The sequence below is a fragment of the Tenrec ecaudatus genome, chromosome 1, assembly GCF_050624435.1.
Source record: "Tenrec ecaudatus isolate mTenEca1 chromosome 1, mTenEca1.hap1, whole genome shotgun sequence".
Lineage (NCBI taxonomy): Eukaryota > Metazoa > Chordata > Mammalia > Afrosoricida > Tenrecidae > Tenrec > Tenrec ecaudatus.
The window spans coordinates 37677776-37821954 of NC_134530.1; the positions used below are offsets into that span (position 1 = coordinate 37677776).

Below are 144179 nucleotides of genomic sequence, written 5' to 3' on the forward strand. Positions count from 1 at the left end.
GAAGGGACTGCAAACGGTTGTGAATAGCAAGACGGTATCATTGAGCACTATTTTCAATGCTGATCAATGTAATTGACCTATGTCCTTACAAAATACAATCCCCCTCTTTTAACAATGTCATTTTATTGGGGGTGTGTCCAACTCTTATCACAATCCATCCATACATCCATTGTGTTAAGTGCATTTGTACATTCGTTGCCCTCGCCATTCTCAAAACATTTACTTTTTACTTGAGCCCTTGGTATCAGTTCCTCATTCCCCCCCCCTCCTGCCCCACCCCCGGGAACCCTTGATAATTGATAAATTATTGCTATTTGGTCATTTTTACACTGTCCTACATCTCCCTTCACCCACTTTTCTGTTGTCCATCCCCCAGGTGGGGGTTATATGTAGATCCTTATAATTGTTTCCCCCTTTCTAGCCTACCCTTCCTCCATCCTCCTGGTACCGCCATTCTCACCGCTGGTCCTGAGGGGTTCATCTGCCATGGATTCCCTGTGTTTCCAGTTCCTATCTGTACCAGTGTACATCCTGTGGTCTAGCCAGATTTGTAAGGTAGAATTGGGATCGTTATAGTGAGGTGAGGGAGGAGGAAGCATTAAAGAACTAGAGGAAATTTGTATATTTCATTGTTGCTACACTGTACCCTGACTGGCTCATCTCCTCCCGGTCACCCTTCTGTAAGGGGATGTCAAGTTGCCTACAGCTGTGTTTTGGATCTCCACTCCACACTCCCCCTCATTCACAATGATATGATTTTTTGTTCTTTGATGCCTGATACCTGATCCCATTGACACCTCGTGATCGCACAGGCTAGTGTGCTTCTTCCATGTGGGCTTTGTTGCTTCTGAGCTAGATGGCCGCTTGTTTATCTTCAAGTCTTTAAGACCCCAGAAACTATATCTTTTGATAGCCAGGCACTATCAGCTTTCTTCACTACATTTGCTTATTCACCGCTTTGTCTTCAGTGATCGTGTCGGGAAGGTGAGCATCACGGAACGCCAATTTAATAGAACAAAGTATTCTTGCATTGAGGGAGTACTTGAGTGGGGACCCAATGTCCATCTGCTACATTAATACTAGACCTATAAATATATGCATATAAATCTATTTCTCCTTCATCATATATAAATATATTTACATATGTACATGCTTGTATTTAGACCTCTATAAGTGTCCTGTGCCTCTATTTCCTTTTACTTTCCTCTTGTCCCACTATCATGCTCAGCCTTCATTTGGGTTTCAGTAATTCCTCTCAGTTACATTGCCCTTGATCTCTCCCTTTTTACATTTCCAAAGTCTCACCCTATCACAGCATCAACTCAAAATTTGTGATCTTAACATTTAAATTTGAGTCATGTGAAATTCCTTAAGTGCAGTTTTTTGAGTACCAGTCTTCTCAACCTCCCCCCACCAAAATAAAAACTTTGAGAACAAAGGAGAGAAGTTTATTCAGTCTCACACAAGCATAGGATAAGTAGTGGAGAGTCCCTCGTTCTTAAAGGGGCAGCGAATATGGGGCAAGGTATGAAGCACATAGTTGGTACGGGCTCATGCAAATTGTAAAACATATCAGGGCTCAGGCGAGACATTCTTGAAGTAAGACCTTTATGGATATCTGTGGGTGTGGTTTAAAATTGATTAACTTTTAACAGCTTCACTGACATGCAGTTCAGTCACATTTAGAAGCATTGTGCAAACATCACCACTACCAGATACAGGATATTTCTTAATCCTGGGGCTTGTTGTTGTCTCCCCTTTGCCCACCCACCTCCCTTGCTATGTCCTGTCGAAACTATTCATCCAGTTGTTGTCTCTGTAGGCTTACCTATCCTAGATTTCATGTAAAGAAAAACATACAAAATCCAAACAAATGGGAGAACAATGACAGAGTGAAACAGAGGAAAACCTCAACTGAAACCAAAGCAGAAACATTAAACACTGGAACAGTTACGCATTGGGTCAAGAAGGCAATCAAATGGCCTCACAACAACAGTACATTGACTGCAACAGTAATCCGTCCTACCATGTACTCTGTCTGATAACAAGGCCTTTCCCAGCTCTGCTGCATAGTCAGAAAGAACTCATCTGAGGCTTAATCCACGTGGGGGACCCTGCAAATGGGTTTTGGACTTTCACTGCCATCCATGGCCTCTGCAAACCTTGGCTTCAGAATATAGACTCTAGTATAATTCCCTCCTTCAGGTTTGGTTTTCATTATTTAAAATTCTTGGATCATAGGCTGGTAGGCTTCTTTGTTGTGGATTTAGCTAATGCCTCCCTTAGATGACTGCTTATTTTAAGACAGACCTCTAAGGCCTGAATACTATACTTTCTGAGAGCCAGGTGGTCACCATCTGCTTCCCCCACATTACCCCCCCCCCAAATGATTCCATTCATGGGGGAGGCACTGAGCAGGTTCCTGCAATAGAACTAGTTTTTCTTAGATTAGGGCTATGATTAAGTGTGGGTTCAATCCTTCATATCTCTATGGTTTATCAATGTCTCTGGTTCACTTCAAAGGCATCATTAATTCATTGAAGGACATTTTAAATTATCCCTATGAGGCATATGGTAGTTCTCTTGATATTGCCATTAATTTAGCCAATGATATAGAATTCAAAACATTGTTGAGGAAAAGTAAGTCTACATGTATAGGACCATTTTTAAGACCAAAAAACACATGGATTGTTGATTAGTACAGATTAACAACTTAAGTGACTGGGCTGGACACTGTTTACACAAACAATGAGGGTTGGAGATAGGGCAAAACATTCAATCATTTCCATTCAAAAAAGGTAGAAGTGGACTAAACATGTTGTGGGTACAGCTTTTGTCCAATGTCTTAAAACGCATTAAGATTTACATCAAATCCAAATTATTTTAAAGGAAATTCTGTTGGCAGTTTTCCCACCCGCTTAGGTTGAAGTGGATGGAGCCAGTACAAAATGCAATAGGCTGACAAATCTGTGTTTTTATAAAACTGTTCATTTTTCCTGAGAAGGGGACAATGGCTTAAAATACAAAGCAAGAGATGTGGAAAATTATGCCCATGATTGAATCCCAATTAAAATAAAACGCAAATCTGGATTTTGGAATTACTATGGATCAATGACTTGTATAACTTTCATTTCTGTTTTGAATTGATTGAATGCGTGTGTGGGGAACAAATGACTTCCAGGGTTGGTGCTTCAAACCCACCAGCCACTCCATGGGAGGAAGGTGAGCCTAGAGCCTCCAGTAAAGATGAAAACCCCAAACCAAACTCACTGACCTCAATCAAGCCAACTCAGGGCGACTATAAGACCGTGTCTGTGGGATGGTCCCTGTGGGTTTCTGGTGCTGTTATTCTTTTTTTTTTTTTTAATGTTTTATTAGGGGCTCATACAACTCTTATCACAATCCATACATACATCAATTGTATAAAGCACATCTGTACATTCTTTGCCCTCATCATTTTCAAACATTTGCTCTCCACTTAAGTCCTTTGCATCAGGTCCTCTTTTTTCCCCCTCCCTCCCTGCTCCCCCTCCCTCATGAGCCCTTGATAATTTATAAATTATTATTTTGTCCTATCTTACCCTGTCCGACGTCTCCCTTCACCCCCTTTTCTGTTGTCCGTACCCCAGGGAGGAGGTCAGATGTAGATCTTTGTAATCGGTTCCCTCTTTCCACCCACTCTCCCTCTACCCTCCCAGTATCGCCACTCACACTCCTGGTCCTGGAGGTATCATCTACCCTGGATTCCCTGTGCCTCCAGCTCCTATCTGCACCAGTGTACATCCTCTGCTGTATCCAGGCTTGCAAGGTAGAATTCGGATCATGATAGTTGGTGGGGGTGGGGGGTGGGGAGCATTTAGGAACTGGAGGAAAGCTGTATTCTTCATCAGTGCTAATTCACACCCTGACTGACTCATCTCCTCCCCTGGACCCCTCTACAAGGGGATCTCCAGTGGCCGACAATTAGGCTTTGGGTCTCCACTCTGCACTTCCCCCTTCATCCACTATGGTAAGATTTTTTTTGTTCTGATGATGCCTTATAACTGATCTCGTCGACACCTTGTGATTGCACAGGCTGGTGTGCTTCTTCCATGTGGGCTTTGTTGCTTCTGAGTTAGATGGCCGCTTGTTTACCTTCAAGCCTTTAAGACCCCAGATGCTATCTCTTTTGATAGCCGGGCACCACCTGCTTTCTTTGCCATATTTGCTTATGCACCCATTTGTCCTCAGGGATCATATCATGGAGGTGTGCACCCAATGATATAATTTTTGTTCTTTGATGCCTGATAACTGATCCCTTCGGAACCACATGATCACACAGGCTGGTGTGTTCTTCCATGTGGGCTTTGTTGCTTCTGAGCTAGATGGCAGCTTGTTTATCTTCAAGCCTTTAAGACCCCAGATGCTATATCTTTTGATAGCTGAGCACCATCAGTTTCACCACATTTGCTTATTCACCCTCTTTGTCATCAGCGGTTGTGTCGGGAGGGTGAGCATCATAGAATGCCAATTTAATAGAAGAAAGTATTCTTGCATTGAGAGAGTACTTGAGTAGAGGCCCAGTGTCCTTCTGCCACCTTAATACTAAATCTATAAATATAGGCACATAGATCTATTTCCCCATTCATATATATCTATATATCTATATCTATCTATCTATCTATCTATCTATCTATCTATCTATCTATCTATCTATCTATCTATCTATGCATATGTACCTGTCTTTGTCTACAGCTCTATAAATGCCCTTTGTCTCCCAGTTCTTTCCTCTGTTGTCCTTGACTTTCCTTCTGTCCCACTATCATGCTCCGTCCCCACCTGGGTTTCAGCAATATCTCTTCATTACATTACCCTTGATCATGCCCTACCAGGCCTGCCACACCCACCTCACCACCAAATTGGATCACCTTTTGTTCACTTGTCCCTGGGTTTGTTAACACCAGTTCCTTACCCCACACCTCCCCCTATCCCATTTCCCCCCAGAACTGTCGGTCCCATTGTTTTTCCTCCAGCTTGTTCATCCAGGCTATCTTATTTAGACAGACCTACAGAGATAATAACATACACAAAAACAAGACAGAGCAAAACCAAACAACAACAAACCACTGACAAACAACAAAACAAAAACAAAACACAAGAAATAAGAAAAGCTTGTAGTTAGTTCAAGGATCATTTGTTGGTTTTTAGGAGTGTTTTCCAGTCCAGTCTGTTGGGGCACCATCCCCTGGCCCCCAAACCCACCTTCAGCATTCCCTGGGGACCTTGCCACTCCATTCCCTTGCTGTTCCACTGCACTCCCCCAGTGCTTTGCCTCGGTGTGGTAGGATCAGTTTGGGTGCAATTCCCACACTGTGTCTCTGGTGCTGTCCCCTGCAGGGCCATGGGTCAGTGAGGGACGTCATGTCTCATAGTGGGGCTGGCCATGTGGTCCTCTCTGTGGACTGGCTGCTCTAATTGGGGTCATAGTCCTCAGGGCCTGGTGGGCCATGATGTGCTCCACTCTCTCCTCCTCCTCCTTCATCTGCTCCCGTGTGCTCTGAGCAGATATGTCACTCTCCCGGTGATACAGATTCAATGCCGTCCTTTGAAATAAATTATTCTGGGGGGAGGAGCAGGCATCCACTTAGTATTTGATACTGGGGCCAGCCCCCCAGGCCTCTCCACTGGTTTCCTATTCCACGCCGGAATGTTGGTGCTGTCATTCTTTACAGCAATAGAATAGCCCCATCTTTCTCCAAAGGAGTTGCTGGTTGTTTTGAACTGAGGACCTTGCAGTTCACAGCCCAATGTAGAACCACTACACCACCAGGGCTCAGAGGTCCTTTTTAAAACTGCTATCAGTCAGAATTGACTCTATGGCAGGAGGATAGATACAGGGGGTGGGGAGTGGAGCTTTCGCCTCTCTGACAAGTCTTTCCTGTATTTCCTTTCATTTCCCCCTCTGCCTCTTTCCCTCCCTCCCAGCTTCCTCTCTTGCATTTTTCCTTCCCTCTTTTCTTCACTTCTTTCTCCCTTCTCTGTTTTTCTTTTCCTGTCATTATCTTCCTCATAAAGGATTTTCATCATGCGTTTAATGCTCCTTTCATGTCCACTTGGCGTGAAATAGTTCTTGTAAGTTCTCTGCAATGGGTGTGGCTTCTTAACCGTGGGCTACTTTGCTGTGTGATCTTGCTGTGCTGTTTTATTAGACTCGCCAGTGTCAGCACATATCATGTCTCCTGGGGGCGATGTGTTCCTACATTGATTATACCGAGCGTGTTTGTTTGTTTTTCAGGTTTTCGTGCCAATAATTTATGGAACGAGGTCTGTACACAGGCAAACCTTATAACTAACAATAATCGGGAGCACTCCCCACTCCCCTGGTCACTGAGGGGCCAGGGAATCTTAGAGGCAGAAGACAGGAAGGGGAAAACATTGGTGGGGGTGGGAGGGCAGGCTGGATGGTGTGTATCAATATTTTCTTTAAGAAAAATATAACTACTTATACCTGGGGCCAGGGAAGGGCCAGGGCCAGGGTTGGTCTGCTTCTATTTACAAGGGACCTGGTAGGGTTAGGGGAAGTGGAGACCTGGGTTAGGTTAGGTCCTCCTGCCCTCAGCCTTGCCCATCCTCCTTTCTTTTCCCTCCCCACAACCAGTTAAAATCCTCCATAAAAGCCCCCGCAGGGGTGCAGCTGGTGAGGGAAAGACTGTTGCGGAGGACAGCGCTCATTCATCTGCCCCCTCTCTGTCAACTGCCCAGGTCCAGGCCCCTGCGGGCACCATGACAAAAGGGTGACTCCCTTGAGCGGGGAGGCCCTGGCATCAGTCGCCCACCACTCTCACCTACAGCTTGTGAGCAGGAGTGAGGGTAGCTGAGCCGGCAGGGGATCTCAGGCCAGGAGGGATGAGAATGGCCTTCACAGAGAGTTGGCCAGGGTTGGGGAGAGCCAGGGGGATGATGTGTACTCCAGCAGGCTGGAGCAGAGCACGGTGGCCTGCTTTTGTGATTTGAATCCCTTTATCCAGGCATGGGCTTTCACTTGCGGGGCACTTGAATTCTGTGTAGGTGGGGTTAATCCCTCAGATCTGTTCCCAGGTGGGTGTTCCCAGCATGTTGATGATCTACAGTGTCCCCAGGAAAGATGGGCTGGCCCAGAAGGAGTTCGGCCAACACTTGGCCTGCTGACCACAGATCCATGAGGAGGTGTAATTTGTGGCTCCAAAGATGAGCTCAGGGGCTGGTAGTCGTGAGAGCAGGTACAGGAGGCATTAGACTCCCCCCAGTCCAACTGCTTGATGCTGCCAAAGTCACAGAGCTTAGGATGGCGGTGTCAGGGTCCCACCAGCAGGTTCTGGGCCCTGATGGTGTGATGATAAACCCCCTGGAAGTGGATCTAGGACAGGCTCCAGAAGAACTGGTACAGGTACACCTTGACACAGATGACAGAGATGGTCAAGTTAGCCTTGGTGAAGTGACCTCTCCAGCCATCCTTCTGTCACGGTGCCTGCAGGGGGCTGGACCTGGGCCCACAGTCCACCATGCTCCTCCTGCCCTGGTTGGGCACATGCCCCTGCAGAGGGGGCAGATATGCACAAATGTGAAAACAGATGTACAAATGTGTTTGATGATACCATTGAATTATCGGTTGTTATAAGATCTGCACAAGCCCCCAATAAAATGATTTATTAACTAAAAAAATAAGACTTTACTCATGGCCTGGATCCATACTTGATTCTGCAGCTTACTAACAGAGTGATCTTGGGAGTTACTTAACCTTCCTGCACCTCGGTTCCTCACATGTAAAGTGGAAGTTCTCAGCAGACGCTAACTCTCTCTAACAATCGCATTGCTGTGAAGATTCAATGAGTTAATATACAAAAAGAAGATAGACTATTTCCTGGCACAAAAAAAACATGAAAAGGTGTTAAATGATACTATTATCACTATTACCACCATAATCACCTTTAGAGATAAATTAAAAGGAAAAAGTCGGAGTATGTTTGTTTCCCCTTTAGTTTTATTTATCTCGCTGTTGTTGAAACTATCCGTAGTAAAACATTCCCAATGCAATCATGTCTGCCTATATAGTCCAGTGACAATGTATTCTTCAGAGTGTGCAAATATTCTCACTCTCCTCTCCTCAGTTGCTTCCCTCCCATTAACATCAACTTCCTGCCCTCTAAGATTCCGTCCCCTGCTTGTCTGTCAGTTGGTGCTACTGTGGTGACGCATGCATTGCTGCAATCCGGGAAGTTATGTCAGCAGTATTTTCAAATACCAGTAAGGTCACCCAACGTGAACAGGTTTTAGCAGGATGTTCCGTACAGAACAGACAGCGGAAAGGGAATTGGCTGTCCACGTCAGGGAATTGGCCTCCGAGAATTCTGGATAGCATCGAAACGATGGAAGATTCTGAAAACTTTGTGAATTGCAACAGAACATTGCCAGATATTGTGCCAGAGGATGAGTTTCTCAGGTAGGAAGGTACTCAAAATACAGTCGAGTCTGCCAGAGTGATGTGGATGGAGTAAAGCCTTTGTACCTTCATTTACTGATGAGGCACAGCTCAAAACGAGATGAAACGGTTGCAAGTATCTATTAATGATTGCAGTGTGGAATGAATGAAGGATGAATCTAGCAAATTAGAAATTGTCAAAAGCAAAATAGAACCCATGAAGATCCTAGGCATTATTGAGCTGGCATGGACTGATATTGGCCATTTTGAATCACAAATAGAAATTGACATTTCAAGATCTATCTTTAAGTATAATATTGTCTGCAATATCACATACAAGGAAATCCAAGAAATAAAACTATTATTCAAATTGATGCACCAACCACTAAAGGCAGTGTTGAAGAAATTGAAAATTTCTACCAATATCTTTAGTTGCAAATCAATCAAACATGCAATTAAGATGCATTGATAATTATTGGAGATTGGAATGCAAAGGTAGGAAGCAAAGAGGAAGGTGCAATGATTGGAGTATATGGTCTTGGTGATAGAAACAAAGCTAAAGATCACATGACAGATTTTTGAAAGAACAACTTCTTCATCAAACATACCATTTTTCAACAACACAAAAAACCATGAATACCATGAATGGCATATACACATGGGCATCTCCACACAGGACTCAGCGAAATGAAATAGACTACATCTGGGAAGAGAAAATGGAGAAGTCCAATATCAGCAGCTAAAGCCAGGCCAGGGGACTGACTGTGGAACACACCACAAATTGTTCATATCTAAGTTCAGGTTGAAAACGAAGAAGATTGAAACAAGTGCACAGAGCCAAAATATTACCTTAAGTCTACTCTACCCGAATTTGAAGAACATCTCAAGAACAGGTTTGACACATTGAACACTAATGATAGAAGACTTGATGAACTGTGGAATGATAACAAGATTATCATACATGAAGAAAGCTAAGGGTCATTAAAAAGACAATAAAGAAATTAAAAAATCAAAGTGGATGTCAGAAGAAACTCTATAAGTTGCTCTTCATTATAGCATAGTAAATAAAATGGAAGAAATGATGAAGTCAAAGAGCTAAATAGAAATTTTCAAAGGGCAGCTAGAAAGGACAAAGTCAAGAATTATAATGAAATACATAAAAACCTAGAGTTAGAAAACAGAAAAGAATGAACATACCAAGCATATTTTAAGCTGAAAGAACTCAAGAAAAATACAAACTTTAAGTTGCAATATTGGAAGGTCCTATGGGCAAAATATTGATTGGTGCAAGAACCATCAAAAAAAATAGAAAGAATAGAGAGTCATGGTACCAAAAATGCTAGTGACCATTGACCCATTCCAAGAGATAGCATATATGAGCAAGAGCCAATGGTACAGAGGGAGGAAGTTCAAGCTATACTGTAGTGTTATGCAAAAACAAGGCTCATGGCATTTATGGAATACCAATGGGAATGTTTCAACAAGCTGCGGAAGAACCAGAAGCACTCACTTGTCTATGCCAAGGAAGTTGGAAGACAGCTACCTGGCCAACTCGCTGGAAGAGATTTGTATTTATTTCTATTCCCAATAAAGGTGACTCAACAGAATTTGCATATTATAGAGCAATGTCATTAATATCATATGCAAGTAAAATGTTGCTGAAGATCATCCAACAAAGGTTGCAGTAGTACATTGACAAGGAACTGACAGAGCTTCAGGCCATATTCAGAAGAGGAAACGGAACAAGGCGTATCATTGGTGATGTCGATGGATCCTGGATGAAAGGAGAGACTACCAGAAGGGAGTTTGTTTATGTTTTATTGACTCTGCATAAGCGTCCAGCTGTGTAGACTACAGCAAGCTATGGGGAGCCTTGAGAAGAACGGGAATCCCAAGACACTACATTACGCTCATGCAGAACAGGTACATGGATAAGAGGAAGTTGTTTGAACAGAACAGGGGAATATCACATCACTTAAAAGAAAACAAAGATGTGCATCAGGACTGCATCCTCTCTCCATACTTATTCAATCTCTATGCTGAGTAAAGAATTGGGGACGTTAGATTTTGTCAAAATTAGAATTTGGAATCAGGATTAGAGGAGGCTTATTAACAACCTGAGATATGCAGATGACACAACCGTAATTGCTGAAAGTAAGGAGCATATGAAACACTTGGTGATGAAGATAAAGGATTATAGCCTTCAATCCCTGGGAAAGAACTTCATGCTTGGTAATGGAGAGGGGCAGTGAAAAAGAGGAAGACCGTTGATGAGATGGATGACACTGTGGCAGAAACAATGGGCTCAAATACAGGACCCATTGTGGGGATGGCCCAGGACATCACAGTCTTTTGTTTTGTTGCACACACAGTAGCTCTTGGTTCAAATGGACTCAATAGCATCTAAAACAACGACAAAGATTCCAATCCTGTGAGTTGTTGTTATCACTCTGATCCCATGTAAACAAACAACTGCAACAACAACAACAACAATAAATGCCACAGCCATTGAGTCAGATTCCAAATCATATCAATCATGTAAAGGGTTTCTGAGATTGTTCATCGTTCCGGGATCAGACAGCTTCATATATCTTCCGTGGAACTGCTGATGGGTTTGAACGAATAACTTTTGGATTACCATTTCAACACATAACCACATTGCCACCAGAGCCCTTTATAGATAGTTCATTATATACAAGTTTTTTTAAAGATTATGCTTTAAAAAAGACCCCCTTTTTAATAGTACAACTCTTGCTGAATTATTTTAAGAAGATGGCAAGAGATATTTTTGGTTTAAGGCTTGAAGATTATCTCAGGCAATAGTTTCAAGGGTTTATCCACCCTACAAGATTCCAAAAACGCTAGAGTTCATGTGAATTTGAAAATGTGTTTTGCACTTTCCCTGTCTTGGTCCATATTCTTCTACACAGTCTGATAAAAATGTAGACCACAATTAAATACCATAAAAAAGACCAAGCCTCAGGAAGGGTCCAGAATGATGGGTGGATGGGAATGAACATGGGGCAGAAATGGGAAGAGTGCTGTTACATTGTGGGAATTATAATCAATGTCATAAAACAGAATGTGTATAAGTTGTTTCATGGAAAACAAATTTTCTTTGTAAACTTTCATCCAAACCACATTTTTTTTTGAAGTTCAGTAATGATAGTTGTGTTAGTCTAGGTACATTAGAGAAACAAATCCACAGAAACCCATATGCATAAGAGAGTTTTATATAAAGGGTAAATGCACATCAAGAAAACATCCCAACCCAGTGCTTCCCAAGCCCACAAGTCCATCATTAACCCATATGTCTGACACCAATCCACAAAGTCCTCCTCCATCTCACAAAGCACACACTATGTAGCAGACTGCAGGAGGAAAGCCAAATCAGTAAACGTGTAAGCATCTCAGTGCTGTTCTTGCACCTAGGGCTGCATCGGGGTAGATCCATTTGGCTTCTCCTTAGGGATGTCTTGCAGGAAGTGAGCCTTGCCAGCTGAAGCAGGGAACTGGCTTAGGCAGTTGTACCCTGGGCCGATCATCACAAAGCAAGAGACCCAAGAACTAGAAAGTCAAGGTTCACGGAGTCATTTATCTCTCTGCCCTTCAATGAATCCCACATGTGTTTATCGGCCAGGTTGGCACAATAAACTACCTACTTCAATAGTCAAGGACCATCTTGTTCTTCTAGTTTTATGGCAAAGTAAGAAGATGGGTAGCAAGGGGTATGTCTTAACCTTTAATAGATCAGTCAACTTCATTCAGTCTTCTTATTCTCAAAGGTTCTGCTGCCTTCAACTCTGCCAACTGCCTCCCAGTCCAGAGCTCAGTGTTCATGTACTATTCTCTTCAGAGAAGAACTCTCTTGTAACTCAGGCAGAATGGGGTAGCAGCCATCATCTGGTTGTACAGGCTTGGGGAGGTTTCTCTGGGATAACTGCTTCCCAGACGTCAGGTGGCCTCTGTTTGAATCCTTACTGTGCGCCTAACTTCTGGAGAACCGAGGGCTGGCAAACAAGTTGCTTCTTGGCTGTTTCTATCCTTGACTTGGGACCCCGATAAGCTGCTCAACCAATTCCTGCCAGTCTTTTTGCTTCTAGATTTTAAAGTCTTGTTTTTTCATAGCTTGCTTTATTATGCTTTGTAGATTTAAGCATTTGTTTGTTAGTTCAACATTGCACTTACTATCATTTTTATTGACTTTGGGGATGTAAAGTCATAAGTTCAACCCTTGGTCTCCAAATGAAAGTCTGAAACAGGTTTCTTAAAGAAATACCATATAGACTTGTGTATAAGATGAGTTTTCCACCACATTTTTAATGCAGTTTTTGTGGTAAAATTGGGTGCCTCGATATTTGGGCGGCTTACACTTGAGTATATATGGTATTTTCTAATGCAATCAAAATTAAGTGAGCTTCAGGCTCATTTTTAATTTCTTGGCACTGAGGAACAGAAGCAGGTGCATGAGTAAAATGTAATTGTAGGTAATAAGGCATTATCTATGTGAGTCTTTGGAATGTGTTTCATATCTGTGTTTGTTTATGGGCATGTCTCACATTCCCATGACATTCTGTGGTCTTGTTCACAAAATATCACTGATATCACTTGTCCATGGTCAGTTTCCCATTAGACTGTTAACTCTGTGAGAGTAGAAAATATCTTTATCATGTTCCTCACTCCGTCTTCTGGAACTTTGAATGTATGATTACTGTATTTTCCCCCCAAACCATTTTATTGGGAGGTAAGACAGATATCATAGTATTCCATAATTCAATCACATCAAGCAGTATTATATAATTGCTACCACAATCAGTTTCAAAACTTTTCTTTTCTTTCTTGAACTCCTTGATATCAGCTCCCCTTTACGTGCCTCCCCACTGTAACAAAAACCCCACCCCCACCCCCACTCCCATGCCAGGAACTGTTATTCTATTTGATATCTTTGTAGGATCACCAATCCTTGGTTTCATATACCGAAAACCAGAAAAACATACAACAAAAATAAAGAAGGTTACCCCAATGAAAAAAATATTCCTGAGATAAATCCCAATATGAAAAAAGAAATACAGGAAATGTGAAAAACAGATCTGGTTCAATGTCCATCAGAGAGGGGATCAACTGACAAGGTTTTGGTCGTTCAATCAGGTGTGTTATTTTGATCTCCTATGGTCATCTCTTCAATGCACTCTGTTTGGTAACCAGCTTCTTCCCATCCCTCTATTATGGACAGATGGGCGTCACTGGAGGTTTATTTCCTGTGTAGATCTTACCGCTGTATCTTGGACTTCCACTGTCATCTCTAGCCTTCTGCAAACATCTTTCTCCTCCTCCTCATTGCAGAGGTAACTAAACCATATCTAAGTTCATGGAGTATTTGTTAAGGATTAGATAGTATTTTTAAGTCCTTTATGAATAGTCTCTCATTTAGTCCTCACAGCGACCTTTTGAAGTAGGTGATGTTATTATCTCCACATTACAGATGAGAAAACTGAGACTCAGAGACACTTACTAAATTGCCCATGGCCTGTAGTTAGTTAGTAAGGAATAGAGCCAGTACTTGAAACTGCTAAGTCTGACTTCTAACTACTATGCCACCATATGTGTTGAATGGATTACTGAATGCAGAAATTAAAAAACAAATAAACAAATCTATTTTTATGATACCGCCAGCTTTATTTTCATTTGCTCCCTCTTGATAAACAAATCGTTTTATCTGGGAATAAAATTTGGTCCTAGGTAACATGTTTCATTGCCCCTTCTATGCTACCTATGCTAAGAATAGAGTTTAATTGAGATTCAAAGTGGTTTTCTGCTGAACTTTAAAGCATAGAGAAAGATGTCATAAAACAGAATGCATTTAAAATATTAACAGACCCAAAGTAATTAGATAGCAAAGGTGGTGATTAAAATTTAGAACAAAATTTCCTTTGATAAGCCTTTGATGCTAGCCAAGAATTAACTACAGCTTAAGGGAAAGAATGTAGATACCTAAATTCTTTCCTTTGTTTATTTTTTTACATTTCTTATTTGTTCAGAGGGCAGTGGGCCAAGAATTACACCTTCTGTTGGGATGGAAGGAAATGGCACTAGCTGTTGCTTTTAGTTTTCATAAACACAACAAGAAAGAAGCTCTTGGACATGGCCACATCCTTCCCACACCTAATCCAATTCTTCGCAAAAGCAATTGAGATGACTCCTAACTAGACATTCAACTTTTGAGGTGGTGGTACTTTTTAGTGTGGTTTGGGTGAAGGCATGTAGAACAAATTCATTTTCTATTAAAAATATTTTCATTTGTGCCATTCGTTGCAATTCTTTCAGTGCAACAGCCCCCTTCCTAAGCCCTTCCTTGGCTCCTGTTTCCATATGTCCTTCTTCCCTGCCCCTTCCTCTCGTCTGAACTTAGTGTTTGAGCAGAGGCTGCCCTCTTGCTTGATTGTTCTGGGGTGTGCGTTCTTCCCCAGGTTCTCAGTCACTGTCCAGTCTGTCTGTTGTTTGGCCGAAAGGTGGGCTTGGCTCCAGGTTTGAAGAGTTCCTACCAGTGTCTATCAGAACAGAAAGTCCAGTCTTTTTGATGATTTTGAATTTGGTGCTACTTTCTCTCCAACATTTTCTGTTCGGATCCGGATCAGGACAATCAGAAGAGGCACCCTGGTCTCACTGCAGTGGAAGTTGCGGTGTGCATAGCTCATGAGTCCTTTAGACTAATTTGAGTTTCTTCACTCTATTCTGGATGAGGAAGGACCAATCGTTGCCTGCTTTGATGGTGGCTGGCCACCTTTAAGACCAGAGCCATTATTGAGTCAGTAGGGTGTAGCATATTGCCTTTGTGGAATGTGTTATGTCATCTGATGCCCCCTAAGATTATGATCCTAATCTCCCAAGCCCAGCGATGGTCTCTCAAACTCTGGTATGGCTAAGACATTTTCATATACCCCCCCCATATGCTGTACCATCTATGCGGATATATTTGTAGCACGCACAAATGTATATGCTGAAATATCCATCCGTCTGAAATGAGCAATGATAGAGCTTGTTCCACATACTCTTCTGAATGTAGCCTGAATTTCTGTGCTACAGATGTTTATTTCCTTTTACCAGCTTTAGTGCCTTTTATTAACTTTTCTTGACTTGTTGCTCTAACTGGGGTCTCCAGAACAATGTTGAGTAAGAGTGGTGTTACAAAGCATTCTTACTTGGTTTCTGTACTTAGGGGAATGCGTTGAGAATAATGTTGCCTGTTACATTTGTGTAAATGCCTTTTATTATGTTGAGGTTTCTATTCTATTCCTATTTTACCAAAATGTTTTATTAAGAATGGGTGTTGGACTTTATCAGATGCCATTTATGTGTTGGTTAAGATGATTGTGTGATTTGTTTTATTTGATGGATAATATTGACTGATTTTCAGATATTCAACCATCTTTACATATTTGATATGAATACACCTAGTCACAATGCATACTTTTTACATGCTTTTGAATTCTATTGGCTAGCAATTTGTATCTATTTTTTGAAATTGTTATTTGTGGTGTCTGTCTTTGCTTGGTTTGGTATGGGGTTATACTGGCTTCATATAATTGAATCAATTTGGGAGCATTTTTATTTTGCTGTTTAACTTTTCACTCTCTTCTTCATTATAGGGGTGCTCTGTTTTTCTACCCTAGTTTGTGTTCATTCAGGTGGGTAGTATGTTTCTCGGTGGACCCTAATCCCCTTGCAATCATTTACCATGTCAGTCCTCCCTGCTGGGGAACCAGGTTTCCAATTTACTCTGCCACTAACTCAAAATCTACCCAACAACATTACACTAAAAAGCACGAGCCACACGGTCTATTTAGCACGCAGTTTCCTTCTCCATATCTCTGCTCTTTGCCTTCATGTGGGCTGTTGGCAGGAAGCCTTCTGTCCATAAGTCATTCAGGTCTCTGGGATTTAAAAATTTCATTTGCATGCAGATTGTGTCCTTGAGGTGCCTTGCATAATAAAGTTCCAACAGTCTGCCAACATCAGGTGTGGATGTTTTCTACCTCCCAAAGCAAAGAAAAACCTGCAGAAAGGTTTCTTTTTGGACTCTTTCTGAGGAGACTTTATGAGTCGGTTGACACCCACACTCTGAGACTTGGGGAGGTTCCTCATATCTTCGTTTTTGGGTAGGGACAAATATTGTTACTTAAACAGTGCTTGAGATCCTTTGGCCACATCACATCACTCAATAGGCTGGCTCTTTGGACAGTAGTTCTGCAAGTAGGTCAAGACAACACTGGGCTATAAAGGGAGGAGCCACACGGGGGTCACAGAGTTTTTTCTGGATGACCCAGGTTGTGCTGGTTCAGGACAGTTATCACCCTCCGGCAGGTAGACTTGCAGTAGTACAAAGAGCTGCCATTAACACTGAACAGGACTAAGGCCATAGATGGAACACCTGACATCTCAAAATTAGCATTAACTGCAAAATGTTTAAAGGAAATCATTTGGCTCATTCCTTTCCATGTTAGTGAAAAATCTCAGGTTGGAGAAAACAGGATTTGAACCCCCGTTCTACCACTGATGACCTGTTTCACCCTGGGCAGGCCAGTCCCTGGTCTCAAACTCCTAATCTGGAAAAGCTAAGTAATCAAACTACCATCAAAGGATTTTTTAAAAGATTACATTTTACCAAATTACCTTGGATGGCTCAAATGGTTAAGCACTCTACAAGAAGCCAAAGGCTGAGTTTGAACCTGTCCAGAGACATCTGAAGACAGGTCTGGCAATCCCTCCTGAAAGGTCACAGTCTTGGAAACCTATTTAAAAAGAATTGCTACTGAGTTGATTTTGCATTACAGTGACCTGATGGGACAAAGGAGAACTGCCTCATAGGGCTTTCTTCTTCTTCTTCTTCTTCTTCTTCTTCTTCTTTTTTAATCATTTTATTAGGGGCTCATACAACTCTTATCATAATCCATACATACATCAATTGTGTAAAGCACATTTGTACATTCATTGCCCTCATCATTCTCAAAACATTTGCTATCCATTTAAGCCCCTGGCATCAGGTCCTCATTTTTCCCCTCCCTCCCTGCTCCCCACTCCCCCATGAACAATTGATAATTTAAAAATGATTATTTTGTCATATCTTGCCCTGTTCGATGTCTCCCCTCACCCACTCTTCTTTTGTCCATCGCCCAGGGAGGAGGTCACACGCAGATCCTTGTAATTAGTTCCCCCTTTCTAACCCACCCTCCCACCACCCTCCCAGTATCGCCACTCACACCACTGGCCCTGAAGGAATCATTCTCCCTGGATTCTCTGTGTTTCCAGTTTCTATCTGTACCAGTGTACATCCTGTGGTCTAACCAGATCTGTAAGGTAGAATTGGGATCATTATAGTGGATAGGGATGAAGCATTTAGGAACTAGAGAACAGTTGTACTTTTTTCATTGCTACATGGCACCCTGACTGACTCATTTCCTCTCCTGGACCTTTCTGTAAGGGGATGTCCAGTGGCCTACAAATGGGCTTTGGGTCTTCACTCTGCACTCCCCACCTCATTCACTATGGGTTTTGGGTCTTCACTCTGCACTCCCCACCTCATTCACTATGGTAAGATTTTTTGTTCTGATGATGCCTGATACCTGATCCCTTCAACATCTCGTGATCGCACAGGCTGGTGTGTTCTTCCATGTGGGATTTGCTGCTTCTGAGCTAGATGACCGCTTGTCTACCTTCAAGCCTTTAAGAACCCAGATGCTATATCTTTTGATAGCCAGGAACCATCAGCTTTCTTCGCCACATTTGCTTATTTACCTGCTTTGTCTTCAGCGGTTATGTAGGGAAGGTGAGCATCATAGAATGCCAATTTAATAGAACAAAGTATTCTTGCATTAAAGGAGTACTTGAGTGGGGGCCAAATGTCCTTCTGGTATCTTAATACTAAACTTATAATTATATGCACATAGATCTATTTTCCCATCCTCATATATAAATATATTTGCATATGTATATGCCTTTATTTAGACCTCTATAAATGCCCTTTGCCTCTATTTCCTTTGACTTTCCTCTTCTCCAACTATCATGGTCAGTCTTCATTTGGGTTTCAGTAGTTCTTCTTGGTTACATTACCCTTGATCATGCTCTTAGAGGCCTCCTACACCCTTCTCACCACTGATTTGGATCACTTGTTCCCTGGGTTTGTTAACATCACTACCTTTCTCCCCACCTCCCCCTCTTCCATGTCCCCCCAGAACTGTTGGTCCTGTTGTTTTCTCCTCCAGATTGTTCATCCCCCTATCTTATTTAGACAGACCTGTGGACATAATAACATGCACAAAAACAAGACAGAGCAAAACCAAGCAACAATATACAACAAAACAACAACAAAATAAAACACAACAAGAAAGAAAAACTAGTACTTAGTTCAAAGACTGTTTGTTGGTCTTTAGGATTGTTCTCAAATCCAGTCTGTTGGGCACCACACCCTGACCGCAATGTCCATCTTCAGCATTCCCTGGAGACCTCGCAGCTCCATTCCCTTGTTGTTCTGCTGCACCCCATTAATGTTTTGCCTCAGTGTGGAGGGATCAGATTGGGTGAAATTCCCACACTGTGTCTCTGGTGTTGTCCCCTATAGGGCTATAGGTCATTGAGGGGCATTATGTCTCATAGTGGGGCTGGCCATGTGGTTCTCTCTGTGGACTGGCTGCTCTAATTGGGAACATCGTCTTCGTGGCCTGGTGGGGCAGGATGTGCTCCACTCTCTCCTCCTCCCCCTTCATCTGCTCCCATGTGATCCATCAGATATCTCCTTCTCTCAGAGCTGCAGATACAAAACTGTCCTTTGAAATAAATTCTTCTGTGGGGAGGGGCAGGTATCCACTAAGTAGTTGGGTTTGGGGCTGCCCTCCCCCCAGACCTCTCCACTGGTTCCCTACTTCACGCCAGCATGTTGCATTCACATCTTGGAGCACTGGGTTGAAATCTGGTCCAAATTCCCTGTGGAGATATAAACAATACACTCCTATTATGTGGGTTAGTGCCATGTGCCCCCACTAACCATTTCTTTCTCTTTTTTTCCCTTTCCCCACCTCTTTTTCAGTTGTCTACCATTTGTATCCCTGTTTTTGGTCTGGTCCCTGCCATATTACCTGGTCCTCACCCCAGGAATGTTTGTATACGGTAGCTTTTTACCTATGCCCCTTTTGCATTTCTTTGTTTAAAGCTTACCTCAGAGGACCTTGACTTCTCTCCATCCTTAAGCCAATGCTATCTTGGGGTCTGTTTTCTCTTTGTTACCATCTGGGTGAGGTTGTTCTATGTGGTGGTCTTTTATTTATGTTTGGTGAGTGTGGTTCTTCTGCCTATACTGTGTCAGCAAGGAGTTTTTGTAGGGCTGGGTTTCTTCTAACATATTCTTTGAGTTTTTCCTTGTCTGGGAAGACTCTTACTTCTCCATCTATCTTGATTGATAATTTGGCTGGGTAGAGTGTTCTTGGGTTTGCATTGTTTTCCTTCAATTTTTGGAATATGTTACTCCAATCTCTCCTCTTCTTCATAGTTTCTGCTGATAGGTCTGAGCATATTCTTATTTCTGAACCTTTATATGTGATTGCTTGTTTTTCCCTATTTGCTCTCATGATTTTCTCCTTTTCCTCAAAGTTGGATAGTTTACCTACTATGTGCCATGGTGACTTCTTGGGATTCACTCTAGTGGGTATTCTTTTAGCCTCCTGAATGGTTGCCTGGTTTTCATTCATTAAGTTGGGGACGTTTTCCTCCAAGAATTCTCTCACTATTGTTACAGATGACTTCTTTGTTGTATCTTCCTCCAGTAAGCCATTAATTTTAATGTTGTTCTGCTTCATAACATCAGACATAGCTCTTAAGTTTTCTTCAGCTTCTCTGATGATCTTTTTCGATTTTTGTTAGTCTGCTTGGCTGTCCTCCAAGTCACTGATGCAGTTCTCTGCTTCCTCCAGTCGATTATCGAGGTCTGTGTTTTTGCTACTGGTTTTTATTATCTCCTCCCTAAGCTCCTGTATTTCCCTTTGGTGTATGGACTATATCTCCTCTATCATTTCATCTTTTTTCTGTATTGTTTCCCTCATATCCTGTATGATTCCAAGTAACATTCTGAAAATTTCCGTGGCATCTCAATGTCTGCTTCTTGTATGAGTGTCATTATGTTCAGGACATCTTCTGCCATTGTCTTTTGTTTCTCCTGTTTTTTCATTGAAGGTGTTGGGGCTGATGGCTGTTTGCATTGTGTTGTTTTAGAGGAGCCAGGTGCCATTTTCCAGGGAGTCAAAGAGCACTGGCTCTTTCTCGGAGACTTGTAGTAATGCTTCTTCGAACTGCCTACAGCTAATTTCACTATGGAGTTAACCTACCACTTTATCCTCCTGTGACTTCCCTCTCAGGGGAGTGTCCCAGAGAGCTGCTGGGTTGCCTGCTTTGGTGTTACGGAGGTTGGGCAGAGGTTCCTGCAGCAGCTTGGAACGTTGACGAGTGTTGGTTGAGCTACCTTACCAGGCACACAGGAAGGAATTCTCCGGTAAGAAGTTGGGCAGAGTATCCCCTGGTGGAGGTCAGCAGGGCTTTCTCCAGCCTCAGGCAAGCTACACAGGGTGGAGCTCACCTAGCTTTGTGTGGTGCAGGCATAAATGCCCTAGGCTAAGGGGACTGATCTGGAGGTCAGCAGTGGAGTGTCAGAGAACAGGGAAGAGACAAAGAAGAGAAAAAAATTAAAAAGTAAGCCCGCTGAGCCTGTGTGGGGATATAGTGAAGAGATGGAAACAAACGCAACAATGTAGCTGAGTTCAGATCCCACCCGTGGAGCTGCAAGGGTTTAGTCCCAGCCAGAAGAGGAGGCTGCCGCAGCAAGCTTTGGCTGTGTTGAGAAAAAGCCCCTGTGCAGCCCTCCAAGACTGTGGGCAGATAGAGAGAAGAAGAGATGGAAATAAGAGTAACAATGTAGCTGAACCCGGATCCCTGCCCATGGAGCTACAAGGGTCCAGTCCCTGCCCGGAGGCAGGCGATGGCAAACTGTGGCTATGTTGAGACCAAGCTCCCCTACAGGCTCCAAATGGTCCTGGCTCTGGCAGAGACAGTGTCAGGGCCAAGGTCAAGCCTCAGCCTGCTTCCACTGAGGTAAGCCAAAAGCCCCCAGCCCCTCAAAACCTCATGGGTCTGTGCCTACTTATCTTTATGATGCTCCTCCTGTGTTCCAGCTGCATTGAATTTCCCTCTAAGCAACTCTCCTGGGCTGAATTTTGTGGAGTCCCTCTGGTATGTGTCACTCCATCTCCATCTTCCCAAAAGTCCCCCGCCTCATAGGGTTTCTAAGGCTGCAGTCTTCATGGAGGCAGAGTGCGACATCTTTCTCCCATGGAGAGTCTCGTGGTTTGAACTGCTAACTTTTTGGTTAGCAGCCAAACACTTAGCCCCTGTAATCCCATGGTTCTTCAGAAAACTGTCTTCTATAAATTCAGTTCTAATTTTGTGCACACAGGGGTTCCATGAGTCAGAATGGACTCAATGACCACTGCCAACAATAATTATATTATATCACATAAATAAGCATGCGCCCTTGAGAATAACAAGTGTTCTATAAGCAAGTGCTATTATTGTTGTCACTGTGATGACAGGGATTCAGTACTACTGTAAATGTGATTATGAGTAAATTATAGTTATTATTGTAAATAAAGCATTTGGTAAATTAATTAGTATCATATTTGTAGTGCAAACCAAGTTCAACTGTCCAAGGCTCCCAAACATTGTAGTCATATTTAGGTACAATTGACAAGCTAATTGGAAGATATTATCTATCATTAAAAGCCGATCTTCTGGCTTTGTGCATCTGTGCTTGATTTATTCTCAGTTTTACACACCTAGAAGCATTAATATTTCTTTAATTTAGATTTTTCATTTTAATAACTTGGGAGGAAGCTTTCTTCTTCAGGTACAATGAAGAAAATTTTGTCTCTTCCTGAGTGAGAAAGTTGAGCAAAAGGTGCAAGAATGTCCTCATTTTCTGTGAAGAGATGAAAGGTTAGAACCCTCTCTAATTTGATGCAAGATGGTTGAGATGTCCCATGGTGTGATAGTCAGGCTTGGGGTCAACTTGTCTGGGCCAATATTCTCAATAGTTTGGCAGTTGAACTCACCCCCATGAGGTGATCTAACATAATGGAACCCACTCCATAATGAGATCAGCTGCAAGCAGCCAAACAGCTGTGGGAAGAATAGGGAGGAGGGCAATCTGCTTTCTCAGGCCATTGCCACGAGGGTGTGTCACCGTTCATATATAAATAGAGACTTTGGAGAGCTCGTTTGCTTCCTGCTGATCTGGATCCTGCATCTGGCTCATCCACTTCCAGTCCTTTAGACTTCAGCCAACAGTCGGCCATATTGCCCACCAATTCCGGGAGCCATCAGAGTTTGCCAACTGACTTGTTATTGAATTTGCTTATCTTGGATTTATCTACCTCTGCATTCACCAACGATAGTATTCTTGCTTCCTGGCACCCACAAGTCAGGAAGAATCTCCAGTTTCACATCTGACCATGGATTTAAATGGGACTAGACTTAGACTTAGCCATTTTTACTAGTGTGGGTAGCATTTTTTGTTATATTTGATCAATATCAGTTTCACATTTATGGATATACATTTCATATATATATATATATATATATATATATATATCTGGTTTGAGTTCTTTAGTGAACCTAGTTTAACACACAGAACTCTAAAATCTCTATAATTCTCCAACTTTTCCAACCAAATACAATGAAGGAGAGGAAAATGAACTGAGATCTCTTAAATGAAACTTCTTTGTAATTTCACAGAGGAAATGGAGGCTCAGCGAGACTTACTAACTTCCTCAAGGTTTGTCATTAGTGATTGATAGACCCTGGGTCTGAAATTCCAAAGTCTACTATGCAGCCACGCTAGAATTATAAAATAATATCCCTTGTACACTTTTTTCATGCTCTGAAAGACAAGAATCTCCTTTGAAATCCAATGTTTTATCTTCAATTTTCTGTAAACTTTACATTCCTTTCCATTGTTCTCCATGTCTGTTTTATTGTGGGAGGGAGGACTCTCCATAGCTCCCTAGTTCCTGAAAGGTCTCTGGTGAGGATGTTTCTGTCCATCATGGATACTCCATGAAAAAAGTAAAACTGACTTCTTATGATAACTGCAAAGGTGAGATTGTGGAACCAACAACATCTCGGGGGTGGAGTATCAAGTAATAAGGAACCATATGGAAAAGGTCTGCTGCAACCATTTTGGGGTGATCTTAAGCAAAATTTCCCTTACATGCCCCATCAACAATATCGTTCTATAGTTTGAGCATTCTGCTGGGTCATCTTTCTTTAGAATGGGCACAAATATGGATCTCTTCCACTCAGTTGACCAAGTAGCTCTCTTCTAAATTTTTTGACATCGAAAAATGAATGTTGCTGGTGCTTCCCCAGCTTGAAGTTGAAACTTATTCCTTCAGCTCTGTTGGTTCTAGCTCATATGCTACCTTCTGAAATAGTGAAATGAAGAGGATGTGGAATAAAGGAGATGGTTTCTGGTGTCAAATGCATCTTGGCTCAAAGCAGAGAATACCAGAAATAGGTTTACTTGATTTTTATTGACGGAATTTCAAAGACAATTGTGTGGACCACAATGAACTGTGGATATGTTTGAGAAGAATGGGGTTTCCAGATCACCTCATTTGTGTTCAATCAGAACTTGTACATGGATCAAGGAGCAATTGTACAAACAGAATAAAGGAATACTTCATGGTTTAAAATCAGGAGAGGTGTGCTTCAGGACTGTATCCTCTCACCACAATTTTTCAATCTGTATGTTGAATAAATCATCAGAGAGGCTGGATTAGATGAAGAAGAAATAGCATCAGGATTGGAGGAAGACTTATTAACAACCTGCAGTCTGCAGATGACACAACCTTGCTTGCTGAAAGTGAGGAGGAATTGAAACACTGATGATCAAGAATTGTGGCCTTCAGCATGGCTTACAACTCAATGTAAGGATGACCAAAATCCTCACAACTGGATCAGTAGGTAGCATCATGATAAATGGAGAAAAGTTTGAGGTTGTCAAGGATTTTATCTTAGATCCACAATCAATTCTCATGGAAGCAGCCATCAAGAGATCAAAAGATGAATTTCCTAGAAATATCTACTGCACAACACCTCATTAGAGTACTGAAGAGCACATATTTATTTTGAAGACTAAGGTGCACCTGATCCAAGTCATGGTATTCTTGACTGTGTCATATGTATGTGAAAGTTGGACACTAAATAAGGAAGACTAGACGAATCAATATATTTGAATTGTGGTGCTGGAGAAGAATATTGAAAGTGCACGGTATGTTAAAAGGATAAACGGATCTGTACTGGAAGAAGTAAGGTCAGAGTGCTCCTTAGAGGCAAGGATGGAAAGACCTTGTCTTACCTACTTTGGACAGACTTTCAGGAGACAGCAGTCCCTGGAGAAGGACATCATGTTTAGTATTGTGGAGAGGTGGCAAAAATGATGAGATACATTGACACAGTGACTGCCTCAGGCCTAGAAACAATTGTGAGGATGGGGCAGGAGTGTGCAGGGTTTCCTTCTGTTGTACATAGGGGGGAAACAGGTAGGAGCCCCTCAATGGTCCCTAACAACCCCATAAGGGAAAGGAAGGAGTGCGTGGTGGGTTCGTGGTCGAATTCTAGGCCTCCATGTGGCTGGATCATGGAGGCCAATGCATCTCATGTGCAGCTGCCGCCTTTCTCCACTGGAGGCTTACGTGTTGATACAAAGTTTCAGAGGAGCTTCCAAATTAAGACTGTTTAGAAAGAAAGGTCCAGTGATAATCAGCCAGTAAAAACTCTATGGATCGAGTGATCACAGGGTGCCAAACAGATCAGGTATCAGGTATCAAAGAACAAAAAATCACATCATTGTGTGTTCACCTCCGTGATACGATCACTAAAGACAAATGGGTGCATAAGCAAATGTGGCGAAGAAAGCTGATGGTACCCGGCTATCAAAAGATATAGTGTCTGGGGTCTTAAAGGCTTGAAGGTAAACAAGTGGCCATCTAGCTCAGAAGCAACAATGTCCAGATGGAAGAAGCACACCAGCCCGTGAAATCACAAGGTGTTGAAGGGATCAGGTGTCAGGCATATCAGGCATCATCAGAACCAAAAAATCATATCATTGTGAATGAGGGGGGAGTGCAGAGTGGAGATCCAAGGCTCATTTGTAGGCCACTGGACATTGCCTTACAGAAGTGTCTTCAGGAGGAGACGAGCCAGTCAGGGTGCAATGTTGCAATGATGAAACATACAACTTTCCTCTAGTGCCTAAATGCTTCCTCCTCATCCACTATCATGATCCCAATTCTACCTTACAAATATGGCTAGACCAGAGGATGTACACTGGTACAGATAGAAACTGGAAACACGGGGAATCCAAGACAGATGATCCCTTCAGGACCAGTGGTGATACTGGGAGGGTAGAGGGAAGGTGTGTTGGAAAGGGGGAACCGATTACAAGGATCTACATGTGACCTCATCCCTGGGAGACAGACAACAGAAAAAATGGGTGAAAGGAGACGTCGGACAGGGCATGACAAAATAATAATTTATAAATTATCAAGGGTTCATGATGGAGGGGGGAGTAGGGAGAAAGGGTAAAAAATGAAGAGCTGATGCCAGGGGCTTGGATGGAGAGTGGATGTTTTGAGAATGATGAGGGCAATGAATGTACAAAAGTGTTTTACATAATTGATCTATGTATGAATTGTGATAAGAGTTGTATGAGCCCCTAATAAAGCAACTAAAAAAAGATGCAAAAGAAAAAAATCCCTCTATGGCTCACAGCGGTGTGATCTGTAGTTGATTAAGAAGATTATTCCGGACCAAGCAGCCTTCCATTCCATTGTGTATGGGGTCTCCATGAATGATGGCCCCAAACAAGATTTTCTCCTCTTGTACAGAACTGCAGCCTCAGAAACTCACAGGGGGAGTTCTATCTTATAGCATCACAATGAGGTGTGGACTCAGTGGCATTTAGTTTGGGGTTTTGTTTTAACAGCAACAAGAAAGAGAAGAGGTACAAGTCCCACTGGGGATCCAGGCTGGAATTGAGATGCGAAATGTGTAGATAAACAACAACAACTTTGAACCACCAAAGCTGGGTTTTGAATACTTGTGGATACTACCTGAATCCACAAATGCTGATGGCCACTCAGCTTTTTTTCTAGGAAATGAGTGGGCCCCAGGAGCGGAGCCAGCCTCCCACTGGTGGAGCATGCGCTTCATCAGGACCTCAGGTAGGAAGCCCAGTTTTCTGTCATTGTAAGGTTGATGTGTCCTTGGCTTTGGGAGCCCCTCCTGGAGCCAAAGTCCATTTTTCTCAGTGCCGTTTGTACCCAGACAATGACATTCAAATGAAAATCCATGTGTTATGCCCAGGCGAGTCTTGGAGTTACATGGTTCTGTCCTAATCCATTTCTCGCAGGACAGCTTTATTGCAATTTATTCCCTTACAGTTTCTATTAGGTCGAAGTGGAGCTGGCCTTGGCCGAGGTGAGAGGCTGCATTTAGGAGAAAGGAAGCACTTTGAATGCCAATGGGACTGTTCACCGCGAGAGCCCATCTGGAGGCAATCGCAAAGATGCTGAGAGCTCTTTATCTCTTTACTTGAGTTTGGGGACCCTCAGAGGAGACTCTGAAAGTGAAATCTCATATGATTATGCTCATAAAAATTGATGCTTACCTGTTGCTGGGTGGCACATTTTTTCTCAGAGCCAAGTTCCATCAGGGGTGACACCCCATGCTGACTTTGAAGGAGACAGATTGGCAGGCAGACAGCTCTCAGTGGAGTACCGGGTGGAGACAGACATGGAGTTATGTGTGATTTCCAAACTGTTGGACTCTTAGGACTCAGGCTCTCATGTTTAATGCCATTAGAGACTATTGTCTTTATTGACCCAGCTAGAAGTATCTGATCAGTCCAGCAGGACAAGGCAGGGCCTCACAGAGGTTTGCGCATTGTGTGGTTGTATGCTGTCGATAGTTGCTGCCAGGTGAGCCTACCTCTCCTGGTGATCCCGTGCACAGTGGAACGTAGCAAGGCCCAGTTCTGCCCCCAGCCCCCTGATGCATTGCAGATTGTACTGTTGTGATACACTGGGTTTTCATTGGCTGAATTCTTGAAGGAGATCACAGGACATTCTAGACCCACTAGAGGAGTTTTTTTAACAATCCATGCATCGATTATATCACATGCATTTATACATATGTTGCCATCGTAATTTCTAAACATTTACTTTCTATTTGAGCCCTTGGAATCAGTTCCTCTTTTTTCCATTCCTCCCCCTTTGCCCTCTCATGACCCTTTCATAAATTATAAATTATTATTTTTTTCATATCTTACACTGACTGCTGTCTCTTTCCCCCCATGGTTCCTTTGTTCCTCCCTCTGGGGGGGTGGTGGATATGTAGAGGTACAAACATAGGTGTGTACATATGTAAATATGGTAACTCATAAAAATAGAAATATTGGTCAATGTACATATATTTATATGGCAATACATTGAGGTAGTGGATGGATTTGGGGCCTCTGCTCAGGCCCTCCCTCAATGGAAGAACACTTTATTCTAACAAACTGGCATTCTGTGATGCTCATCCTCCTGGCACAATCACTGAAGACAAAATGGGTGCACAAGCAAATGTGGTGAAGAAAGCTGATGGGTCCCAGCTTTTCAAAAGATAAGAGTGTCTGGGGTCTTAAAGGCTTGAAATTTAACAAGAGGCCATCTAGCAGAGAAGCAACAAACTCACATGGAAGAAGCACACCCACCTGTGTGATCATCAGGTGCTAATGGGATCAGGTAACAGACATCGGAAGACTCAAAACAAACAAACAAAAACATGTTGAGAATGAGGGGGACTAGAGCAGAGACCCCAAACCCATCTCTAGACAATGGGACATCCTCCCACAGAAGGATGATCACAAGGAAGGGATGAGTCAACCAGGGCGCAGTATAGCACTGATGAAACACACAATATTCCTCTGGCTCCTTGAGGTTTCCTCATCCCCTAATATCATGGCCGCAGGCCTTCCTTTCCCTTCAGGCTAGACTGGAGCATGTTCACTGGTACAAATAAGAGCTCACAGCACACGGAATCCAGGCAAGATAAACCCTTCAGGAACAGAGATGGGAGTAGCAATACCAGAAGAGTAGGGGGAAGGTGGGGGGGGAAAGGGGGGAACTGATCACACTTTTACTCATTCAGTGGCCCTCAGAATAGTCACAAGGTTGTGAGACCATCACCACTATCCAGTTCATGAACTTTTCATCACCCCAAAAGAAGCCTTATATCCATGAAGCTACCATTCTCCATCTCCCCTCCGCCCCCCCTTCCCTGGGAATCATGCATCTGCTTTCTGTCTCTGGGAATTTGCCTAGCCAGAATATTTCACATAAATAAAATAGTGCAATATGTGGCCTTTTGTATCTGTCTGCTGTCACGAAGCATAATGTCTTCAACGTCACCTATGTTGTAACACGTATCAGTACTTCATTCCGCTTTAGGTCTGAAAAGTATTCCATTGTGTAGAATGCGTCTATCCATTCATCTATTGGGAATGTGGTGTGTCTTCCACTGGCTGTTATGAATCATGTTGCTATGGCCGTTGGTGTACCAGGACTTGAACGCCTGATTGAATTCGGGGTGCGGCATAGACCCAAGAACAGGAGCTCTCCTTCTCCCAGTGCAATGGCTAAAATGTTCAGCTGCTAATTGGAAGGTTGAGCGTTGTGACCCACCAGCCTCTCCATGGGAGAAAGATAGGCAGATCTGCTCTTAGAAGGGTTTACAGCCTTTGAAACCCTTTGGGGCAGTTCCACTGTGCTATCAGCTGAAATGTACTCAACAACAATGGGTAGAGTTTGGCTCTTACACCTCGGAATGGAGTTGCTGGGTCCAGGAGTAATTCTCAACAGCAACCAGGCTACTTCTCCAAAGTGGTGGTACCATTTAGCCTCCACACCAGCAATGCTTGTGCGTTTCCATTTCCCCCCATCCTCCCTGGCAGCATCAATTTTTGACTTCCAGATTGAGTTTTATTATAATACTGAGAGTGGTGGGGGAGGGGGAGCCTGAATTATTTAGGCTTCATTTATTTAATGAGACCATATTAAAGCAAGAACTGGACGTGTGAGCATCGTGATGCAAAATACATCATAGGATCTGCGATACACAAAAAGCAAAGGTTGTTTAACATGCGGGAATAAATGTGATCATTAGTTCATATCTATGGACCATATAAATGACAAGATCTTAAAATCCATGGAGCTTCTTGGGGGAAGGCTGCGCCCTACGATATGATTCATCGGATATATTTTTCTATAAAAACGTACAATAGCCCATCTCAGTGACATCTGGGCTCTTCTGCATAAAATGAGTGTTTAGGGTCATTTCGTTATTATTATTTCATGTTCTACACTTCATCCGATCCATAAAAAGGGAAGCACACTCTGGTAAGCTATGGCTCCTCATCCAAAAACATAAAGAAATTTTATGTGTGCCTTCTACTTTTGTTAATGATACAAAATGTTAAAACTTGGTTTCTTTTCTTTTTTATTGTTCTACCAACCAACGAACGTGCCATCCTTATCTGAGCCCTGAATAAATACTCGTTAATGTGCAGCAAAATTCAAATGAGCGCTTCATATCCATCCGTAAGCCAGCTATGGAAATACAGTTCCTCAAATTGGTAGAGCAAAATAACACAAAATAAATTCTCCATCATTTCACATGCAGAGCAACCGTCCCCACCACTGGATTTTTATGACTCAATTTCCTAAATTCAGGTCTGTACGAAAGCATCGGGATGGTTCTTCATTCAGTTATCCATCATACATTTTAAGAACAGCATTATTTAGTTTAGGTTTTTATAGATAGAATGGAGAATAAGGTAAAAAAAAAATCCACCTGATTCTGGGATGATGGCATTGGGGGAAGGGGACAATGTGGAGTCCAGTGGCTGCTTTCCTTTCTTCTTCTTCTTCTTCTTCTTCTTCTTCTTCTTCTTCTTCTTCTTCTTCTTCTTCTTCTTCTTCTTCTTCTTCTTCTTCTTCTTCTTCTTCATTTTTTCCCTTTTCCACGAATGTTTATTAGGTAATATGTGCTGGGTGCTATGTTACAGTTGGAGATATAGCGATCAACGAACACATTGCCGGCTTCCTGGAACTTACTCTTTTGTGTGTCCGAGTCATCTGTTGCTACAGAACAAGTCCTCCTAAACTTGGTAGTGTAAGTCAACAGCCCCCTGTGACGCTGCATTCCGTGGGTCAGGATTTGGTCAGGGTACAGAGAGGCAGCTCAGACCTCTTCACAGTGACCACGGCTTCATCTCGAGGCACATAAGTGGCTGGAGATGCCTGGAATGGATCAGCAGTTATGGGTGGAGACTGGATTTGTGGTTCCCTACACTGCACCTTCTGGGGCTGAAATGTTCGAAATGGTTTTTCAATCCCCTAGCTGGCACTTGGGCTGGGGTGCTTGGCATAGTGGAGGCTGCCTGACCATCCCATTCTAGCTTCGTGCATTCCATCTGAGGACTTTCTCAGACTTAGCAGTCTCAGTGGAAGGGTGTGGCGGGGTCAGACTTCTTACATAGCAGCTACCTTCTTCCAGAACCCCAAGAGTATCTTCCAACACCTACTAGGGATCACGTATGTCACATGCGCATTCCAGGGGAGGGCCTTTAGACGGACTGTCTCAATGAAAGGAGTGGCAGAAATAGTGAGTTCATCTTCTCATTGCTGCAGAAGGAGAAAAACGGTATGGAAATAAGCATGTACATAGCACCTGCTGAAATGAAAACGGCAGGGTTCTTAATCGTGATCAGGATTCTTGTTGCAAATCCTAGAAACTGAACTCAGGTGGACTGGGGCGAGCAGGGAATCTCCTCGTCGCCTAACTGAGGAGCCCACAGTGAAGACCATGCTGGAGCGATGTGGTCGGCAATCCTATGCTCTAGCCCAGCTCTACTTGTCTCCTTACTCAGGTGGCTTGATTCTCAGGCAAGGTTTCCTCAACTGATGCACTACTAAGGAGACCAATTGCTTCAGGGTTGTGGGGTTTTGCTTGTTTGTTTGTTGCCAGTTTAGCAATATCAACAGAGAAAGAAAGATGATTGCTATTTTGAGAAACAAAAGTAGTTCGGAGGCTGCGGTGACTCAGTGGGAGAATTCTTTTCCGATGGAGCCCCGGGTTCAGTTCCAGGCCAGTCTAACTCAAGCACAACCACCATCCAGCTGTCAGTGGATATTTGCATGTTGCTCTTGGGCTGAACACATTTCAGTGGCCCATTCACTGAGACAGACTAGGAAGAAAGACCTAGCAATCTACTTTTGGAAACCAACCAATGGAAACTTATGGATCACAATGAAAACCACAAAACATCATGGGGAGGGTGAAGAAGTGAGAAGCGTTTTGTTCTGTTGAGCATGGAGTTGCCATGCATTGGGAACCAAGTCCTTAACAGCTAACAACTGCAACAGCAAGCCGCTCCTCAGGGTTCTCCCCCTCTGTGGGGTGTGCAGGATTGAGGCCCAGAGAGACTGGTTCTGCATCTATCTTCTGCCCAACTGCTGCAGCATGTTTGAGGACCTGCATCATCCCTCTTGGCCTCAGTTTCCTCACTGTCTATGGAGGTATTGAGTTACCAGGTATTAAGGAGGCATTGAATTATCAGACACCCCTTCCCTATTCTGTCCCTCTGGATACATAGGGCTGCTCTTGGTGGTGCCCTTGGCAAACAGATGTCTGGGCATGTTCTTCAGTTCTCTTCTAATGGAGGTGGTGAGAATGGAGTGGTAGGCAGATGGGGAACCAGAGAGGCAGTTAGATCACCCCAGGGCCAAGCAGCGTGGTGCAATGAAGCAGGTGTGTGCAAGGCACATATACTATTGTGTAGAGGCTACAGTTGCAGTCTCTGCCTGATTTTGAACCCTGCCTTCCTTAGTTAGGAGGTATGTGATCATGGGCCAGCCACTTTGTCCCATTTTCCATTTGTAAAATAGAAACTAAACTGATACCTAGCTCAATAGAATTGTTGAGGTAATGAAATGAAAGATTTTGAGATATTGTCACTGACTAAAGCTCATGAAGAGAAGTGGATCATATTCAGAGAGAGCGCCAGAAGACGAGCCCACAAGCCAGACACACTCAAAATACGACTGAAGAAGAACTGCCTTCTCAAAGAAGCATCAACCATAATGATGCATACGGAAAGAAACCCTCCAGACCTTCGTTTGTTGATGGGGCGCCACTCAAGAGGAGAAGAAGCAGCTGACTGCCTCAGTTGATAATTGGAACTAGAAATGTAGGATGTAGGAATCTAGGAAAATTCCCAGTCATCAAAAATGAAATGGAACGCATAACGATTGACAGTCTAGGCGTCAATGGGCTGAAATGGCCCAGGGATGACCATGTTGAATAAAGAAATCATATGGTTTACTATTCCAGAAACAGCACAATCAAGAGGAATGACATACCATTCATCATCAAAAAGAATATGCCAAGATCTACCTTGAAGTACAATGAGATAATACCTATATGTCTACAAGGGAAGACTATTGAAAGTACCATGACTGTCCCAAGATGTGCCTTGGAAGAAGTAAGCCATCATGCTTCTTAGAAACCAGGCTGGTGAGATTTTGTCTCCCATACTTTGGGGCATATCAGAGGGGTCCAGTCACTTGAGAGGCAGATTATGCTTGGTAAAGTTCAGGGGCAGTGAAAAAGAGGAAGACCCGTGAAGAAAATGGAGGGATGTGCTTGCCCTAACGATGGACTCAGACATAAAAACAATTGTGAGGATGACACAGGACCAGGCAGGGTTGTCTTCTGTTACACATCATGCGACATCTATGATGTAAGCCGGCGCCAACTTGAAGGTCTCTAACAACAATAACATCAACAAATCAGTGGTTATTACTATGCTATTAATAACAGCGAAAGAACTGTGAGGTAAAAATGTTCAGGAAGTATCCCTTGAGTCTAATCGACTCGTGGTGAGTCCATAGAAAACCCAAAGCCAAGGACTGCCAGAAGAACAAGCGAATCTGTCTTGGAAGAAGTACAGCCAGAATGCTCCTCAGAAGTGAGCATAGAGAGACTTCATTGTCTCTAGTTTAGACATATTCTCAGGGGACACCAGTCTTGGAAAAGGGCATCATGCAGACAATCAACGAGAAGAAGAGGAAGACTCTCTGCTGGATGGATGAGCTCAGTGGCCGCCACAAGGGGCTCAAGTATCAGAACAATTCTGACGGTGGCACAGGAGCGGCAGCGTTTCATTTTGTTGCACATAATGTTGCTCTGGGTTGGAAATGGCTCAGTGGCCACTAAAAACCTTTTTATCCACCTTCCTCTGTCTTATACAAGGATTTTCCCCAGCCCAGATTCTTCCTGTGTAGCACTATTCTGGTGGCTTGTTTCGTGTTCCACCTAACTCTCTGACTGACAGTTGGAGCACTGAGCTCAGACCTCTAACCTTGATTCCCCATGACTTAACCCTTTCTCTTGTTTGTCTGTCTGCCTGCCTGCCTACCTAATTTTAATGTTTATTTTAGACTTTATAATAAATACACAACTTCAACTTAATACAGTTTACCTTCAAATATTACACCATCTTATGTATAATACATGAACCTTACAGTGATCTTCAGTTTCCCATTCATGCCCTTTATGCTGTTGTATTTGTTTTACTTAAATGTTATCAGCCCCACAATACATTATTGTTGTTTTTACTTTAAAATGCCATTTAAAAATAATCTGTTAATTGAATTAAAAAGCCAAAAAGAAAATATATTTTAAATGGTCGCATATTTCTCATTTCTGGTTCTCTTTTTCCATTTGTATATATAAAGTTTCCAGCTACGGCTATTTTCCTTCTACCGAAAATACTTTTAAAAAATGTTTCTTGTACTGCAAGCCTGCTTGTGGTAAGTACTCTTAGCATTTGCTTCTCTGAACAAATCTTCATTTTTGTCATTTTTGAAATATTTTTTGCTGATCATATAATTCCAGGTTAATGAGTATTTTTTCCATGGAATATTTTGAATATGACACTCATTTCTCATTTGCATAGCTCCTGATGCATAGATTCTACCATCATTTTTATCTTTGATTCGTTGAATTGTGATAAGTCTTTTTTCTGATTGATTTTGAGAGGTTTTATCTTTCTCACTGTGTTTGCTTATTTGTTTAGTAATCTGGCTATAAAACACAATGCTGTGTTTTTCTTTGTGTTTATCTTGTTTGGATTTTTAAGATTCTTTTTTTAAGATTCTTGGAATTATGGGCTCATAATTTGCTGGAATCAGAAGACGGCATTTAATGAGGGATGTCATTACTGATGTCAGATGGATCTTGCCTGAAAGTAGAGAATACAAAAATATATTTATTTGTGCTTTATTGAGTATGCAGAGACATTCAAGTATGTGCATCATAACAAATTGTGGATAATATTGAGAAGAATGGGAATCCCAGCACAATTCATTGTGTTCATGCAGAAACTGTACATACACCATGAGGCACTCTTGAACAAACAAGGGGATGCATTATGGTTTAAATCAGGAAAGGTGTGTTAAAAAGCCAAGATAGTACTTTGAGGACCAAGGTGCACTTGACTTAGGTCATGGCATTTTCAGGTACTTCATATGTATACCAAAGCCGGACAATGAAGGATAGTTCTAATTTCCATATAAGCAAAGGTGACAAGACTTGGTCTTATGTACTTTGCTCATGTAATCAAGAGGGACCAGTCCCTAGAGGAAGACACTGTTCTTCGTAAAATAGGCAACAGAAAGAGAGGGAGGACTCTAAAAGACACGGACACATTGGCTGTAACAACAGTGGGTCCAAATGTACAGCGATGGTCAGGACGGTTTTGGTTTGGTTAGTGGTTTGTTTGGTTGTATGTAGGGTTGCTAGGTGGTGATTCAACTAAACGGGACATACAAATAACAGTTTAAACAAATTTGTGGGGGGTGGGTGGGGATATTGTCTACTATTTTAAAAAAATCATTTCTAATTGCACCACTTTCCCCAAGGGTTCTAATTGCATGTATAGTAGATAGTTTGATATTATTGCACTGGTCAGTCAGGCTCTGTTCATTCATTCTGAATAGTTCTGTTGATGTATTTTCAAGTCAACTAATCTAATCTTCTGCATCCAATATGTTGTTATTTTCTTCCAGTGAAAATTTCATTTCAAAATTCTATTCCTAAAAGTCATTTGTTTCAGATTTAAAAATTACTTTTCCTAATCATGTGAAGTATATTTTAATAGGTCATTTCATAGCCATGATTACTGATTCTTTAAAAAAAAATTTTGGATTGCCGATTCTATAATTTCTGGATATGTTTCTATATATTGTTTTTATCCAGATTATAGACCATACCTTCCTATTTGTGTACATGTGTCTGGTAAACTTTATTGAATACGAAACATTATGAATTACCTATCCTTATATACTGTATATAATGACGATGTCGGAGCCCTGGTGGCATCGTGGATTCTGAGTTGGGCTGCTAACTGCGGCAAGGTCATCAGGGTAAAACCGCCAGATACGCTTCAAGAGAAAGATGAGGCTTTTCCTCCCATAAACCTTTACAGTCTTGGAACCCCACAGGGACCCTTTTCCTCTGCTCTATTGGGTCATTATGAATGGGATCTAACACAATGGTACAACAACATGTAACAAGATGAATATACAATGTATACACACACAATACATTATATATTATATAATGTATAACATATAATATATGCTACACATATTAATATAACATATAATGGGTGTAATAGATTTTGTTATATTTCTATAAAAAGTGCTCATTTGTTTGTCTAGCAAGTATTTCTATAACTTACACATCAGTTCTATACTTTTCGGCCTTATTTTTAAGGTTTTTTAGGGTGGGCCTAAAGTAGTCTTTCGTGTAGGGATCATTTAGCCCCACGGCTACAGTCTAGCTCTTCCAATTTCTACTGAGTATGCTGTGTTCCAACCCCGTCTCTCCACTGTGGCCAGTGAGAGTGTAATCCAAAGGACCCTACTAATGCAATGGCTAAAGCACTTTGCTGTTTACTGAAAGGTTTGTGGTTCAAACCCACCAGCTGCTTCTTGAGAGAGCTTTGCCGTTCTGCTTCTTTACAGAGTCACAGTGTGGAAGTACTCTGGGTTAGTTTTAGTCTTTCCTTCTGAGTTACCACATGTCAGAATAAATTCTGTGGTATTGGGTTTTGTTTTTGGTTTGTTTTTGGTTGTTAGAATTTGTTCCATTAACAAAACTATAAAGTAAAAAATTTTTTAAGGTATTATGTTAAGTACTAAGGTGTGCCTGACTCAAGTCCATGATCTTTTTAATTACCTCATTTGCATGTGAAAGATGGACAAGAATAAGGAAAAATGAAGAATAAGTGATACCTTTGAATTATGGTGCTGGGAAAGAAAATTGAATATATCATGGACTACCAGAGGAATGAACAAATCTGTCTTGGAAGGACTATAGCCAGAGCTCCTTAGAAGCAAGGATCACAGATGACTTTGTTTCATGTGTTCTTGACATGTTGTATGGAAGGACATCCTGCTTGGTAAAGTCGAGGGTCAGAAAAAGAAGAAAACCCTCACTGACACAGTGATTACAACCATGGGCTCAAACCTGACAATGGTTGTGACAGTGGTGCAGGATTGGACTGCCCTTGTACATAGAGTGTAAATAGGGTTGACAGGTCTGCACTGTCCCAACAACGCCTGAGACGGTTAGGTTTTGTGTCAACTCGACAGTGCCTGTAAGAAGATGTGGATAGATTGCTGTCTCTCTTCTTCCTGCTAGCCTGGATCTTATGTCTGGTTTCATGGGACTTGGGTTGATAACCTAGCATGTGGCCTGCCATCCCTGGGAGCTGCCTATGGGACTGCCATGTTGCTTGCTACCTGCTTAGACTTCCTGCTTCATCCTCTTGCTTCCTGCTCAGTTGACAGATAAGCCACATGAGTGGGGAGAGTCTCCAGCTTAGCACTGGACACATGGACTTGAGTCTGACTGGGCTTACCCATTCTTCAGCTGTGTGGGCTGCTTTTTAGATCTAAATTTATTTCTTGATATAAATATTATATATATGAATTTATATATTCATTCATTATATATATATATTTATTTATTTATTCACTGGCTTTGTTTCTGTAGAAAACCCAGCCCAACACAGCACTTCCCATAGCGGCACAGTTACTATTCTCTCTTGGGAGCGTTTCTTCTGTTGTCATACATGGTTTAATCCCACCCACACAGAGAATTTAGATGCTCTCTTTAAGAGTGACATGGAGGTGAAGTCTGACCTCTGGCTTCATAGTGTGGAAGGAGAATCAAACTCAACATCAGCCTTTACCTTCTGAATTAAAAAAAAAAAACACACAAAACCATTATGAGATCAACCATTCTTCCTACAGCACAATCTTCTTTTCTGCTGGGTTCAACACTTCACTGCATCGGTCTCAGAACACACAGACAATACTTACAATTATTATTAGGAAAACTACCAGGTTACAATTCAGGATAAGAAATGCTCAGGATACAGTGCTTCAGTCAGGACAACTTCTCAGTCATGTCCACAAGCACACCTCTCTTCATTATTCAGCCTCTTGACCTAGCAGTCCCTTGGCTTCCACCTTGATCAGACAATGTTGTTAAGCAATTTGAGCACTGCCAGTAAATGCCTAAAAAGGTCCCCTTCACCACAAAAGACCCTCCTCTCCAAAGGTGCTCAGCTTTATTTGCTCTCTGGGCCATGAGGTCCACCACTCTGTCTTGTACATTTGGTTCTGTTGCTGCCACTCTTCCGGTGACAGAGTTCTACCTCCTGGATTAAGGAGCTTCCCTGTGCAGAAGCTCAGGCTTCAAAGGATGTACCCCAATCCTGGCTCTTCTTTCTCGATAACAATGAGCTTTCCAAGTCTTACTTCTTTTTTGAATCAAAGCATTTTTTAAAAATTGGTAGCTAAGACATATATTATTCCATAGTTCAATCGTATCAAGCAATCCTAATCAATTACTACCACCATCAATCTCCAAACATACTGTTCCTCCTGGACTTCTTAATATAAGCTCCCTCTTATTGCCCTTCCCCCATCACTGTAATACCTGCACCTCCTAACCCCACCCCTGAAACCCTTAAGCTACTTGCGGTGCCTATAGGTTCATCAATCCTGGGCTTCATATACTGAAAAACAGAAAAATCATATAACACAAATTCAAGAAGCTGGCCTCCATTGACATAACACATCTGAGATAAACCCTAATATGAACAAACAAAAACCAGAAATACAGAAAATGGTGAAAGCCAGATCAGGTCTAATGTGCTTCAGAGGGAGGAGTCAACTGACAAGGATTTAGATAGAGCATTTCAAACCCAGAGGGAAGTTAGACTGTCCAATCCCCTCATTATATCTCCATTCACCATTTTTGCACATTTCCTTCGTCCACCCCCAGCCCCAGTCATTTGGTGGGCTTATAAACGATGGCTTTAAGAACCTTATCAACTAATTGGCTGTATACCACATTGCCCATACATTCAAATGACCCTTTTGCAGATTGCTGGAAATCTTTGTTTACCTTCCTCCTCTTCAGTATTCTACCTTTGAAAGTCTAGTGAATGTGGCCTGCCCACGCTCTGTCTCCTGAATTAAATGAGGATGCTGGATTCTGTTTTGTTTCCTTTTCTCTTTGCCATCTGGAAATTCCCTTCTTACAGAATATCTGGGCAATAAAAGGATTCTACTTTTTCTTCTATTAAAAAAAAGAAAAAACAACACAGTCTTGCTGTTTCTTGTTCAATGCCTAAAAATAGTGAGATATGTCCAGTGTTCTAGTTATTGACAGGAAAAGAGCACAGTAGTCTCTCTTATACACTTGTGGTCAGAAGCAGATGTCCTCGGGGTCATCCTATCTTATGACAGTATTTTTTGGGTAAGATTACTATTTTCCTCAGAACTGTGGTTACTGCAGTGACTTTACTGAAACTGTCAAAGGTTGGCTTGCTTTTGAAAGGATAGATTTACCAGAAAAATAAAAGAAAAAAGTTTTAAGGCAAGGAATTTTGATTCAAGGGAACCTAAGGAAATACAGAAATGTTTATGCAGAGCCTTCTATTTGTCAGGTACCATTCTAATTGTCAGGAGCCCTAGTGACATACTGGGTGATACACTGAGCTACTAAGTACAAGGCCAGCGGTTCGAACGACTGACTGTTCCCGGAGAGAAAGATGAGGCTTTATAGTTTCAGAACATTTTACAGTCTCAGAAGCCCTGCGGGCCTTCTGCTCTCCCCTGGAAGGCTGATCCGAGTGGGGGTGAGCTCAGCGGCAGTGAGTTTTATTCTTATGGTTGCGGTCAGAAGAGTTAATGAAAACATCCAATTGCTCTACTCCAATCAAGCACACAGAGAAACAGGCACAAGGAGAATCAGTAAGTAACGTCTTAAAATTTACAGTATGTCAGATGGTCAACGCTATGGGAATTATAGCGAAATAATGGTTCTTCAGCCCACTTGTGTCACTGATTGTAAAACATGGCCACCATCCCTTCATAAACCTGAGTGGAAGAGGCCATCTGCTCAGAGGGAAAAGAGTCCATCGACTATATTACCATAAATGTAAATCTACTTTGGGGTGAACCCTCACCGCCCCCGTGCCCTGTTTATCTCTGTAATTATAAACACTTTCTACAAAGTCATCTTCCTGTGTGTTTGCTAGCTTGTTTCTTCCCAGTGTCTCAACAGGACTGGACACTCTATGGGAGTAGGTGTCATGTCTAGTCTTGCTCACAATTCTGTCGCCAAGTTCTCGGTCATTCTAGGGCTCAGTGTTTTGTGGTGGTTGTTAGGCGCTGTAGAGTCGGCTCCAAGTCATAGCACGTGGTGCCATACTGAAGAGAAGAAAACATTGCCCAGCCCCCACCATCCTTAACATAGTATGTGTGAGCGATTGCGACAGCCACTGACTGTGTCCATCCGTCTCATTGAGGGTCTTCCTCCTTTTCAACGACTCTAGTTTATCAGGCAAGATCTCTCTCTCTCTCTCTCTCTCTCTCTCTCTCTCTCTCTCTCTCTCTCTCTCTCTCTCTCTCCCTCCCTCCCTCCCTCCCTCCTGGCATTTAGTGTGTGCTCACTAAGTGCTTGCTATGATGTTGTGTTAGTCCGGGTGGACTGGAGAAACAAATCCATAGACACACATATTTGTATAAGAAAGAGATTTATATACAAGAAAGAACAATTGAACATTGAGGAAAATTCCCAGCCCAGTCTGGGTCAAGTCCATAAGTTTGATATTAGCCCATGTTTCCAATATCAGTCTATAAAGTCCTCTTCAGACTCATGAAACACATGCAATGATGCTGAATGCAGAAGATCACAGGCCAGTGGGTAGAAAGTCTTTGGATCCAGTGTCATTGGAAACATCTCAGCGCTGGCAGGGGACTCTCTGTGGCTTTTCCGGCTTCCGAGTTGGTTGCGTCCTTGTGGCTTCTCTTATGCAATGTCTCCCAGGGAGTAGCAGAGAGATAGGTGTTTCCGCCTCCAAGGTGGAAGTACCAGAGTTCCCAGAATTCTCAGGAGAAAGCCATGCCCACAGAAGTCTCATTGGCTATCTCCAGATTGACAGCGTTGACTCCACCCCTACACTCTTAATCTTTAAATTGACACAGAGTAGGTGACTAACACAGCTGTGTTGACAGGATTCATGGGTGTGTGGGGTTCTTGATTACCTGGTTAATACTTTCGATGTACACTTTTACTTTGCCCTTGAAAATCACAGACCAAGTTACCCAGTGCAATTGCACATTTCCTTCTTTGTCTCTTTGCAGCCGTGCAATCCTTGCACACACTCAATGACCAGATTTCGCACTTCATTGTCACCAAGTCTAAGGCTCTGGAGGAGGACAGCGACCCCTTAGTACCCAACGAGAAGGAGACTCTCAAGAGTTCTATGATGTTGATGCGACACCTCCTGATGGATGCTCAGGTACAAAGGTCTATAATGAAATTCTAAAGGCTGTAGGCCGTCGTTTATTTATCTTTTTACCTTTGAAATGTGGGTACAAAGTGTGCAAACATGTCTCATGTCACCTGCTATTGTGGTGAACAGCCATGTATCAGGCATTCCAATACACGGAGTATTGGATTTCTGGTGACATCTTCCTGGCGATGCCATACTAAATTCGCTGATTTGAAAGTCAAGTGGGGTTTTCAAATAACACGTGTTCGCCGCTGAGACTTTCACAGGTCTTCTGTTAGCCTTCGAAAAATGGAAATCCATTTACATACAAGCCTGGCAGGCATCTGAGCTGGCAAAAGCAAGCACTTACCCCCAACAGCCAGGCTGAGTAACTAATGAATATGTTGGCACATCGGGGGCACCACCAAGTACAAGCAAATCCGTCCTCAGGTTTTTGTTGCTGTGGTTTTGTTTAGAGGGCTGCCAACGAATTTTTTAGAGAAGGTATTGAGCTCCTTGCATGCTGCTGGGAGACATTGCCCTTCCATGTGTCCATGTCTCATGCGCGATTTTATTGAAATATTTGAAAGGAATGTATTCTTGCCTTCTGGCTATGTAGGGCGGGAGGGGAGGGGTGTCTCTCCAGATGTGCGGCGAAGCACACATTGGTGTTGAGGAGGACTGGGAAGGGTCTGCACTGAGCAAAGTGAGGCTGACTGAGACCCTGCGGTCAGATCTCCTCCAGTATCAGAAACCCGGCTCCGAGGAGGTTTGGTGATGTGGTGTGTGTCTTCCCGGGAGCTTTCTTTCCAAGCTTGTTTGCTGCCAGGCGACAGTGAGGTCAGAGTGGTAGGTGGTTTCCTGCGTGGCGTTCCGTAGCAGAGCTGTTGAACTCTTTGCGGACTTTTGCTTGTGCCTCTCCCAGAGTGGTGGTTGATGTTTTCTTTTAAAATCAGCTCCGAAGCCTGGATCTTGTACCAATAAGACTTTAACTGGCACTGCTTTGTGTATTTCTCAACCGGCCGTGTTTGCAGTTACCCCGCGGGGTGTCTGCGCCTCTGCTAAGAGAGCCCCAAATGATCTAAGCCTTTCATTTCCATTCACTGCTCTCCTTTCTCTGTTTCCTGGGAGCTGCCCTGCTCAGCGTCACCTTTCTTCCTGAGCCTGTCTGGTGGAGAAAGGAGGGATTCCGAAACTGCAACTGCCGCCTTTAAAGCTCAGGGTAAAAAAAGGGAAATTTAGAACCATTTACTGAATAAAAGAGAGCAAATTGTTCTTGAAAGGGATTAGCTTTCTTCCATATCTGGGCTCAGGCCTTGAACAAAACACACCGGCCAAGGGAGCTACCTCAAAGCATCCCCAAAGAAATCATGAAAACTACAGTTTGCAAAAGCTAAAGACACAGAAAACCATCCACCTTTTCTCTTTCCTTGACAGAGGGCGCTTACTAGTTCCTAGGAGGGGATTTGAAAAATGTCAGTACTGCTTAAGGCATTGTTTCTTCTCTGAAGGACTTATTTGCTTGGGCCCCTTTCCCCCTTATTGTTGTGGGGCGGGACTTCGGGCCTTTGATTCAATGGGTCTCAAATAGCCCATATAATGTGGCTCCTGTATTGGAATACTGTATTAGCTCCTTCTCACCTGCTCTCCAGTCAGGGCTTGCTGGGATTGGCTCCCTTCAACAGGTAGACAAAGTGGGGTTGGCTAGGTGTTATGCACTTTCATCTGAAAGGATGAAGAGGTGCAGAAGTGTCCTACAGGTGGCACTCTTTCCCATGCCCATGAAGGATACCAAGATGAGGAACCAAACTTACCTCACAGAGAGAGGGAGAAGTTCCTTGCAAGGGGAGATATGGTAATGCCCTAAGGCAAGGCAGACTACAGTCTCTCTGAATAAGGGAAAAGGAGAGGTTTTTAAGGAAGTTTAGGCCGGAAGGACGTTGTGTTTACTCATGAACAGAGGAGGAAAATTCCAGGAATTGAGCTACAGGGGTGGAGCTATGGTTAGTGGGTGTTCAGAAGTGGAGTCCGTGGTAAAGGCTTCTGGGTAAGCTGTTATCACTTATTATGGGATGGCGTGCATGTGCTGGACAGCTAGTTCCTCTGCCCTTGGGTTCCAGTGGAGGCTGGTGCCTGGTCTGCTCTTGCTCCTGTGACTAGTTTAAGTGGGTGAAATGGAGGAACTCTGCGGATTCAGGGTATGGAACTAAGACACGTCATTGTACAGGGGAGAGAAATGCGTTATTCTTGTGGTGGGAGGCCATTACAAATGACACAAGCTATTGTAATATGCCACAGGTTAAAATGTTAACTGGATGTGGGTGTGATTGAGCCTTTATATACTAGCCTGGGGAAATTCCTCAATATCACTTGGATTTGACAAATAGGCAGGAAAGAATCCAGCCTCTTTCCTAATCTCTTTCACTTCCATAGAAGGAAAATCATAGGGCGTCAGGTTAGATATGGATGTGGGTCTTGGAAAGGTGATGGTTTCTTGGGGCTCCTGCTGCTTGAAGTTTCTGCCCCCCCCCCACTTGCCTTATTGTGTAAAATCACAGGACCTCAAAAAATCCGTGGAAAAATTCCTTTTTTCTCACAAACTCTTTGAAGCCCTCTTGTAGAGGTATAAAAAACCAAACACCCAACTCAACCTCACTGCCGTGGATTCGATGTCATTCCCTATGGACGTCCTGTGGGGTTTCCAAGACTGTCCCTGTGTAGAGGGGCTCCAAGCCCAGCCTTTCTCCTGCAGAGATGTTGAACTGCCCTGGCGATGTTGAACTGCCCTCTCTGAAGATCGCAGCCCAGTGTATCACCACTACGCCAGCCGGCCTCCTTGGTGGAGACATGATAGGGTCGGTTCCAGATGACCAGAATAAAGCAAACATTGAGCTAAATAAAACAAGTCTCATGGTTTGTGAGGAAGTCATACTTACACAGTATTGTTGCCTTGTACCCAAGACCATTCTGACCAAGTTTAAAATAGTGTCAGAATGACCAAGAGGTGACCCGAAGACACAAAGGGAGCACATGGCTGCTGGGGAAATGTCACCAACCAACTTGACCGAAGCAGAGTTGCCACCAACCTTTAATTTAAAAAACATTTCGTATCGGCGGAATGCAAAAAAGGGAAATGTCACACAAGGAGGTTGGCCAGTGTCTGCATTCTGCTTTCTCCCCAAGGCCTCCGGCTTCGAGACACAGCTTGTGTGGCTCTGACCGCAGACCCACTATTGAAGTCCATGGGATCTGTGTTGTTTGAAACCACAGGCTACCCACCAAGTAGCTCAGAGACGCAGCCTTCCTGCTTCGTGCCACTGCGCAGGGACCCTGGCATTTTGGAGAATGACCAGGGACAATAGGGGCCTTCGTGTTTTGAAGTAGAAATGTATAAATCCAGGTATGTTATCTTTCATGAGAATCTTTACTGAGCGTGATTTGAAAATTCAGTTATCCCCACCCCACCCCCCTTTGTTTTTAGGATGGAGTTTATCTGAAGAGGGGGAGGCTGACTCTGTATCCCAGGTGCATCCAGCACGGGAGGTAGAGCACATCAAACCCATTGCCTTTGAGTTGAGGACAGCTCTTGGTGGCCTAATGTGTGACAGAGTAGAACTGCTCCATAGGGTATTCTGGTCTGTCATTGTCATGGAAATGGATTGCTAGACAATTCCCCCTGAGACGCTACTGGGGGGAGGGCTCAAACTGCCAACCTTGAGGTTAGTAGTCAAGGGCACACTGTATGAGCTATCTAGGGACCCCAGAAAGGGGACACCATGTAAATGTGACACATCCTTTTGTTCTTCCATTGGGTCTGTGCACCATGATCTCAATCAATGTCCTGTGGGTTTGCCAGTTGAAGGCAATAAGCTCTTCAAAGATCACGGCCACATCTCTTCACTTGGCTGATAGTCATGACCTGCTCCGCTCCAGACCCCCAGGCTCTTAATTGTATTAGATTATGATGAAATACTCGTGACGTCAGCTGACACGTTGAATGAAGAAGGGCCAAAAAGTATTCCCGAGACCCGCGAGGCTGCTCCGAGAGTGACTGCTTAAAAGGCATCATCGATTCAAGTCACATCTCTCTTGGAAGCAATAAATCCTGCTTAGGAGGATGTCAAAGGCAAGAGCTTTGCTGGGCGATGAAATTCCACCTCCGAGGATTAGAAAGCAGTGTGTGCAGAGCCCACGTATAATAGGGGGGCCAGAGATGATTGGCAGCGCATACCAACGATCCATCCCAGAGGGGGGAGTCCAGGAGATGACATCTCACACCGTCAGCCCCGAATCCCCACAATTATTTATTCATTCCTGGATGTTTTCCACACAGGGGTCAGGGTGGGATGGGAAGAGGAGCCCCCTAGAGAAGTGAAGTACCGGGATTTGTATTCCATGTCTTTTTTTTTTCCCACCGGTCCACAGGCCCCCAAACCCAATGAAGGGTACCATTCAGATTGCCTGTGAAACCTGATCTTGTGGCTTTGATTCCCGGGGGCTCTGTCTGAACCCAAACTGCCGAGTCAGCCTCCAAAGTGATTAGGTTCATAACACAGAAGAGGCGGTTCTTTTTGGTAGAGATTCATTCTTTCACTCGCACTATGGGACTCTGCATGCTAAGAGGGGTTGATGGCAGCAAATTAAATCTCCTATTGGCAGGTTTCTCCCTCTTTCCCCCAAAGACCTAATATCATTACTTATTAAGGGGAGGACAAATGCTTGGAAAAACAATAAAATCGCTCTGTTGGCAGTCAGGGCCTCTTCTCCACCGTTTCAATACTGAATGGCAGAGAACTTTCTGTGGCCCCTGCTGAGTTCCTTCCACTGGCCAGGGAATAAGGGTGGCCAAAGTGGCCTGCGTCCCATTGACTTCGGGACAACTGTCTAGGTCTTGGGCAGCGAGGGCCTGGCTTGTTCTGGGATGGGAAGGTGGAGGCTGTTTGAAGTGAGGGACCAAGTCACTGTAGTGTGAACTAAGGCCATGTTAAGGAATGAAGTCATTCTTTGTATTAAAGACACATCACACCGCTGTCATCTCCAGGTGAGTCTGTGTGGAAGGCCCAACCAAAGCCAGCTGTCAGGTGGACAAGAGGTGCATTTCCTTCCTTCCCTATTTTTCCTTTTCTTTATTGTGGTCAGAACACACTGCACAAAGCCTTTGGCTGTCCAACCTTGGCTTTCATATTTAATGCAACGATGTTGATTACATCCTTCAGGCTGTGAAGCCTTATGATCCTTCTCCAAATTGTGCCACCACCAGTAACATGCACTCAGGGTCCCCTCAGCCATCATCTACCTTTCCCCCTTCCCACCCCCGGTGACCCCCCAGAAGCTTTGGTTTTTATTGCTCAGTCTGTTTCATATGTGTGCTGTTAGTCTTTTTGAGACCGACTTCTTGTTTTTGTTGATTCAACATAAGGATTTCCACATTCATCATCAGCATCATAGTATGGATGGGCCTTCGCTTTCCTTTACGGCTGAGTAGTGTTCCGTTGTATGGGCGTACCACATTCCGTTTGCCCCTGCAACTCCTGATGGGCACTGACTCTCGCTCTCCCTCTGGACTACTGAGATTGAATCAAGCCACAGTGAACTGTGGGGTACAGTATCTGTTCCAGTCTCTGCTGTCAAGTCTTCTGAGTAGGCGAGAGATTGCCAGGTCATATGGTAATTCAGTTCTAAACATTTGAGGGACCGCTGGAGAGGGCTCCAAAGGACTTCTATTACTTGAGGTTCCACCAAGACCGGATGAGGGTTCCTCCCTCTCTCTGGGCAGTCCGTTTACAGTGTTACAGAGGCAAACCACAAAATGAAGGTCTCTCTCTCACTCTCTCTCTCTCCTACCTGCCTCCTCCAGCTTTCCACCCCCAGCCCCTCTCTTATTTCTTTTCTTTCTTTGTTCACTGATCTCCCATCTCTTCTTCCACTTTGTAAGAAATCTTAGTTAGGACTTGGAATTAGAGCCTGCCTTTCTTTCCCTTCCCTCCCCTCCCCTCCCCTCCCCTCCCCTCCCCTTTTCCTTTCTCCCTGCCTCTCTGTTATTGATGATCAGGGAACTTAAGGTCATATTTATTTGCCAGAGACCTAGGTCCCCCTGGTGTAGCAAAAGGAGAAGCCCAACAGGCTGCAGGGTGATGGCAGAGGCCAACCTGGCACTGGGGAGGCACATTGGGGTCCCTGCCAGGACACAGGCAGAATATGATTTGGGGCTCCGTTTTCTCTTTTCATTTCAAAATCACGGGCTAGCAAAATCTCCTGATTCACTATGCTTTCCGGCAAACATTGGGCAGATTAAGCATCTCTTGGTTGATGATCTAAGTCCTGGTGGAGCAGCGGGTTAAACATTGAGCTGCTAACAAGGTTGGTGGCTCAAACCCACCAACCACTCCACAGGGGGAAGATGAGGCTGTCTGTTCCCAGAGAGAGTTACAGCCTGGGAAACCCTCAAGAGGGTTTCTTCTGGGTCCTAGGGGATTTGTGTGAGTTGGAAGCCTCTCCCTGGTGGGGAGCCTTTAACTGTGTGTACACAGTCTCTCTAGACTGGCCCCTGATGGGGAAGTGTGGTTCAGATCAGAGAGGCCATAAGAGGAACACTTAACTCAGGCACTGGACACTCAGATGGGGAGGGCTGGCTCTGTAAAGTGGGGAGTGGCCTCTGTTCCTGAGTGGACTTGGAAATGGGCAGTTGACATACAGGGTTTCAGAGACATCTTTCAGAACAGCAGCTCCCTGCTCCTGGCACTTCCTGAAGCCAACATTTAGGCAGAGGCACTGTGGCGATGATGGGTGCATAGATCCAGGGCTTTCTCACTGCAGCTGGCTTTGTGGGGCGACCCTGCTGATTGCCCTCGAGAGCGCTCTACCTTCACTTTACCCAAGAAAAGGCACCGGACGAGCCTTGGTTTGTGGAGGTTTGGTATCCCATGCTTGGGTTTTCCTTATCACCTCTGAAATGTGACTCGGTGATACCAAAGGTCTAGAATTCTCCCCTCTGCATGATAAAAAACAGAGAGCAGAAACTCTGAAACAAGGGCGGAAAGACCAAATTCCCATCCCAAGAAAATGACCCAGGTGTTAGATTTTTTAAGTCTATTCACACGAGCAGATTGTTACTGCTTCTAGGCCACAGGACAAGGAAATACTCCAATGGATGCTGAATAATTTAGTTCAGTTCAATGGAAAGCTACAATGATAAACTGATTATTCAAAGGAGCCTTAGTTCATTCCCTCCCGTGCCCCACTACATCTCCTTTCTCAGGATGCTCACGCAAGCAATGCTTGTCTGTCCTCAGGCACGAAATTATGCAATCGACAGGACTGAAACTTGCATTTTCATGCAGAGCAGATGCAGGCCCACTTTCCATTCCCCCATGCTGGTTTCCACCTCTTCCAGTTGTCCCCTCCCCCCACCCGCCCCAACTAAATAGAATGGAACCCATCAGCTTTGCCTGGCTCAGATACAAATCCATCAATGACAGAGTCACCTTCCCTGTTGAAAAGAAATCGAGGGTGACACGCGAAATCATAATCTTCCTTTGCTAAAATTGGGTCTGAATATTTTCCTCAAATTGGTGGAGAAAAGCGGCCTTTTCTGAAACCGCTTCCATCTTTATAACATCCCGAAGAACTCATTTTAGGGAATGCAAGGTTACTGACAAGATTTAATCGGTCAAGCTATGAGCATTGTCAGAAGCAGGTTAGGAGTCAGGAGTAAGAAGTCAGAAAGAAAGAAAGAAAATCAGAAAGCCGGATCCCTGTGTGTTACTATAGTCTGAAAGACTGTTGTTTTAATCATTTTATTGGGGGCTCTTACAGCTCTTATCACAACCCACCCATCCATTGTGTCAAGTACATTTGTACATAGGTTGCCATTATCATTTTCAAAACATATTCTGTCTACTTGAGTCTTTGGTATGAGCTCCTCATTTTTTCCCTCCCTATCCCACCCTTCTTCCTTCATGAACCCTTGATAATTTATAAACTATTATTCTTTTCATGTCTTACACTGACTGATGTCTCCCACTTTTCTGTTGTTCATCCTCCTAGAGGATGGTGTTTAGATGTCGATTATTGTGATTGGTTCCCCATTTTCCCCCCTCCCTTCCCACCACCTTCCTGATATCACTACTTTCATTATTGGTCCTGAGGGGTTATTTGTCCTGGATTCCCTGTGTTTCCAGCTCTTATCTGTACCAGTGAACATGCTCAGGTCTAGCTGAATTTTTGAGGTAGAATTGGAAGCATGATCATGAGGGGAAGGAAGTATTCAAGAACTAGAGGAAAGTCGTGTGTTTCCTTGGTGCTATGCTGCACCCTGACTGGCTCATCTCTTTCTTGTGACCCTTCTGTAAGGGGATGTCCAGTTGTCTACAGATGGGCTTTGGGTCTCCACTCTGCCCTCCCCCTCATTTACATCAATATGATTTGTTTGTTCTGGGTCTTTTATACCTGATACCTGATCCCATTGATACCTCATGATCACACAGGCTGGTGTGCTTCTTCCATGTGGGCTTTGTTGCTTCTCAGCTAGATGACATCTTGTTTATCTTCAAACCTTTAAGACCACAGACACTGTATCTTTTGATAGCTGGACACCATCAGCTTTCTTCACCACATTTTCTATGCACCCATTTGTCTTCAGTGATTGTGTCTGGAAGGTGAGCATCACAGAAAGGCATATAGGTAATAAGAAAAACATACCAGCTGTCATCAATTTCAACTCATAGCGACCCCATGTGCCCTAGAGTAGATTTGCTGTCCATAGGGATTTGAGGGTTGTGACTTTTCGGAACAGATCACCAGCATTTTCTTTTGAGGAGCCCCCAGGTATGTTCCCAGGTGCGTTTGACCTGCTGACCTTTCCGTCCTTAAATGTGCTACCAGGAGACTCCTTTTGTACAGAATAGTCTCTGAAAACTATCCTGGCCTCCATGAATCTGTATAATACTAATCAGCAAGGCAAGGACTTATTTGAGTCCCCTAGTAATTTTGTGGTGGTGTAGTAATTTTGTGGTGGTTATGCGTTGGCCTGCAATCTACAAGGTCTACAGTTTTAAAACACCACGTGTTCTGTGGGAGAAAGATGGGGCTTTCTACTCTGGTAAAGAGTTAGAGTCTCAGAAACCCACAGGGGCAGATCTGCCCTGCCCCATATAGGATTACCTTAAGTCAGAATTGACTTGATGGCAGTCACGTCAGTAACTTCGAGAGGAGGACACGAAACCGGGAAGTGGTTCATTCTGTCCATTGGGCCTCTATGACTCCTGCCAAGTCTGCAACACCCAACAACACAATAGTCACTGTAAGTTCCTCTGTGTAGCTACTAAGTGGTTATTTTAATGCGCATTTCGAAGGATAATAAAGTAGCGTTGGCTGCTGGTCTAGGACTTGATAATCATTGGCTCTGTTATCTTTGAATTCCTTTCCCCCATGAATGTTTTGAAGAACCATTGTGTTCTGGCAAGGGCTCTCTGAAATAGTAAGGGGGGTGTGAATGAATGTTTGACTGGGGCTCTAGCTCCAGGTCACCTCATAGTGTAAGCAATTTAACAGAAGCCTGAGGATGGCTCTTCCCAAAAGCTGAAGAACTGCACTTCAGGCAAGACGGGACACAGGGCAGCTCGGTAGATTGAGTTGTCAAGAAGTAAGGAGCGGTTATTTCAGGGTGCTCAACCAGTTACAGTTATTTTCTCTCTCTGCAGTACTTTGATCAAGATGCAAATTCCTTGAGGAGCTGACTGGTCAGTAATAACTATTGGACCCTCCTCCCTTTGGCAGGACGAGGGTGGACAGTTTGATTGATGATGGTTCCACAGAAGTGGCATGCAGCATGGGGAGGGATCCTGGCCACCAGAAGCAGAGAGTGGGTTCTGGGCAGGGTGACAGTAATAACTCCACCACACATCCCATGGGGCTGCACGGAGCGCTTGTGTTGCAGCACTGAGCCTGTGCATCACTGAGCTTTAGAGACACTGCCCAAGAGCAGCTCAGGGCCTACCAGGTTCCGGGAATCCACTGTGACTCCCAAGTGCCGAACTCCATGGGGAGCCAAACTCTATGGGGCTTTGTGTGTATGGTTTCTCAGCAGCAAATCACCACACCTTTCTTCCAGGCCACCTCAGTTTAGATTCCAACTCCCAGCCTGTGGTTCACAGGTGAGTGGGTTAACTGCGCTCCCTGTGGACTTTGGCCTAGTGGGTTACAAATCGGGGTTACATTGGAAACCACCAGGTGCTGCTTCATGGGAGAGAGATGGGACTTTCTTCTCTGGGGAAGAGTGGCAGTCTGAGAAACCCATGGGGGCTGTGCTACTCTGTCCTGGAAGGTTGGTAGGACTTGAAACTGATGTGACAGCAGTGAGAAGGACTCCACTTGGGGCCTAGTGGTCAGATGGCCAGGCACTGGGGCAGCCTGTGTTGCGTACCGGTGAAGGAAGATGCAGGGTGTTGGAGGGAAGAGGAGGATGAACCTCACTGGGATTTGCAAACCCCTGACTCTTTGCCCTGCACGCTCATGAGAAGTTCCCTCTCTGATCCCCTCTACCATGAAAGCTACTAGAGGTGGACATTTCTGTGCTTTCTGTTTCGCATATCAGATCTGAAGCTTTAATCACCATTTAAAAGCCATCATTGTATTCGTCGCCATTTTATATTGTTCCGCTCAGCCTATAAAAAAGCAAAAGTAGTTGATTTCCTACTTGAAGGGGATGATCCTCAGATTATCTGCTTCCCGAGGAGGTTACTGAATGGAGGAAAGGAAGTCTGTCATTTGGAGAAAGGAGATTAAAACCTGGCTTCAGACATGCATATGACCCCACATAAAATGCAAAAGATTTAAGCAAGTTGAATAAATATGCAGTACATTCCTAAAGCTACACTGGACACCCCCCTTCCCCACGCCAACCCCCAAATCCTTAAAGGTTTCTGGCTACAGGATCACAGCTTTCGAATCCTTTAAGTAGAATAGACAGTGTAAACCATGCCATCCCTAAGCAGCCCAGCTGCCTTCTGGTGTCCCGTTGCTCTGGCGGTAAATACATGGCTCCCAAAAGAACACCTGCCCCTGTAGACCTATGGGTCTCCACTGAAGCAGGTGGCAGCGAGGAGCAATCTCCACCCCTCCCAGGGTCATTCAGCAGTGCCTGGAGGCAGTTTTCTTGCTGCTGGCATCTGCTGGAGACAGTTGGGAATGGTACTAACCACGCACAATGCACAGGGTGGCCACCACAGGACACCACTATCCAGCTGCAAATAGCCACAGTACCCAATGCTGAGAGACCTTCTTTCAGACCCAAGGTTTACTCTTTACCTGGTCATGAAATGATGTTAGCCACAGAATTGCCTATAATCTCTCAGACTTGGTCTTGAGGTACTTGAAATCATCCATTCATTGATTTTCTTATTTAATACTTGAACATTTATAATTCACCATACTCTTTAATGAATCTTCGCCCCCACGCCCACCCCCTCACTAACATGACCCCAAGTTCTACCTTACAACCCTGGCTAGACGAGAGCATGTACACTAGTACTGCTAAGAGCTCTTGACACACCCAATCCAGGACAGATAAACCCCTCAGGAACAATAATGGGAGTGGTGATACCATGAGGGTAAGGGACAGGTGTGGGGAGAAGGGGGAGAAAGACTTGATCACATTGATCGATGTATAACACCCTCTGCCCCGAGGGGGATGAACAACAAACATGGGTGAAGGGAGACAGCAGATGGCGTAAGATATGAAAACAATAATAATTTATAATGTATCAAGGGTTCACAAGAATGGGTGCAGGGGGAGAGAGGGAAGGGAAAAAGAGGACCTGACACCAAAGGCTCAATTGAAAGAAAATGTTTTGAAAATGATGATGGCAGCATATGTACAAATGTGCTTGATACAATTGAAGTAGGGATTGTTACAAGAATTGTAAGAGGTCCCCAAAATGACTTATTAAATAATAATAATAATAATGTACCCAACACTGTACTCAAAACACCAAACTGACTGCGTAGACTCAGTCAGTGGGCACTCATAGCATTGGGCTGTGATCTACAAGGTCAAGAGTTTGAAACCACCAGCTGTTCTGAGAGTGAAAGACAGAGCTCTCTACTCCTGTTATGGTCTCCAAAACTTACAGGGGCAGTTCTACTCCGTCTTATACAGTCCCTCTGCATCTGCATCATGTTAGCCCCTGGGAAACAGCCCCGAAAGGAAGTGTCCCTTGCCTTCAAGGATCTTGTTCTGCAGTGGGGGCAACTGACTATAAATGATGAGTTTCCATACTTGTCTTAAGAGGTATTAGGACTGAATTTAGATAAGTTCTCAATGGCATTCTCCCTGAAGGCGGTGTTTAAGCTGAGATCTGAGATGCATGTGTGTGTGTGTGTCAGAGAGAGCGAGAGAGCGAGCGAGCACAGGCAGGGGAGAGGGGAGTTCTTTCATGCTTTATTGCACACAGTTCTAGTTTAATGTAGTCGTGTGTGTTTAGTGCAGCCCCGTGAGGTAACTGAAAATAGATCCCTTGGGATGTTGCAAAAGATCTATGCAAATTAGTTATCCCAGAAATTTGCATTTAATTTAGAGCATATGAAAATCCCAACCGGTCCCTCAGGAGCAGGGCATCTTCATCTTTTGTCTGTTGGGCCGCACCGAGGAGATGGGCCCCAGCCTTCTTTCACTAGATGCCCTGGAAGGGAAGACGCGTGAGAACGCAGGCCAGCATTGCATGCATCTCACGAGGCACAGGGGACAGACGATGAAGGGGAAGAAAGGCAGTTCAGAGTTGGATTTTTCTTAGTATTTGCACAAGAAAATGAAGAGGGGAAGACTGCAGGTACTCTGCGGCAGCTCTGTCATCTTGGGCCTGGCAAACAGTTGATGCTCAATTATGTGTCTGTAGATTAGCCCCCTCTGGGTCACCTGTGGGCAGAATCTGCCTTCCCTGGTGCCTGGCACTCAGGAACTCAAAGCCAAAGTCAAGCGGAGGAAGGTGGATTCGGTGCTGAGAGATGTTTTCCCAGCATGGATTTCAAGATGAAACTCTCTTTATAGCACTGGCTCTTTGGTCTTTTGTTGTGGTAGCTCCCATCCATCCGTCAAATAATTCACAAGTTGAATGTATGCCATCTAATTATCACCCTAAAGGAACTTGCACATAGAGCGGTAACCCTTCTACAGACTCTTGGGGCCTCCTTTTCACATTAAACTGAAACATTCCCTGTGGAGTGACTGGGTAAATTGAGGCATGGTGTTGCTAAGTGTCCTCATTTAGCCCCGATGTAAGATCCGGGAGTAGAACTAGCAGGCCAACCCCATCTGATATCCCATGTGCCTTTTCTTCCTCGGGTTTCAGCAAAATCACGTGTAAAAGCAAGTTAGTAGTGAGACGGTACCTTGGCTATTCTGTGTCTGTGAGACTTAAAAGAAAGTCACTCATTTGGGCTAACTTACAAGTAGCGCAGAAAATTGCTTTAAGCAGTGCTTTCTCCCCCCACCATCATGATCCCAATTCTACCTTACAAATCTGGCTAGACCAGAGGATGTACACTGGTACAGACAGGACCTGGAAACACAGGGAATCCAGGACAGATGATCCTCTCAGGACCAGTGGTGAGAGTGGCAATACAGGGAGGGTGGAGGGAGGGTAGGGTGGAAAGGGGGAACCGATTTCAGGGATCTACATATAACCTCCTCCCTGGAAACAAAAAAGTGGGTGAAGGGAGACATCAGATATGACAAAAATAATAATCTGTAAATTATTAATTTAGAAATTATTAATTTAGAAATAATTTCTAAATTATCAAGGGTTCTTGAGGGAGGGGGAACAGGGAGGGTGGGAGAAAAATGAGGAGCTGATATCAAGGGCTCAAGTAGAAAGAAAATGTTTTGAGAATGATGATGTCAACAAATGTACAAATGTGCTCAACACCATAGATGGATGTATGGACTGTGATAAGAATTGTACAAGCCCCCAATAAAATGATATATAAAAAAAAGAAAAGAATGGATGTTCTTGCCTGAAATTGGTTATCTAATACTAATCCCATTTTCCCTCTTTTCCAAAAAGCATTAAACAGCAGGGGAGAGACCATGATCACAAAGGTGGTTTTCCCAGGGCGAGGCTCACCCATCGCACTCCGGATGTGCTGACTGAAACTCGACTGCAGAATTTGCGGTAGTGGGGGACTGCGTTCGCGCTCTCCCCTGTTATTAAAAAAAAGCAAAGAGAAGACAACTATTAACGAGTGACAATGCAAATCCTGGCATGGATTTGTATCAGTTAGCTACTGCTGCACAATGAATCATTCTAAAATGGACTGACTTTACGCACCGGCTTATTACTTCTGCACATTCTATCAATCGACTGGGTAAAGCTGGATATCAAATGCTCGCCCTCACCTCCCTCTCGCAGCTCAGCTCTTAAATGCCCCTGTAGGTCCTGGTCCATCTTTAAGGCAAATATGGATGCTCATCGGTTTCTTGCTTATATATTGATAGACAGTCACCTCTTCCCTTCCCCCAAATACAAGCTCCTTTGGGGGCAAAGATCACTTCTTTTTAGTGTGGTTTCCGCACAGCTAAGTACAGCGCCTGACATGACATAGATGCTCAATGCATGAATAAAGCAATGTTTGAATGCATGTCTAAGATAGAGCTGGAGACCAAGTCTGACAGGTTGTAGGGCTTTGAGCAAAAGGCTTCTGAGTCTGGAAGAGTTTTATGATACATTAATCTTATACCTACAACAGGATTGCTTATCTTTGGCAAATTGATATGAGGGAAGGGGTCCAGGAGAAAAAGGAAATGGTGAAAGCAATCTCTCCTGTGTTTACATCAAGTTTGCTATCCCCCCACTCCCACTGGACAAAGGAGCTCACCTGGCCAAGCCCAGAGTCCGTGTGGGAAGGCACCCTACAGGTCACGGACATAGTGAGGCGTGAAAACTGAAGCCATTCATGCTCCCAAGGTACCACACAAAGCAAATAGGCAGAAGATTTGGTAGGGATGACTTTTGGTGATTTTTGATCCATTGGAAATGGAAGTTGGAAATGTCCTACTTAGAAAGCGTGGCCCATGTGTGTTCTCAAGGAGCACTGGTGGTACAGTGCTTAAGCATTCTGTTACTATCCTGAACGTTAGTGGCTCAAATCCACCAGCTGCTTCATGCAGCCGTTTGAGGAAACCCTCGGGGGGGGGGTGAGGGGAGGGGGTTTACAGGGTGGCAGTGGGTTAGAATTAACCCCATAGCAGTGGGCTCGGTGTGGGTTTACGCGCACCCTCATTTGGAATGACTGCTCCAGTCGGCTTATTTAGAGGGATGTCAATTGTGCTCTTTGGCCCCTTTTATATACACAGAGGACAAACTGTGTTTGAACAGCTGGAGATCTATTTTAAGAGGCCTCTATGTCAAGTTTGGACAGCATGATTTTAAGTAGGCCAGTGGCCAAGTATGAGACGTCTGGGCGTGTGCAGCCTCTAGAATTATAACAAATCATTTCACGACCATTGTCCCAGCTGGTAGAGAGAGCCATGCAGACAGTGAAGTCTCCCAACATATATTTCCTGAGTTCCTGAACTTATGTCATGGGAAAAGCAGTCTTCAACATTGCAGGGTGATGTGAAAAAGAAGGGTCCTGGAGTCTTACTGTGTGCTCAGTAGGTGCCAAACACTCTGCCCTGAGTTTCACATCCTAGGTCTCCTTTAAGGCCCTCAGAGAGTTTGTGAGTAACTTGATACTGAAAGGGACGTGGAAACGGAGGCCCAACAGAGACACTTAGTTATTGTCACGCAGTCGTTTTTGTTAGGTGCTGTCAAGCCAGTTCCGACTCAGAGCAACCGTATCTGTGCCCAACAGAATGAGACACTGTCCGCTCCTGTGCCATCCTCACAATGGTCCCTCTGCTTGAGCCCACAGTTTCAGCCACGGTGTCAGTCCATCTTGTTGAGGACCTTCCTCTTTTTTGCTGCTCCTCCACTTTACCAAGCAGGATGTCTCTAGACAGCATGTCCCAAAGTATATAAGATAAAGTCTTGCCAACCTTGCCCCTAAGGAGCACTCCGGCTGTACTTCTTCCAAGACAGATTTGTTTGTCCTTTTGGCAGTCCTCGGTATTGTCAGTCTTCTTTGCTAGCATCATCATTCAAATGTATCTATTCTTCACTCTTCCTATTCAATGTCCGACATTCCCATGCTTAGGAGGTAAGTGAAGATACCATGGGTTGGGTCAGGTGTACATTGGTCCTCAAAGCAACATCCTTGCTGTGCAGGACTCCGAAGAGGGATTATGCAGCACACTGACACAGCGCAATACACTGTTTCATCTCGTGGCCGTTGCTTCCTTGAGCATTGACTCAGACACAAGCAAGATAAAATCCTTGACAACTTCTATATTTTTTCGTTGATCATGATGTTACCTATTGATCTAGTTGTGAGGATTTTGGTTTTATTTACATTAAGTTGTAACTTATACTGAAGGCTGGAATTCTTGATCTTCATCAGCAAGATCTTCGAGTCCTCTTCAATTTCAGCAAGCAAGGTTGTGTCGTCTGCATATCTTGAGTTGTTTATAAACCTTTCTCCTATCCTAACACCACACACGTCTTCATAAAATCCAGCTTCTCTGATGATTTGCTCAGCATACAGATTAGATCATGGAGCTAGTGGGTAGATATTATTCTTATTTTTTGCAAAAATGGCTAGAATTCACTTTGAAATATGACTGTGTAGCTTCTCCAATTAAGAGGTGAAATCTATTTCCTCATCCCTTGAACCTGGCCTGTGACTCACTTTGGTTAAAAGAAGGCCGTAAAAAGTGGCTCAATTCAGAATCTAGGTGTTGAGATAGTTTGCATATGTCTATTCTTTCTTGAAACCTGCTTCTACTGTGAGGACAAACCTGCTGGAGGATGAAAGTCCAGGTGGAACAGAAGGGTAACCTGCAGAACCCATCCTTTGCCCACTGAAGAGCAGATGCATGAGCAAGTCCAGCTGAAGTCAGCTGAGATCAGCCCAGAGCAGCAGAACCATTAACCAATCTGTATATGTGTAAGCAGTAATGGACGGTTGTTGTTTTACACACTAAGTTTCAGGATGGTCTCTTACATAGTAAGAGCTAAGTCATAGAATATCACAGCCTGTATTTGAAGTCAGGTCTGATGGAAAGCTAAACACTCTAGATGGAAGGGGACTTGGAACAATGGTTTAGCAGCATCCCTAGGAGAAAAACAACATTGAGTTGTTAAGTCTCTTCCATGCATGCTCTCTGATTTCACACCATTTAGTCCAGTTTCAGAACCACAATAATGGCGGGGGACCATTTGTTACGCTCAAGCAAAGTGATGACAAAGTTATATTTTTATATTTGAATGGTCACTTCAAGACAAGTGGAAAGGATGGTTTGATTGGAGGGAGATTGAAGGCTGGAGATAGCTGTCTAGGCAATGGGGAGTGAGGGAAGGAACTATGGTTTCTAGTAGTAAGAGTAATGAGGAAGGGACATGCGGGAAATATTGAGAAAGTTGGGCTGGCATTAATTGGGACTGGGGGTTAAGAAGAGGGCCGTGCTGCCATGCTGCTCAGACTTGGGTTTGGGTACCTGGGAAATGGTTGTGCCTGACTGGGGACACAGAAGGAATTGCAGCCTTAGAGGAGATTATGAATTTAGTTTACAGTCTCTGAAGCGTGAGAGGTCTGGGAGACATCCAGGGGTCGTTGTCTTGGAGATATTCAGATACCAGGCTCCAGAGCTGCAGAGAGCGAGCTCTGGGCTGGAGAGACAACTCTGGGAGTCATCAGTGTATGGACAGGTAATTGGAGTCATGCTGAATCAGACACTGACTTCATTCTAGCTAATTTAAGTAGAAATGACTTTTGCCCCCAAGATATAGTTTGCAGACTCTCTAGGAGGTCTTACCAACAATAAGTTTGGAAGCTATCAGGAATAGCAGTCTTTACAAGGCTGTGGGTGGGACCCTCATAGCCACTGCCTCATGCAGCTCAGCACCCGTGACTTTGGTTACTAGAACCTCGTCTAGAGTTTGTTCTATGGAGCTCAGTGCCTCTGCCTTGAGCTCACAAATGAGTCAACCTCTGTCACAGTGGCTGCCTCCTGGGTCACCTATCCCTTATTCAGGCAGAACCAAGGTGACCCTGGAGACCTCAGCTTTGAGGGCAACTGGGAATACAGATTTTCCATTTTCTGGAATTCAGGGACGTGGCCCGGAGATAGTGGAAGATGTGTGGGATGAGCCCACTCATGGATTCCCTTGACGCAGGCATAGAGGAAATGACCCAGGACATTGATAGAGGATGAGAGATTGCCGACTCGGCAAATAGCCCCAGGTTTCTAATACTAAACCCACCTGAGCCTCTGTCACTTGTCATCTGAAGAGGCCTGATGAAGGGAGCACCCACACTTGATAGAAAATGTTAGTCTTTCACCCCATCACTATGTAGTGTGTTTCCCTACATGACTGGCCATGGGGTCAGACGGGAGCTCTACCTGAGTGCGGGCAGCCAGACACTGCAATTAAGCTCTGGGAACCTATTCACCTGTACTCTGGCACAGCCAAGCACGGGCCTTGAATTACAAAAAGAAACAAAAAGACCCTTATAAAACTATAATCTTTTAAAACTCCACGATCCGCTAAAGGGAGATTGGAATATGTTGGGCACAGAGCTGACACGGGCATTTTATTCCTGGGCCTGGAAAATCAATGTGATTCTGGAAGCACAAACCATACACCAGTGTCTACAAGTGACGTGTCCCATTTGACTGTATGGAAAGGCTTTGAAATGTATTTTTTAAGTGACATTTGAGCTCAATGTGTGAAGTACCTTTGGGATAATGTTACTAATCCAATTTGGAAATGTATTCTTTATACTCTGGTTTCTCTGGCCTCATAAAAAAACAAAACACACAAAAAAACTACCCCTTGCTGATGAGAAGACTTAACACTGGTTCCCCATGACTCAGTTCTGACCAAGGACTACTCCATATGCAAGAGTCCCACGCTCCTGAAGGTTGTCCATGGCTTTCTGGTGGCGCATGCCTGCTTAGACTCAAACCCACCCCACCCCCTCTTTCAGTGAGCAGCCAAGCACAATAGCAGTGCGCATCTCCCAGGCAATCCGCTGAGAAGCTTCACTCAGCTCATTATCATTGAGCCCATGCTGACTCATAGTGGCCCTAGGATAGAGCAGATCTGCCCTGTGGGCTTCTAAGGTGGTAAATCTTTATTGCAGTAGAATACCTCATCTTTCTTCCAAAGAGTGGCTGGTAGGTTCGAACTGATGCCCTTGCTGTAGCCCAATACATAACCCACTACACCACCAGGATGCCTTCATAAGAAGAACAAAAACTAAGAATGAGATCTTATAACAGGTGCTATGTGGTTCAGTAGTAGTATACAGCCTTTTTTATTTCTGGTTTAATGATAGGAAATGATTGCTGTTGAAGGCCAACATGTTATTTCCTATACCCTAGACGTATCTCATCTGAGCGAAGTTGGGGGTCCTTTAAGAGCCCAGGCATGAGAAGTTGCCGATGGCTCTATTCTAGATGCCTTGGCTGTAGGTGCTATCACTGTTGTTTATGCTGGTAATGCCGACTTGTCACACAGAACTTGTTGATTCCCTATTGTGGGTTCTTTTGTGTGACCGGCAAGTTGTCACCTGGCTGCCGCCTTGCTTTTCATCACCATAGCTGCCTCCACTCTGCCATCTCCCCAACTCCAGATCAAAGGGAAGCGTGTCTCTCTCATCTGGGAAGTATTCCAGATGCATATTATTAGAACAGAGGAGCACTTGACATTTCAGATCATCATTGGGGCTTCTTAATCAGTTACAGCCGCACCTCGGCACTTCTGGGGGCCTGTCAGGGCAAGCAAGCAGGCGAAGCAGAGATTTAGCAAAGTTCAGTGGCAGCTGTTGCCCTTGGATGGAGTCATGCTCATGCCCCCAGAGAGGAAGCCACGCTCTCCCAGGATCCAGCCTGTGGCTCATGCGGGAAATCTGGCCCTCTTTCTTCCTCTGCCATCTTATTCCTTTGGAGGAATGTAGAGCCGATGGCATCTCTCTCCTAGGACTTTCCCCAGATGTCACCTTCTTCCTCTGCACCAGGCCTCTGCCCTCCCGAATCAGACTTGCTCTTCTCAAATCATCTTCTGGGCCCCAGGTCCATTCCCTCCCGACGCTGCTTCTAAAGGATCTTCATAAACGACAGTGTTTGAAAGAGGAAAGGCTCAGGGAAAGCGCAAGTCTCAGCCGTTAAGGATTTATGGAGTGCTTATCATTAAGGCGCCCTGATGGCACAATGGTTAAGTGCTCCATGACGAACCAAAGGTTGGCAGTTCCAATCTACCCGGTGGCTCCGTGAGAGAAATGCTTCTGATGATCTGCTTCTGTCAAATGACAGCCTAAAACCAGACCACGAGACAGCGCTCTGTTTCCAGCAATGGCATGACTGGGAGGTGGAGCCTGTCTGATGGCATCCATCAGCAACTACCATGAGCTAGACAGTTCCAGGAGCACTCCTTCCCACTGCTGTAGAGACGTAGCAGAGGGTTCTGGGAGAGAGAAGTATGGGGTGCCAAGGGAGCAGAGAGCACCAAGCTGCAATCAGAGTAACTGAGACGAGGGGAGAGAAGACACCAGCCAGTGCTTTGGAAAGCTACGTACCCCGAGTATTTGGGGCAGCAAATGCCAAGGAAAGAGGGAGTTGCAGTTGAGATCTCTCAACCTGTGGGTCCCTTGTACGCAGCCTCCCTCTGGGGTTAATGGTATTTCTCCCAGAGAAGGCTCCTCCAGATTTTGTTGGAATATTGGAATTAAAAACAACAGCTCAATTCCATCCAGTGGATTCCCGCTCGCAGGGCTCTTATCCTGGAATGTAGTCTCTCTTGAGGAGGCGCAATTAAGCTGTTGGTTCAGTTGGATGGAAAATGTGTTTGGGCCAAAGGTGTCAGCCCCTGGGAAATGGCCCGTAATATGGATTTTTACTATATCTATATTCTTCTGTAAGCACATCTGGATTTTTTTAATGGAGTGTTTCCAATTCATTGATTAGGCTTTTCCTTGCTCATCAATATGGGACATGTTTACTCCTGAAAAGCCAGTTAATTGACACTGTTTGGTGTCATTTGTTCCTGCCCCATCTCCTCTGGGACCACACACACATTTTACCTTGTATTGCTGACAGCTTCTTCACTGTGTACAGGTGTTCCTTGGGGGTTCGTCATCTCCTGCTTGTCTACTTGCTATCTCTGTGAATTTATCCCTCCACTGTGACTTTGAATACCACCAAAGGTGTCCTGCACAAGGACATTGTCACCTGGAGCCTTCCCTCATTGTTTCAGGTTCCAGCATCTAACTTCCCATCTGACGTCTCTGCTTTGCCATCTTACAAAAATCTCAAGTGTAACGTGCCCCAGATGATGCTTTTGATTCCACTCTGTCCCCACCTGCTGCTTTCGACCAGCCATGCGCCCTGCTTCCAAGTCTTCCTCCAAGGAAGGAAAGAGCATGAGTCAGCTCCTCAAAGAATATCCAAAGACTCACGATGGGTCCTCAAAAGTATGTTTATGTTTAGTGCAATCAATTACCATAAAACCAATGGAGAATTGTCAACATCTCAGAAACTCGTTCCCCTTTCCTGCCCCCGTACAGGTAACACCCCTGCTTCGCAAATGTGATCATCATGTCCTGGATTTGTCTAGAGTTTAGCCACCTGAGCATTTGGTCCTTCACACTGTCGCTTTCATCCTTTCTATTTCTATAAATGGAATCTCACATTGTGTATTCTTTTGTGTTTTGCTACCTTCACTCAACATGACGTGCTGAAGATCATGCACAGTGAGTGCATCATTAGTACGTCCATTTTCCTTGCTGAATATGATTGTCTGCCAATGCCATCTAAGTTGGTTCCAGTTTGGAGGCGTTATTAGTAGGGATGGTGTAAATATTTCTCTGTATTCCTTTTGGTAGACCCAGGCATGGTTTTCTGTTGGATATATAATGGAAACCAGAATAGTAGGGGCAAAATGTGTGTGTGTGCATGTGTGTGCGTGCATGCGTGCGTGTGTGCATGTGTGTGCGTGCGTGTGCGTGTGTGTGCGTGCGTGTGTGTGTGCGTGTGTGTGCATGTGTGTGCGGGCATGCGTGCGTGTGTGTGTGTCTGTGTGTGTGTGCATGTGTGTGTGAGAAATGCTGCCATATACTGCCCATCAGTTTTCAAAATGCATCATGCCAAGTTATGTTAATCTAGTGACTGTTCATGCCACCGGCTCTGTGTCTCGGGATCTGCATGTATTCCAAGCCTGTGCTCTGTCTTGTAGTTTGCACGATTAGGTTGCTATCATACACAGGTCTCTGCCTGCAATCTCTCAAAGTGGCCTCCTGCCCACCCTAGCTCATGTAATCCACTAGCATCTACCCTGTGTATTAGTCACCTCCAGACGTTCACAGGTTTGATTATTGGATTTTATTATGCAATCACTCTTTTGCTTGACTGTAAGCTCCACGAAGGCAGGGTGTGTCCCTGCCTTCTTCACCAGGCGAAGAGCAAGGGCCCCATGTGCTCCTGTGGTTGTTCAGCGGAGGACCCAGAGGACTAAATATTTGAAGCTGACAATAAATCTCAGCCAGATACATTTTCCTGGAACACCGGGAAAGATATACTTACCAGAACTTGTTAACAGTTACTGTTTTTTGCTTACAGGGAAACACATTTAGAAATTAAGGTTGTCGATTATAATCTTAGGGTATGGTATCTCCCCTCCATTCGTGCACCCCCTGTCTGACTTTATTCACAGATAAGGAAAGAGCTAAGGACCCCAGAGAGATCTTGGGCTTGGTGATAGATTACTACTTCTGGAAGCTGTTTCCTTCCTAATGCCTTGCTTTCCTCCGGCCACACTGGAAACAGCACTGCTGGGGAAGTCATTGCCTAGGAGTTACCCACATGACTGCTCCATGTCATTGGCATCACAAATAAAAGTGGGCAGTCTTTTCTCCTTTACCTTCACAGGGTTGTAGCTTTCCTTTGAGGTATGCATGTTCTATGCAGTACTGTCTTAGCACTATAGGAAATCTTACCTCTTGCTAATAACAGTGAGAAATTGGGAACCACATACAACTCTAATAATATTTGCTTGGATAACTGAACTTTCATTTCATCCCTAGAGCGGAATGCTCTAGAACCATTAAACACAATTAGGAAGATCCATTGTGCTTATTGATATGGAAACATGACCATGATAAATTGGCAAATAAAAAGAATAAAAAAGGCTCAGGAGGAAATACACAAAAAAATGTCAACAGACGTTATCTCTGAATGGCCAGATGATGAATTTTTATTTTCTTCTTCATTCTCTTTTATCTTCCTGAATTGTCACTGTAAGCATGTATCCTTGAATAGTTAGTGGGAGAGAGTTCACCCAAATTTGGATTTAAAAAAAAGGTTAGGATAGAAATGTTTCTCTGTTATAAGTATGATTTTTAGAGAACCATCCCTAATCTCCTGGAATATCTTTGCCTGTACCCACTTTACATATAATATATGTATGACATGCATACAAATGCAGAAAGCATGTGATTCAAATGCTTATTAAAGGACATGTTGCATGATACCTGTGTGTGCTTATATGAGGGATTTTTTTTTAATGTGGAAAAGAGCATGAAAAGATGATGGAGTTCTACTGTATTTTCCCTCTTTTTTCAGCTTTTAGAAGCCCCTCCAACATAAAGCTTTTGTACTCACAGGTCATGATTGCTATCCAGCCTATTGTTTAATTGAGTAAAAGTGAACAATTTTAACGCATGTTCACTCAGAAACAACGATATCAATAACTGAGACTGCTTGTGTAGAGCCCCAAACCTCATGGCACCGGGTTTCTTGGTTTGGAAGCCTTGGGCCATGGCTTCAGAAGACATCCCAGTTAATCGGCCAAATAACATGTTCAGTGCTTCTGTTCTACCTCCTAGTTCCCCTTACAGTACCTGGGGTCTGAGAAGCTTGCACACAGCCCCCCAAGGCACAGCGATCGGTCTGTTCTCACCTGGAACAGCAGAGGAAGAAGAAGGGTCATGAAGAAGAAAGGGAACACATTGCTAATCGCCTCTGTGAGCAACGCCCCCCTTTGCCAGGAGAACTGGATGGTGTCCAGCTACTCTTGCTGGACATTTTGATCACAGCTATGTCAGAAGAACTGCATCAAAAAGGGCAAAATGCAAAAAGGGCAAAATTCTCATTTACTCCCAACTTCTTTGAGCCGTGAAGGTTGAAAGACCCCTTGCAACTAGTCACCCAAGGTAATATTTAAATCTTAAACCAAAAATATTCCCTAAAGTCTTCTTAAAGTCAAGCAATGTTTTAGGTTCTCTAGTGACTGAAAAATGTCTGCCTCCCTTCTAGCCACGGGTAAGGGACTCGAACAGCTGTACTATCAAACAGAGATTACTGTAAACTTGGTTATGGTGGTCGATGGAGCCATGGAATAATATGATGCTTGGTCAGGTGACCTTCCTCTTGACCCAACCTGAATTTGCTCTGGGCTCAAAGATTTCTCGCTTGTTCCATGACAGAAATTTCCTCTCTGCCTTTTAAAATATTGATGGTGATCTTTTCTTTCTCACTCTTTATTTTTATCTTTAAATTATAATTGTTTTCTTCTTTCTGTTTTGTTTTTTATTGTTGCTGTTAGGTTTTCCAGTTTCCGAAGCATAGAAGGAATAGGGCACAGAGACAATAAGTGGTGCAATGACTTTCCTGGGACAGGGTGGGGTGGAAAGGGGGAGGAGAATTGGGGGGGCAATGAGTAAATCCAGGAATGGGGAGGGAGAATTAGGACTTGCTGATGATGTCTATACAGCTCTTTTTAAAAGCAACTTCACTATGGAAGTGTATGATACATGAGTACTACATGGAGAAAACGACTAAAAATAGAAACAGAGCTTGACCTGTGGTTACCATGGGTGAAGGATGGAGAGTCTTTGCCTAGGGGCATTGAGGTTATTTGAATGGTGGTGGAACAAAGTGGAGAGAGGTACCAATAACAGTTCTACAACATGAATCAGACATGTAGAAATTGTTGAATGGGAGAATGCTTTGTTGTGTAAATTTTTGCCACAATTGAAAAAAAATTGCACAAATAACAAGAAAAAATGCTCTACAATTGATTGTGGTAATGATTGTACCACTCTTCCTGGTGCGATTGAACGATTGAATTGTGTGATGTGTGGATGAAGTACCAATGAGACCGTGTTTTAAAAGTCTGCCTTGAGCATCATGGGATCCACGTGGCAGCAGCACCTTAACAGAAGAGACAGGAGCCACGGGGACAGTGAGTGTCTGGTCGTCGGGGGAGAAGAACTCAGAAAAAGGAGGTAGAACAGTCTGCACAACTCCCAGAACGCAGTCCAGGGCACAGTGGTATGAGCAGACCTGGTTGAATTGGTGTATGCTTTGCTGTGTGTAGTCTCAACAACAACAAAAACAACAACATATGTGATTTCATTCGGGAAAAGAATGGCCTGACAAAGCTGGGCTCCTCGTGGACCAGAACGAAGGTGACTTGACTGGTCCATGGCCTGTCCTGGGCTAAATAATCTTAGTCGAGAGAGTGTTGTGTTACATACTGACAGACGCTCAAAGCTGGCCTTCAGCGATTCTAGTTCATATCTCAACCCCAAGTGCCTCCAATAAACATTCATTTTGAACTTTTCCCCTTGCTTCTGCGAAAGCTATCTGTCTTTTCTCCTTTCCTTCCTCCTCCACCCCCTACCTGCTGCTACCTGCATGTCCCTCTTTCTTTCTTCCCAAGGAAGATGATGGGGTGTTTATCCATTGTTTGTATTGGGTGTCATTGAGTCGATCTCGACTCAGTGACTCTATGTAACAGAGTAGAACTCCCTCAGAGAATTTTCTGGACTATAATCTTTATGGGAGCAGAATGCCAAGTCATTTGTGCACAGAGATGGGAGGCAGATTTAGACCACCAACTTTGGGTTTGCAGCCAAGTGCTTAAGCATTGCACCACTGGCTGCTGGCACTCGAGTCCCAGAGGTCTCAGAAAGTCCCAGTGTCTTGGATAAGATGACTGACTGGTACTTGGCTGTTACTCTAAAGCCATTCGTAGTGGGTTTCATAGGTTGGATCACAGTCCCCATCAGCCTTCCCACCCCAGGCCAGCCCACCAATTCCTGGAAGAAACCTATTCTGTGAGCTCCTGCAGATCCAGACCCAGCATCCCTTCACCCCAGAGTTGATCCCCTGTGACATTCACTTGATATAAGAAAGCTGAATGAGACTCGCTACTCGCGTGCATTGTTACTCTCTTGTGTCATTTAGGCATTTCTTTTCAACAAATCACCAAGTGCCTCCCACATGCCAGGCTCTCTTTGAAGCAATTCAATGCGTCTAAGCCCCCTGACACCTGAATGAGGTCAATACTAACATTATTCCCAAATTGCAAATGGAAAACAAAGGAAGATGGAGGTTAGTAAGCTCCACAGGACAGCAACACATAGGGAGCATTGGATTCTGGATTAGACTGAAGACCTTTGACTCAGGAGCACTTGCATTTCACCTAGGCATCAAGCCCCTGGGTCCTCTTTGAGCATGTTCTGGTGTACCTTGGGCTATTTCTGTACATCTTTTCCTCTAGCTCTCCTTCGAAGGTTTTCAGGGGAGGCATTCTGAATGTATGACTTGCTGATACATCTCAGCTTTGCTGATCTAGTGTTGCCTGACTCAGGCTAGTTCACAAAAGGAGATTCTCTCCTATTCCTTGTGAGCTCTCTCTGTTCCTGGCATTGGGGCCAATAGGGAAAGTGTGGGGCTACAGAGCTCAGTAGGGCAAACTCTGTCATATTGTTCAAGACATTCAGTCAGTCATCTTTTCTAAGACATCCAGTCCAACCACTAACTGGTTCAGTGACTTTAGAAAATGTCCTTTCATCTCCAGGACAAAATGGAACACTATTATTTTTTTTTTGTAAAGCCTCAAGCATTGCATCAAAAGAGGAGACACCTATTATGAAGGGTGTGTGATGTGTATTAGTCATTGTGCTAGGGATTTTCACACATTTCCCCATCTGCAACTTGCAATAACCGTCTGGAGATAAAAACACCGCCCCAGTGGGAATGCATTTTACAGAAGTAGATGCCTTGCAAAGATTTTGATATTATGAATATAGGATCCTGTTGCCTTATAGTAAGTAATAAAAGAAGTAACATATGCCTGATTGTAACTGATTTTTAAAGATTGTAGGTTGTGTCCCCCAAATGATTGTAAAAGATGGATTTAATTCTATAATGCATCAAATACTGATCTTTTGGGGGGAAATGGAGCAAAAGAGAAAGTTAGTTTTGAAATAAATAGACATTCCCCCCCAAAGACCATGTTTTGCATCTAGTTGGTACTCAATAAATGCTTACCGGTGGTGGGTAGTAAGGAAGTACATGGTCAAACAGAGTGCTAAGAGCTTTCCTATGAGGGTCCCTTTAAGATCAAAAGAGTAAGTGTAAACCCCACTTATCTCTCATCATTCCTTGATATTTTTCTTTGAATCTTGTTTCTATTAATTACTTGCCTCTGGTATTTGTAACATTCTTCCATATTGACGGTAGCTATCACAATTTGCCCAGGAGATTAGTTTAGGGGTTGAGGATATTTCAAACAGAGAAGGAAGCGATGGGAATTTCAGGCTAAAGCATAGGTTCCCATCCCTGGATTTGAGGACGGAGTAATAGAATCAGAGTCCAGGACCTTCGGAAAAGATGGCTTCCACTAACACCAGAATGTGGCCCCGCAACCCAATAAATGTGGGTATAATTCAATATGCTCTAGAGTAATTTTAGAAGCCATCATTCCATTTCAGCAATAAATGAAGCTCAGAGTGGTATGAATTCCCCATTAAGCTGAGGTGGAGGGGAGAAGGGAAGAATCTTCTGGCACAATCCATTTATTTTAGTGTCCCAAGTGTTCACAGCTACAGGAGCACGAGTGTCTGCAGCTGCCATTGTGGTCGGCCTCCTGTCATTGGGGAAATGAATGGCCCTCTCCTTAGCCACCAACCTGTGCTGCCTCCGACAGAAGATCCATCAAGTCTCTCCAGAGCGGAATTGAAGCCACATTTGGGTGTGTTGCAAATTAAGCTTTCAATAGAAAAGTAAAGAAAGAGCCTTTGCCCATTTATTTGACAGGTGGTTGCTTTTGAAGGGGGGAAATATTTGGGGAGCAGGGTCGTGCAGGTAAGACGAGTTCCCTCCTTTGAATACCTCCCTTTTTGGAACCGTGTGTACTTACGGCTTATTAAACCTTTCCCATTTGTTCTCCCCGCGCCCCTTAGTTTACAAACTCTCACTGGAAACTGCTTCAGTGATGTCATGCTTTCTCCTTGCAGACAAGTAGAGCATTTCAGATCTCTGCATAATATGGGATGTGCAAGGAGTCATCTCCATGCCTGGTTTCTGAAGAAGAAATTGTGAAGTAGGGAAAGGTTTAAGTGTAGGCAACCTCCCTTCCAAAGGAGATGGTCCAGTGATGTGGCTCTTGAATCTGCTGTCTTTACTTTCAGATGGTACCTGAAGCAAAGGTTAAGCAAGGACGTATTAAAAGGAGCCAGGGTTTTTATTAATTTTCCTTGTTCCACCAAGAGAAGCAGGCGTCTATTTAATAGTTCATGCACTCTTCTCTTGCAGTCGTGTAAGTGCTGGGCTGCTAATCACAGGTGCCTGGTTGGAGACCCGCCAACCTCTCCGTGGGAGAATGACGAGGCTGTCTGCTCCCATAAAGATTTATAGTCTGGAAACTCTATGGAGCCGTTTGACTCTGTCCTATGGGGTTGGAATCTACTTGATGGCAGTGGGTGTTGGGGTGGAGGTTTATTCTTACAAATAGATATATATTTAAAAGAACAAGTATCATTTAGTTACGTGGCCGTCTCACTCACAAACCGTACTGCCATTGAGTCCATGACAACTCCGAGTGACTCTGTAGAACTGCCCTTAAGGGTTTCTCAGACTGTAACTATCTACGGGAGTTGAACACTTCATCCTGGACTGGGAGCTTCAAACTGCTGGCCTTGTGGTAAGCAGGCCAGTGTATAATCTACCACAGCACCAGGGCTGATCTTAGAACTACCGAAACTGATAAACTAATATAAAAAGTGGCTCAATGGCTGGGGGAAATGTTTTGTTTATACATGTTGAATCCCGTGATTACAGAATTGACTAGGCATAGACCAGTTTCTGCCAAGACACATAAAGCATCAAATCTACAGCCTTCTCAGCCTGGCCAAGTACCTGTGCTAGATGAAGCTCGGTGGGAAGGCATAATATTGGAATTCAGTTCTAGCAGTCTTTGGAAAGCCACACAAGAATGGAGAAGGGGGAATGTGTATTGGAAAAACACCAATTGCTGTATCAGATAAACCTTGACATCTCAGAGACTGAACCAATGAGAAACAGATTCCGTGCTGGCACAAAGTTCCAAACAGATGCTCCTGATTTCTTGGGAGTTCGGTACAGTGGGTGGTCTTCCACCAGGCCATTGTAGCTCACTAGCCTGCACTCAGCTGGGGGAAAGTGCAGACGATAGCATTTTGGAGGTGTGGATGGATGGGCTAGGGCCAGTCATACATCATTAACCAAACCCAAAGCCAGACATGTTGCCATTGAGTGGATTCTGGCTCAACACCATGAGAATGACACAGTCGACGGCTTCCTAGGGTTTTCTTGGCTATTGTGCTTGCGGAGGCCGATTGTCAGGCCTTTCCTCTGCAGTGACCCTGGGTGGGTTTGAGCCATCAACCTTCCGTTGATGTTGAGTTCAAATCACTTGGGCCACCCGGAGACCTATATATCATTTATGCCTACATGGAATTGGTCAGTCCCATGTCACATGACTGTGATAATCATAAAGAAGGCGGAGAAATACAATTCAGCTGTGCACACAGGCGTGGGAGAAAATGGGGTTGGAAGTGTGCTAGCTCAGTTTTGGACACAGGAAGCAACGTTCTTGACAACTAAGGAGGAGGAATTAGAAGTGAAAAGGAAAAGCCAAGAGTTGGGTCCAGTTGCAGTGGAAGAGGACTTGACATGGAAATGCCCACCGTTGTTGTGCAGCTGAGGCGTGGCCGTGCTGCTTGCTGGCCCTTCACCCGCTTGAACACTTTCCAAACGGAGATTTCCAATTTCATTGCTTATGAAGATTTTCTAATGCAAAGCATACGGTGCAGTGGTGAAAACAGAATTTTTGCGATGGCCAATGTTGTTCGAACACATTATCCTATTGGTGAAGTGCATATATCTAAATAAAATGCCATTTAAAGATACCTAATTATTACTACAGGGACATTACATATATATAATGACATAATAATTAAAGGTTCTCGGAATGAAAGTCCCACCCAGCCCCATTTTCCCCATGCTTGCTTAAAGGTAGGGTGGGGGGAAAAGGGAAGGGCCCCCAACAAACAAGATTGCCACAGAGGCTTCAGAAAAGGGCGCCAACAGAAGCCCCGGTGAGGGGCAGGTGTAGCCAAGGGCAGTATTTCGTCCCGTTCGATGCAAGCTTGTCATGAAGCACACCAACGCGACAGCCCTTAGCAACAACTGGCGAAAAGAACATTTGCAAAGGTATTTTGAAAATGTGCAGAATATAAACGGTTCCTGTTATGCCGTTTGCTAGTTCACATGGTCAATGTTTTCTTTGTGTATTTTGTTTCTGCTTTTTGCGTTGTCTTGAAGGCACCCAGGGGCCTGCAGAATGGAGACGGTGCCGCTGGTCTTACATTTTACCTGCTGGCTGGGCTTCCAAGAGATAACACATGAGAAGCATCCTTCTAGTCCTCTGAGTTGGGAGTCTTTGTAATCACCACCACACAGTGGGGCAAGGGCCTCTCTGGAAAATGCTGCCATCTCTGCGTGGGCTCTTGTGTGACTGGGTGTAATTCTCCTCTCAGATGTTCCAGGACAGTGTCGACCGTAGGGTGGTCAGACACCCCCTCCATGTAGAGGAGCCGTGCTGGCATCGAGGTCATGCATTGGGGTGCTGACTGCAAGGTCAGCTGCAGCTTCAAACCACCAGCCACTCTGAGGGAGGAAGAGGGCACTTTCTACTCTTGGGAAGCATTACGGTGTCACAAATGCTCAGGGGCAGATCTGCCCTATCCTACAGGGTCACGGTGGGTCTGCATTGACTCGCCGGCAGCGGGTTTGCTTGTTCTGTCGTCCTCATCTTAGCCAGTGCAGACATCATTAAAACAAGTCTCCTTTGGATTTTGAATAAAATCGGTCCTTTACAAAATGACGCCTGTCATCTGTACATAGGCTTTGTGTTACCCTTTGTAGCCTATGGTTACTTTTGCTTGTCTCATTTCACTGGGCATTGGTTGTTCCGATTGGAATTGCCAAGGATGCCATAGCTTGTCTCCATGTGCCTTGCCAACTAGTGGATTTCCATCCTCCTGAGCGGGACACTATGTTTTTGGTATCTATCCCCCCCCCCCAATTTTCTGTGATACAAATACTACAGGGAAGCATATCATCACACATGAATCTTCATGTGTCTTTCCAGATCGTTCTCCACAAAACTATGGTTAGAGGCTCATTCAAATTGAGCGATCATTTTGATTTTAACAAGTATGAGCAAATTCCTGACCTTCAGACTGCTGAACCCGTTTGATGGTGGTGGTGGTTAGGTGGCTGGAATTGAAATCGGAGACTCCCCTGGGAACTCTTGATGGTGGCGTCGTGGTGGCAAATTAGCCTGGTAGCTGCGAGGTAGGCAGTCTAAAACCCATACGGAGCGTAGTCCTTGACACCCACCAAGTGCCTCTACCCTGTCCTCCTGAGTCCCTCAGCTGGGACGGACTGGATGGAAGTGAGTTGGTTTGCTAACCTAAGAGTGCAGCCACATGGCTCCTCAGAAGCCAGCATGGCAAGACTTCATTTCACTGCCTCTGGGCGTGTTCTCCCCAGTCCCTGGAAGAGGCCATCATGCTTGGTAAAGTCAAAGGGCCTCAGGAAAGAGGAAGACTCTTGATGCGATGGACTGACACGGTGGCTGCAGCAAGGGGCTCAAGTTTAACGGCAGTTGTGAGGGTGCCACAGGGTCCCCATGAGGTGGAACCCACGCCCTGGCACCTGGAAACCATGGCCATCTTTATGAACCCCCCAAAGTTTGACCCAAATATCAACCCCTTTAAGTAAAACCCAGACCCCAAGCTGCACACGTGGGGCTCCACCTATCCTCATTTTCACCGGTTGGATTCTGTCTTTACTTCAGACTTTAATATTTGGATCTTTATGGAATTTTTTTCACGAATCTTGAAATTTTAGAAGATCACATTAGCATGTTAGGCATCCTCCTTGCTGAAATTCTGACCTGCCTTACCTTTTGCACCTGAAGTGAGGGTGAGTGCTTCCCTTACCTACCCCAGCCTCCCCCCACAGCCTCTTACCCTAGTGCCCCACTCCATCCCCACGGATAGAGATAGAGATTTAAATCCGGGACCCATGTCATGTTGGAAGAGTGTATATAGATTCAGTGAATATATATTTATATATATATATATTTTCAGTGGTTCTCAATCTTCCTAATGCCACGACCCTTTCATACAGTTCATCATGTGGTGGTGACTCCCCCAACCAGAAAATTATTTTCATTGCGACTTCATCATTGTCATTTTGCTACTGTTATGAATCGGGCAACCACTATGAAAGGGTCATTTGACACCCAAAGGGGTCACAGCTGAGATAGATAAATGATAGCTAACTAGCTAGCTAGCTAGCTAGCTAGCCAGCTAGATAGATAGATAGATAGATAGATAGATAGATAGATAGATAGATAGATAGATAGATAGATAGATAGATACACTTCTTATGGTGATGTGGGCAAAGGTTCACAGAACCAGAGTCTTGCTTTCCACAGTCCAGGCACATGGATTCTCCCCGCAGCAGCCAGCATTCTTCCCACTTCTTCCTTGACTTTCCCGCTCCCATCCACCCTCTTCTCCCTCCCTCAAGGCCTTCTGGGCTGTGTCCCTGACTCTAAGGGGTGTTCCCTCCTGGGTATTGTTGTGCCCTCCATCGGCCTGTTGAGTGCTTGCTAGGTTACATTCCAGTGCCTAGAAAACCAGGTTGACCTTTTACAATCTCCTCTCTCCATGGGTTAGACCTCGGCTCCGCGGGGTCTTCAGAGGCTGGTTTTTTTTGGAGAAAGGCGATTGCCAGGCATTGTGTCCTAAGGTGTCTGTGTGTAGACGCCAACCTCCGGGTCAGCAGCCTCCTGCATTTCACCATTTGCACCAACCCAGGACTCCTCCACGTGTCCAGAAACACCCTCATTCCTGGGAAGAAGCGCCTTGGTGCTCCATAGGACTGCAGGAGACTTGTGAAGGGGTGGTGCTCACGTGTCGTCTAGCTATGGGGCTTAGAATGGACCTGCAGTCCAGCCTGCAGCAAGAAGACAATGGAGGCATCCGAACCTGCTTTGAAGCTTTTGAAGTAAGCTGTTCTCTCTTCTGATGCAGACACTTGACAAAAGGTCCTCCCGAGACCCCTGCCCCATCTGCTAGAGAGATCTCAATGAGAGCCCGGTGGTCTACTAGCTCTGGCTTTGATCTGTTGAGTCTAATTACAGACTAAAGAGTGTCCATACTGCGTGTACTGACCTAATGCCAAAGCAAATGAGGATTGAGGATTATCTGCTGGACCCATAGTGATACTGTGATCCTCGCCTCCCCTGGCGCGGAGGAGACAAAGGGCACCGGTGAGCTGACGGCAGTAACTGGATGCCGTGTGCTGGCTGGCTGGATTCAGAAATCACATCCTCCTTTTGATTCCAATGTGTTTCTCCGGTAAACATATGCATGCTTGGTCAGCGCTAAGGGCCATATGAAGAATAGCTATTAGGGAATCATTAATTGAGGTCATTGGCAGAGCAATGCGTAAGCGTCCTGTTTATCCATTCATTAGCCTGATCATCCAAATCTGTTCTTGCTGTCAGTCGGCTCTGACACCTGGCCACCTGATGTGCAGCAGAACCAAAAGTCACTGGGCTCTCCACGGTCTTCAGCATCCTGGGTCCATGAGCCCACTGTTGCAACTAGTGTGCTTTCCGGGTGCCTTCTAACCTAGGGGGTACCTCTTTTGGGACTGTGTTGACAGTATTCTGCTGAGATCCATAAGGTTTTCGTTGCCCAGTTTTCAGAAGTAGACTGGCAGACCGTTCTTCCTAGTCTGGTTCCGTCTGAAACTCTGCTGAAACCGGGTCACCATAAAGTTGTTCTTAAGGGCGCACCTCCTATCATCAAAGCAGTATCCAAGTCAGCTCAGGACCACAACCTGACAGAGGGGCGGTGCGTTTATGAGCCATGGAGTATTCACCACGTGCCTGTCGCCGAGTCCGCAGAGGCGACCAAGACAGCTGCTGGCTTCTACCCTCAGAGAGTCGGAAGCTGGGATGGAACAGGCAGACATTAAACAAATAAAACAGCCATGTTGTGATTACCAATCATAGTGGGTACAAAGGAAGAGCAGGGGGCTCTGGGGACCTCCCGGGTGTCTGCAGGCTGCCAAGCACGTCTCTTCGCATTCTCAGTGCAATGCGATGATGGGGCTATAAAGTCCTATACTTTATGGATGAGAACACGAGGGTTCATATCAGTTCGACCCTGTACCCTGGGTCCCCCAGAGCTTGGCAGGCAGCGACATTAGGTGCCTGATAGGACACCGTGACCCTATGGGACAGCGAAGCACTGCCACAGAGGGCTTCCAAGATAGAAGTCGAGGCAGGCTGATAACCTAGTGGTCTTACAGGCTGCTTCTCTAGTGAGTGGTCAGTTATATCCCATTTCTCCTCACCTTTTGAGATTCTAAACCAAAACCAAGCCAGCTACCATGGAATTTTTTTCCTCCTGATTCTTAATAATTGCCCCATGTGTTTCAGAATAGAACCTTATTCCATAGCACTTTTAAAAAAAGTAGATTGCTATGTCTTTCTTCCAAGGTGCCCCTGGTGCCTTCCAACCACCGATCTAACCCTTGACCACTGTGCTCCCCAGGGAGACCTTCTGTTTAGCTGTGGAACTGACCCTTAACCATGTGCGTATCCCAGGGAGACCTTTTGTGATTTCACCACCACTGGCCTTGAGTCAGTTGTGACTTATACTGATCCCAGATAGGGTTTCCAAAGCTTTGTAAATTGTTACAGGAGCAGACAGCCTCCTCTTTCTCTCACAGAATGCCCGGTGGGTTTGAACCTCCAACTTTGTGGTTGATTTGGTTATCAATACAGTGCTTATTCAACAGTGCCACCAAGGCTCCTTTGGGATTCTAAGAGCTCAGTCAATAACATTCCTGCCCCCCTACTTTTAACTTTGGAGTCGTGATGAGAATGGGAATCTAGCAGGTGGACAACAATAGGCCCCTTTGAGCAAAGCTGTTTGGAGACCCTGGCTTTGCCTTGTGACTGGAAGGCCTCTCTGCTTTGCTCCCCAGCACCCCATCTCTGCCTAATGCTAGACCTCAGGTGGACCAACCAGGGAAAGCTGGGCTCCACAGGGCAGGTGCAGGATCACTGTCCCATCACAGCGAGGGAGGTACCCATCCTAAGCTCTTGCCGGCTTGTCTAGATCAGCTCCTCCCTGTTGAGAAACAGATCACTGGGTAGTACCCCTTTTGTGTGATGTGTCAAGAGGCTGGTGCCAGAGGTTGGAGGTAAGAAACATAGGAACTGGGGATGTGTTTTCTCTATAGACACCCGCCTATCCCTTATTTGACTGAATAACCCCCTGCGCCTTCGAGTCAAGTGTAACTTTGGAAAAACTCTGCCTGTAGTTCACAGCGACTTTTGACATTCACTTCTATAGAGATAAGGTTGGTGATGAATGAAAGGACAAGCATCCATTTAAACAAGCAGGTGATTACCATAGGTAATTGTAGTGCAAGTGTGACCCTAATAAATCCACTACTCATCTCTCCAGACCGTGACCCACATTCCATTGCTCTAGGCAGCTTAATATCAAGATAACAGTGCAGGCACCAGAGTTGGTCATTGCAATTGTAATTATGCAGCTGGCGCTCGTGCCCAGGCAGTGGTGGGTTCTTTTCCCCTTTCCCTAAGTGCTTTGCCCTTCGTGCCCAAAGAGACAGCTGGGGACACCATCAGTGTGAGGCCAGCCTCCTATTGGTACCCATGAAGGCTGCCTTTCCTGGTGAGCAATTATGGTTTTCAGGGCCTGGGAGTGTAGGTGACCAGTTCCTGGGTTAAAGAGCCCAGGGGTGCAATGTTTGCCAACTGAAAGGTCGGGTCCAACCCATCAGCCACTGTGTAGTAGCTGTCAGTTTCTGCTGCGCCGTCAGTCTTGGAGATCCTCGGGGTTAGTGCTACACCGTTATCTAGGGTTGCTATGAGCTGAAACCCACTCAGCAGCTACGGATTTTGTTTTGTGTTAATTCTTAGGTGTGATGTCTCCCTCTGATGTGACTCCACCTTCTTTCCTGGCTCTCATCATGCTTTCAGCAAGCGTTTGCATATGCCTGCTCTGGGCCAAGCAGTGGTGCTGGTTCCTGTAGTGGCGTGAGAGGGAAATGACCCAAGTCCTGCAATGGGCACCAAGCTCTGCCACGGTTGAGGGTAGTGTTCGTTTACAGAAAGCACCCATGGACTTCAATCTGAGTGGATCCTTTGGAGTTTTTACTTATGTAAAAAACAAACTCACCTCTTTATAAAAATGGATGTTAAAAAAATGGACCATCTGCTTGCCCCATCAGTGCATGGGAGAGCTTTGGGGGTCAGTGGCGTCCTGGAGCTGGCTCACGTAGGCTCGGGAGAGCTGAGCATTAAATACTCAAGAACTTTGCAAGTGGCCAAATAATGAGTCTCTTGAAATTGACCAGGGTGGGAATATTTACACCATGGAAATGTGCGAACCAGGGTGTTTTACCTCTCCCCGAGGAGGCAGGTTTACTACCCTCACCATTCATAGCTTCTAGATTTGTTGTGTCTGCTAGTTGACTTCTACTTCCAACCCTATAGGACAGGGAAGAACTGCTCCCTGGGGCGGCTGTGCTGTGCTCCTTTATAAAGGAGCCAAGATTGCCCAGCTTTGCACCCTCAAGAGAAAGGGAGAGTTTGAACCTCTGACCTAACAGTGAGCAACTGTTCCACCACAAAGATGCCTTGCTCCTGGGGTAGAGATTCAACACTACAACTCAACCCGTAGCCCGCGAGCTTACTGGCTCATTTATTTGTTTAATCAAAATGATGTATTTATTTATCTGTTGATGGCTGGAACTATGGGTTTTCTTCTTTAATTTTCTATTGTTTTAATCCAAGCACATTTACATAGACTAGAAAACTTTCTATTTCCACAGACACCCGAAAATCCTTTTCTCCCATCCCCTAGCCTGATTCCCGCATGCTTACAAACACGTCCACGACCAGCATGACCCTCAGAGGCATTTTGATTGGTCTCAGGGGTGTAGGCAATGGTGTCTCTCCTCTGAAAATCCACGCTTCTTACTCTCGCCAGTAAGCAACACTGAGCACTTTGTTACTCATGAAAGATTGGGGCCTCAACCCCGCTAGCTCCTCTGAGAGAGAAAAGGCCTGCTGATCTGCTCCCATGAAGATGACAGCTCAGCAAACCCTAGGGGACATTTCTACTCTGTCACATGGAGTCTTCACGGGTTGCAATCAGCCCCTCAGCACCTAACAACCGTGATGCTGCAGGGATGGCGCTGGTTGCCCATGCTTTGGCAGATGGCTTCGAAGGCAGCACCGATCTTCCTAATGGGCCAGAACCATTGAAGTGTGTGATGTCTTAACTATAACTCAGCAAAACTTTGTAAAAGGCTGCAGCCTTCCGTCCCTCTCCTCTTGCTGCCTGAGCAGCACCAGGGCACAGGTAATCCAGCCAGCAGGCACTGGCATCGTTCTGCACTGTGATTGACTATTATTTGCCCTTAATAATGGCTCCGTCTTTGAGGGTGGGGGCAGGGAGTTGTGATTTACGAACCTCTCTCTCTCTCTCTCTCTCTCTCGCCATCTGTTCGCTTGCTTCCAGGCACCGCTGTCACAGCCTCTGGACTTGTGGGAAATTCTGTTAAATGATAACGAGGTTTTCTTTCTTTTTGTTTTTTTAAGTTGTAATTTTAATGAAGACACAAAGAAGCCTTTTAAAAGACAAGTCTCTCTTCTTCCGAAGGTCATCGTGCCATAGTGGGGTTGGGAGGTCAGGGGTGGGAAACAAATAAACAGAAAAAAAGGTGGGGGGCAAAACGGGGATTTTTTGTTTGCATTTTGTTTTAATTAAGCCCTGAATCATAGTTCTCTTGAATGGAATGGAACGTGACACTGGCTCAGAGACCACCTTGATACATCCCACAATTCCCGGTCAGTGGATGCTTTCAGAGGCCTTTTCTTTGGATCCGGTTGAAAGCCAAATACCAGCCCAAACTGGGACTGCCTCCAGGAAGGAAGTAGGTTATCCATGCTTGTCCCTTCTGGAAGAAAATGTCCCTAAATCTTGCCCCTTGAAGCTCTCTGAAAACTCCCCTCCCCTTCTAGCCACTTCTAGGGCTGCTGGGGGGCGGCAAAGTCAACCCTCCAAGAGTGAGCCATTATGAATCGCAAATAATAGTAAGTCATAGTGAGGGACATTGCCAGTGCCAGCCGACTGGTTCACTTGTGTCTTGGGGCTGCTGAGTCTGCTGCTATTAGACGCTTTCACCAAAACATGAGCAAGAAACACCATTCCTACTGTCTCACTGTTGTTAGGTGCTGAAGGGGCGAGGAATCGATTTCAATTCAGAGAGGAGAGCTGCCCCAAAGGATCTCCGAGGCTGAGATCTTAGAAGGCCTGGTGACACAATAGCTAAGCTCTTGGTTGCTATCAGCAAGACTGGCAGTTTGAAGCCACCACTGACTCCCTGGGAGAAAGGACTTGGTGCTCTTCTCCCATAAATATTACAGCCTAAGAGCACACCCACCCCCAACTCCACCCTGGGGCGCTGCTACTCGGCCCAATAGGGGTAATGTGAGTTGGAATCAGCTGGAAGCAGATCTCCAAGTATTTCCTCCTAAAGAGCTACTGGTAAGTGTGAACAAATAACCTTCTGGTTAGCAAGCTAGCAACAGAGTGCTTGACTTCAGGTCCTCGCAGATCCTTCTAGAGCCTATATATCCGGGTTTCTGTTGCTGCTCAGTGCCTTTGAATCCATGGCAACTCATGGCAACTCCCAGTGTGCTGACTGGGACCATTCCAGAGGAATTTCAGGCTATGACTTCTTCAGAATTCGACCACCAGACCTCTCTTCCAAGCTCCCTCGCGGTGCATCTGAACCACCATTCTTCTGGTCTGTAGGCACTGCTTAACCCTTCATGTCTCACTGCATGGCTGTCCAGTTTTACACACAAGTTAGCGATGACAGTGATGACTCGTTTCGCACACGGAGTTTCCAGGATACTTTTAGACCATAATGGCCACGCGTATTAAAAATGACACCTGCTGCGTAGGACTGAACGGCACGCTCCACTTTGCCAAGCATGCTTATGTGTTGTAAAACAGTCTGCACTTGGGTACACGTGTACTTGACAACCTTTGCTTGGGAAGATTTCCTTATGTGTAAATGCTTCCGTATTGCTTTAAAGGCTATTTTCGCGGGTTAGTTTTTAAGTAGATATAGAAAAACATCTATGTTTCCACAGCACTTGTTTCTTCTTTTCTTTGAACATATCAACTACACAGTGCTTAATTTCTCCTGCACCTCGGTTGCTGGCAGGAGATCATTGCTGGCACAAGCAGGAACCCTCATCAGTGACCTAATATATTTATTCCAATGCCCTTCACCTTCTACCTTCTGCAACCTTACCAGGAAAAGAGAGCCACGAGTCAGAGGGACACAAGGGGAGTTTGCCTTGGTGGTAGGAAATGCGATTTTGACGATGATGATTTTGAATACATCAGGGCAATATTGATAATTAAAACAGGTAGATTTTAAAAATATAGAATAAATGCAACAGAGATCAATAATCACCAAATGTTAAGGTTAGAGCAAGATCAATCAACCAGTAAACCTAATTAACATCTTGTATAGGATTGTTATGATTAGTGCCTTTTTGTCTTTTAAATGGGCACATATTTGTCATAATGGGATAAAGAACACTAACATGCACACTACAGACGACGCACGTTTACAGGGTGAACCATGCAGAAGGTTATCTCGAGTAGCGGTACAAATGGTCCGCACGTGATTTCAAAGCCCCGTAGTTCATTGATCATAGATACATGGTACGAGTCACAAAAACATGTGTCAGAACACATTGTGTTCATTTTGAAAGGTGGAAGTGCAATTTTATATTAGATGGTCGGGGAAGGATTCTTTTAAATATAAGAGTGTGGACCCTGTTGATGTCATGTGCTTTTGAGTCACTTCCAATCCAGCGGCAGTCTGCACATTAGAAGGAAACCCAACCCAGCCCTCCCCTTTCCCCACATCATTGCCATGGTCGAGCGCCTGTTGTTTCATTGCCTGTTGTTGCAGCTGCCATGTCAATCGAGCTCCTTGATGAACTTCTTTTTTTTTTTTTTGCTGACCCTCTAATTTACCAAGGGTGATATCGTTTTCCAAGGACCAGTCTCTCCTGATAACATGTCTAAGTACGTGAGATAAAGTCTTGCCACTCTTGCTCCTAAGGCGCATTCTGGCTGCACTCTCCCAACACGGATGTGTGTGCTCTTGGCCAGTCCACGGCGCTTTCCCTGGTCTTCACCAGCACCGTCATTCAAATGCACCGGGACTTCTTTGGTCTTCGGTGTCCACTTTCAATGCCCATGAGGTGACTGAAGACACCATGGCCTGGATCACGTGCCCTCTAGTCCCGCATAGATAAACTGGAACACTAGTACCAATGCTACTTGACTGGCCCTTGGGGGGAGGGGGAGAGAGAGAACCAAGAGCACATGGAAAGGTGAAGATGGTCATTTACTAAGAGAGTGAAGATTGTAGCATGAGCAGATTGAGAGCGGAAAATCGGGAGTTTGGGTGGATATGCTAACTTCAAGTGCCTATTAGACACTGAAGGGATGCTAAACACCACGAGACTGGATGAGCTCAGAGCTGTAATGCAGGTGAGGAGAGAATGGTCTAAGGACCTTCCTCTAGGCTGCATCCTCAACACAGGACCTTCGCACTTTTTGCAACGTTGTATTTTCAAATAATTTCATGCTTTGCTCACTCAATTCTTTTATTTAAAAATATTAATTGGGAGTAAATACATATATCACATCATTTCATAGTTCGATCAGGTCAAACAGAGTTGTACAATTGCTACCACAATCAATGTATTAGGCCAGGGTGACTAGATAAACAAATCCAGAGGTTTTCCATATGTGTGTAAGAGAGATAGCTTTATGTCATAGAACAATTGTATTTTGAGAAAATATCCCAGCCCAGTCTGGATCAAGTCCATAATTCTGATATTAGCCCATATGTCCGTTACTAGTCCATAAATTCCTCTTTAGGCTCATATAACACATGCAATGATGTGAAATGTAGGAAGATCACAGGCCCATAGGTAGAAAGTCTTGTGGACCCAGTGGCAGTAGGAGCATCTCAAGCTGACAGGAGATTATGTAACTATCACAGACCACCACTTGTCAAGTTTACATTTTTATACAACTCTTTAGTCATACATAATTTTTAGAACAAAGATAATAATAAAGCCATATTTATGCCTAACAGGATAAAACTAAAATGCATAGAATTCAAAATGTGTCAGCCTCATTTAAACATAATATTCTATAAGTGAACAAAACAACAACAGTCTGTGCTTAACAATTGCAGTTATGTGAACACCTACACCATAATCCTATAACCCTATCAATACATTCCCCATCTATGAACATTTGTAGGCCAGCCACTTCATGTCTTTATCCGCCCAATTTTGGGCATCCAATTTCTTTCCTGCCCACTTATACTAACCCAGTATGAGGACGCAGTCACATTCTTTGATGTGAAGAATCTTCATTCTGGTTGAAACCTTGTGAGTCAACATCTGCAAGGAAAGTCAAATCAGGACAGGCCGTCGAAAAAGTCAGCAGAAATATGCACCAATTCACAGGCTCAAAAATCTTATCTGCATCTGGTGGGGTTCTTGTCAACTCAATGTGGGCCACCTCACTTGGCCTCACCAGGGTACCCATTAGCCACCTTAATTTTTGACCATGAACCCCTCCACAAATTCCCAACAACCCTACTCCCCTTATGCTAGGTCATAGACTTCAATACAGTCAACCCACTGTCGTCGTCTCCTCTAGTCCCTGTGAACCAGGTCCACAGGTGTCAGTGGCAGACTCAATCCTTATCTTTATTGCTACATGTCTCTCACTTCCACTCAAATGGAGCCAGGTGGTTGGTTACCTAGCAAGCATTCCAGGCCGCCCGCAGGCTCCTTTTAATGTTCAGTCCTAGAGAGGAGAGTTCCTTCACTGTTCCAATTTTTTCAGCTTCGTGCACAAACAGGTACTTCAAAATTCAGACAGCCAAAGGGTTCCTTTCTCCTCCTTCAGTCTGCCAACTAGGCAAGCTTCTTCGAATGCAAATGTCCCGAGTACTCACTCCATAGCCCTGAGTATTCAGAGCCCTCTCTGCAGGAGTGTCCTGCACTTAAAGATTCAAGTTGATGGATGAAACACTGAGTTTACAAACTACTTATACTTTCCAATAATCATTTCTATCAATCATTATATCAATAACAGTAGGCAAAAGAAAACAGTACAAGCCTCATAGAGCCAGATTCTAAACTCAGTCTTAAAACAGTCAAATTTGCTTAGCTACCTTATCTTAATCCTTATCTAAACTATTCCACTGATACAAAATATGGCTTTCGGCTCTGACTACATCAAGCCAGGCCTTCTGTCAGCCATTTTGATCATCTGTCAGCCATTTGGACTAAGCAGCATGGTCTCAGAGAAGTTCAAGGGGTGATTTCGGCCCCTTAGCTCAAAATGTACATTTATCACATTCATTGTTGCCATTTCAAACAGGATTAACCACAGACAACTTCTAGCAATCAAAACCTTCACTTCCTGTGTCATTTCCAGCAAAGAATCAAGTAAACAGTGTAGCCTTATCGGACCTCCAGCTAGTCAAAGAAAAACTACCATAAGGCAGAGGTCAGACAAGCATTCCCTCTCCATCTTCATGGTCTGTTTCTCTAGTACCCCACTCCCAAGGTAACATAATGTGTTAGGCCAGGTTGACTAGAGAAGCAAATCCAGAGATACTTGTATGTGTGCAAGACAGAGATTTATACTATAGAGCAATTTTATATTGAGAAAGTATGCCAGCCCAGACCGGATCAAGTCCATAATTTTGTTATCCACCCATATGTCCGATACAAGTCCATAAATTCCTCTTCAGACACACGTAACCACTCGCAATGATGCGGAATGCAGGAATATCACAGGCTGATGGGTAGAAATCCTTGTGGATCCAGTAGCGGTAGAAGCATCTCAAAGCTGGCACGAGTCTCCAAAGGCTCCTCCAGCTCTCAGAGTGTCTCAATAGCTATTTATCTCCATTGCATCTCCAAATGAGGTCAACAAGCTGTGACCTGATTGACGGGCTAAACTCCACCCCTTCACTCTTCATACTCTCGGGTTGACAGGAAAGTCTGTAACTACCTCAGTCACTTTCCAAACATTCTTTTTCTTCCTAGATTCCTTGACATTGTCTCCCTTTTATGTACACCCCCACCACGCACACATTCACACACGCTGTACCCTCCCACCCCAAAATCCTTATTCTACTTGCTGTCCCTATAGGTCCTCCAATCCTGAGTTTCATATTCTGAAATGCAGAAAGCCATAAAACACAACTTCATGAGGGTGACCTCCAAGGACATAACACCTCTGAGATACACCCTAATATGAACAAACAAAAATACAGAAAATGTTGAAAACCAGATCAGGACCAGCATGCACCAGAGTTTCATCCCCTGGCAGAATCTGTCCCAGAATGCTGATCTGGAAAAGGAACTTCCTTCTCTCTCACTGCCCCTCCTTCTGCGCCCCCCCCACCTCAGAGTGTATATTTTGACCTGATATGTTCCCATATGTGTGCATGTACTTACTTGTGTATAGTCAGTCTACCTCATTTGAAGGCAAACTCACGTAATGGGAGTGTTGCTGTTCTTATGCACTGTCCTAGATCAGCATATGAAAGCCTCTGAAATGGTGTAGTCAGTAAGTATTTATCGAATTAACGAATAAACAAATCTTCAGGTAATCCTCAAGTCCAACCCAATCATCAAATTCAACCCTCTACTCCTTCCAAAAAGTATTTATTTTTTTTACCTGCTGTTGGGTTGGCCCCAAACTCACAGCAATCCCATGCAATTCAGGATAAAACACTCTCTGGTCCTGCATCATCCGCATGAACAAAATGGTAAGGGTGCAACGGTAATCCAGAGAGTGAAGTCTCCAGGGCCTGAATACACGGAGCGGTCCCAGGATTGGATTATGTAGGGTGGGGGAAACTTCTGTTGTAAGTGGAAGGGAAGAGCTAGGTATGCATACACATAGCCTGAAAATTCAGGGGTTCGCCAATGGATCCACATATGATTCATAGGGTTTTCATTGGCTGGCTATCAAGACTAGGCCGCCATGTCTTTCTTCTCGGTCTGTCTTAGTCTCGAAACACCACTAAACCTGCTCAGCATCATAGTAACATCATGCCCCTATGACAAGTGGGAGCTAACTGCATTGGTCAAGAATCTAACCCAGGTCAAACTTAGGGAGAACAATCAGTTCACCACGGAACCACCTCTTCCCCTTCAATGTTCACTCACCAAAACAAAACAAACAAAAAACGCCCAAACCAAGCCACACTCCTTGCTATTGAGTCAATTCCATCTCACCGTGACCCTATAGTACAGAAGAGAACTGCCCCACGCAGCTTTCTGGCTGCACCTGTCTACCGGAGTAGAAAGCCTCATCTTTCTACTGCAGAGTGCTGGTGGGTTCAAACTAGCGATCTTGCCAAAAGTAGCCCAAGGAATAACCCACTGCACACACCAGGGCTCCTTCGATGCTTACTAGACATGAATGAAAGTATCAAAAGGTGTGATTTTTGCTTCTTCCTTTTTTTACTTACCTTCACACATGATGTTTGTAGAATTCCCACACTCACTAAAGAGGAAGAGGGAGAGGAGGTGGTTCTAAAGTCTGGACAATGCATTATAACAGTGCGTCCCTAGTAAGACTGAGTAATGAAGCATATAGGGAGCCGCGGTGGTGGAGGGTTTAATGCTTTGGCCTCTAATCACATGGTCCACAGTTAGAAACAAGCAGCTGCTCCTCAGGAGCAAGATGGGGCTTTCTGCTTCCACAAACACTTCCAGTCGGAAACTCGCCGTGGGGACAGCTGTGAGTCGGCATTGACGTCATGGCAGTGAGAATAATAATGCATATAATACTGATAATGAGTTATTCATTTCTTCCTTGGCCATTGATTACAAGCACATACGTAGATCATATACTAGGACTTATGCTAAACACTAGTAAAATTAGCTGGATAAGATCCAGCCCCTACCTGTCAGAACTGAGGATGAGAACGAGTAACAAACACAGGCAAGATTATAGGTTATGCTGAAGTCGGAAAAACCCAGTAAGACCGAAGGAAAAGCAAGCCGTCGTTGGGTTAAGGGACAGTTGAGGTACAGAAAGAGAGGTGCCTGGGTTTCTTTTATAAGCCGTTCAGCAATCTCAGGTTGCTATTTTAAGTATTCTTGGACTGCTGCACATTAAGCACTCATCAGTAAAATCACCTCCTGGGTTGAAAGCCTGGAAATAGACAAAGGTTGGGTTTGGAGTGACAACGCCCTTCAGAAAATTATTATGCTTATCCGCGCTCTGACATCCATCCAGGAGGTCAGGCGAAGGTGGGAAGAATTCGAGCTGTACAGTTCTTGTTGCTTTTCCTTTTCACCCTGGTCAGCAGATTCCTCCGAGTGTGAGAGGAATCATTCTGTCAAAATGATCACATCATTGATCATTGGATTCTTCCCTGATGAAGAATGTAGAAAGGATGTGGGACGGACCGAATCTTCTGTCTTAGTTTGACATTCCTTAAATGCCCCCATTTATCCTCGCAACCGAGTCTTCTCATGTCTGCTGTGATTCTGAAGCCGTAGCGTCAGTGGTTCTCGCATTGGAGGGGATTTTAATACTTTAAGCTCCATTTGTGTGGCTTTCAATACCTGCACAAAGATTGGGTCATTTTCATCACGATTTCTCCCTTAAAGTGAAGAAGCCTACTGTGACTATGGGGCTGTGGCTTTGTGAAGGTGTGCTTATCTTTATATTTCAGGCAAAGTGGGGAATCTGAACTTTGGGGGAAATTCAAGCGCATAGAGAAACATTCAAGGTCAGGTTGTATTTGAAGCAAATCCTAAAAGGAGTCCTGTTGATGTGGTGGGCTACATGTCGGCTGTTAACCCCAAGGGTGTCAGTTCAAGCGCACCAGCTGGTCTGTGGGAGAAAGATGAGGCTGTCTGCTTTTTAAAGATTTACAGTCTGGGATACCTTTGGCTTCAATTTGACTCAGTCGTATAAGGATGGATTGGAGTCAATTGGATGAATTGGAGTTTTGCTTTGTCTTCTTTCTAATAGACTCCCTCTCATCCTTAGCGCCATCCTGAGTCCTTGAAGAAGTATCATATGAGCCCGCACTCACGATCACCAGAAATCAGCTAGTGTAAGCTTCCTCCCCTCAGAGAAATGACTGTGTGACGTGTGCATAGACAATGTCTGTTATGACATTTCACTTATCTCCAACTAGATTATAAAAACAATTTATGTCGCTTGTTTTTCTTATTACACCTACAATGTACACATTTATAAAAATCCTGCCAGACTGTGGCAGTGGAAACGGGATTTTTAACTCTCCTCAGTTCCCCCAAAAATTTACGAAGGAAAAAGAGAAGAAAACCCAAAACAAAATACGATCAGCAAATAATATACCATCATCCCAAAGCCATAAAATGTGGATTCGGGAGGACAATAATTAATAGCAACAAAGACTTGTGTAATACTGGAAACAATGTAGGAAACTGAAGTAAGAAACCAGACAACTGATATACCAGAGAAATCCAAAATGCCTAGCAAGCTGTTATTGTTGTCATTGAGTCGTTCTGACTCCCATAACCCTTTGAACAATAGAGTAAAACACGCGACTCGTCTTGTGCCATCCACGTAACCATGACCGTGTTTGGACCCTCCATTGCAGCCGTGGTGTCTAGCCACCTCCTTGATCACTCATTGGCATTGAGCCACTTCCTGTTCCTAATGGCGCCGTAGGACAGGGTAGAAGTGCTTCTGTGGGTGTCCGAGATTGTAACTCTGAGAATAGAAGAAGAGGAAGCCCCATCTTTCTCCCAATCTCCTGGATGATGTTTCTCTTCTTTAGCTGATTCCTTTACCAGGTGTCATGTCCTTCTCCAGGGCCTGGTCCCCACTGATAACAAGCCCAAAGTACAAGAGATGAAGACTCACCATCCTTGCTTCTAAGGAAGACAAGCAAAAATGGTGCGGCAACCCTGTAAAAAGATATTCCAAAGACTTTTAGCAAAGGGACAGAACAAATACTAAATAAACTGTAATGTGAAAGGATTATAGCTTACAGGGGCAGTTCTACTCTGCGCTACAGGGTTTCTGAGAGTCCGCATTGACCCCATGGCAGTGAAAGTGATTCTCCAGGGGGATGACTGATAATGTTCTAAAACATAAAATGACAACGATGTCTTTAAGGTGAACCAGAGACGTGTATAAGGCATAGTTACATGGGTGGATTTGGGGTTTGCACTTAAATCTACCCCCCATCTAAGAAAAATTAGTTCTTAGGGCATGGCCTTGCTTGATGCTCACCCTCCTGAAGAGATCACTGAAGGTATGAGTGTAATAGGGAAGTGTGGTGAAGAAAATAGAGGGCGCCTGGTTCTCAAAGAAGAGCTTGTTTTCAAACAAGCAGCCATTTAAATAAAATGTCATGTAAGAGTATATGGAAGAAGTACACCAGCTTGTGTGATCCAAGGATTGTAAATAACATAATCTAAATCTAAAGGAGGGTATTGTAGCAGAGTTTAAATTGTGAACACATGACTTGCAGAAGGCTACAGATGACAGTGGAAGCTCAAAGTCCATTTGCAGGGCCCCTACGTGGAGCAAGACTGGTGAAGACTCATAGAGACTCCATGAACAATAGGATGAAACATAGCCCAGCCCTGCCCATTGCTATTGTTATATTTGAGTCCATTGTTGTCTCGTTGAGTCAATCCATCTTGGTGTGGGTCTTCCTTCTCCAGGCATTGGTCTCTCCTGATAGCATGTCTGAAGCACTTGGGGAAAAGTCTCACCATCCTTATTTATATATACAGCATGAACGGATTTATCCCAAGGCAGACCTGCCTGTTCCTTTGGTAGTCCATGGTGGTACTTTTAGAACCGTAATTCAGATTCATTGATTCTTCTTTGGTCTTCCTTATTCAATGTCCAACTTTCATATGTATATGCCCTGATTTTTAAAAAAAATGCCTCACTGCTGTTGAGTCAATGCCAACTCATAGCAACCCTATAGGCCATGATAGAATGCCCCTGTGAGTTTCTGAGACTGTAACTATTTACAAGAGTAGAGGGCCCCATCTTTCTTCAGAAGAGCAGCTGGGGGGTTCAAACAGCTGACCTTTTGGATCACAGTCGAATGCAGTGGTTCTCAACCTTCCTAATGCTGCAACCCTGTAATATAGTTCCTCATGTTATGGTGACCCCCAACCATACAATCATTTTCGTTGCTACTTTAAAACTGTAGTTTTGCTACTGTGATGAATCGTACGACCCCTGTGAAAGGGTCGTTCAACGCCCAAAGGGGTCTCTGCCCACAGGTTGAGAACCGCTGCTCTAATGAGTAATCACTATGTCACCAGGACTCCTACAGGATCTGATAGTAAAAATTAAATATGTATTTATGGGTAGACGCTAAGCTAAATGAGAGTTCTAAGAGAAAAAGTTGTTTATGGTAGTAAGTAAAAATGTGTTGCTGCAAAACCATAGAAAGTTTTATTCAACAAAACTATCCAAATGTGCAACTGCTACTGTTGTGTTTCAGAATATTCTCTATGTTTATACATTTCAAAAGGAAGTGTTTCCAGATCACTAACCTCCCCAGAAATCTCTGCCTTTCTATTACACCACAGAAAAATGGAAGCTTTGGCATCATTGAGAGACTTGAATAATGTTCCTTTAAATGGTTCTTGAGTTTAGGGAATGAAATGAAGTAGGAAGGAGTAAGATTGGGGCTACAGGGTGAATGGGGTAGAATTTCCAAATAAACCCACGTAGATCAGCCCTGGCTATCCTCAAAGAATAAGCAGGTGCATTGTCTGATGGGAGGGAGGATTTTTAGTGAAAATTTCCATGCTTTTTCTCACCAATGTAGTTTTCAGTTTTTCTTAAAACTTCTTCACCCACTATTACCCTCATATCTCAAACAACTCAAACCAGACGGGCCCTTCAAAGTTCCCCAAATGCAGCCACCCTGACTTTCTGAGGTGACCTGTGTGTGTTGAATTTCGCTGGCTCTGGAAATCTCTTGGAAGCTGCTCTTTGGGTTGGACTGCAGCACCTAAGCAAGGCTGTGACAAAGGCATTCCTGAGCAACCTCCAGCCATGCACTGATGTGGAGATATCGTTAAACACACTTCTCTGATAACAAACACATGCCTATATGAGAGGTTTCCAAAATGTAATGGAAAAATTACATTATTGTTCATTTCTAATTTTTCATGAAAATGTTTAAGTCTTGTGGTAGGAGCTGGAATCCTGATAGTGATACTTTTGGGCTAACTTCATAGGAGAGTCAGTGTGCTCTCAAAATGTGGATATAGAACTGTCGTGATAATAGGAGAACATAATTTTAAACACTATTCACACAGTATAATGATGGTATATTTGACTGAGTTTTTTTTCATGTGAGATAAAATTCATGTGCAATGATGTGATAGTCTACTTCCGTCACCCCTCGTGTTCCCAAAAATCAGGATTTGGGGTGTGGAAGAAAGGAGATATACACATCAGGGAACATAGATCAAGTAAAAACCCTGTGGCATCAAGTTAGAATTAGAATCATCATGTATCTTAGGACTTCACACTCACATTCACTAAAAATACTTAGCAATAACAACTAACTGAATTAGTTATGAACATTCCCTGCACATAGACTGTGATCTTGAAATTGTACTTCCCACTCAAAGACACCAAAGCTTTTTGGAAAAGTAGATGATTCTAGATTCAGACAGAATACTTTGCTGTCTCCGTTTAATAAGAAAAGAAAACTCTTGGATTCATGTTAAAAGGATACAGGATTTAGCTTGAAGAGTTTTCCACTAGCCCAATATCAAGCAATATATGTTCAATAAAGATAATAATTGCAATAGACTGAAACCCAATAAATTTGTTCAAAACCATGAGTTGCAGGGTTTTTTAAAATGCTTTGCTTAGAAATAAAAAAATAATATTTACAAATTATCAGGGGTTCATGAGGGAGGGAGGGTGGAGGAAGGAGAGGGTAAAAATGATAAGCTGATACCAAAGGCTCAAATAAAAAGAAAATGTTTTGAAAATGATGATGGCAACAAATATACAAATGTGTTTGACACAATGGAAGGGTGGATGGATTGTGATAAGAATTGTACAAGCTCCAATAAAATGTTATGCTTGGAGGATAATATTCATTAGTCTAAAAACCAATAAGTAATAGGAAAGGAATTAATTTTCCAAATATCTTATAATGGTAATTCCCTGTTGAGAAATATTCCAACTAAGAATTGAAGATGTAACAACTGAATGAGAACATTACTATTTGTAACGCTAATTCATTAATTAATAGATCTAAACATCACATATCACTAGCTGTTGGCATCACAAAAAAAGCAACTATCCATCAGAGGACTCTGGCAAAAGAACACAACACCATAATAGTCTCACCCCAAATTAAAACAAATGGTCAATCTCAGATCCATAGAGACATATGCAGTCAGCAAAATCCAGATCATGGGAAAATTGACAGACAAAAGAGCTTGGCTTCTTCATCAAAGACATTGAAAACTACCGGCACCATGAAAGTGTTTATGGATCTATACAAGAAACCCTGAAAATGCCGGGATTTGCATAAGGCAGCAACTTGTCATTGAAGACAATCACCACCAGTATTTTCCACTAAAAAGGTGGAAAGTCAAAGATGGAAAACTTGTGAGAACCAAGAATATCAGGTAGTCCTGTCGAGTTCCAACTCCCTCTGGTTTGACTGGTTTGGGGGATAAGGTTTCATTATAAAGGATGACTCAGGAGTGACTTTTATGAACGTGAAGATAGTGGTTATTCCTGAGAGAGTGGGGGTGCTGCAATTGGGAATGGGATGGCCACCCACAGGGCTCCTGGAGTGTCTGGAAAATTCTATTGACCAGGTTCATGCTTTCAAAGTCATGGCTGTATAATAATTCATAAATCTATCTCTTTACTTTTTCTGTAGCTGCATTCTATTTCATAATTAACATTTTAAAAAAATCAATGCCCTTGACCTTCTGTTAATCTCTCCAGTGGGTTTTGTGTAATCTTATACAGAGCCACATCACACCCAGGAGAGAAACCTGTAAATAAACAGGTCTTTCTTAGTTTATTCTACAAGTATTTCTTGAACAACTTATTCTTGTAGCATTGGAGAAGCAGGGGACCCCAAGTGAGGCAATTATACTACAAAAGGAAAGCTTCGAGGTGTTCTGCAAAGTATTAGGAGAGTGCAGAGGAGTGGAAATTGCTTCCTCCTTGGGAGATTAGCAAAGGGTAGGAATATGTTTCTGGTTGGAAGATTAGCAAGAATTTAACAGGGCAATAGCATTTCAACTGAATCTTACAAGATAGATAATAACATGCTATTAAAATAATATATTAATATGTAAAGGAGATTTAGAACCTTCTGCCTCAATAACGGCTTACCCTTAACCCTTGTGTTTTGGTATCTCTCGCTCAGCTTAACTGACACTCAATTGCTCAAAGGTTACTGGTTATCTCCTAATTAGTTTTCCTTAGTCCTTGCCCTCTCAAAGCTCTGCCAAATCCACTGTTGTTGATTCAGCCATCTTCTCACAGCTCCTTTCTTTCAAGGCTTTTGAGCATTATGTACCCTTCCTTCCCTCCTTCCTCTCTAACTCTCCTATTATTGCTCCTTAGCTACTCTCCCACCTCTCAGGTATGTATTCGTTCTCCTCTCTCCACTCTTGGCTTAGCTTCATTTGTTAGCCTGTCTCCTATTACCATCAAAATAGCTCAGACTCTCACCCTGTGGGGATCTCAGAGTTGTTCTTCTGTCTCATTGCCTAACATCTTTTTCTGGATATCCATCTGGCACCTCAAAACTGACATGCCCGTAGCTTCATGTCTGTTTATAGCACAGTAAGATTCAGTAGTGTCTGTGTACCATGTTCTGTTTACGTGTTCATTTATTGATGAACATTTGGGATGTTTCCAATTTTTGAGTATTGTGAATAATGTTGCAATAAACATGGTGTAGATGTAACTGTGTTGCTTCTTTCTGGTCTCTTGGGTCTATACCTAAGAGTGGAATTATTGGGTCATGATTAATGCAATTAGTTTTATTGAATTGCAAACATGAGCAAAGAGAAGCTGGCAAATAGTCCATATTTTGTTTATACAACAACAGAAATAATTTTTTTTTAAGTCTTCAAAACTGACATCCAAAAATTAGCTGAAGCTGACCTCTGGCTTTACCAATTTGATGCCCGACTTCTCCATCTTCCTGGTTTTGACTTTTAATTTTTGACTCAGGCTTAGCCACACCGTGGAACTCTTTCTTTTTTTTTATTAAAAAACATTTTATTAGGGACTCATACAAATCTTATCACAATCCATACATATACATACATCAATTGTATAAAACACATCTGTACATTCTTTGCCCTAATCATTTTCTTTTTTTTTTAATCTTTTTAAAATTTTAACAATTTATTAGGGGCTCATACAATTCTTATCACAGTTCATACATATACATACATCAATTGTATAGAGCACATCTGTACAGTCCCTGCCCTAACCATTTTTTTCTCCTCTTTTCTTTTTTTACATTTTATTAGGGACCCATACAACTCTTATCACCATCCATACATATACATACATCAATTGTATAAAGCACATCCATACATTCCCTGCCCCAATCATTCTCAAAGCATTTGCTCTCCACTTAAGCCCCTTGCATCAGGTCCTCTTTTTTTTTCCCCCTCCCTCCCCTTTCCCCCCTCCCTCATGTGCCCTTGGTAATTTATACCTCGTTATTTTGTCATATCTTGCCCTATCCGGAGTCTCCCCTCCCCCCTTCTCTGCTGTCCCTCTCCCAGGGAAGAGGTCACATGTGGATCCTTGTAATCAGTTCCCCCCTTCCAACCCACTCACCCTCCACTCTCCCAGCATCGCCCCTCACACCCTTGGTCCTGAAGGTATCATCCACCCTGGATTCCCTGTACCTCCAGCCCTCATATGTACCAGTGTACAGCCTCTGCCCTGTCCAGTCCTGCAAGGTAGAATTCGGATCATGGTAGTTGGGGGGAGGAAGCATCCAGGATCTGGGGGAAAGCTGTGTTCTTCATCGGTACTACCTCGCACCCTAATTAACCCATCTCCTCTCCTAAACCCCTCTATGAGGGGATCTCCATTGGCCGACACTTGGGCCTTGGGTCTCCACTCTGCACTTCCCCCTTCATTTAATATGGTATATATATATACATATACATATACACATATATACACACACTTATATCGTTGTTTTTTTTTTTGCATGATGCCTTATACCTGGTCCCTTGGCACCTCATGATCGCACTGGCCGGTGTGCTTTTTCCATGTGGGCTTTTTGCTTCTGAACTAGATGGCCGCTTGTTCACCTTCAAGCCTTTAAGACCCCAGACACTATCTCTTTTGATAGCCGGGCACCATCAGCTTTCTTCACCACATTTGCTTATGCACCCATTTGTCTTCAGCGATCCTATCATGGAGGTGTGCAGTCAATGATATGATTTTTTGTTCTTTGATGCCTGGTAACTGATCCCTTTGGGACCACTCGATCACACAGGCTGGTGTGTTCTTCCATGTGGACTTTGTTGCTTCTGAGCTAGATGGCCGCTTGTTTATCTTCAAGCCTTTAAGACCCCAGTCACTATCTCTTTTGATAGCCGGGCACCATCAGCTTTCTTCACCACATTTACTTGTTCACCCACTTTGACTCCAGCCGTTGTGTCGGGAGAGTGAGCATCATAGAGTTCCAATTTAATAAAAGAAGGTATTCGTGCATTGAGGGAATGTTTGAGTAGAGGCCCAAGGTCCTTCCGCCACCTTAATACTTGACCTATAAATATAGACACATAGATCTATTTCCCCATATTCCTATATATATTTGCATGTACATGTCTTTGTATAGACCTCCATGAATGCCCTTTGACTCCTAGCTCTTTCCTCCATCTCCCTTGACTTTCCTCCTGCCCTACTACCATGCTTCATCGCCACCTGGGCTAGAGTATACCTCTTCTCTAAGCAACCTTACCCTTGATCATTTCCCACCATGCCTGCCACTCCCCCTTCTCTACCATTTGGGGTCCCATGTTTTTCCCTTGTCCCTGGGTTTGTTAACACCACTTCCTTACCCCCCCTACCCCCCCACCCCAAGTCCCCCCGGAACTGTCTGTCCCGTTGTTTTTCCTCCAGATAGTTCATCCAGCCTGTCCTATTCAGACAGACCTGTGGAGTCACTAACATGCACGAAAACAAGACAGAGGAAAACAAAGCAACAGTATATAACCAGACAACAAAACAACAAAAACAAACCACTGACAAAGAACAGAACAAAACAGTTCACAAGAGAAAAGCTTGTAGTTAGTTCAGGGATCGTTTGCTGGCCCTTAGGAGCGTTTTCCAGTCCAGTCTGTTGGGGCACCACGCCCTGGCCCCAAAGTCCACTTTCAGCATTCCCTGGGACCTTGCCACTCCATTCCCTTGCTGTTCCGCTGCACTCCCCCAGTGATTTGCCTCGGTGTGGTGGGATCAGGTCAGGTGCAATTCCCACACTGTGTCTCTGGTGCTGTCCCCTGTATCGCCCTTAGTCACTGAGGGGCATCATGTCTCATAGTAGGGCCAGGTGGAACTCTTTCTTATCATACCTGTGGGCCCATTTTATTTTTCCTGGTGAAAATTACTTATGCATTCGTTGGAATGTCCTGTTGCCATAGTTTCTTTCTATCTTTAAGAATAAAAATCTGCTTATTTATTTATCAATTACTACCTTTGTGGTCACATAATTAATATATTATACAATTCAATAATTCGATCATGTTAAGAATTGTGTGATTTCTGGGAAGAGGGAGAACCACATTGGGAGCTCTGTAGTGATTGCTGGCTTGAAGAATGAGAGGCCAAGTTGGGGTCCAGGACATGCAATTAGGTTTCACATCATCCCTGGGATTTGCTTCAGGTTGTGGGCTGACCTCCCATGAAGTGTACATCCTCCCTGACCCCCTGTATGCACTGCAGAGATGCAAGGACTTGTGACCTGGTGGCCTGGCCACCCCAGCCTGTGCCACCCATGCCCCACAAACCCCAGGCACCGTAGCACCCTGCAGGCCCCAAGCATCACAGGGCCATGCGAGCCTCGCCCACACTGAATTAGAGGGCCACCCAAGATGCCCTCCAAATACATAATTCCAGCTGCCTAAGGAACAAGTAAACCTCAGTAAGATAGAGACTCAGTGTGATCCCACAGTACAGTAGGCTTCGGGTTGTCCTTAGAATCATTCTTACTATCCCTCAGGAGAGAAAACACAGGGCTCCCGGACTCCAGGGAGAACAGTGCCAAGCTCCAACCAAATGACACACAGACAAGAACCCACATCAGCAACTATGACAGGAAAGCAAGAGAAACAAAATGCAATATTTGAGGAGGACCTGAACCTAGTGACATACATAGAAGAAGCAGACTTTGAACCTCCACAAAAAGAAATCTTCAAAATTCTGCTTAAAGTGATATGTGGGATTCAATACAGGAAAAAGATGAATAGTAGAGAGGGCAGAGACCACCTATCAAAAGGAAATGTAAGAGTTAAGATGCAAGAGAATCAAAGAATACGGCAAGAGACCTCACCAACAGGATGGAATAAGTGGAGAATAGTATCTGCGACCTTAAAGATAGTCTAGCAGCATTCAACAATCGTGAAATGCAATCAAACAAGATAATCAAAGAAGTTGAGGAAAACCTGAGAACAATGAGTGATGCCTTGAAGTGGGACAACATTCAAATAATTGGGGTACTACAACAAGATGTAACAAAGAAATCTCCAGCCAAAATAGGGAGGGACATCCTGGAAGAAAACATTTCCAATTTAATGAAGGAGAATCAGACAATCACCCAGCAAACAGAGAGGACACCAATGAGACTGAACCCCAAGAAGAACACACCACGGCATAGAGTAGTTAGATTATCCAAATTTGAGGAAAAGGAGAAAATCCTAAGAGCAGATAGAGAAAAAAAATTAAGTCACCTATAATGGTAATCTGACTTATCAGGAGAAACCTTAAGGAAGAGGAAAAAGTGGAGCAGCATCTCCCAAAAGTTGAAGGAGTTAACAATAACCCCAAATCCTCATCTTGTCAAATTATCCATCAAAATAGATGGAGACATAGGAGTTTTCCCAAGCGAGGAAAAAAACTTGAGAATTCATCAAAACAAACAAACAGAGAAAACCAGCACTACAAAAATCCTTTCCAAGACATTTTGGACAGTAGACCAACAGAGCACACTCATGAGACCACCATATGGCGTAACACCATCCAGAAGTCAATGCACTGAAAGCAATGCCCAAGACATCAATGATCCGATGGTGAAAAGAAATCAAGAATGAATCCCCTGCACAAACACAGCACACTCCTAAGGAAGGAAGTAGCAAACTATCTAACACAAATGATATGAGATGACAGCAAAGACTCCACAGATGGAGGTAATAACTCTGAATTCACCCATTAAAAGACCAAGGTTAGCATACTGGATTAGGAAATAAGACCTACAATCTGTTGTCTGTAAGAGACACATCTCAAGCTCACAGACAAAAGTAGACTGAGGATCAAAGACCAGCAAAAAGTATACCAAGCTAATGGGAACTGTATAAAAGCAGGAGTCGCAATCCTAATCCCTGATAAAATCTATATCAAAGGTTCAGGACATAACAAGGAACAAGCATGGGCACAATTTGGTGCTTAAGGGATCGGTAGACCAAGAGCCAGTGTGCATAATAAGCATACATGCACCCAAGGAGAGAACCATGAACTTTGTTAATCAAATCCTTCAAAAGTTGAAAAAGAAATCACAGGATCAAACAATCAGTAGGAGGCTTCAAAACACTGCTTTCCAAGAAAGATCAGTGGGAAAGAAGTTCAACAAAGAGGCTACAGAACTAAATTCTACAATCAAACAACTAGACTTGACAGATATATTCGGAGCTCTCTACCCAACAGCAAAAAAATTCACATTCTTCTCAAAAATAGACCAAATGCTGGGACACAGGTCAAGCTTGAGTAAATTCAAACACGGAGGTCACTCAGACTTCCTTCTATGACCACTACACCGTAAAGCTTGAAATCAACAAAGGAAAGATTTTTTTAAAAAAGGCAAATACTTGGAGAATGAATAACTTACTTCTTCAAAAGGCTTGGGTATTAGCCAAAATTAGAGATGAAATCAGGAAATTTCTAGAAACTAATAGAAACTAATGAGGATACAGCATACTAAAACCTATGGGATTCAGCAAAGGCAGTTATCAGAGGATTCTTTATAGCAAAAAATGCACATATGGAGGAGAGACTCACGGTCAATACACCATCACAAAACCTTAAGTAGTTGGAACAGAGTCAACAGAATAATCCTTCTAACAAACAAGGGAAATGAATTATAAAAATCAGGGCAGAGATTTTAATGAGTGGGAAAATAAACAAACAAAAAAACATTGAAAAAAATCTGGTTCTTCCAAAGGACTAACAGAGTAATCAGACCGTTGGCGACACCCCGACAACAGATAGGGAGGGGCAGACATCGCTAGTCAGGTAAAGGATGAAACGGGGAACATGACCGACTCCAATTAAATGAAGAGATTAATTACACAGCGTTATACAAGACTGTTCTCCAATGAATACAACAACTTGGAAGACATGGACAAATACCTGTAAAAACAAACCTTCTCTTGATTATCTCATACAGACGTCAGAAACCTGAGCAGACCCATAACAAAAGGAGAAATACAGAAGGTGATTAAGGAGCTACCAACTCAAAAAAAACCCCAGCCCAGATGGCTTCACAGGAGAATTTTACCAAGCATTCAGGAAAGAGATTATACCAATTCTACACAAGATGTTCCAGAACACAGAAAAGGGTAGCAAACTCCCAAGCACATTCTATGGAGCTAGTATTACACTGGTACCAAAAGTGGGCAAGGAGTATACAAACATAGAGTACTAAAGGCCAGTATCTCTAAGGAACACTGATGCAAAATCCTTAATAAAACTTTGGCCGAAAGAATGCAAGAGGTTATCAAAAAAATTATCCATCATGATCAAGTAGGATTCGTACCAGGAATACAGGAATGGCTCAACATTCAAAAAGGCATCAGCATTATACATTGCATTGACCACAAAAAGGATCAGAAGCACCTGATAATATCAATAGATTCAGAAAAAGCATTTAAAAATCATTTATTAGGGGCTCATACAACTGTTATCACAATCCATACATACATCAATCATGTAAATCACATCTGTACATTCATTGCCCGCATCATTCTTAAAACATTTGCTCTCCACTTAAGCCCCTGGCATCAGCTCCTCATTTTTCCCTCCCTCCCCGTTCCCCCCCGCCCTCATGAACCCTTGATAATTTATAAATTATTATTTTGTCATATCTTACACTGTCCAATGTCTCCCTTCACCCACTTTTTGTTGTTGTCCATCCCCCATGGAGGATGTTTTATGTAGATATTTGTAATTGATTTCCCGTTTCCATCCTACCTTCCCTTCACCCTCACGGTATCTCCACTCTCACCACTGGTCCTGAAGGGATCATCTGCCCGGGAGTCCCTGTGTTTCCAGTTCCTATCTGTACCTGTGTACATCCTCTGGTCTAGCCAGAATTGTAAGGTAGAATTGGGATCACGAAAGTGGGTTGGGAGGAAGCATTTAAGAACAAGAGGAAAGTGGAATTTCATTGTTGCTACACTGCACCCTGACTGGCTCATCTCCTCCCTATGACCCTTCTGTAAGGGGATATACTGTTGCCTACAGATGGACTTTGGTTATCCACCCTACACTCCTCCTCATTCACAATGATATGATTTTTTGATCTGATGATGCCTGATAACCCGATCCCTTCAGCACCTCATGATCGCACAGGCTGGTGTGCTTCTTCCATATGGGATTTGTTGCTTCTGAGCTAGATAGCCGCTTGTTTACCTTCAAACCTGTATCTCTTGATAGCCAGGCACCATAAGCTTTCTTTGCCACATTTGCTTATTCACCCGCTTTGTCTTCAGAGATTGTGTTGTGAAGGTGAGCATCACGGAATGCCAGTTTAATAGAAAAAGCTTTTGACAACACCCAATACCCATTCCTAATTAAGACACTCAACAAGATAGGACAGGAAGGAAATTACCTCAATATAATACATGCTATGTGTGAAAAACCAACAGCCATTGTTAGAATCAATGGAAAAAAGACAAAATCATTTCCACTGAAAAAGGGCTCCGGACAAGGATGCCCTGCGTCCCCACTTTTATCCAACATCGTCCTGCAATTCCTAGCTAATAATATAAGACAAAGGAAGGACCTCAGAGGTTTTCGTCTCAGAAAAGAAGCGAAACTTTCATTATTTGCAGATTATATAATTCTACATATTGTGAACCCCAAAGGCTCCACAATAGGAGTGCTGGAAGCGATAGAGGAATATGGTGTAGTGTCATGAGACAAGATCAACAAGCAGAAGTCAATTAGATTGCTATATACAACTGACGAGATTATAGAATAGTGATCAAGAAGGTAGTACTCTTCACAGTAGACAAACATAATTTGTAATATCTAGGGATATACTTAACCAAGAAACCCCATAAGATCTGTACAAGGAAAACTATAAAACATGATTACAAGAAACCAAAGGGACCTCCACAAATGGAATAATAATAATTTTTTAAAATAGCCCAAATTAATAAAAAAACTGAAAGCAATAAATGTTGGAGGGTGTGGTAGTCACCTAACCTGGTGTCAATTTAAGGATTAAGAGTGTAGGCGTGGAGTCTAGGCTGTCAATCTGGAGATAGCCAATGAGACTTCTGTGGGCATGGCCTCATACTGAGAATTCTGGGAAACCTGGCACTTCCTCCTTGGAGGCGGAAGACCTTTCTCTCTCTGCTACTCTCTGGGAGACATTGCAGAAGACAAGCCACATGGATGCAACCAGACCTTGGAAGCCAGAGAAGCCACAGAGAGGTCCCTGCCAGCACTGAGATGCTCACAATGCCATTGGACCCAAAGACTTTCTACCCACTGGCTTGTGATTGTCCCGCACTTGGCTTCATGGCATGTGTTTCATGTGTCTGAAGAGGACTTTATAGATTGGTGTTGGACATATGGGCTAATATCAGATTTATGGCCTTGGACTGGACTGTGTTGGGATGTTTTCTCAATGTTCAATTCCTTTTGTATATAAACCTCTCCGTTATATACATTTGTGTGTCCATGGATTTGTTTCTCTAGTCTACCCAGACTAACACCGAGGAGGTGTGGTGAGATAGGAACTCTCATTTACTACTGGTGGGTGGTCTTGTAGATATGTACGGCCACTGTTTAAAGTGATCTGGTGATACCTGAAACAGAGGGAAATTACATTACCTTATGATCCAGCAATTCCACTTCTGGGCATATACCTAGAAGAAATAAGAAACAGGCCACGACCAGATATCTGCTCTCCAATGTTCATAGCTGCACAGTTCACAATCTCAAAGAATTGGAAACTGCCTAAATTTCCATCAATAGATGAATGGATTAAAAAACCATTCTGGCATGTACACAATGGAATGCTGTGCATCCCTAAAATATAGTGATGAAATGATGAAACAACTCACTTGTAGGAAGACCTGGAGCATATTATGCTGAGAGAATTTAACCAAGCATAAAGGTCAAGTGCAACGTGAGTCCACTGAGGTAAGTTCAAATAGCAGACTTGGCACAAGGAAAAATGCACGTAACACATAATTCCCGGCTGAAGACCAGATACTCTGGCACAAACCATACAAAGCCTAATGATACATATGTCATCAACTAGAGAAAAAAAGATGCATATAGCACCTGTGCTAAAGAACATCTCCCTCCACTCCCCCCCCCACCTCTCTTAGGCCCTTAAGGCCCCCAAGGGGTCAGGTGTTAAAAAAAAAGAGAGACAGTTTAAGGTTGCCAGGGCACTAATCTATCCTAGGGGAGAATATTGTTTATGTCTCCATAGGAAAGGGAGAGAGCAGATCTCATCCCAGTGCGCCAATCCCTGAGGACACTGTTCCTGCGCAGAGCAGCTTGTTCACAGAGAGGACTGCAGCATTGACCTTAACCTGGGAATGACGTCCCCTCCCTAGTTGACAGTGCTGCAGAGGACAGCCCTGAATATACAGTTCAGAGTGGCAGCTGGTCTGACCCACCCACAGCGGGGCAATCCAAGAGGGGAGTGCAACAGAGCCGTAATGGAAGCACAGCCACGGGATCCCTGAGGAATCCTGATCATGGACCTCAGACTCATGGGGCAGGGCTAACATCTCCTCTGAATCAGTTGGGGTTTACTCACATGGGGGCCACATTGAATGCCTCGAGGTGTAACGTGGTGAGGGTCGGGAGTGGGCACCAGATCTCTCCATCCTTATCTGCAGGAAAAGCAATGGGTCCTTGTAGGATTTGAGCCCTCCAGACACGAATGTTGAGGGCTAATTGGGTAGAAGTGCTGTTATGTAAGAGGGACCCAGAATATGGAGCCCTGAAAGAAAGGGGGATTGTGGCTGATGGATTATATAGCAAGTCCTGCTCGCATTTTAACAGCGAGAGATTCATCTACTCTCAGATGGGATACCAGTTACACTTGGAACTGTTTGTATGGTACCTCTCTCTCTCTCTCTCTCTCTCTCTCTCTCTCTCTCTCTCTCTCTCTCTCTCTCTCATTTATTGACACAAGATAGGCAGGACAAGCAATCCCAAGGAGACAGTGATGGGACCTATGGTTCCAGGGGGTATGGGAGGGGTGGGGGAGAGGGAGGGGTAAATGCTGAGCCAATAACGACAGGGACCGGGGAATAGCAAGGGTTCTAAAACTGATGGTGAGGAAGCAGTAGCATCCCTGGTCATGTTTGATCAATTGAAATGTAGTAGGAATTACTGAAAGTTGAATGATAGGCAAACATGATAGTGGGGCAGGAGAAAAGACAAAAAGAAAAAGAGGAAGAAGAAAGCAAAATCTATACATATGTATATATTAACATAGATATGTATATTTGTAATATAGGTGTATTTGTCTATATAGGTATATATACTTGTATGTAAACACAACACGGAAGCAGATGGGATTTGGGCCTCTACTTAAATCTTAGCTCAGTACAAGAAAGGTTTGTTCTAATAATGTGACACTGTGTGATACCCTCCTCCCTGAAGACAAAATGGGTATATAAGCAAATGTGGTGAGAAAGCTGATGGTGCCTGGCTACTTAAAGATAAAGCATAAAGTCTTAAAGGCTAAATCAAGTAGCCATCTAGCAGGGAAACAACAAAACCCATGTGGAAGAAGCACACCAACCTGTGTGATCATGAGGTGTTGACAGGAATGGGTCTCAGAAGTTCAAAAGCAAGCAATCAAGTGGATGTGAAGGAGCATGCACAAAGTGGAGAACCCAAACCCACCTGTAAGACAATCCCAATTGGACAGTCCCTTGCAGAAGGGCCAAACAAAAGAGATGATAAATCCAGGGTGTGGTATAGCACTGATGAACCACACAACTATCCTCTAGTTCTTTAATATTTCCTCCCCTTACTGTTATAGCTTTTGTTTTACCTCATTCATCTTGTTAGACCTGTGTAGGTTTGTTTGAATAATTATGATTATTCAGTGCATGGAAGTCAAGATAGATAAATCTTCAGAAACAGTCATGGAAGTAATGACTTCCTGAGGATACGGAAAAGGGGCAGGGGGAGCTGATAGCAAAGATGACTGTATATCCCACCCAATAATAATAATAACAAAAACAACAATAGCTCCTGGGGAGTAAGGGGAGAGGGGAGAAAAGGGAGCTGATATCAAGGAGTTCAAGAAGAAACAAAATGGTTAGAAACTGATGGTGGCAGCAACTGGACAATTATGCTTAACTTAATTGAATTCTGGATTGTTATGATATCTGTACGACCTCCCTGCAAAGAGATTAATAAAGAAAAAAATACTTGTGCAATCATCACCACAAACAATTTTAGAACATTTTATTCTTTCTTATACTCATTGTTAATTGCTCCCCATTTCCCCCCCCAGCTCGTCAGTCATTGCTCCATAAAACCATTAATGCAGCTACTGTCTCTACAGATTCACCTATCCCAGATTTCATATACAGAAAACCAAACAACAAAACAATAAAGAAGGAAAATAGAGAAAAACCTCAATCGAAAAGAAAGTAGACACATTAAAAACTAGAACAAATTTAAAATGGATCCAAAGGGAGACCAGATGGTAAGGTGTTGAGTTTCACTGTAACTGCACCTGCAATGACCCACGTCCCAGTGCGCTCTGCGTGACAGTGCTGCTGTAACACAGATACCACAGCGAGTGGCTTCAGTGAACAGAAATTTGCTTTTCCACAATTTAGGAGGCTGAAAATATGAATTCAAGGCAATGGCTCTCAGGCAGTGGTTCAACCTTCCTAATGCTGCGACCTTTTAATACAGTTCCTCATGTGGTGGTGACCCCCAACCATACAATTATTTTCATTGCTACTTCATCACTGTCATTTTGCTACTGTTATGAATCAGGTGACCCCTGTGAAAGGGTCATTTGACTCCCAACGGGGTCTCGACCCACAGGTTGAGAACCGCTGCTCTAGGGGAAGGCTTCCTCTCTGTTGGCTCTGTGGTCCCTGCCCCCTCTATAGCTGCTCAGTTCCTTGTTGATCTTCATGTGATGTGGCATCTATCCCCACCCCCACCCCCATCAGTGCTTTCTTTTTTTTTAATATAATTTTTTTAACATTTTATTAGGGGCTCATACAACTCTTATCACAATCCACACATATACATACATCAATTGTATAAAGCACATCCGTACATTCTTTGCCCTAATCACTCTCAAAGCATCAGTGCTTTCTTGTCTTTGTGCCTAAGCTTCTCTTTCTAAACCTCAAAACGATATGTCTTCACCGCATTTGCTTATGCACCCATTTTGCCTTCAGTGATGGTGTCGGGAAGGTGAGTAGCAGTGAGTGCCAGGTTATTAGAACAAGGTGTTCTTGTATTTAAGGAGGCCTTGAGTAAAGGCCCAAAGTCCACCTGCTATCTTAATACTTAACATATAAATATATGTACATTGGCCTCTATCCCTTTCATTATATATATATATATATATATATATATATATATATATATATATATATATATATATATATATACCTCTATAAATAGCTTTGGCTTTCTACTTCTTTACTCTATTTTCTTTCAACTGTGGTGAAAAAAAAGTGGATGGTGCCTGGCTATCAAAAGATATATAGTGTCTGAGTTCTTAAAGGCTTGAAGTTAAACAAGTAGCCATTTAGCAGGGAAGCAAATAAGCCCACATGGAAGAAGCACACCAGCCTGTGTGATCATGAGGTGTTGACAGGATCAGGTATCAGATAGAAAAAGATCCAGAACAAACAATTCTGTCGATGTGAATGAGAGGGGTTGGAGTGGAAGCCCAAAGCCCATCTGTAGACAATTGGACATCCCCCCACTGAAGGGTTACAATGAAGGTTACAATTCAACCAGGGTGCGGTATAGCACCGAGGAAACACCCATCATTCCTCTAGTTCCTGAATCATCCCCCACATACCACTATCATGACCCAGTTCTACCTTACAAACCTGGCTAGACCAGAGTACACACATTGGTGCAGATAAGAGCTCTGAACACATGGAATTCAGGACAGATAAAACCCTCAGGAACAGTAGTGGGAGTAGCCATATCACAAGGGGAGGGGGTGGTGGTGACTGCTGGGGGCGGGGGGAGGGGGAGAAAGGGGAAGCTCATCACAAGGTTGGGTATATAGCACCCCCCTCCCAGGGTGACGAATAACAGAAATGTGGGTGAAGGGAGACCATGGACAGTGTAAGACATGAAAAAACAACAATAATATGTAATTGGTTAAGGATTCATGAGGGTGGAAGTGAGGGGAAAGGAGGAGAAAACAGAGGAGTTGATAATAAGGGCTCAAGTTTTCGAAATTGTTGGTGGCAACAAATGTACAAGTATGCTTAATACAATTGAATGATGTATTTTCATAATATTTGTTAGAGCCCCAAATTAAAATGATTAATATAAAACATGCATGCTTAAGACACTCCCAACTATCAATATAGCCTTTTAAAAATATAACAAAAAACTGGATTCCCAAATGGGATTGCAGAACAAGTAGGATTTTCAACACGCATTTTGGGTGTGGGAGGAAATAATTCCATGCATAACATTGTGAACAAAACTTTAAGAGAACTCCAACCAACCCGCTGAGAAGATTCCTTGTGGTAGCCTACTTGGCAAACACCCCCCCTACTCCCTAGTTTTTGTTGGGTGCCATCGAGTCAACGGGGAATGTTGGGGGACCCTTGTGAGGGAGTAGTACTGCCATCTAGGGTTTTCTAGGCTGTCGACAATTTTCAGGTGACTGGTCGTTTCAAACCACCTAGCTCTCAGTTAGCCAAGTGCTTCATCTTTGCATGACTCAGGTGGCTCATTCCTGTTAGATCTACATCTGGATTTGCTCATGGACTCCTCTCTATATAGCTGGCGCTTATGCCCCTCGCTTAGGTGGTGAGTCTTAGAATTAGAGTGACCGCCAACACTGTCTAACTCTTTCCCAATAAGCAAAGCTACACATGCTTCCTCTGTGCAGGCAGGATTGGCCAAGCAAAGTGCAGTCTCCTATTTAGCCTCCAGGGTTTCTGTTCCCAACCATAGTTATACTTGTCAGGTTATTTTTTTCTGCTGAGGAAATAGCCTTAATTTACATTGATTTTTTTAAAAAAAGATTTATTACAGGCACAGCCGTGGTTGTTTGTGCCTGAGGTAGAGGTTCAGCTTGCAGCCGCCTCATCCATGTATCCCTCTGTTTGTTCATTCCGCAAGCTTGATTGGACACTGACTTTGCGCTGGATGCTGGTCAGTTGGATGGATGGCATGGTCCTGTTCCCAAGGACTTTATCAACTAGGTTCTAGCTGTATCGCTGTCTGCCTGCTTCATGTTTAGTGGCAAGCATGTAATCACTCTAACACTTATTCACTCACTCACTCATTCATTCATCCATTTACTTCTTTTACAGCACAGGTTCCCAAGCTCATTTGGCCTACTGCCCTCTTTTCAGAAACAAACACACACACAAACAAACAAATCCCTCTACTCTGCCCCCTGACAAGGAAACACTTGCATACTGTAGCTTATAATCCAGGATAAAATGTAGGTGTCTGCTTTTGAGCCCCCTTGGATTGTTCCATTGCCCCAGTACCGCCAGGGAGTGGTGTCGCTCACATTGGGAAACATGGCTTGATCGGCTCCTTGAGCCCTGGTAGTAGAGTGGGTAGCACATGGCATTGCTAAGTATAAGCTCTGTCATTTAAAATCACTAGCCACTCCACAAGAGAAAGCTGAACCTTCCTGTTTGTGTAAACAGTCAACAGTCCCGGAAACCCACAGGGGCGGTTCTACCCTGTTCAATAGGGTCACCATGAGTTGGAATCAACTTGATGGCAGTGAGTTTTGAGTTTGGCTCTCACCCCTATCATTATCAGGACCTTTTTGCAGATGACTTTGTATGGGTTTTAGAGTCCTTGCTTGTCCTACAGAACTAAGTCAACCGATTCTTATTTGAGTCCCAAACATTGCATGAGTTCCTGGCTCTGCACGAAGTATTGGTAGTAGTGAACCAATACCGCATTTCCTGCCCCATGAATCCCCTGCTCACATTCCAAAGGTACATACTACACTGGTTCTCTAGGGACCCTGATGGCCAAAGTCACAATCCGTGTAAACTGAGCTAGCGTTTGCTTTCTTTATGCAGATCTAAGTTGTTTCCAAGAAGAGAAATCATACACAGCACTGACAAACTCTCCTGAACACAAAGCAGGTGAGTCCTGCTTGCAAAGGAAATGAGGGTAGAGCTTGTCAGCCTCAGCTTAGGCGCCATGTTGTCTTCTGAAAAACCACAATCCTGTCACTGGTCACCATCATTGGTGGGTGCTATGCTGTGAGTACAACTACACCCATAAGGCGGCCTTTAAAAATATGTAGGAAGTGGCTGGAATGGGCAGAAGATAAGAGGATTTTTTTTAAGTGTCATGTCTAACCAAGAGTAGTTTTCCAAAAGTAGTTCTTAAATGTAGGCCCCTCACCCCTTAAATCTGTCACGATAAAACATCTCCTTTTAGCTGATGTATGGCAAGGAAACGATCACCGTCCATCAGAATGACACATTTCCATCTGCTGTATGGAGTACAAGGGAGATGAAGGTCATGAATAAGAAAACAAAGCAGCCTGTGATTTGTGATGTTGGGGGTTCTTTGGGAACTCTTTCCTTAGGAAGTTCATACTCCATCGTTTCTTCTCTTCATCATTCATCCAGAGAGATGCAGAAGTCTGTGTCAGCAGAGATGGAAACATTTTGTCTTCTCTCTTAGGTAGAGAAATAGGTTAATTTGCTTTGAGATCTGTGAAAAATGGAAGTCTTCGAGGCGTACAAATTTCAGAACATCTGACCCCAGAGAGCTCTTTAACAGAAGGGAACCCATCTGCCATCGAGCTGGCTCCACCTGATGGTCACCATGTGTCAGAGAGTAGAACTACTCCATGGTGTTGTCTTGGTCGTGATCTTTAAGGAAGCAGACTACCAGGTCTTTCGTTCATGAAGATGCTGAGTCGCTTCAAATTGCCAACCTTTAGGTTGGTAGTCAAGCAATAAGCCACGCGCCCCACCAAGGGAGCTCAGAAACCTCTTTTGTTGTTGTTCATAAGGGCCATGAATGCATTAGACTGTTAGTGACCCATATAGCGGAGTAGATGCCCTCTGCCCATGGACCAGCGCTGTGGGTGCTAACACAAGGAACGCTCTGGAAAGGGAATGGTCACACACGCAGTTAGGCTCAAATTTAGCCCTCGGTCATTCAATCTCCTTTATTTGCCATTTAAATATGTTCTGATTTTGACTGCTTTCTGCTTTCTTTTTGATCGGGGTTTTTCATCTGTTTTAATTTGTTATTCTTGTTGGGTTGCTTGTTTTTTTGTGTTTTCCTGTTTATGAAATCCAGGAGAGGCAAAGCTATCGAGACAGTAACTCTATTGCTGGTTTCTTGGAGGTGTGGCAGGAGAGGTGGGAGAAATGGGGAGTCAATAATGATGAGGGCAAGAATAAAGAGAATGTTCTAAGACTGCTTGTGGTCATGATGGTACAACCCTTCTGGACATGATTGAACCTTTGCATTGTATGAGGTGTGAATTATATGCCCATAACATTATATTCCCAGGGCTCCTAGACAACCCCTTTATGAAACACTTATTTCATTCTTTGTATGGTAACATTATACCTTTAAGGGGGACATTCCAGTGGGTCACAGACATGACATGGAGAAAAGTGCCCAAAGCTCAATATGTTACAAGAAGCAGAAACCAAGAGCCACTTTCTATTCTATCTCTGGAATTGAAGGCACAGCCACCTAGTTACAGCTAGGTGCCTATTTAAAAGGTGCCTTTTGACGGGTATCACCTTTCATACAGGATACTCTTTCCTTGCCCTTTGTCTGAGGTTGGGCTGCGGATCACAGAGCAGGCCTACGTCAAAGGTCATTGGATCGATGGTCATTGGTAGCAAGTTTCCGCGTGCAACCAGGTCAGTATAATCCCCCATTGAATATCATCAGAGGGCTGAAATAGTCTTCACCCCTAATTAAAATAAAGTTCGTGAAATGGAGAAGAAATCATGGCACTTAAAGATCCCATACAAACAGTTCTCCTTCTTTTATGATTTTTTAAAGAGGGAGAGGCAAAATAAAGAACAATAAAACCATATAAGGGGCTAACTTCAAGGCACTAAAGGACTCTAGAAGGCACTGGGGCTGAGGGGTAGTATCCCAGGAGGCACAAACACAAAAGGTGAGTCCCCTAAGTTTCTCAAAGGTGAGTCACCTAAGTCCCCTGAGTTCTTTGGAGAACATGTAGCTGGAGTCCAGTAGCAGTGGACAAGTGTACTGGTTCGCCAGGGGTTGAGCTGACCCACTGTCATGGGAGAAGCAAGAGACAATTCATAGAGGTGCCCCCCCCCAAAAAAAAACCCCAAACCAAACTCCACCAAGTATCATGCAGAAATATGGCGGCCTGCAGTGGGTGCTTAGTAACGGGTTCTTTTGAATACAGCTCTTTCCTCGAGCTTTGCAAATGTCACACCAGAGCAGCCGTTTTCCAGCCTCCGGCCTTGAGCGCAGTGCCAATGCCCAAGGAACTTCCATGGTGCCCCTTTGGGTTGGGCACAAGGCCATGTTTTATGCGCCCCACCATTCGTGAGCACTAGAGAGAATACCCCTGGATGAGGGTGGAGACTGGCTCAGCCACACCTGCTAGATCCTGCCCCTGCTCCATTGGGTGTGCTGAATTGTCTTACACTACCAGTATCGTTTTCCGTTTCTGCATTTTCCTCCCTTTTGTTCTTGTGTGAAAATGTTTTCTAAGGGAAACATTTGTTTCCCTAAATTTCTATTCTTTCTCTGAAGTATTAAGTCAAATTGGATAGGACAGTCTGCTGATATTACTGTTAATTTTCACTTTGGGGGCTAGTTTTTTTCACAAGAAACTCAACCATGAAACTGGCCCACAAGGAAAAGCTTTGGATTAGTTAAGTAAGACAGTTGGCATATAAGAAAACCCTCATGCCTTTGGCTGAAAGGGGAAAAAGGTGGGAAGAAATGTATAAAAAGTGTGTGCCTCAGTCCGGGGGGGGGCTGCTGCAACAGAGATCTCACGCTTGCAGGCTGTTAATCAACAGTGAACCCGAATGTACTGTCATGGAATTAGTGAGGATTCAGCAACCCTCAGCGATCCTACAGGGGAGCAGGTCCCTGTGAGTTCCCCCAGACTGTAACTCTTTACAGGAGGAGCAAGCCCCGCCTTTCTCCTCAGGATTTCAAACTGCTGTCCTTGCCCTTAGCAGCCCCCCTTATAATCACGACACTATCGGGTCTCCTTTTAAAGGAATAGAATAGAAGTTAAAGGAATAGAAGTTTATTTCTCCACAGTTCCCAGAAGAAGGCTTTCTTGTTGGTCTGGTCTGGGGAAGGTTCTTATCTTTTACAGCTTCTGATCCTGGGCTGGTTGGCAGTCTCCACATGGCAACAGTCTTGCTTCGTGTACACTTCCTCGTGTCTGTGCAGGAGCCCTGGTGGTGTCATGTTCTGGGCTGAGAACCTCAAGGTACACAGTTGGAAACTACCAGTCTCTCCATTGGGTTGAAAGACAGGGCTTTCTACTCCCATAAATAGTTACAGTCTTGGAAACTCACAGGGACAATTCTACCCTGTCCATTTAAAATGTATGGAAGCCACAGCACCGGGCCCTGAAGCCATGAAGATGAGATAGTCAAACTGTTGACCTTGTAGCAAGGAAGATTGGAAAATGTATAATTCTACAAACAGATTTTTAAGCCCTGAGGGATGAATGACTTTCAAAAATTTCTGATACCACAATTGGCAGAGATTTTGCCTTAGAAATCAGAGGCCGTGTTAGAAAAATGCCCAGCATGCACATGTTAAAGTCAAACTTCCGAAGGAAAGAAGGAGTAGGGCACATCTGCAGCCGAATGCCAGACTGGGATGAGTGGGAAGAAGGCTGCTAGCAGGACCAAAGCGAAGAATGAAGAGAAATCAAAACAAATCTCACAGAGCCTTAAAGGATTATATCTCACTCAAGGAGAAACCTTTATCGTGCATCTACTGGGGGTAATGCCAACGTTGGGTCGCTATATGAAATGCAGTAATGCTTAATCTCTTTGGTCTTCCTCTTTTTTGGCCAAGGAAAAGAAGCACATGGAGAGGTTAGAGCTAACCTAGATTTCCTCATCAAGGGTCTTTGGGTTGAAAGAACAGACAGCAGTGGGAAGTGGCCAGAGGAGTGGACCCCAAACCAAACTGTATTGAAGGCATGGGAACAAAGCACATTCAGAACTCAAGAGAACCAGGTAGAAGCTAACACAAATGGTAGCTCCTTTTAGGGATCAGGGGGAGAAAACGCCTACCTCAATAGTCTCATCCTAGTGAGTCCAAAACCCCCTTGAGATACCAAATATTCTGTAACACATCTTTATAAAATGAACTTCATGGAGGAAAGTCATAGATGCCATAACTTACTTAAACATTCACTTTCATAGGTAAAATGAAGAGAAAGCCGTCATTGAAATAGAAAAGAGGACTCCCGGGAGAGTGGTAGTGTTACTTGCCATAGCTCTGACTCACGGTGACATAATGTATATCAGAACAAAATATTGAGTGGCCGCTGTCCCACCGCCGTGATCTCTGACACGCATGCGCTCATTGTTGCCATCACTGTCCGTCCATCTCCTCAAGGGTTTTCTTCATTTACATCAAACTTCCCAAACCTGGTGTCCTATTCTAGAACGTGGTCTTTCTAGACCAATTTCTGGAGACAGGTGTCCAAAATGAACCAGCCTAATCACTTTTTTGGGTATCTTTAAAAAAATTTTTTTTATTGACATTTAATTCTCATATTACACATTTCAATGGTTAAAAAAATTAAATAAGAGTTGTTCAATCATCATACAATCAATTAACATTTTTTTCTTTATTTTTGTGCCCCTAATCCATAGCTCCCCATTTCCCCCAACCTCCCTTGCCATGACCTTAAAAAACTATCAATCCAGTTACTGTCTCCATAGATTTACCTCTCCTGGATTTCATCTAATGAAAAACATACCACAACCACCCTCCACAAAAATTACAAAATAAAACCTGAATACAGAAGGAAACAGAAAATAATGAAAAGGAGAGCACATTTAAGCTGGATCAAAGGGGGGACAAATGATAAGGCATTAAATTTTGACCCAACTACATCAGCCTTAATCCACTTTCGAATGCACTCTGTGAGAGCAATGCTGTTCCCATCAATGATCAGTGGGTAGAGGGGTTTCTCCGGAGACTGCGTCCATATGGAGGCCCTTGACATGGATTCAGGATTTCACTGCCATCCATTGGCTTCTGCAAATAGGTGCTTAGAAATTGAGCTCATATACTGTGCCCTCTGCTTGTCTTGCATTTCACTATTTACCATTCTCATATTACACAGGCTTCTTCTGTGTGGACTGCGGTGTCACCTAACTTGTTTTAAAGAAAACTTTTGAAACACCAGATGCCATTCTTCCTGACAGCTAGGTACCGCCTGATGTCTCCACCACACTTTGCTGCAGCACCCACATCTTTGTATCTTCCGAGATGTCTTCATGAGGACAAGTATGGAGGAGGACCTCCCACAAAAGCGAATTATTCCTAGATTAGGGCTCACAAGGAAGTGCAAGCTCAAAATCCATTCAGATTCCACATCCACTTGCGAGATATCATTGTCATTTTATTGAGAGATGTTACAAAGCATCCTCTTTGGAAAACTGATCATTCTGTTCATAGGATCCTTGACCTCGTCAATGATGTAGAATGTAAAACAATGCTTAGGAAACGAAAGTATACATGCACAGGGAAACTTATTAGACTAAAATACGTAGATTGTTGATTTGTAGAGATTACAAACTCAAGTGACAGGACACTGTGCAAACAAAGAGGGTTGGGGTTAGGACAGAACTTTCAAGAACACTCACTTACTAAGGTCGAACTATGCCTGTTGGACTCAACTCTGTCACAATAAAGCACAGAGAGAGTACGGAAAGAGCAAGTCTATGGCAGTCTTAGGTTGCCAATTACTGGATTCCTTCAGCACAAGAACTTTGAACCAAAGTTCAAAGGCTTCTGGCTCCACAACCTTGGGATACGAGTCATCTGCCTTTTTCCCACACTGGGGCATTTCAGGCCACCGTCCAAGCAGAGCATGTCGTTTCCTCCCACCTGCTGCTTCTAAGGAGCTTTCTGGTTGCATAGGTCTCTCTTTATTTCTTCTGCCATTGACTTGCTCATTCTTCTGACAGACCACAGGGAGTTAATGTGCCTTGCCAACACCACAACTCGAATGCAAATTTTCTTCCTGTCTTCTTATTTTTTATTCCTCTTGCTCATCTTTTGTCTATGTGTCAGTTATCAAAAGGACCACAGCCTGGGTCATCTTAATCATCACCTCCGTCCTCAGAGTGACTTTATTTAAATTTTCTTCTCTCCATTATTCATTTTTCACTTCCCCATTGTGACTTAGGTGAAGGTTTGCCAGGGCAGATCCTCCGTTTTACATTCCACAATACATACAGGTTTTGTTTCCGTCCCCTCAGTGCATCGTCGTTGATTCCCCCTCCTTGCCAAGGGACTTTAAGGGGGCCTTTCAGAGCAGATGTGCTCCATGCGGTGTGCCATTGGTTTACCCGACCGCTGGCTGCTTCCACGCCCATGGAGTGCTGATCCAAACAGCAGAAATCCTTGAGAATGTCCATGTTTCTTCCCTTTATCATGATATTGTAATTTAATCAAAACAAAAGTACTTTAGTTCAAACAAAATGTGAGCTGCCCTTTGGTGTGTAAGTGCTCCGGAGCGATGACAGCGGGAGGCATAAAGGGAGTCCTGAGTTGACACGCAGATGCGATAGCAGACTGATGCAGTTCAATTGTACTGGCAACGTGATTTTTTTAAAATGGTGACCCTTCTAACTAGCTATCATTGTGCAACAAAACAACTTTCACTGACCTTGAACAACCAGTGGAAGCTGATGGCCTTTCAATGACTTGGGCCAAGAAGTCACAGTCTTGCTCTCAGTCTAGGCCAGTGGTTCTCAACTTGTGGGTGGCAACCCCTTTGGGGGTTGAACAACCCTTTCGTAGGGGTTGCCCGATTCATAACAGTAGCAAATTTACAGTGATGAACTACCAATGAAAATAAATGTGTGGTTGGGGTCACCACAGCATGAGGAACTGTATGAAAGTGTCATGGCATTAGGAAGGTTGAGAGCCACTGCTTTAGGCGATCATGTGCCACTTAGAGGCAGTGTGTTTGGGGGACTGCAGCATGAGGGAACAAACTCCCTCCCCACCTCCTAATGGATGGAATACCAAAGAATCTGCAAGCAAATTTCAAATAAATCAGATCACGGCCTTTCTTTGAATTATGTAACAGTGGCATTCCTAGGAAATTTGGAGTTTATGAAAATGTGTAAAATATACAGAGGGAATTCAAAAAGGTTGTGGGGAAATTCCATAACCTTTCCCACTTCACCATGAATGTGTGAAGCCCTCTCTTATGTTACTTGTTTGTGTAATATTTTATTTGCGTAACCTTTACACAGGACTTCTGAAAGTCCCATGAACACAGCCTATTTGCTTCACTGTTGCAGGGAACATTTCTGCATATTCCAGCTTAGTTGGCATTCTTGTCCTGTGCCCACTAAAGACCCGTAATGTGCCAACTCTCACCCCCACCTAGTTGATATCTTTCTCTCTGCAGACTGGCTTCCTTTACTCGCCCAGTGCACTGCTTGTGGATCAAAATGGCATCCTCCACTCTGAATCTACAGCCTCTCAGCCTGTCTATCATATTCAGTGGGGCCTGGTGGCACTATGGTTAAGTGCATGGTTACCAACAGCAAGGCCAGTGTTCGAACCCACTGGCTGCTCCTTGGAAGAATGATGGGGAAATAAGCTCTCCTAAAGATGACCCAACTGGAGACCTAAAGATGACCGAACTGCATGGGGCAGTTCTGCTCTGTCCTATAGGGTTGTTGTGAGTCAGAGCAGACTCTGGGTAAGGAGCACACTCCCTCATTTGGGTTCTGATGATGATGGTGGTAGTGGTGGTGGTGATGCTATTGACATTAATGGTGATGATGAAGGCAATCATGCAGATAGTGATATTGGTGATGGTGGTGGTGAAGATCATGGCGATGATAATAAAATAGTGGTTAGCATTACTGAGTTTTCCAGGGAATACGTATGTGTTTGCTTTCGATGAACAATGTCACTGCCTGTTGATGACCATAAGGCCAATATCATTGTCCTTATTTTTCTGATGAAGAAATGGGGGATTTGAAATCTTAAAGAATCTCTATAGGATCTCAAAGCTAGAGGTCAAGGTACGGAGAGATTCAGTCTTTTTCTCAGGATTCTATCCAGGTTTGGATGCCAGTGCAGCCCCATCCGGTCAGGTTTGGCTTTGGGAAAGAGATGGTACCCTGTCTACACAATAGCTGGGAGCAGTTTCCTCAGAAGAGGACTACAGGCAGGTAGATGCAATGATTAGCATCTCTGGTGCAGTAAGAGGAAGTCAGGTTCAAAGTAGAGGGGGAAATCACAGATGTGGGAATTAGCCTGCTCTCCTGGACCAGGCAAATTCTATTTCAGACTCTGGAAAAAGATTGTGACTCAGACTTATTATTGATAAGTCTTTGAGAATCCTGGAGAACAGAGAAAATGAAGTTCTAATATTAAATGGAAGAGGTAGAATTTAAAGACTTTAGCCCAAAGCAACATTGTAGACCAGGCAATTCAAATGGAAGTCAGGCTGGGCTAGCCGTTGTTGCCTATAGGAGGTTGTGAGCTCCCAGCTCAGGCAACCCCTGGTGGTACAGAGCAGAGCCTGCTTCATCGGAGTTTCCTGGCTGTAGACTTTTTGAAAGGAGTTTGCCAGACCTATCTTCATTGAGTCCTTGAATGTGTTTATGCCACCAGCCTTTAATTAGCAACTGATTGCAAATGTCTTGCACACTCCGACTCCTCAGGAGGCCAGCTAGCTGTGCCTGCACACCCTCTTCACCCACCTTTCAGGACATCAGCCAAGTAACCCACAGAACCACGCGGCATCATTCAATGGGAAAGCTTTGCTGATCTGCGATTCAAGGCAATGGAAACCCAAAGCCATAGAAATGTTTAATGCCCTGCATACTTACTAATGAGCTGCCTCCCTTTAGCAAGAAAATATTTTATAAGCTCTATTTTGGTTGAGATTTAAAAATGAGAAAGATAAAATTGCACCACAAACTGTAAAAAGCTGAGAAAGAAAAATAGCAAGTGCTCCTTCATTCAACTGCAGCCAAGTGGATTTCTCTCCTCTTCGCTTTCTCTCTTTTTCAAAAAACAAAACAAATTTATCATATAAATTTTTTGGCACATAACATATCCTGATTTAACATTGCATTTCTATAGCTTAAAAATGTGTTTATAAAACCCTTTGAGTGCTTCTTGGAAACAGAATGGCATTTTTAGAAAGAAGGGTTATTGAGGTGTTTCTCCGGATTTTAAAAAGAATGTCAGGCTATCACATATTTTATGTCTATGTGACATGTTTTATATAAAAATACAGTCATATTGGTGGGGGTGGGGAATGTACACGATGAACAGATGTAAAGAAAATGCACAGTCTTGTTTGCATTCGGACCATTAATTCTATGGCAAATAATGTCTCAAGTGCTTTATGTGTTCCTTGAATGGTATTTTCAGTGCAAATCCAAATGGCTTATTCAATGAAGGTCTTTAGCTCTATTTCAATACACATTTGGACCCCTCGGTGCTGTGGCAAGAAAGCACCGCTTGATGGACACCCACCTCTGTTTGCTCAGATCCCCCGCCCTGGTGGCCTGCTGCCATTGATTAAGAGAAGATGGTGTGAAGCACCGAACCTCTTTCCAACCAGAGAAGATCCTCATTGACTGATGTGAGCAATCCCTTTTGTCCCGGGTCCCTGCCTCCTGCAGAGACGTGTGCAAACAAAAGCAAGCGTGCTCCTCGATTCATCTCAGTTCGATTCATCCTGTAGGCCACAGGTTCTCAAACTTCTTTGAGAACTTTTGTACTATAGCCCACAACCCAGGGTAAAGTATAGGCATCTGCTTCTGTAGCCGATGCCCCCACCCCCTGGCCAACACACACACACACGCACACACACACACACGCACACACACACACAATTGTAGTTACTGTTGTTAGATGCCATTGAGTTTGTTCCGACTCATAGCAGCCCTATGCTTAGCAGAATGAAACACCATCTGGCCCTTCACCATTCTCACCATTGTTCTTATGTGGGAGCCCATTGTTGCAGCTACCGTTTCATTCCAGTGGTGGGACGGTGCCTCCCACGTTGGGAAACACTGCAACGTCCTTCACTGTCCAGTCAAACTTTCTGCAGTGATGAAGATATTCAATATCTGTGCTGTCCACCACAGGAGCTATTAAACTCACAGGGCCATTGAGCAGTTGAAATACAGAGGCTTCAATTCGTTTATATTTAAACAGCCCCACGAGGCTAGTACTGACCGTACTGATGAGATAGTTCTCAGCCATTAGAGATTTTGTATAAATAAATAAAGCTAAATATAGTTAGAGCATGGTCTGCATTGAGGAAAAAATGGCCAAGATTACAGGTTGTCTTTTACCAGAAGCTAACGCTATCTGAAAGGCACTCAAGTGTTTATTGGGCCAGGACACTGATAATTTGGCCATTCAATTCTTACCTTCATTGTGGTAGATCCAAGTTCAATGCTCAGCCAGTGAATCTCATGGACAGCCAACATCTATCCATCAGTGGAGGCTTAGATGTTGTTAGGATGCCGAACAAAATCCTCACAACTAATCAGTAGACGATGTCACGATACATGGAGAAAGGATTGATGTTGTCCAGGGTTTCATTTAGGCGTGGATCCGCAGTCAGTGCTCATGGAGACATCAGTCAAAGGAGCAAAATACGCATTGCATTGGGTACGTCTGCTGCACAAGACTTCTTTAAAGTATCAAAGGGAGTGGAGACAGCGGTCATCAGCGGTGTAAAATATGAAAATAATAATTTATCATTTATCCAGGGGCTACAAGGGTGGGGGGAGGGTTAGAGGAACTGACACCAAGGGCTCAATCGAAAGAAAATGTCTAGAAAATAATGATGGCAACGGCTGTACAAATATGCTTGATATGATTGGTTACATTGTTATAAGAGCTGTAAGAGTCCCCAATAAAATGATCTTTTAATAATAATAATAGATTTACAGATTCAGAAACAAACAAACAGAAGTATCAAAGAGGAAGCTGCTCCTGACCCGAGTCAAGGTATTTTCAGTGGCCTCCTGTGCATGTGAAGGTTGGACAGTGTGTAAGGAAGACTGGAAAGGAATCTATGCGATTAAACTATGGTGCTGGCGGGGAATATGGAAAGTGCGATGGGCAACCAAAAGAACAAACAAATCGGTCTTGGAAGGATGACAGCCAGAGTGCTCCCCGGAAGTGAGGATCTGGGATGTGCTCTCCATCAGGAAATAGCAGCCTCTTGAAAAGGACATGGTGCTTGGCAGCGGGTCAGCAGAGGAGGACGGTCCTGCAGAGGCTGGATTGCAACAGTGGTCGCCACAGCGCGCTCAAAGCAAGCACTGCGGGTGAGGATGCGACGGGCCCGCGCGGTGGGCAGTGTTCCACCTTGTTGCACTTAGGGTCTCTGCCACTTCACGACACCTAACAATAACAACTGACTGGGGTCCCTGGCGATGCAAACCGTTAACACACTTAGCTGCTTTAGGAAAGGTCGCAGGACCAGAGCCACCAAGAGGAGCCTTGGGGGTAAACACCTGGCAGCCTATTTCAAAATAATCAGCATTGAAATCCCGACGAAGCACAGTTACATACCAGCCCTCGGAGTTGGAAATGATTCGATGGCAGCGAGTTGCTTCCAAACTGGATAGACCACCATGTGTTCTTACTGGAAAGTTCTGTTTCCACACAGACAAAGTTATAAACTGTGCCCTGAAAGGCACCCCAAACTTCCAAGCTTCTTGATTGTGGGCTAGTTCCTCGATCACCCTATTTTCCAAACACCCGTGGCCATCACGTCTCTCCCAGTGCCCAGCGGGCCTGCGGGTCAGAGCTGAGGGCCTCCCAATGGTTGCCGCAGCTGCAAATCTCTGTGGCAACAGCCGTGCTCTTGTTTCTCCCGCAGAACAGCTGGTGGGTTAGCAGCTCCGTTATTTACCCAGGATGCTCCTGCTTTCACCATAAGAGGTGCATACAGATTATGTGTGACCCCCCCGAGGTGCTAGAAAACATTGCCTTTTCACTTAGCTGGGGTCATGAGACAGTTGAGTGTTAAGATCACCAATAACGATGCCAAAGAAGTCCTAGGTGTCTGCTGGGCATTTTTCAGCCCCCGACAAGTTGTTTTATCTTTAGAACACCTGTTTTGATCAGGAAAATGGGAGTGATAATAGTTGCTTTTTCACATGCCTCTCTGTGTGAATCAATGAAAGAATGCACTTGAAGATTTTCCCGTGGAGTCAAGTGTACAATAAGTGTTCGAATAAATGTTAGAAGCTCCTGCTATTATTCTTACTCTATACAAAACAAAACGACATACTGTATTGGGCAAGTCTGCTGCCAAAAGGCCTTTTCAGAGCTCTAAAAAGCTAAGATGTGACTTTGATGACTAAAATGCTCCCGATGTCAACCATGGTCATATCCACTGGACATGAATGTGAAAGCCGGACAATGAAAGGGGAAGACAGAGGATTGATGCATTTGAATTGCAGTGTTGTCAAAGAATATTGAATATCCCATGAACTGTCAGAAGCCTCATCAAACCAGTCTTAGGAGAAAGACAGCCAGTGTACTCCTTAGAAACTAAGATGATTTGACTCACTTACTTTTCTTGATAGATTATCAAGAAATACCAATCACTCCAGAAGGACATGTGTTTGGTAAACTAGAGGGCCAGCAAAGGTGAAGGCAGCCCTCAGTGATCTGCACAGCAGCCTCACCAATGGACTCCACTTTTGAGATGGTCATGAAGAAGGCACAGGACCGGGCGGTGCTGCCCTCTGTGACATGCAAGGCTGCCATGAGTCACAGCAGACTTGATGGCAATTAGCATCAATCAGCACCGATGCTCACATCAGCTCATACCCATGGAGTTGATTGTTAATTTCTTATATGGATCTCACTAGTAGGGAAAACACATGAATCAAAGCCAATGAGATGACTTGTTCTCTCTCCTGAGGGGTAATTACTATAAAATGAGCCTCAGAATTGCTTGTTTGCAGGTAATGGGTGAAAGTGGAGGAGAAACCTCTAGGTGTATGCTATTTTCTCCCTTATAATTAACAGAATGTAAACAGCCAGGGGGGATCTTTCTGATAGCTCCCCATGATGGCCCAGATTCTTGGTTGTTCAGTATTCACCTCTGGCCCTCAATGGTTTAGATTCTGTAGTATGTAATGTGCAAAGGGAAACCAATGCATAGATTAGGAAGCGCCTGTGGCAGTGGCGGAATGGATACCTTTGGATAGACATCCCAAAGAATGTCCAGGTCCGTGTCGGCCGTTCCACAGCCAGAAAGCCAGGACAGCGAGATCTCGTCACAAGTGCTCTGGGCATGGGTCAAGAGGGACCAGTCCCTGGAGGAGGGAGTCAGGCTTGCTAAAGTAGAGAGTCGGTTGAAAAAGAGGAAGACCCGCCAGGAGATGGATTCACACAGTGGCTGCAACGATGCGCTCCTACATAGGACCGATGGGAGGATGGGGCGGGACTGGGCAATAGTCGCCCTGGTAGTCACAGGCTCTCTGCAAGTTGGAACAACTCGATGGCACCGAACAACAGTGACACGGAAGCAGTAGTTGAATGTTAAAATCCTCATCGTCCACGTGGAAGACCCTTTCGTACCCAACCAACGTTGTGTCCAGCCTCTGCCTTCCTGCCAGTGGGTGTTTGTTTATGGCTGATACTAAACACGTTTCACTGGAGCTTCCAGAGCAAGGAAGACGGGGTGGAAGAGTCTGATGATCTCCCTCCCCCACATTCAGGGTACAATCCTACTGGGCACGGCGTCTCCATGAATTGAGGGCCAACTCAGTGCAATGACAACATGAAGAACATGCCGAATCAGAACCTGTGCCTGAGTCCCAGCTTTGCCCTGGTTCACTCTATGGTGGCCTCAGAGAAATCACTTTCAGTGGAGCCATCTGTGACATGAAAAATCCCAACTCCAGGGTTCCCCAGATGCCACCTGATTAGAACACCGTTTATCAATGTCCAGTGAACCAAGCTCAACTTAGAAACTGCTTTATCAACAGCCATATAATTACTTCTGGCTGAGTTAAGATGCTGCTAGCTACTGTGATAGATAATTGTGCAAATCCCAGTGACAGCAATGGCAGGAGTTTATTTCTTACTCGTGTAAAGGCCAACCTGGGCTCTTAACAACGGGGAGCTTTCCTCCGGGAGGGGGCATGGGCGTGGGGACCCAGTTGCCTTGCAACCCTGCAGCTTTTAGCATTGGTTCCAACCTTGCCAGGGAACAGGAAGTGTCTGGGGAATTGATTGTGGGAGGTTTCTATGGTTAGATCTGTGTGATAGTCTGGGTACTTTAGAGAAACAAATCCACAGAAACTCATAGGTCTAAGAGAGAGTTTTATATAAAGGATAAGTGCACATCAAGAAAACATCCCAACCCAGTGCTGCCCAAGCCCACAAGGCCAACATTAACCCATATGGCCGACACCAGTCCACAAAGTCCTCCTCCATCTCACAAAACGCATGCAATGATGCCGACTGCAGGAGGAAAGCCGAGTCAGTGACTGTGTAAGCATCTCTGCGCTGGCAGGGGCCTCCACACGGGTGCTCCAGCACCCAGGGTTGCATTGGGGTAGGTCCATGCGGCTTTTCCTTGTCTTGCAGGAAGTGCAGGATGTCTTGCAGGAGGTGAGCCTTTCTAGCTGAATCAGGGACCAGGCTAAGGCAGCTGCACCCTGGTCCGACAATCATAAAGCAAGAGACCCTAGAACTAGAAAGGGGAGGCTCATGGAGCCATTTATCTCTCTACTCTTCAATTAACCCCTCATGTGTTTATTGGCCAGGTTGGCACAATAAACCTTAACTATCTCAAAGTGAAAGCAGATCAAATTACTTACATTGCCTTCTTTTGGTTGAACTCGGGACCAGTGTCTGGGAAATGTCGTTTAGCAGAGTGCCCAGAGGAAGACCAAATGGATCAGCTGATCATCCAGTGGCCACTGCCCTACTGCTGTCATTATCACCCCAGGTGGCACTTAGTGTAGCAAAAGCATAGAAACTTGACCTTTCAGGGAGGTTGGTGACTGTGCGTGTGTGTCTGTAGTGGGGGCAGTATATAAGCTTACCTCAGCTGTTTGACATGTTGAAAATAGTTGATGAATCCCTTCCCTCATTACTGGACATCATCAGTATTGGCTTTGAATTTTATGATTCGTTCCCCCCTCTCCCTCCGCCATATATGCTGTAAATTCTAACCCCTATTCCTGTGGATGCAATCCCATTTGGGAATAGGACTTTCTTTGTTATGTTTATGCTATTGTGTCAGTGTAAAGTCAGCCTAAATCAATCAGCTTTGAAACAAGAAACCAGTGAATCAGGCACAGAGAAGAGGCTATGCACCAAAAGAAGATTGCCAAGGACCGAGGACCAGAAACCGAGAGACAACAGAGCCTTCCTCCTAGAACTGATAGGGTGAAAAGTCTTCCCTTAGATCTGGCCCCTGACTTCTAGCTCCCTGCACAGCAAAAATGAATTTCTGTTTGTTCAGGTCACCACGTGTGGTAGTTTTGTTATAGCATCAATAAGAAACGAAGACATTTAGATGCTAACATCTCTGTGGACGCTCCGACCAAGGAGCCCTCCTGGCGTGGTGTTGACCAGTCAGGCTGCTTACGGCAAGTTCGAAACCACCAGGTGCTTCGGGGAAGAAACACTGGGCTTTTTACTTCAGTAAAGAGATGCTGTCTCGACACCTCACAGGAACAGGTCGACCTTGTCCTAGAGGGTTGAGATGAGCTGGACACAACTTGGTGGCAGTGACTTTGGTTTGTTGGTTGGTTGGCGGAACCTCCATCCTTTATTGCTTAGTCCATGGTATACCAAGGATGCAAAGATCCTACCCTGCTTTCTGATTGGCTCTTGGGGATCTGGAGAAGCGTCCTGAACTCCCCTTCGAGGACAGCCATGCCCTTCCAGTTTTGATCCTCCGGACATTTCTGGTCCTTTGTAACTGATAGCACGCAGCGCCTCGCCACAGTTGAGTTGAGATACAACAGAACCTTCTCCACTGCATGGCCTGGAGCATTTCTCTTGGGTTTGGGGGAATATTTCATATCATCTCAGGTTTTGTGTGTCATCATGCCAGATTTCCTTCATGAGCTCTTGTGGTTTTCACAATGGTGCAATATATGCTGGTGGAGCCTGTGCAGCCACTCAGGAGAAAGAGTTACAGCCTTGGATCCACGTGGCAGGTCACTCGGATCGGAATGGATTCGATGGCAGCAGGTGTTTTGGTTTGGTGTGTTCCAAAGGAAATGCCCGGTTGCCCAGTGGTTAATTGCTCAGCTGGTAACTCAAGGCTGGTGGTTGGCACCCACGAGATGCTCCACACTGTGCTTCGATGAAGATTTCCAGCCTTGGAAACCCTCTGAGGCAGCTCCAGTCAGTCCTACAGGGTGTCTGTGAATGGAGTTGACATGACTGCAGTGGATGTGTTGTCTGTATTGAGGAAGATGGCCTAAAAGGAGCCCTCGTGGGGCAGTGCTTAAGTGCTTGGCGACTAAGCTAAAGCTCAGTGCTTTGAACCCATCAGTCACTCTGTGGGAGAAAGATGTGGCAGTCTCCTTCCAGAAAGATCTACAGCCTTGGAAACGATGAGGCGATTCTGCTCTGGCCCATGGTGTGCCAAAGAGTTAGAATAGGCTGAATGATAATGGGTTTGTTGTCTGTGTGTGTGTGTGCATGCGCGCACATATGCACACACAGTGGTAGTTATAAAATCGTTTGTCAATTTGAGAGGATGAAGCGTGAAGGGGTGGAGTCTAGCCTGTCAATCGAGGGCAGGGCCTTCTCCTGAGGATTCTAGGAACTCTGGTATTCTTCCTTGGAGGCAGGAGACACTGTCTCTCTCAGCTCAATCCCTGGGAGACATTACAGCTGACAAGACACATGGAGCGAGACTAGTGCCCTGGAGATGGGGGAGTCACATGGGGACCTCTGCCAGCATGGAGATACTTCCAACACCACTAGATCCACAAAACTCTCCACCAACTGGCCTGCCATCTTCCTGCATTTGGCATCATTTCATATGTTTTGTGAGTCTGAAGAGGACTCTATAAATAGGTATCAGACATATGGGCTAATATCAGACTTATGGGCTTGATCTGGCCTTGGCTGGGATGTTTGCTTCATGTACAATTACTCTGTATAGAAAGCTCTTTCTTAGACACACACGAGTGTCTATGAATTTGTTTCTCTGCATGTGTGTGCATGTGCGTAGTGAAGAAGCGGCAGAAAAGAGTGACCAGAGCTCAGTCAGACCTGCATTCTGCAAGATATTCAATATCCCTCTGACAGTATCTTCATGTACAAAAGTCTGACACTAGCGCATGGCTGTTATATTTTGCATGGCTGCTTTGCAGATGATGATCAGCGACAAAGCATACAGGCCTAGTATCTAGCACATGGCAAATGCCCAACACGGATTAGTTTCCTCATTCTTCTTATGCAACCTGTGAAATTACAAAGTCAAGGTTGGCCCGCTCTCTGCCATCAAGGATTGTACAAGCCAATTGCATATACAAGAGTGCTGACTTCAGTTAGGCAGCTTTCTTCTGCTAAGCTGGTGTCTGCCTTTTAAGAAATGCAACAACGTACATACTTTACAGCCTTACCTGTGAGAAGCTCTGATAGGGTGAGCTCTCTCAAGAAGCAAAACCAATGATGCGTGTTTATATGTATGTGTGCACATGGAGAGAGAGTTATATCCAGAAATGGCTCACTCGGTTGTAGAAGTGGGTAAATCCAATCTGGTTCAAGTCTGGGGTCACATGTAAGCTGGAGGCTTCTTCTGCCTCCTGTGGCTGCAAACGCTGCTGAACAGGAAGGAGGAAGACCATGGGCTGGTAGATACCAAGCTGAATGAATTCGAGGCTGTAACAAGAGGTCTACAAACCAGACGCAAGATCCCAATGCAGCAGTCAAGGTGACATAACTTCCCCACATGGTCGGTTTATACTATGTTGACCCCCTTCAATTGCATCAAGGCTGTGAAAAGATTAAGGAGGGTCTATTAACCCCCCCCCCCCCACACGTGGCTGCTTCCCAGAAGTTGCCATCATGGAGTTGACTGTACTGCGTTAGATCGTCTCTTGGTGAGCCTTCCTGTCACTCGCTTTGGACACATCATCAGAGACCAGTCTGGAAAAGGACGCCGGGTTTGACAAGCTAGAGGCTCAGAGACCTTCAATGAGATGGACTGACTCAGGTGCTGCAGCAGTGAGTTCCAACATACCCACTCTTCATCGGGAGGGGAGTCCAGGGCTGGGCAATGTTGCGTTCTGGTATCTCTGAGGTGGCTATGAGTGACTGCTTCTCAATACATTGGCCATGTTATCGGGAGAGATCGTGCTCTGGAGAAGGGCATCCTGCTGGGTAATGTGGAGCTTCCGTTGGAAAAAGGAAGCCCTCGGCACATAGAGTGACTCAGTGGCTACGACAAGGGGCTCAAACAAGCACCGTCGGGAGGCCAGCACAGAAACTGGGCATGTTCCCTTCACCTGCATACAGGGTGGCACCTAGCAGCAGTAATAGGAGCTGCCAGTCATCCTTGGGGATGCATTTGCTCCTCTCTCTTCTGTCCCTGTTCTATTTGTGTATGTTATGCTTTTTTTTTTTTTTAGCAACTCAGAAGTGACTGGATTTAGAACTCATAGTAAATATAGCAAAAACAAAAAAAGCCCTACTTCCAAACAGGGTCATATTTATAGGCATTAAAAACAAACAAACAACAACTGAAACCTGTTGTTACCGAATGGATTCAGACACTTAACTACAGAGTAGAAAAGCCTGGTAAGGTTCACAAGGCTGGCGGTGCAGTGCTGAACTTGAAATCACCAGCTACTCCATTGGATGAAGACGAGGCTTTCTACTTCTGTACAGATTTCCGGTCTTGGAACTTGCCCACAGGGGCAGTTTTACTGTGTCCCTCAGGGTCTCTGTGAGTTGAAAACACTCGGATGGCATTCAGTTTCATTTCCATTTGCCTCTTTACAGGAGCAAACAGCTACATGAATTCTGTGGAGTGAATGGTTGTTTTGAACCACTCACCTTTTGCTTAACATCTAATTATTCAACATTTCCACCACCAGGGTTCTCATATTGACAAGGATCGGGGCCAGAATTTCAGTGCTCCTTCACTTAGATGAATTGCTCACGATTGGTGAAGCCCCTAAAGACAGACAGAAAGCAGTATCCCCGAGGGAAGGGATGGAGGGGCCTAGGGAATGATAGCTGTGGGTCTCTCTCCAAAATGATGACAATGTTTCCAATGTGATAGTGGTGATGGTTACACGCCTCTTTGAATATACTCAAAACCTCTGACTTGAATCCTTTTAAAGGGTGGATTTTATGGTATATGAATTATATCTCAATAAATCTGTCATAAAAGATTAAAAGCTTTATGCACAAAGATGACACCGTGGCATTTTTTTCTAAGGGTGAAAAAAAATTGTACATACGCTAACTGTTCTGGAATAGAAATGAAATATGATGTGGCCACTGAGGGATTCTCTGCATCCATTTTCCCACTGTTTTCTCAACCATCAAGAATCTCTTCTGGCCTTTTCTTTATTTTTCTAGAAAGAACTCCTTCACAGCAACCTCATTTCTTTCTGAGCATCTCCCCACTGTCTCTCATGGGCTTGGAAACAGACTGCTGGGGAACGTGGTCATGCAGGGTTCCTTCCCATACATCCACGTGGTACCATGAATTGGGGCTTCACTGCTTCTGTCTGGCTAAATTGTTTCCCATGACATACCATATCTGGCTTATCCAGTCACCAGTCGGTGAGTGGTTGGGTTGTTTCGACTTTGGGCTATTAGGCTATAAACATCCTGCATTGTCTTCATGTAGCCATGTGCTTTCGATTCATTTTGAGTGCATGGGTAGGAGTGTGGAATTTCTGGGTCATAGGTTAATTCTGTTCAATCTGGAGGAACTGCCAAACTTTCCCCAAATGTTGACACCCTTCCACAATCCCACCGGCATGGTATCTTTTACTGTGAAAGAGACTGTCTCTTGAATGAGCGAGGCTGTCCCACCTACGCCCTGTGGAGGACAGACTCATTTCTCAAATTGCCCTAAAAGCAATGTGGAACATTTCTTTTAATCACTCACACTCCAGAAGGGACAAATGTGCCACTTTAAAAAGTTAATTTCTTGAGCTTTGGGGGAGATGGGAAGACATGACTATATACACGATCATTTGTCCAATCTGTGGGTTTCTGGGGTCCTGTGTGACTTAAGAGGCCTTTGAAGGTGCCCGTGGTTAACACACTCAGCTTCTAATGGAAAGTTTGGAAGTTTTTGTCCACCCAGAGACGTCTTCGGCTGAAGACCTAGGAATCTATTCAAAGAGAACAACAAGTGAACCACTGAAAACCCCACGGACACAGTTCTACTCTCAGACACATGGCGTCACCCTAAGTTAGAGTCAGCTCAATGAGAACTGGTAGCTATCGATAAAATCAGCCCCCCCCCCGATATATATGCTGTCACCCTAACTCACCTCTCTGCCTGTGACTATGAGCTTGCTGGGAAATGAATGATTTCTTTGATCAGCCCTGAGTAGGATGGGTTCTAAATCTGATGATTCCTGCATGGTGAAGAGAGCACGTTAGGCACAGACACAGGTGCCGGGGGAAAGACAGGTGCCGCCCAGGGTCATCTACAAGCCAAGGAACAGCCACGGCCACCCGTGGATCAGCAGCGTTAGGTGGCTGAGACAGCCCCATGCCCCCCTGACTTTAGTTTTCCTTTCATGAGGTTTTATTTGGGGAAGGGAGGCATGCGGGGCTAGTGTTTGTTTTTGCTTCTTTTCTCAGAGTCCAATATTTGTCACCAGTTTTCCTTTTCAGCACTAGAAATGGCTTCCTCTGAAGATGAAAGAGTGGGAGAGTACATTCTCTTCATCTTACTCTCCCCAAAACGCCTGGTCTGGTCAGCCCCCGATCTATGTTCCCCAATCCAGGTTATTCAGTACACCAGATGACAACAGACCAGAGAAGCACACTATTCAATCCCAGCCAGTCCCTTTTCAGGCATTCGACCCAGCATTTATCAATGTGAGATCCTGTCATACCCACGATCCTGGTGTGTAACGAATCTCTATTAATGAACCAACAGACCCGTGTGAATCAGAATCAACCTGGCAGCGACGCAATTGGGTTGTTCTACTTGTTAGTTTCATATTTCGGTTTAGGTAGCTATGCAAGGTAGGATCGTTGAAATAATCCCAAAGAAATAACATAAGCAACCACATCTAAACAACAAAAGTGAACTAACTGATGAAGGAAAATCGCTTCTCTGTTTATCACGAAGCCGCCTCTTGATCCAGTGGTGAGGATGTTTGTTTTGAATTGCAAGCCCTCCTGAAAGCTGCAACGTTTGGTTTCCATCAGCACGTGGCTTCAAGACCTCCTCATTTTCATCCAGCAGGGGGGTGCCGTGGGCATGCTGAGGATTATTCAGAACCCTTCCTCGAATCCCAATGGCGTGCGTGTGCTGTGGGCTCAGACAGAACATTTGTGAGGATGGAACTGGGCTGGGTAATGGTTGGTTCTCTTGTAAATATGGACCCCCCTCCCCCGCCACACCCCACAAGCCAGAACTGACTTAGGGGCACCCAACCACCACAATGACCTGAGGGAAACACATCAAATGTGACCAGAAAACACTCTTTTCTGTTTTGTAATCATTTTTTTATGAGCAGGAACTGAGTGGGAATGTTTTCAAGGTTTGTTTTTAAGGACAGGGGACTTGGGGTCCTGATTGCAGCAGGTGATGACCTGGGTCTTCTGCCGACTGGTCATCGGTTGTTCTTATCCCATCAGTGTGATCTGGCTTCATCAGAGAGGGAACACAGAGGAGAAAAATGCTAATGGGTCTCTAGAGTCTTCTGCACCGAAGAGCCAGTGCTTTTTCCCATTTACATGATCATTAATAGCTGAGAAATGAGCGAGGCCTGAGAGCCCCTGAGTACCAATTGCTTAGAAAGCCAATTGCCAAGAGCTCTGACCTTTTGCTTTAAATCTTTTCCCAGTCACATGAAATCCATCCATGCTTTCACTGGTCTTTGGCCTCCATCATCTCCAAAGTCATTTGGAGAGCTTGGTTTGCAGACACTTTTATCTAACTATCTTTAATTTAGTGATATCTCATTCTGGGCCAGGAGAGGGAATACTCTGTCATTGTGCCATGTAAATTAAATGTGGACATGCTGGGGAAATTCGCTGTAGAAGGAATTAGTATAAGCAATAGAAAAAAAATCAGTCCAGGCTGATGAAGCATCCAGCAAGCACTTATTGTGTACCTACTATGTGCAAGGGTGCAGGAATGATGAGAAGTATACTTCATCTGGGGCCTGAGCGTGGCTCATGATAGTGTGCTCCAGACTTTCGGGAGACTCTGGGTTGTGTCTTTTTTTAAAGAAAATGTTGTGGTTTTATTGTATAATGAGGCATTGAAACATCTGAACAAATCAGTATCTGGGCGGTGAGGCTGCTGCTCTCTCCATCACTTCTTTGGGTTACTAGAGCAACTTGTCAGTAGACTTTTAAAAAAAGAAAAAAAAGGGACAACCTTTTGCATTACTTAAGTCTTTCCAAGGCATGCGCTGGTACAACACAAACTTCTGTCAGATGCGACTATCTAGTGTCCAAACATCATGCACAGCACCTGGGGGGCAGCAGTGCACTACGCCCCTCCCACTGTGGCCTGGCTGGTGTAGGATGTTTGGAGCATCTGGCGGAGTGTGAATAGTATCGGGAGGAGGAGGAGGGAGGAGGAAACAGCGTGAGTGCCTGGCTGGGATGCGGTCCGCCAAAGTTGTGCAGAGCCAGCCTGAACATGTCGTTGGTGCACACCCAGGCATTGTTGATGTTCTTTAGGAGGAACATCTGGTGAAAGCCCATGATGGGGTCTTCATCGGCCTTCAGCTGGCCCACAACCATGCTGAGGATGCAGCTATCTGGCGTGGGCTGATGGTCCTGTGACGTGATGCTGTCCTGCATTTTTTGGAACGGAAGGCTAGACAACTTCTCCACAATGGCAGCTTTCCCCTGGAACTGCTGTCCTTCCCACGTAAGGCATGATGCGTCAATATAAATTGCACCCAGTTGGGTTCTGTCGTTATCAAATAACTGGTAGTAATGTTGAATGAAGCTGGATCCAATCTGTTCCCAAATCGGCTTGTCTCATCTTATCTGCAGACGTGAGCAAGAGGAAACCCGGCTGAGAAACCCGGGTGGGAACCTGGCCGGACTGCGGCCTCCATGTCCTTTTACTCATACCGCCAGGACCTGCACACTGTAGGATTTTGAGCTTGCATTGTTTCTTTACTACCATGAGACCTTAATTTTCAAACTACAACTTGCCCTCTTCAACAACCTCCCAAGATGTGTTTTACGTGTAAGAAGAAAGAACAAAACTCTCTGCCATTGAGTCACTATGGACTCACAGGGACGAGAACTACCCTTATAGATTTCTGAAGCTGTAAACATTTATGGGAGTAAATTGCCTCACCTTTCCCCTCAGAACGCCCAGTGGATTTGCACCACTGACCTTGTCGTTCACAGCCCTGAGTGTAACCCACGATGCCCCTAGAGCTCCTTTTTCCATGCAAAGGGGCTTCAAAAAATTTGCAGGAAAATTCCATTTATCCATGAAATGTTTGAAGTCCCCTTGTGTACATAGGTATATGTACATATGTGTATATATATGCTTAGATATGCATTATATATAATATGTGCATATGTTCGATCTAATATTAATTATACATAAACATATGCATTAAATGACTCTAAACAAGTGCCTTGTTGCTAGTTGCCATTGTGTTGATCACAACTCACGGAAACCTTCCATACCGCAGGGCGAAGGGATTGTCCTCAGGATGGCCTGCACGGCTGAGTCCATCTTTGCATCTCTCCGTGCCAGTCCATCTCCCTGAGGCCCTCCCTGGCCATGATGCGCATCCGCTTCATCAAAAGCAGTGTGGTCTTTCTGAAGGACGTGGCCACAGCAGGGGGGGTCGTGCAATGTTTTGTCCTAATTCCAGAAGTGCTCATTGGCTAGCTTTCGGAAGCAGGTCACCAGGTCTGTCTCAATATGGAAGCCCCTCTGAAGCCTGTCCGCCAGGAATGCCGCTGCTGGAGCTTGAACTTCCGGATGCAGAGCTGCTGGCCTCATTGACCACCCCATGCTGGCACCATACAGCAAGCCGATGATGGTGGCCAGCCACTTCCTAGTGACGTAATTCACACGTCACACAAGTCGCCCATTTAGTGCGTACACACCAGCGGTGTTGAGTATTTTCACAGAGGCTGCACAGCCAGCACCGCCGCTGATGCTGGGTCCCTTCTGAGGATTAAACGAGATCTTAGTAAGAGCAATGAATCCCCAAACCCAATGCCAGGAGATTCCGCAGACCTTTTTGTGCTGTGGTTGTGCTGCTTGGTGCTGTAGTTGGTGCCGAGACCGGCGTGGTGGCATGCCAAAAAGGGTGGGGTGATGGGGCAGGCAAGATGGAAAAAGAGCTTGGGAGCCCCCTGCCTAGGCGTCCTTATCCTTAACAGATGGACACAACAGACTGTCCGTCTTTGCAGCCAGCACACGCTTTTCCAGCCCATCTCCAGTCAATGGAACGGATCTGACAGGAGCAGGGCTAGAAGCCACCGAGCCTTGGAAGGGCTTTGATGGGTGGGTTCCATTCAGCATTGAGCACTGTTCCACCTCGAGGCGGGACACCAGCATGTTACCAAACAAACAAGCCACGGCCCACTCTGCGATGAACAGCAGGCAAGCCAAACTTAGCTTCCCTTCACCGTAAAGGAGCCCTCGAGAGGCCAGGCCTCAATCTGGACCCTTTGTGTTTCCCAAATCACTACAGCTAGCCCTCAGCGCGAGCGGCCGAGCTCCACGGCCCTATCCAGACCACATGGGCCACTCTGCTGGGGCGCGGCCGTCCTGAAGGGGCCAGGATGGGGGCACTGGCTGTCTGCCACGTAAGCAGGGCCACATGCATTTTATTATGGAGTGTGTGTCTGTGTGTGTGTGTGTGTGTGTGTGTGTGTGTGCATCGCCAGTGCCCACAGGGCTCTTCTGTTTGTTGGTGTGTGTGTGTGTGTGTGTGTGCATGTGTGTGTGTGTGTGTGCATCACCAGTGCCCACAGGGCTGTTCTGTTTGTTGCTCTGTGTGTGTGTGTGTGTGTGTGTGTGTTCATCACCAGTGCCCACAGGGCTGTTCTGTCTGTTGCCCTGGGCAGAGAGACAATGCATCATCCAGGATGATGGTGTTCTTTCCAGGGGCAAACGGGCCCTCGACGCTGCCCCTTCTACGCCCAGCCAGGTAGCAGGGAGTGAGGGCTGCAGCTTCCTTAGCACCTAGGTTGGATTGCTTCTGCGCTGGATGAAAACATTGGACATGACTTGGGAGGCGCTCTTGGAATCAGCAATGAATGGTCTCCCGGTGATTCCTTCTGGCATGACACTGCTGACTGGCATTTTCTGCCCTACAAATACAGTAGTTTGGGTTTTTAAACTGAGCCCCCAACTCCCTTCGTTTTCAGTACAGCATGCTTTCTTGGACTTCTCGATACTTCATAGTAATGGGTCAGGTACTTTCTTGGACAAGGGCCAGGAGATAATGTCTTGAGTCTGTGTCAAAGTAACAATAGCTCATCTTGTGCTTTAGTTGTTGGCGCTGTAGTGGGCTTGCAGAAGGGCGGTTCACGGGGTCTCCTTTTCTCTACATCACGGCAGGAGATGTGGGGCCCTGAGATCAAAAGAGGAAATGAAAGCACATGAGCTCAAGTTCATTTTCCTTTAGGGTCTCCAGAGACCATCGATTCCAAACAAGGAGAATCAATCTTGCCGCCCAGAAGACAGTTGGTTGGAAACATTTTTGGGTTGTTACAACCTGGAGGAGGTGCGGCTGGCATCTAGTGGGTGGCGGTCAGGGATGCTACGCTCACAGGGCAGCCCTGGTCTAGATAGAATGGTGTCTTCCCCAGGTCTAACACCCAGCACTCAGAACCAGGACCTTGTTTACAAGGTGGGGCTTTGGAGGTGAAATTCATTTAGTTATGATGAAGTGACCTTAGAGTAGTATGGGTCCTAGTTCCACACGAGTGGAGTCCTTAGAAAAGAGAAGAGACACAGACGAGAAGGGAGAAGGCAGCCACGTGACTAAGGAAAGGAGGCAGGTGCAAACCAAGGAAGGCCTGCGGCTACCAGGACGTGGAAGAGAGAAGGAAGGCCCCTCCCCTAGAGCCTGTGGGAAGAACCAGGTCCTACTGACATTGAATTTGACCACTGGTCTCCAGACTGTGAGACCATCGGCTTTGCCATTTTGAGCTGTCCTCTGTGGGGCCCTTTTGTTTCTGCAGCCCCAGGAAAGCACTACAACCCCAACAAGAAGAATCCTCTGACCCAAAATGTCCACAGTGCCCAGCATAGGCTGCTGGAGATGATGCTGATGGATGGCCCTCACTACCAACATGCCGCCCTTCCTCCCAGAGTCCGGGTCTGCTAAGACTGAGTCTGACATGGGCAGTGATGGCACTGGGTCCCAGCATCCCAAGCATGTAGTTCAACTAGGAGAGGCCCAGATCTGGACCCAAGGTGACCTGACATGAAACTTGTCAACACCAGCCATCCGTGGGCACAAAGCCAAGGAAATGAGAACCGCACAGGCCTCGGAACCATCTGGGAAAGGACGATTCCCACATGTGGGGGCTCTCATAGTTGATGTGTGCCTTTGTGTGGGTTAGACCTGTGTGGAAGTGCCCTGATGCTCCATGGGCACCCAGCAAGCCACCATCTGCTGGATGGATGCCCACCATCTGGGGGTGGACAGCATAGAGGCAGGGAATGCGCTGAATTTGGGTCCCACCATCCACTTCTACTCGGCAGCACTAGCTGGTTCTTCTTTCTGCTCCACCTGGGGAGTCATGGAGGAAGGGGCTGCTGGTCAGCAGTCCCCCAGGATGAGTCACCAGCAGCTGCAAGGAACCCCAGACAAAAGTGTGGCTCGGATTTACCTACGGACCCTCCTGTCTCTTCAGCAGCCATAACCTTGTCACCAGACAAGGCTGTCACTCTGCTACTTGGCAAGCCACATCGCTTGGGCCAAGTGTGTCCAAAGCTGGGATCTTAATATACTTTCTGGACCATTACTGTCCCATCTCTCTTCATCTGGGCCTGTACTATCGATTCTGAGCTCTCCTTTAGTGGGGACCAGCTTTGCTGAATCCCTGACATCCCCCTTTCTGTGACTTGGTGGCTTTCCATAGGGAGAGGCCTTGCGCACAATGCATCCAAAGCCCTGCTCGACCATTGTTGGATTACGATTACAGCAAATTTTCACTCAGTGAATTTCTCCAAGCCTCCCTTTGGTCATCTGTCAAGTAAGGGTCAGAGTGGCATCCCCATCATAAGACTAGGTCGAGTGTCCTCATGATGCTGTAAAAGAAATTCCACAGTGGGGTGGCTTTGAAGAACACAAATTCATTTTCTCACCGATCTGGAGGCTAACAGTCCAAATCAAGGCCACGGCCAGGTGAGCTCCTTCTGGGAACCTCGCTCCTGGTTTCGGGTCTGATCTGCCAGCAACACTGGGAGATGTGTTGCTCATAGATGATCCTTACATGTCACCTGTGTTCCTTCCTCTATGTTTCATCTTCTCCTTTCTTACCTCGGAGTGATGAGATTTAGAACCTGCCCTCTTTGGGTAGGAATGGATTAATGAAACAAGGAAAACCCTGTTTTCAAACAATTCCATCCGCAGAGTAAGGATTCCAACACATCATTTGGGGCGGGGAGGGGGAGACACAGGTGGGTTTGGAGCCCCTGGGTGATGCAATTGGTTAACAGGCTCAGCTGCACGCATAAAGGTCGGAGGTAGTAGTATTACTAGAAACATCCAGGAAGAAAGGGCTTGTGATCAACTTCTGAAAAATCAGGCATTGAAAACTGATGGAGTGTACTTCTACTCAGATGTGCATGGAATTACCATGAGTTAAAATACACCAAAGAGCAGCCTTTGTTTTGCTGTTGGTGGTGTTTTACATGGAAGTACAGTGAAATGATATTAGATGGTGCAGTGTTTCTGCCTAGATTTTTTGTCACTCTCACCGAATGACTGGAAGGGAGCATGAAAATGGGGAGTAGAGGACTCCAGGGAGGGGATTAGACAGTTTTGCTGTTCTGCTGAGTATGAAGCGGCATCTCAGAAGCAGCAGTGGAGCCGCATGAAGCAGCATGACCAGTGGGAAAGGAGACTCATGCGTGACGCACATCTGAGATGCCTGCGCAGACTCACAGCCCCTGGAATGAGTAAGCTGGTGTCTTCAGACAGGAGGTTGGCTTGCAGAAGGGGGTACCCTGTGGGCACTTATCAGAACCAGAAGAGCTTTGTACCACTTCCTTGAGGATGGCAGAGGCCAAAGGACTGGACTGCATTGCTGACGGGTTGAGGACCAGACGGAGGAATGGCTGCCAGTACAACTAAGGAGCACTGTGGACCAAATAACTGTACCCCAACATTTATGATCCTGACTTGTGACCTGTCAGCCTCTTGAATATACTTCCATAATTGTATCTATATGATCCTTGCAATGGCTTATCACATCCTACAGAGAAGGAGAATACTATGGGAGCGATGGTGGTGAAAGATTAGGGTAAAAACATCTGAGGGGTGGAGGCATGTCTGACCTCTCCCTCATAGGAATCATTCTTGAGCAGGTGTGAAATTGGATTCCCCCCACCCCCGCCGTCTTGGGGAAGCCAGACAAGGTCAGATGTGGACCCCATGCCATGTCTTGAGGATGTTATCCAAAATGATAAATTCAAGGTGTTTAACCCTAGCCTTGGCCCAGAGAGGACCTTGCCTAAGTGGGGGCTCTGAAGGCACCTGCATTGGGAACCACCACCCGTTCCTTATCTTCTTGTTGATCTCAGTGGCTCCTGGCAAGACAGCATTGCTATGTCCTCTCTTGGAAGGTGAAACCAAGAACCAGAGAGACCACAGGTCTGGTCAGTAGAAGGGCCACACAGCTATGCAGCCTCTGTGGAGGCTCCAATGCAGAGGGGAGTGCTGCCTGCCAGCCACAGGCATCTTGGCATGGGAAGTACTGGCTTCTTTTCTGCTTGTCCAGGCCCCCACAGTCTCTTTGAATTAAAGCACTGAGACTATTGTGTTAGATGCACATCTTATTTGGAAGACAGAAGAAGCGTTATTCTAATAATAATAAGTCTTAATAGTAAAAGTTAAAGAGAGCAGTTTCACAGAAGACTTAAATGCCTATTCCTAGCCCTAACCCTAACCCTAAACCTAACTCTAACCCTAACCCTAACTCTCACTCTCACCCTCACCCTAACCCTAACCCTAACCCTAACTCTCACCCTAACCCTAATCCTAACCGTAACTCTCACCCTAACCCTAACCCTAACCCTAACCCTGACTCTAACCCTAACCCTCACTCTCACCCTAACCCTAACCCTAACCGTAACTCTCACCCTAACCCTAACCCTAACCCTAACCCTCATTCTAACCCTAACCCTAACCCTAACCCTAACTCTCACCCTAACCCTAACCCTAACTCTCACCCTAACCCTAACCCTAACTCTCACCCTAACCCTAACCCTAACCCTAACCCTAACCCTAACCCTCACTCTAACCCTAACCCTAACCTTAACCCTAACTCTCACCCTAACCCTAACCCTAACTCTAACCCTAACCCTCACTCTCACTCTCACCCTCACCCTAACCCTAACCCTAACCCTAACTCTCACCCTAACCCTAACCCTAACCGTAACTCTCACCCTAACCCTAACCCTAACCCTAACCCTGACTCTAACCCTAACCCTAACTCTCACCCTAACCCTAACCCTAACCCTAACTCTAACCCTAACCCTAACCCTAACTCTCACCCTAACCCTAACCCTAACTCTCACCCTAACCCTAACCCTAACCTTAACCCTAACCCTAACTCTCACCCTAACCCTAACCCTAACTCTCACCCTAACCCTAACCCTAACCCTAACCCTAACTCTAACCCTAACTCTCACCCTAACCCTAACCCTAACCCTAACCCTAACCCTAACTCTCACCCTAACCCTAACCCTAACTCTCACCCTAACCCTAACCCTAACTCTAACCCTAACTCTCACCCTAACCCTAACCCTAACCCTAACCCTAACTCTCACCCTAACCCTAACCCTAACTCTCACCCTAACCCTAACCCTAACCCTAACTCTAACCCTAACTCTCACCCTAACCCTAACCCTAACCCTAACCCTAACCCTAACTCTAACCCTAACTCTCACCCTAACCCTAACCCTAACCCTAACCCTAACTCTCACCCTAACCCTAACCCTAACCCTAACCCTAACCCTAACCCTAACTCTCACCCTAACCCTAACCCTAACCCTAACCCTAACTCTAACCCTAACTCTCACCCTAACCCTAACCCTAACCCTAACCCTAACCCTAACTCTCACCCTAACCCTAACCCTAACCCTAACCCTAACCCTAACTCTAACCCTAACTCTCACCCTAACCCTAACCCTAACCCTAACCCTAACCCTAACTCTCACCCTAACCCTAACCCTAACCCTAACCCTAACTCTAACCCTAACTCTCACCCTAACCCTAACCCTAACCCTAACCCTAACCGTAACTCTCACCCTAATCCTCCCCATGCAGTAGTAGCTCACCACACCCTCCAATCCTGTGGCATGAGAATCGCCATTCTTCCCATTTTACAGGTGAGGAAAAGGAGACTCGGAATGAACTGGTCAAGCCCACAAGTGTGGGAGAGAGGCAGATTCATATGATCCTTGAAATGACTGTGGAAATCCTGGAGTCTGTGAGAAGAACTTATTTTTTAATTACTTATCTTTTAAAAATATCTCAACTCTTTTGGAGTGATGTTCTATTTTAATCAGCCACCTCCTCCTACCCCACCACCTCCAAGTTGTGTCTAAACTCCTGTTTTCTAGGAAACAAGTTGGAATTCGTGTGTGAGCGGCTGCGGAACAGTCATGAGTTGTCTCTACAAGTATTTGCCTAATTTGACCCTGCTCAGTTTTCCATCCGCCAGTCCCTGGGTGGCGAAAACAGTTACTGCCAAGCTGCTAACCCCGTGGTTGGAGGGTGGAGTCCGCACAGAGGAAGGAGCCTTGGTATAAAGTCCTGGCGATCTACTTCCAAAAATCTCGCCACAGAAAATCCTACGAAGCACAGCTGTCCTCAGACATATAGGGGTACCCTGAGCCAGAGGGGACTTAACAGCAGCTTGTTTGTTTGTAGTTTATTTTCTGACCAATTGCTCCATAGAGGGTCTTCCTAATGTCTTCCGAAAGTGCGACCCGAAGCCATATTTTCCCTTGGCCAAATGCTCGGATTCCTCTGAAAGTATGCTGTGCTCCCACACATGCTTAGTTCAAGAAGGAAATAAATCCCAAGACCGTCACCTGTCCCACCAAGAGGAGAGTTGCCCAAGAAATAAATAACATGTTGGCTTGTGACTGCCTTTGAAAAAAAAAAGAGAGAAAGAAAGAAAGAAATTTATAGAAACCTTGAAAAAAAGGGGTAGAATTCAAAGGAGGTCATCGAATGTCAAGAAGCACTAGCATGACAATACAATATTTCTCTACTTTCAAAAAAGAAAGAACATGAACTTGTTACAGAGACCTTCTAGCGAAAGTGGCCACCGATTTTCAAGGTGAGAGAGAAGGAAAATTATGCAGGGGAAAAATCATGTGTGTGTGTGTGTGTGTGTGTGTGTGTGAATTGAATGCTGCCCTATGCCAGCCTGGGACTGTCTCATTCCCATTCTGCTGTCACACACATGCAGACTCGATGTGCGACAGAATGAAACACTGCCTGGTCCTGAGCATCCTCACAAGCGGCCCCATGCGGGAGATTTTTGTAGCAGGCACGGACCCTCTGCTAGGCCAGCCATGACATCCTTGTCCAGGGACTGTCCCTGCGGGTAACGCACCCCTGGTAGCCGAGAGGAAGGGTCACCGTCCTTGGGTCTACAGAGCGCTCCGGCGGTGCTTCTCTCGAAGGAGAGTTGTTCATTCTTCTGGAAGTTCAGGCCACACTCAGTATTCTTCAGGAACACCATCATGCAAATTTGAAGGGGTACCAACCCCAAACCAGAATTCTTTTCAAAGCTATGTATTTAATATTTTTTACAAAACAACTTTATCACCTTCAAAGTTTTCTCCATTACACTTAATACATTTGTCAAACCCGTGATTCCATTCTTGGAAACATTTTTCAAACTCATCTATTTAGATGGCTGACAGTAACCCCCCTCATTTTTTTTCATAATATCTTCATCATCAAATTGCTGTCCTTTCATGTTGCTCTTCATTCATGGAAACAAAAAGAAGTTTCATGGAATGAGGTCAGGTGAGTGAGATGTGTGGGGCAAGGAAGGGAAGCTGATTTTTGCCTAAAACTGGCACACCGAGATGGCTGCGTGAGCAGGTGCGTTGTTTTGGTGGCAAAACCAGTCCCCTGTCTGCCACAAATCAGGCCTTTTTACTTGCACACTGTTACACAATCTTTTCAGAACCTCTCAATAGAAAGTTTGATTAACAGTCTGGTGGCAGGAGCTCCAAATGTACTATGCCCCTCACATCAATAAAACAAATGAGCATTGTCTTGATCTCTGATTTCACTTGACAAGTTTTGGGGGTGGAAGGTGGGGGGATGATGGCACCTTTCACTGGCTTGATTGATGTTTTCTTTGGGGGGTTGTAAGAATAGCATCATGTCTCATCATCAGTAATGACCTTGAGAAAAAAGTCTGGGTCACTTCGGAGCTGTTCTTTCCAAGTTCGACTGATTTCCACTTGACCCTCTTTTTCCCTGGTCAGTCAGAACCCAAGGCACACACTTCTGCAGTGACCTTTCTCATTCCCAAGTCTTCTGTTAAAATTCACTGAACCAAGCTCCAAGATAGTCCAGATAACTCCCCCATCTCTTTAATGGTCCGTTGTTGGTCTTTGAGTACCAATGCACGAATTTGGTTGACTTTTTTGTTCAATTAGGAAGTTGACAGATGTCCAGAAAAAGGTTTGTCATCAATCAACACTGCACCTTTTTGGAATGAGAAAACCACTCATACACTCGAGCTTTCCCCATAAGGTTGTCCTTGTAAGCTGTGTTGAACATCACAACTGGTTTTGTGGCATTTTCCCAAGCAAGAAACAAAATTTCACAGCCACACGCTATTCTCTTAACTTGGCCATCACAAAAAATGAGGTTCGAGGGAAACTACTTTTATGAAAACATTTACTGTGACAAGAGAGAACCTTCCCAGACAACGCCACTGGGTGCACTAATTCAGAGTGAGTTACTTGATGTTCACCTAGTGGGAAAAACACCTACTGTGAAAGCTCTACCCAGTGGAGCTCATTTCTGGTTGTTTTTGAGTACCCCCTCTTACATAAATTCTTTTTCATTTTTTCTTATATTTTGTTCAGGTTTCCCATGTATATGAAGTGACTGCCTTTGGTCAGACACATGCTAGTCTTCAATATTCTATCTTTGCTTTTGAAAACCACTTTCCACAGGTCATTTTCAGCACAGTTGTTCAGTTTGATTCCCTGACTGCTGCTTCCATGCACATTGATGACACCTTCAATGTCTTCTCTGTTCATTGTGGTGTTTTTTCGTTGATCCAGTTATGAGACGTTTGTTTCCTCTCTGCTGCACTATAATCCATATTAAAGGTGGTGGACTTTGTCATCAGTAAACGCTCAAATTCTCTTTGGTTTCAGTAAGCAAGGTTGTGTCATCTTCATATCCTAGGTTATTAATGTGTCTTCCTTTAATCTTGATGCAGAATCCCTATTCATATAGTCCAGTTTCTTTGTTGATTTGCTCAGCATACAGATTCAATGCATATGGTGAAAATATACAACTCTAATTCTTACCTTCTTTGTTAGTCTAGGTAGACTAGAGAAATTCATAGATACTCATATGTGCATAAGAAAGAGCTTTATATACAAGAGCAATTGGATATTGGAAAACATCCCAGTCTACTCCAGATCAAGTCCATAAGTCTGATATTAGCCCATATGTTTGATGCCAATCTACAAATTCCTCTTCAGACTCATGAAATACATGCAATGACACCGAATGCAGGAAGATCACAGACCAGTGGGTGAGAAGTCTTGTGGATCCCGTGGCTTTGTAAGCATCTCAGCGCTGGCAGGGATCTCCACATGGCTCCTCCAGCTCAGGGCACTAGCCTAGCTCCATGTGTCTTGTCAGCTGCAATGTCTCCCAGGGAGTAAGCATGTGTCCTGCTTCCAGCAAGTTATTTATCTCCTTAGCGTCTCCAAATGAGGTCCTCAAGCTGCGACCCGCTTGACAGGCTAAACTCCATCCCATTATTCTTAATACTCTCAAATTGGCAACAGATTGTGTAACTACCACACATTCCCGGCTCTAAACCAGACAGTCTCCTCTTGTTCTTCTTGAACTTCTTGATCTAGGCATAGGTTCTGCATGAGCCCAACGAAGTGTTCTGAAATTCCCATTCTTCGCAATGTTACACATAATTTGTTATGATCCACACAGTTGAATAATGCCTTTGCATAGTCCGAGGAAATATCTTCCTGGTCTCTGCTTTTAACCAAGATGCAGTTGATGGCAGCAATGATATCTCTCATTCTGCTTGTTGCTCAACCAAAGTCCATATTCCTGTCCCTCCCTTCCCTTTCTCTCTTCATCCCCCTTCCCTTCCCTGGAGAGTTCCTTCACCTCCCTTAATTTCCTCTTTCTTTCTTTTCCCCGTCCTTTTGTCCCCTCCCCTCTCTCATACTCTCCTTTCCTTCACATTCTTTCCCCTTCCTTTCTCTCCCATCGCCTTCCCCGCCCTCTCTCTTCCTTCCCATCTCCTCTTCTTTCCTCCCCTCTTCTTCACTTCCTCTTCCTTCTCTTCTCATTTATTCTTTTCCATTTCCTCCCATTCCTTCTCCTCCCTTGTTTGCCTAGCCTTCCCTTCTGAAAGCTCACAGAGTTA

At 44.5% G+C, this 144179-nt stretch overlaps 3 pseudogenes; 1 reads left to right on the forward strand and 2 right to left on the reverse strand.

The window, feature by feature from the left end:
- Positions 1 to 6824: 6824 nt before the first annotated feature.
- On the reverse strand, positions 6825 to 115540 carry LOC142459555 (glycogen synthase kinase-3 alpha pseudogene; annotated as a pseudogene).
- On the forward strand, positions 55557 to 55698 carry LOC142438030 (U1 spliceosomal RNA; annotated as a pseudogene).
- A 16038-nt stretch (positions 115541 to 131578) lies between the features above and the next one.
- On the reverse strand, positions 131579 to 133044 carry LOC142459622 (nuclear transport factor 2 pseudogene; annotated as a pseudogene).
- Positions 133045 to 144179: the final 11135 nt, after the last annotated feature.